At 39.2% G+C, this 144,179-nt stretch overlaps 2 protein-coding genes across 2 annotated transcripts; both read left to right on the top strand.

Annotated features, from left to right (window-relative positions):
- Positions 1 to 42,995: 42,995 nt before the first annotated feature.
- On the top strand, positions 42,996 to 106,138 carry oprl1 (opiate receptor-like 1; the record flags this gene model as incomplete). The annotated part of the gene is made up of 5 exons (XM_079172405.1): positions 42,996 to 43,189; positions 86,051 to 86,138; positions 88,143 to 88,325; positions 89,601 to 89,691; positions 105,594 to 106,138. 5 exons carry the CDS (start codon positions 42,996 to 42,998, stop codon positions 106,136 to 106,138), a joined length of 1,101 nt encoding a protein of 366 aa, XP_079028531.1.
- A 23,575-nt stretch (positions 106,139 to 129,713) lies between these two features.
- Positions 129,714 to 132,965, top strand: LOC306708220 (Ig-like V-type domain-containing protein FAM187A; the record flags this gene model as incomplete). The annotated part of the gene is made up of 5 exons (XM_079176001.1): positions 129,714 to 129,911; positions 130,783 to 131,060; positions 131,501 to 131,863; positions 132,074 to 132,300; positions 132,739 to 132,965. 5 exons carry the CDS (start codon positions 129,714 to 129,716, stop codon positions 132,963 to 132,965), a joined length of 1,293 nt encoding a protein of 430 aa, XP_079032127.1.
- Positions 132,966 to 144,179: the final 11,214 nt, after the last annotated feature.

The raw sequence follows: 144,179 nt of genomic DNA, 5'->3' as shown, positions 1-144,179 counted from the left end.
AGAGGATTTAGGGAACGAAGGAGTTGAAAGTGAAAGGGCAAGGAATTTGACATTATAATTCAAGTAAATGACAATATATTAAAACCCTTTTATCAAGAAGGAATGACAGCTCTACTCAGTAGAAAGGGGTAGGGAGAAAGACAGCAAATGTGTCAAAGAAGCACAGATGAAAGAGGAGGGAGGAGAGAGGTAAAGATGGGGAGGGAAAACAGCAATGTCCACAACAATGCTACCCTTCTGTATTATGTCCAATTAATCTGTCGAAATTCTGGTGAGGAAGAGCAGGAGGTACGGGGATGAGTGCAGGAGGAGGAAAGTCAGAGAAAGACAAATCATTATGAAACAGTAATTTATTCTGTTCCACAAATAGGTTCGACCTTGGCTGTACTTCACATTGGATTAATCGTCGCCTGTTGAAACAGTGGGTCTGTGTGTGTGCTTTCATGCATGTATAAGTCAGCAAATGTGTGTGTCCATGCATGACAGCTTGTCTTCAGGTCAAAATGTGTGACTCCAAGCATGTATGGACGCTGACAAACTGTCAGTTTGTGGGTGGAAATGTAAATGATGTGAATACAGTTGTGCCTTTGAGCAAACAGGGTGTGTGTGTGTGTGTGAATATGTGTGTGTCCCCATCCATTCACGCTGAGAGAGTGCCGTATTTTGGCAGGCGTAATCAGCCAGCGGATTGGTGTGAGCTGTCACTCTGTTTTGACCAATTTAAATGCCAATCACAAGCTCAGGAGCCTGAGAATAGATTCATCAGCTGCCCTCACTAACTTCAACTCTTTTCCTTCTGCTAAATCTATTGCTTCTCCTTTCAATCAATGTCTCTTTCCACTGTTTTCAATCTCTAGTATTGCTATTTATACTTCCTCAATGAGGTCCACCAACTTCCCGAGCACCACCCTCTGGAATTCTTAAAAAAAAACATTGCATGGTCATTGATATAGATATTATAGACAAATCCCTCAGTCTAAAAGCTATTACTTACTTGCTGTGGACATCGGAAAAACACTTGACCTTTGTTTCCTGGAAAAATTGATGGACAAATGGAAAAGGAATGTTATGATACTGTGGTCAGTCAAGTATTTTGAGTCATACGAAGTTGAAAGTCAAAGGAATTAGGAGATACTTTAAGGTCTTTATTACAGGGCAGGCTGTAGTACTTTGTTAGTGGTTAAGCCTCACCTCTTTGGGTTTGTGTCTGTGGACTTCTGTGCCCATGGTCTGACTGTTCTGGGGAGCTGATGGTGCTGGTCTCCAGGTGAGTGCGTACAGAACCTAACAAGAGTAAAATCATGACACATTAGCATTAACAGTGTGGAATGTCAACGAAAAAAAATGCATGCAATTAAATAACAGTTTCTTATCAAAATGTTGGTGATTACAAAGGGGTTACATCCAAATGTACTCTTTTGATAAAAGACTATTTAAGTTTACTTTTTATCGTCGGCCCGGGCTGGTGCTACAAGCTGGCATGCTAATGCTACAAGCTAGCATGCTAGAACGCGCAGCCTAACCCAGTATGTGTAGCGTGAAGCCTTGGGTTTAGTAGCCCGTTCCTGATGTTCTGGCTCCGCAATGTCTCGGCTGTATGTCTCTGGTGGTGCAGTCGAAGCTCCAGACTAGTGTTGTGACCTTTCGTGTCGAGGCTTCGAAGCTTGTGTTGAGCCATGGTGTCATTTTAATCACTGCCTGTTTTACATTTATTGTCCACTTTATGGCTTAGTAGAGCAAATGAAGCACCATGAAGCTTCAGCCCATGAGTGAACCAATTGGATGGAAAGCTTCAATGCTTCATGAAGATTCATCTCGCCATCACTACTCCAGACTGTAGCGTATAAGGACATGCACGTTACAGCTGTAAGCAAATTGTCTTATTTAACCTCTTAATCACTAACCCTATTTTTAAGCCTCTGCTAAAATATTGCACACCCATACAGAAAGGAGTGCATCTGTCTAACTACAACGTCTATTTGAATAATTTGAATGGCATAATAACACTAACACTTGTGAGATTTGTTAAGATGTGTACATATAAGTGTATATGTTACTGGTAAATTCTGAATGAAGATAACACACAGCTCAAATTTAAAATTGTCAGGTTCGCCTGAAAAAAAAGCACTTTTATTGATGCTATTGATTTGAAATGATGCATATGAACTCTCCCAAATCATAGCACAACATGTCAGCAGTCTTTTAAAAAAGAAATTGTTTCGATAAAGTGAAGCATGCCAAAGTTATAGAGGTTTCAGTACGTAGAATTCAGGCGGGGTCGAGCCAAATTCTCATTTTGGAACCAGCTGTTGCAGCCGTTCCATTCTAATTTTATATACTATATAACTATATATTTCACTTGTTTTATCACTAATAGTGTTCAATCTATCTAAAACAGCAGTTTGGCATCATTTTGAGAGCCTGGGCCCTATATAAACCTGTAAAACATGGCTCACCCTAGTCTGAATTCCAGTTTTACAGACTACAATTGAACCTCACATAGCCTATGATTGGCGGATTTTCGCCTATGACACCTCGTTGAATGCGGAAGTGTGTCAAGAAGGTAGTGGGTCGATCTTTGAGTTGATTGACAGAATTTTTAGCCACTTAAAATCCAAAACCATGGCGCGCGCGCCCCCAAGCGTAACCCAAGCGCAGATTGTACTCATGTTCATGAATGGTTGCGACCTGAAATTCAACGAGTTTAAAGAGTGAAAGTAACATGAGGTTGTTAAATAAGTATTGATATTTTAAGGTTTATATAAGTTGTGAAATTACAATATTGCAACTAGAAGAAACAATGCTTAACCTGGATAAGTCATGACTTCTGTTAAATAAATTCAGTGTCTGCTGATATCTGTCAGATCGATACATCACTGTCAGCCTGGTTATGTCTCACTCACTCTCTGTCCCGCTTGTCCTTTCTTCCATCATATATTCTCTTCCTTTATCTACTCTTTATCTCTCTTTCTCTTCCTCTCTCTTTCTCTCTTCCTCTCTCGCTCTTATCTTTAGCTGAATACTCATCCATCAACATAAATTACAGAACAGCAGAAGCCAAAGGATAAACATGCATTTGCTCCGCTCATCATTCAACCTGTGAGTGTGAGTGTGTGTGTGTGTGTGTGTGTGTGTGTGTGTGTGTGTGTGTGTGTGTGTGTGTGTGTGTGTGTGTGTGTGTGTGTGTGTGTGTGTGTGTGTGTGTTTCAGTTGTAATTCCCCTCATACAATATTGAGTTTGTTGACATCTCAAGGCTGGCAATAAAAAAAAAATACACATACAGACAAACACACACACGCTCACACAAATACGATTTACTACATGCTTCTTCGTGTGATGGATCACCTCTCACCTAAATTAGCAATAAAAGCCATGGCTGCCTAAACTAAGTCCACACACACACACACGAATACCTGTCTCTCTGCTGAGCTTGAAACGTGAGACAAGGAGAGCGAGAATCAAAGTCAAACAGTTTCAGGGGGGGTTAGAGATATAAAGTTAATTGGGGGATTAAATGGAGTGAGAGACAAACAGAAGTTTATGTTCTGCAAAATGACCCTTGGCTTCGTCAGACAGACTGGCCAATCATTGTGTAGCTTCGGCCAGCTCCGAACAGGGTCTGACAACTGACCAACTCTGCTCCATAGACTCTCATGCAATTGTTTTAACTTCAAGATTTTCTCCATTTTCAGGCTGGTTTTGTAAATGTCAAGCTGCCATGGTTTAAACTTTGTGTAATATTGATTCTCTTTACCTGGAAAGATTGGAAGGAGATTCGTTGGAGAATATTGCGTTGTTATGAAAAATTCTGTGGAGCTAACTTTAGCAGAGTGTGTTTGCGCATCATTAACTAGCATTGGCACTTTAATGCCACGCTAGCTACTAAAGGTTTACTGACTCTATACACATGCTAATTTTACTTTTTAATAATTGCAATGGTAAATAAAGACCGGACACGCTTTACAGGTACAGTTATGTTTCTTAATTTAATTCTGTCTCGATTGGTTAATTTACACTGTCATTTGTAGGCTTTAGCGCAGGGGTGTCAAACTCATTGTCTCTCGGGGGCCGCATCAGCTTCATGGTTGCCCCCAAAGGGCCGGTTGTCAGCGGGGGGGGGTGTTTTGACATTACAGAATGTGGTTAGTGTGGATTTATTAGATGTAAAGAAACGTTTCCGTCTAAAAAAGCACATGACGAGTCTCAGGAAGATAATGAAGAGGAATAAAGGGAAAGGTCCCAAAAGGTTAAAACTGTAAGTGAGTCTATGATGGAGGGGTTGCACTTAATCTTTCTGTTACCGTTTCCTCTAGCTGTCTACATCACCATTCTTTTTTTTAATGCACAAGGTGAGGGTTGGCCCTTTAAATATTAACGGTGGGAGTGACCGACAGAAGAGAGCGGTCATTGCAGAAATGATCGCACAGAAACAACTAGACATCGTTTTCCTGCAGGAAACGTACAGTGACCCACATAATGAGAGACTGGGGTTTGTGGTGGAAGGGCCAGTATGTCCTGTCTCATGGGACCAGCCTGTCTACAGGTGTAGCCGTTCTGTTCTCACCTGGGCTGGATGTTTACATCATCTCCTCCACAGAGATGGTGACAGGCAGGTCTTTAGTGGTCAGAACATCAATACAAAACATTCATTTGTTTTCTTAACATCTATGCTCTTCCACAAACTCAAAGATGTCCTGCAGCAGTGTGATCAGAACGAGTGTGTAGTGATAGGTGGGGACTGGAATTGCACCATCAATTTAAACAACAATAAAATAAAAAATGTTTAAACCAAATAGAGGCTTTATTATCTCAGGGGAAAATGTGTTTCCTTCATGTTACAAAAAGAAAATACAGAATGGGGTCGATCGATATCAAACACAAAATGAGATAAACTTGTGCTTTGCATTGCAGGCTTATTCATGCATTTCAATCATCCCAATGATGATTGTGATTCTGATGCCGTATATTAAGTCGAGCCGTGCCCTACCGTGCAGTGGAAATGAGGCATAAGTGGTCCCTAAATTGTCTTTAGTCTTCAAGTCTTGTTCACATTATGGATACATGGCTGTTAACAAATGTTTCCAGTCGATTACGTCAACATATTGGATTGTCCCCGGCGATGACAACACAATCAGGTCGAGTGGAATTTCGATTTCAGCAGTTTGGATCAGTTTTGTTTCAACAGAGCAGAACAGCACTGGATCAATAGTCTTCAATCTGCTTGACCATAAACATTCAAACACACATTCACTCCAACACACAAATACATGGTACAGAAAAAAATGTGTCTGCACTGTGCACACACACACACACACACACACAGGCATTTCCACAAACACACACAAACAGTGCTCTCATGAGAGGAGAGACTGCTTGACAGTATTGCTGTAAGATCTTGAGCTTCTTGTTCAGATGTGTACACACACACACACACACACACACACACACACACACACACACACACACACATACCTCCCCCAGTATTAGGGGCAAACAGCAGAGCAGCAGACAAGCTCAATTTTATCGGCTTCACTGGCGGAAATCCATTTTAAAAGTTAATCTTTTGTCATTTCTTCCAACGATTTGAGCAGAAAATTCCACCATCAGATATTCTTACTTTGTTAACTATCATCATTTTCATATCTGTAATCACTAATACCATCTAGAACCCAGGAATTATTTTGGTATTTACTGCTGTTATGGGTGTTTCTCTTTAGCAGTGCTTCCTCAGTTTCCCTTGCCTCTTGGGTTATTTCCAACAGTACATTTCCCAGAGTGCCTTTTTAACAAGCTGATGCCTGATGCACTATTCAGCTGCTGGGTGAACATGAAGGTAGACAGCGAAGTGTTACAGATAAAATAAAGTTAAGCAGAGACTTTCTCTTAAATTAGATGGCCTTTTTAAACTCAAAACGGCATCTTGTAACTGCAGTGACTGCTGGTCTACTAGGCTCCCATCAGAACAGAAACTGAGACCACTGCCACTTCCTCTGTGATTTTCATCAGTCACTGAAACTTCAACACTTTATAAGTTTATACATCTTTCAATTAAATTTACATAGAGATCTTCGTCTCATTAAAGTCTCCTGTCAAAATAAAAATGTAAAGTTTCAATTTGTATGACAGTTTGTCTCCTCAAAATGACTAAAAAGCATGAACTGAAACAGAAAACATGTATAAGAACTCATAAGGAAAACATTGATTGACTAACTATTGATTAATCCCGTTGAAATCTGGTCTAAACGTGAACGTTCAATTAACGTCTATAAATAGTTGGCGAAAAAACTTTCACTAGTCAGAAAGTAGTCAGTTGATATACGTCAGTCATGTCGGCCCAGAGAATTGTTGTTGCTGCTGTTTACATTCCATATGATGCAAATTAAAACTCCAGAAATTCACTATTTTTTGTTGTTTTTCATGTTTTTATTGTGTTGCAAATGGGCTACAGCTGCATTTTGTTGTGCATCCCCCTCGTTGCATAATGACAATAAATTATCCTTGGATCCTTGAATCCTTTTTGTGTGTGGTGTTGATGGGCAGTATTCTCCCACAATGCAATGCACAAAGAAAATGCGTCTCACAGCAGGGGAAAAAAATGAAATAAAATTGTGGGTGGTGAAAGATTTGGAAAACAAGCGGGCACTATTTTTCAGAAGTTTTACATCTTAAGTTAGATACATTGCTTTCTCTTTGGAAAGTTTAACTGGCTAAACTGCTCAAACAGTATACTGTTACAATACTAAAAGTTTTTTTATGTTTAACCAGGATACCCAATCAAATTTTAATTTGGAAAAGAGATTAGTGTTCTACGATTTGCACCTGGTATTGGAAACTGTACCAGGAAATAAAAACAGTACCTTCCTGACGAACCTTGGGCTTTAGTCATGTCTATACACAAAAAGAAACTTGATTCTGAATTTGACAGATGTTAGTCCCTCTGCCTACCTGTTGACCTGTTTGTTTGGATCTTAGCTGCTTCTTTGCATGTGTCTGTTTTGTCTTTGTCGACCTTCTGTGTCCTTCTCTCTTTCATACGTCATGGTCTATGCATCATATGAATGATGCATAGACCACCACTGGATAGACTAAGCACACATTGAAAATCAGTCGTGACCTTTGCTGATAAGCTAAAAGCCAAATCTTGCCGCTATGTCACTCTGCTGCAAGTCAGGGACTCAGAACCCCTTCTCCTTTACAATTATGGAAATTGCTGCTGCCAGGATGTGGAGCTGACCGTAAGAAAGGCAGAGCTGCTGGAAAGTAGCAGGTCCACTTGGATTAATTTGCAGCAAATGCTTTTGCATGATCAATTTGACCTGCTGCCAACAACACCAGGGCTTCTTGAACAAAGAAAAAGTTCTACCTGAGGCAAATGTGTACAAAGCATGGCTTTCCTCTCATTAATGGCCAAATGGAAAATAAATGCCCGCAGATTAAGCAAAGATATTAAAAAGTCCAATAAAATTTGCAAGCAATCACATCAATGCTAAGATGAGTGCAAATGTTTTCACTTTTCTTCCAAACACTGCCTATTAGTCATATCCTATGCATATTCATTTTATGTTCTCTGTAATATTGTCACATTAATATATTATTATATTTGGCAATATATTGGAAAGTATGATACAATATATGAAATACTACACTTCCACATGTGGCTATATATTGATCCATATAAAACATATATTGCAATGAAGTCTAAATTACATACAGTATATTTAGAGACTGGGAGAGAGAGAATTTTAAGCCTTTCACATGTCATTTTACACCACAGTCCCAGCTCGCAGTTTTAAACAAATGGTTAACCATGTGAATTCAAACTAGGTTAGGATGTTTTTTCCATAAATTAAGCTGCATATGCAAGTTAAGTAGTTGACATAAATGGGTCAACGGTTGACTTTTGGGTTGACACAGACACAAACAGCTGTCTCCTGGGTTATAGTGTTGTTGTCACAGTGCACATTTACAGTACGATTGCTGTCAGTCAGAGGTGTTACTCATTTTGTTTCACACAAACACACTCATACAAACAGACAAGCGATTACATGCCCATGAGTCAGTTCAACCTCCTTTCACGCCTCTTTGCGTTTGTCTAATGATGCTTTTATCCTGGGGGATGTGAGAGCAAAAACCTGTCTTGAAATTGCGAACGCTACAAGCAACCGCTCTTTAAAATGTCACGTGTCAGCGCTTTAGTGCTCTGATCATTTTCTCGTCACCACAGAAAATGGCCTGAGAAAGAGTGCTGAAAATACAAAGATAATGATCCTTGAGAAAAGGTTGAGATGCTTAAGTTAGATTTGTCACTGTTCTTGCTTGACTGCAACAAGCTCTTTTCTTTAGTCATGTTGTCGGTAAAGCGAGGATGCACTTAGGTTCCCCATGAGATCCAACATGTTACACATCCAACTATTTGACCCTGATATCTAGTTGGAAGGCGCTTAACTAGGGTCACTTAACCCTGTTTAATTTTTTTCTTAAGATCTTCCGTACTGATTTATATTGGAAATAGCTTACGTGAGCAACACTGGATGTATCGTGTCACTGGGTTGGTCAACAAACTCAACAACTTTTTTCAACTCTTGGATCTCGTTTCTTGTCTTTACCGTTTTCATTTCATTCTGGGCTTCGGCTCACTGTGACTGGACATACAAATCTTTGTCCTTGAATTCTTTGCTCTTACTTCAGTCCATTCTTCTTCCCATTCACTTGCCATATATTCACGGTTTCCAGAAAGACATATCTTTAGACCCCTAAGAAGATGTCCAATTGATGTCTAAAGTCGACGTACAGAAAACATCCCTATAAAATATAAAAACATACATTTTGTTCCGTTTGTTTCACTCAGAGAAAGAAGAACTGCAGCAGAGAAAATAAATCAGTGCACCCTAACAACACAGACATACAACCCCCCCTCTGTCCATCAGCCCATTTTGGAAGTGTTTAAATAAAGATGTGGTGCCAAAGTGTGTTTACGTTGTCTAATGGAAGAGAGAGACAGAGAAGGATGTATAAGACCTTGGGGTGACACATACTGTATGTCTGCAGTCTCTCACACACAGCCCACCCGGTCAGAAAGGTGTGACGGATGAAGCTTGCTGTTATCTTCACTTCTCTTCTCCTTTTCCCGACCTGCTACCCCCACCCCCCTCTCCACTGTCTCCCCAGTCTCTCCTTTTTTCCTTTCCTCCCTACCTCTTGTCTTCCATTCCTTTGAACCTCCTCACCTTGACTTGCCTCCATGTCTCCTCCACATGCTTGTCCCTTCACCCTCCTCTTCTTACCCTCTTTCCTTACCTCCCTCCCTACCTTTTAGTTGACATTCCAACTTTTTTCCCTTGATCCCTGTCTCTTTACTATGGAAGCCCATTTCCGCCAGCTAAAAAAAAGATAGAAAGTTGAAATTATGAGATACTTTAACACAACAGTCATAGAATCAGCTCTTTGGCATAAGTTACCCTACATTTGACATATAAATGCATTTTTAGTACATTGAAGACTACTTTAAACGTGACGTTAGAACAGATGAAATATTTAAATTTCTTGCTGTTTCACGTGGGATTGTACTGAGCAAACGCACCCTTGAGGATTTTATTTTTTAACTTTTTTCCGCCAGCAAAATTAAATGCTCAAATGCAAGGATTTTTCTTCCTTTCCCTGGTTAATATTAAAAATGTTTTCAGTTACAGTTTACTCACCATTCTGGGAAAGCATGTGATGAGCATGTTCACTCTCTGACATTTTATAGGCCATCATTTACAAAAATATTGACCGTATGAAAATCCTACAACTAAAGGCCACAATCTCGTTTTCACTGCAAAGAAGCTGGAAAAAGAAATAGATGGAGAGCCACCATGCAGCCTTAATCCTGGTACTCTCCTCTTCTCCGTCTTATCACTCCCACCCTGATCTTTGTCTCCAATTGTTGCCATAGTGACACACAAGTCCCACGAGACGGTGCCAGTTAGCAGCAAATTGACTCTCCACACACGCACACACACTATATCACACACAGACAGCTCTGAGCCTACACACAGCAAAGCACCAGCTTGCTCACATGACCAGAAAAAAAAAATCTGTTGCGTGTATAATGGCCTTAATCTTTAAAATGCTTTGATTTGTAAAATAAATCCTGCTCCGAACTGTTTTTCTCAATCTTTGATACAGTGCTTGCTTGTTGTTGCAATATTTTTTGCATTATGAGATCCAATGTCAGTCGATGGTAGGGGTCCTGTGATGTCCTGTCTGCTGGTGACTCTCTTGTCCGTGTTTCTTCATGCCTGTTAGACAGAGGAATATTCCCAGAGGAGCTACCAAAGTGTTTGAGTTGTTTTTCTGTTAACTGGTAACAGGCACAGTCACTACAGTCCCAATATATGCCTATGTAAAATACTGACTTTTTCTTAGATTGTTTTGGGATTTTAGAATGGGTAGACGGATTATAGAAAGGAAAAGTTGATATTTTGGGGAAAATGCTTTTTTATTTTCTTGCTCAGAGTTATGATAAATTGGGTTAAGAGGGTTGTCCGGCAACCGCAAGGTCGACGGATCGATCCTTGGCTGAGACGTGCCATGTGCCGAAGTGTCCCTGAGCAAGACACTGAACCCCTAACTGCTCCCCGGGCGCTTTCTCAGCAGCCCACTGCTCCCTAGGGATGGGTCAAATGCAGAGGTCAAATTTCGTGTATGTGTATATGTATATGACAATAAAAAGGCATTATTATTATTATTACTCTCAGCCTCCAGTGAGCTTAGCTTTGAGAAAAGACTGGATGCAGGGGAAACAGCTACATGTCATATCCAAAGGGAGTTATGTGCTGGAATAGAAAAGCAGTGTGGCACATAATGTCCATGCAACCATGTTTCATTTATTTTTGTATTCATTTGTTGTATTGTTTTCCTCCTTATGAACTGGCTAGTTGTACGACCCGTTTTCAGTCATTAAAGAGCAGCGGCCCCAGGACGGACCCTTGTGGAACTCCAGAGAAAAGGTTTGTCTCTTCCAAAACACAGTTAAATCATATGACATGCAGCAAAGGACCACAGGTTGGATACGAACCCGCAGCGGTACGGGTAACTAAACAAACACACCAACTTAACCCTATTATGCTTCAGTTGAAATATTAATGGAGTATTATAGTTCTACTATAGAAGATCCATTGCCCGAGTATAATAATATAACAATAAAATCACAACTGACAGTATACCATGCCGAAAGAAATAATAAATAGGAACAAGTAGCATCAGATTGCTGATACAAGCACATATTTCTTTCCACTTCAAACACTGGATCAAGTAATATTAGAACTGAAGTTTGCTGTGAAATCAATGTTGATCTTAAAGTCATTGATTGCTTTTATGAGAGCTGTTTCAGTGCTCTGATAGTTCTGAACCAAACTATGTACATACTATGTATGATTTGAACAGTTTGGTAGGGATCGAATCAAGCAAACATGCCAGACTTTAGGCGCTCTACAGCTGATACCGTTCTTCAAAGTTGCTTTTTGTCAAGTATGTCAGATCAAAGGAGGAGAAGAGGGTCTCTGGGCAGGCAGGTTGAATTGAACAGACAGTGAGCTTTAATCACAAAAGCTGCTACAAAAGGCAAAATCAACAAGTAACAAAAACTGAGTGAGCAGGCAGCAGCAAATAAAAGTACACACGAAAAAGAACCCAGCTCAAGGCAAATCAGTAAGACGGGCAGAAACTCCAACTAGGACCATAAAGGGACCAACATGGAAAATCAGCAAACAAAAGGCAGACAACAAAGACACGGGGAAACACACGCACTAAATAAACAAGACGCTAATCAAACAAGGACCCAATCAGGCAAACAAAAAAAAACACAGGACACAAAACAAAGGAGAAAATAAACTAAACTAAACCTAAGACAATGACACTTTTAGTGATCCACATATCTCAGCATGATCAATACATTGTTTACCATGGCATTACAAGATGGCAAGGCGGAAAAGGTATACTTTGAAAATGAATTAATACATTTAACAGCTGTATTGACATTAATTTAATGTTTGTTAATGATTCTATTAATATTCATATGTTCAAAGTAGCGTATTATATTAAAAAAACACTAATGGTTGGAAATTGCAACATCTAGAGCAGCTGTTATTGTGACATATAGTTAGAAATCAAATGATTCCAGGAAGCTAATTCATTATTTTTTATTTGATTGTTGAAATCAACAAAGGATACCAAGGAAAAAATCAATTATGATTTTGGATAAAAGCTCACAATATTCTTCCAGAAAACCCTCCATTAGTTTAGGAGCATGATGGACAGTATGGAGATCAACATAAATGCAGTGTTTCCCCTACCATGTTATTGGGGGGGCGGCCCCTGAAGGACGAGTTAATTTAGCTTAATTTATTTACACGCCGGCATGTCACGTCTGTCACTACATGGTCGCGCGTTTTACAATTCCCCTGCTCTCTGACTGCGAGTAGCCCCCCCCCCCCCCCCTCCCCAAGCTGTAAACCTAGGGGAAACACTGAAATGTATAACTATACCTAAGCATTCAAAACTTAAATAATTACCAAAAGACACAGATTTGAAGCTAATATTATAATTATACTAAACAGCAGCAGCCCGGTTTCTGTGAGTATGATACAGTCCAGTTCACGAGCAGTAATGATGTCCTTAACAATTTAACTTTAGCTAGAGACCCAACATTTAGCAGTGCAAGAGAAGTATTAGTTTGGACTTTGGTCGATTGTAAATTGCTACCTCAATAGTGGATGATGTCACTGGTTGAAGGTTTTGCAGGAAGTTGGATGCTCTTAGATAAAAGACATGGCCATGCATGATTTTCACCATTTGTGACATTTTATTGAGAAAAAACGGGAGTCAACACAACCATTGTTAATGAAAACACATAAAACAAATGTGTGTCTTTAAAAAGGCTGTTCAGGGAATCACCTCAGTTGTCTAATCTTAATCAATCTCTTGGTGTGACATGAGAGTGAATATGTAATATGTGTGTGTGTGTGTATATTGGTGTTTCTGCATGTGTGTGAAGCAGTGAATCTGTAGGTGTGAGCTGAGGCGGCAAGTGTGTGTGTGTGTGTGTGTGTGTGTGTGTGTGTGTATGGGGGGGGGGGGTTGTTTATGAGTGTGTCAGTGTGTGTACCTGTGGTGACTGGGAAATCAATGCAGCTTTATGTGATTTGTAAGGGGCAAATGAGCTAAGAGAGACAATTTAGTAGCCCACGGTTAATAATGCCTGTGTTAGCGCTCGTTTATGTTTGTTACTGCCTGGGTGTGTTTGTATGTTAACTTTTCATTTTAAATTATACGCTAAAATCTTTTCACCCCCTGGTCTTAAAAAGAGAACTTCAGACACCTAGCATCACCGTTTTGTTATTTATTTGAACATCAACCATGTTTCTGTGTCTATACGAGCCTTACGCCATTGTTCACTGCTGTCCTCTTCAATTAAGATCATTTCAATGGCCTGATTTCCTCAAATGTCCGAGCTATATTATGCAATACAAGAGCCAGTGCTATTCTGTGTGACTGACATTTAATTTTAAACTTGCTTTTTTGTAATGGCCAGCAGGGGGCGGCTCCTCAAATTGCAAAAATCCTTCTTCAATACAGCATGATGTTCATTTAGTAAATTATGGTACCATTTAGAATAAGATAGACGATAAAGCTGGGTACGATTTTAAGGCGTAGCTACCTTTTGATTGACACATCGCTACCATAGTGTTGTCTGGTCTGGGAGTTGTCCACGTTTTCGGATTTGCAATTTAACCCTTTCAAGGTGTGTTTTCTGTTAATGTAGTTCAGTTAATTGTAACATTTGTCACTTAAAATGGTCTAATTCAGGGTTCCATTGTATTTGCTCCACCCACCCTCGTCACCTCGGGTATCGATAAAACGATTGCTGAATACCAAGTTGGCTCCGGCCAAAATGCTGTTTAAAACAGTAGGTCACAAATCAATGGGTGACAGCATGGCGACTACTATAGTCAGGAGCCATGCTCTGTGGTGTGCTAGGATTTTGAGAACTGTACAATAATGCACACGTATATCCATAGGAACGACAAGCTCCATTCACACATTTATTTTGTAAAGAATGATTTTATTTTAATTAGGGTTTATTAAATTATAAATGGCAAATATATTACAGGGATCTCAGATGGTGGGAAGATGTGCTTCTAATTTCTGTAGACCTTAATGTGTTTTAATTCAGTCCAAGCCTGTGTTTAGAATCTTACCAGGTCTAACCTCTTCCGATTCCCTTTGCAACTTTAATGGTTAGTAACGATTGGTACTTAATCAAACATGAGACCAACGTGTTAAATTGCCCTCACATTGATGTAAGTGTGAGTCTGACAGGTCTTTATTTTCAACCCAACGTTCTCGCTCTTGGGCCTAAAAATGAAATATAGACGACTTCAAGCCTAAGTAGTTCATTATAGTGACACTGCGGTGTGTGTCGATGCAGGAATAATCTCAAGTGAGTTCAAGACTATGGGCTACGAATATACATGCAAACATTTTAATGCAGGGATAATGGAAATTTAATGTCGCTTGCCACATTGTGTGAAATAATTCAAGAGAGAGGTGGTGGAAGCTTAGTGTGCTCATTCACACAGAGAGAGAGGCTGATGGGAAGTTTTTATGGTGGAAGAAAAAATATAAAAATGTCCAAAGACATTTGCTGTCCATCCAAACCCAGTGTTCCACCAGAATATGGCTTATTACATCTTCCATGTCACACTATCAAACATCTAAAAGCTCAAAGTTCCACCATAACTTTGGCATTTAGCCAAATTTTGTGAAAGTAATTACACTGCAGGGCTGTTTCCATTTTATTTTTTTTAATCAAATAGAATAGTCAGATTGTCAAACTCAATAGGGTTGATGAAGCTTTGTTCCGTTATAGTGAGTTAGAGGGTGTGAAAATATTCCCACAGTAGATTTAGATAATATGCATAATTGCATGAAGAAGAGGTATAATTACCATCGTAAATGTGACCAGCAGGACATGTGACTGCAGCTTCCCAGCAAAGTAGTATAACATTTTACATGATTTACTTTATATATTTTTTGAACAGCTACTTCAACCAATATTACGGTCTACAAATGTGAATTAAATCAAAAAGGTCAGGCATCAGATTGCTGTGACCAAAGATGAGCCAATGAAATTATTAACCTCATAACCTTGATATTCCACTAAAATGTCCACTTCCCAGAATGGTATCATTGATTTCATGTCTGGAAAATGATCCTTTGATTAAGATGCAAAAAGGCATCAAAAGACTTGCCCAACATAAGTCAAAATCATTCGGTTCGTTAGACTGAGTAGCAGGCTTGTCACAGAGTTCAAATGATCACTTTCGTGTCTTTTTAGCTGGCTGGTAGTGGGTGCGGCATAAAAATGTACTCAGGGTACTTTCAAACTTAACCTGTTTGGTTCAGTTAAAACAAACTCAGGTTTGTTTGCTCGGTTAGTACGGTTTGTTTGGACTGGTGTGAAAGCCGTCAATCGAATCTTGGTGCGAATCCAACAACCGAACCGAGGCGAATCTCGGTCCACTTCCAAGTGGATGCGGTTTGTGTTGTGAATGCAAACTAACCAACCACAGGATTCTATGACAGCAGATATGTGATTTTCACATGATTCCAAGAGCTAAACTAGTAATAAATCCCATCTGCTAATTATAACATTTGTCCAATATAATAATGTATCTGTTTAAGTCCATGTATGTAACCCATTTATACGAATCAGAATTTTCACTGATTAATAGGTCAAAAGCTGTTAAAACTGCTGTGCTTTAAATCAGATTCTGTGTACTTCCTCAGTTCATTAAATCCATTTAAAAGTGTGTGACAGTAATCACACAGTAATAAGCCCCAAATCATTGTATAAGACGGCTCATGCCTGTCTACGGCTCCTATGTTTACACCAGTCATCTGGACGCTTTTGTGCAGTCCCGTCTCTACCACCGTCTACGGTCATTACTCATAACATGCAGTCGAGCCTAATTATACCAATAATGCTTCTAATCGGTTGTTCATAAATATACATTGAAGTGCTGCACAACCCTCTGTCAGTCACCAGAATTTGATTTCCCCACGTGGGTCCTGATGATGCAGGAGGACAGTCTCCAAAACTGTCCACTCAACAAGTAACATGTCATTCTGTTTACTTCATGTTTACTCCACTTGGTTCCTTTGTAAAAAGTGAGTGTAAACAGGAAACGGTGCAGATTTAAATTAACATACTGTTTATTTGTCCCTTAGTCAGGACCTGATTAACCAAACTAAAAGGTGTGAAAGCTAACTCAGAGATCCAGGTGTACCTAGTGCCAATGCAAGGCCCAAACTGGAGACTCAGAGTCAAACAATTCTGATTAAGCTACAGCCCTGCCCAAATCTTGTTCAAAAGTGAATCCGTATCAGTATTGAAATCCCATTCTAGTAACATTCTCAAGGATAGCTTGTGAAAATGTTTGATTTAGGAATAATGCATTTAATCTTTTATTAGGCTATGGAATTATACTGCTTGTTTACACTCCGACTGTGTCCAAACGTTGTACAAAATTATCTGAATAGATTTTCACCACATGCTGTCAGTAAAACTTCAAGCAGCTGGCATGTATGGCATGCATTACATAACATGGAACTTTCCTCAATCATTCCTCCATTGTCAGTATTTAATTATTGTTAATCTCTAACTTCTAGGTTATTGCCCCTCATCAGTATACATCACTAATTGTTGCCAGAAAATGCTCATCCAAAAACAGGGCGTATATTGAAATAACAGCAGATTAGATTGACTGGGCCCTTGATTGAATTTGACTGGGCTGCTATGGTGGACTGAATCTGATTAGGCTAATAGGTTCTGTTTTCTAAAAAAAAGGCCTCGGAACTAAACGAGACTTACTGCGGCTCAGTGTTCTCCAAAACAGTATTTCTTTAAAGCTATAATGTGTTTCTAGAACTCATGTATTAATCATAGTTTTGCAAAAAGTAGTAGGTTTGTATAGAAGTCAATAAGAACTTATTACTCGACTTCTCACTTGATTTATTACCTCACTAGGTATTGTGTTCATGAGTTTATTGTCTAAATTGCTAGTTTCAAGTGTTCTTCAAAACAGTATGATATTCATTTTGTAAATTATGGTCGATATAGACGATAAAGCAGGGAATGCTTCTAAAGAAATCAGGTAACGTAATGTAAAGAGAGACAAAGTCCACATAGGGAGGTCAGGGTGGACCACACAAACAGGCTGGTGTTTGTCAAAGTTGACCTGGTTTAACGTACTTATTACATAACTTACGTACTCAACCAAAGTCATGTACATAAGTTTGGTAAAAAATGTTACCTTTTTTTTTTATGTACTTATTTTAACCCAAACCACGTATTTTCCTGAACCTAACCAAGTAGGCTCTCAGTTTGAAATACTTTTGATCCTAACATTTAATTAAATTACTTCTTTTAATTCTAAAATAATTGGTCTTTTGGCCACTTGGTGGCAGTGGAAACAAGTTGTGAACACAACAATGACATATCACCTCCTTTTCAGTTGCTATGAGGATCTCTTTTGCAAAAGTTACTCATCGCATCCAGCAGTTACGGAACAGCATCATCATTCATTTGGAGTTGTGTTTCTGGACACCTGTCAACGTAAGTATTCTCTCTCTTTTTGCTCCGTTTTTGGTCTCTACCAACTCCAGAGAGAAATCTAACTCCTTGGCTGCTTAATGCTTCACTATGTTCACCAGCTTGCAAACTGTGTCTGTCTGCTGCTGAGCAGGTAGTATACCGTGTATTTTTAAGAACTTCAAAAAAGCTGAGTGCTGTGGCCATAAACAACACTACGACAGCAGTGAGAATTAACAGAACAGTGAAGTCGTGGGCCAGAAAGCTAAACAACGAGCTTAAAAACTCAATATAAAGCTCTGTAAAGATCAAGTGACAATTTACTGAAGGCTCATTACTATGAGTGACACCTTTTACATTGTCATTTGATACATAATCAACATATCTAATACAGCCACTATAAGTATGAAAGGGTAGTTGGTATATCTGACAACAGAGAGAGAGAGACAATATAAACCCACACACTAGTTAACAGTGAATAATGTGGATCATTTAGCTTAAGAGACATATTTCTCTTATTCGTTGGTGGAGATCAAACAACAACTTAAAGAGTGATTGTTGTAGTCCCATTTATCGGGCAGTGAAAAAGTTGCTATGTTGCTAAGTTGCTATGTTGTTGCCATAAGCAGTTATCCAACAAGGTTCTGTTGATGCAGTGAGTTTGTTTTGGAGCCTCTCTTTCCCCTTGTAGCCGAAAATCAATTAATGCTGCTTTAGGAATTAGGACCACTCTGTTGCTTTGGCTACGGCAGCAACGTTTCCACAATTGATCAAAACTTGGCTTGAAAAGGACATCCTGTTCCTGGAGTAAATATTAGCAGCCTCAACAGATGAAACTCTGGTAAAGGGTCCCTTGGTTTAATCAATCATTCAAAAGACGATCGCAAATTCTTTAGAATGTTCCGTCTGTTCAGCCAATCATAACCCAGGGATGCCAGCACATGCCTGTAATAGTCTGATTGCCAACATAAAATGTGTAATTGAGGAGGTCAATAAGTTCAACTTTATTTTTGTTATTGCAATCATTTAAGAGGTATAAATCCAAATAAAGACGAGGTGTTATTGTAGGGACCACAATGCGACCCTAAATATTGCCAGGCTCCTGCAGTAGATGGATTTGCTCTCATCAGTTTATACCTTACAACTTCAGCAGCCAACTTTGTGACCAAGTACTGTTTATGCTGTTAAACACCAGAACCACCTCCTTCCAGAAACATCCACAAGCTCTGTTAGGCTGCCAAAAGCTCATATACACTTACACATAGTGACTCACACAGTAAAACAATAACTCATCTGAGAAGTAAACATCTTACATAAAGCATAGTTGTATTATGAGTTTATTTTCCCTTTATAATTGAATATATTGTCATAAATGTAAACATTCTCTCAGTCTTTAGACACACACGCACAAATATACACAGGATACTTGCAGAGTTATTAAATGTGTGCGTCTTCCTAACATGCTGTTTAAATACCATGAGGTGTCAAAGCATTCAGCACACTTTGTACATATAGTACATTGTCAGTGTGAACATGCATTTTGTAAAAACATTCAACATTAGTATGTAGTGCACTGGGGTTTGCTTTCAATTATTCACTTGCCTGACCGCCACCACCACCATCATGAATGATTAATGTTCCATTCAAACTCATGACTCATGTGTGAATATTCATCAGGGTCAGCCTGGACTGTGTGTACAGCCCAAAATGAATGACTGTGCATACTGTATGTGTGGTTACTCATATCTGGCCCTTAACCTGTCTTTTGTTGGGCTCATCCCCATGTAGTGTTTATTCCTGGATATGTGAAAATGCATTACATGCATGCATTTATGGGAGGAGCCCATCGGAGAACAATTGCAGTATTTGCTCAAAGGACTGAAATATTGCAAGATAAAACAGAGGGCAGACTGTTTTATAAAAAGATATACTGACACACACTCATGTTCCTCCCTTGAGGGTTCTGCTTATTTCTTTGCACAAGTGTGGGTCCACCTATTCCAGTGCTTCTTCACGTCTGTAAAGGCACTCATCTTTCACTGTGTTGAGACTTTAACCTATAAACTATTTGACTATCAAGCTTCGACTATCAGCTGAGCTACATGGACATTTGGAGCTCACACAAAATACTTAGAGCAGGTGTAATTTCAGTGCAACTAAATGTTGCCAACATTGCATTTAAACCTAATTCATAGGAGATTAGTCAGTTCCTTTGTGTGTATGTGATTGTGTGGATAAAGGAACATATTTTGGTTCAGTCACTGCAATTTGCAATTCAGTTTCTTGTTTCTTTCCTTCTGATACAGGGACATACTAGTCAGATGGAGATAACAGCACTGAACTCTGCTTCAGTCGCTTCCCTTCTTATTGTTTCATGACTATTATACCTCAACACTCTGTATTATCATTTACTCATTCACATCTTTCTCTCCCCGTTTGTCTGCGTTTCTCTCCATCTTCCTCTTCAGTGGCATGAGGGTAAACACGGACCACACAATTCTGTTTCGTTATGGACTTGTCACGGTGTGGAGGGACTTGTTAGCCTGCCTTATTAACAAGGAGGAGCGGATTGTTTCTTTGTTTACAAAGCAGTGCTGGAGATCTCGCATTGCTTGTTTGCGAGACAGAGTATCCTGTTTTTTGCGGATTGGCCAGCAAAACGTAAGCAGTCAGCCTCTGACTCTTTAGCTAAAGGAAATAATGATCAATAACCGCACAATTCACACAAACAAAAGGCACATACATATGTCAATGGCTAATAACAAGTGACAACCACTTGAAAACTGCTATTTCATGAAAATACTGCGGACATTTATGGCCTACAGAAGATGAATATCAACATTTTTGGTGATCTCTAGTCGTTAAAACGTCCGCATGTGTACAATTGTAACAGATTGGGTAGACAGATTGGGTAGACCCAGAACTTCCTGGAGGGATTATATATCTCATCTGGTCTGGGAGCGCCTCGGGGTTACCCAGGAAGAGCTGTGAAACGTTAGTGACGAGAGGGATGCCTGCTTAGCCTGCTGCCCCCATGACCCGACACTGTATAAGTGGAAAGATAATGGATGGAACAGTGGAAAGTTCAATGTAAATGCAGGAACAGGGAAAGAGACAGTTTCTAAAGTTGATGTAAATCACCTTGAAGACCAAATATCATATTCGCACACAAAATATCTCATAAATAAATATGACGGAATAACAGTCAAGAGTTACATACATTGCAATAGAAAGGGAAAGCTTGGATTTAATTCACAATTATTATTATTGTTAAGTACCATATTCTTTGAAAACATAATGCAATAAATATTAATTTAAACACATTAGAGGAACAAACGACTTACCATGATCACCGCAACACGCTTCCAAAGTAGATTTTACTAAAGCAACTTCATTCCCCTCTGGGGGACGTAAAGTACATTTTACCTACATTTTTTTGCATGAACTAGGTCCTTCCAAATTCATCTTGCCTATTTTACCACCATTATTCTCTGTAATTGTCTATCTCGTTATCTCTTTCATTTTCACTCTCCTCCCCTCACAATCACGCTCACTTTGAAACCAGATCAACCTTTGAAGGCCCAGGAGAGCTCATTGACCTTATTTGTCTCATCCAGCCATTAGTCCTCATGGAAAATGACTCATGTCACTGTGAAGTGAGTTTAGCACAGTAGTGTGTCTCCTTTCACTGTGACGAGCAGCTTGGTCTCCTAAAAAGTATGTTTCCAAGCAACAAAACTGCATTCTCCATTATGTTTCGAGAAAACTGTATCCAGTATTCTGTTCGTTTTGGACGTATTACGATTATGTACGGGGTGCTACGTCCGTAACTTAAATGACACAGCAGGCATACTTATTTTAAGACAAACCATGATGTATATCTAATCCCTTACGTAACCAATTATTAATTAAAAAATTATATATAGCAAAGTCAAAGTCAGACCAGCATTTAGTTTCAGAACAAAATTCACCTCAATGGAATCGCCACAATAAGTGGATCTGTTCATGGAGGGGTGACGTAAATACACACATATTTACTGTCAAGTTGGTCTTTGGTGACCAATAGCAAACCATCTTAAGAGTTCTGAACTTTACTTTTTAAGTCTGTATGCCTCGACATTTTCAGCACACAATGGCCAGAGTAGATTGTCTGGGCTCCAGGTATTTAATAACAACTGTATTTATGTGTTATTTTGAGCCAGCTGAAGCATGAACAAGGAATTCACTGGGAGGTCTTGCTGTCTGCAAGTATATTCCCCTACTGTAAAGTCCACTTTCAAGGTTTTCTTTTATGATACCCCCAATAATCTTTGATAACTTAACAACATGATACATGTATGCGAATGGCATCAGTTTTAATAGTTACAACTTCATTTCTGGGACATCGTGTTTTTCTGTCAGTATTGTATCATGGAGGGTAAGGACCCAGGAGCAGTACGACAAACACCAGGGATAAAATGAATCTAAGCTTTATTTCCTTCGGCACACACAACCGGTAGAACATACACAGGAAGACAGCGTGCTTTAGCATTTTTTTCTTGAGTACAACCTCAGACTGTAAAAAGAGATGCATTGAAAACCGAAAGGATTTGATTGTTGTGGTCACAACTTGATCTCACAGAAATACCTGAAATGTATATCTGTTGAATCTAGGATATTCTGTCACCACCATGACGATCCTAATTCACTTTAAAAGGGCATTTTTCCCATGGTGTTGTCACGTAATTCTAACCCATTCTGTGCCACCACCAGGTAATAAGCCTCTAAGAGATTGTGTATTTGTTTATGCAATTATGTGAGATAAGTGGTCTTTTTGCTACAGGTGGAAATTAAGATTTATGACCCAGGAAGACCACATTGACTAATACATACATGGGTTGGAAGGCTTATCAGATGCCAAGACACTGCACATGAGAGCACACTCTCTGCAGAGTCTTTATCCTTAAAGCACCACTCTGTGGCTATGGCTCAGAGTAGAGTGGGTCATACTCCAATTTGAAGATCTGTGCTTTTATCCCCGGCTCCTCCAGTCCGCATTGCTCTATATAAATGCAAGGCCATTTAACATTTACACATTTTAAACGTTTCAGTTTAGAGATGAATCAAGCCAAGTAGGTTGGATTGGAACATGAACGTATTATATGTATGTTGGTAGGATAATGATAAAGGGGAGTGCTCTGCCCATAAATTACCATGAGATCAGGAATTATTCCTTTGAAGCTTGTGAAGCATGAATAAAAGTACATCGTGTATTATTGTAAAAATAAGAGCTAAACAAATTAATCAGACAAATGAAGAACACTCAAATCTAAAAGTAAAATTTAATTAATAACCTTGCTGTGTTAGAAATCGAAAGATGAGCGCTTTATGCAATCACCTACCGCTTCATCAAATGTTAATAAAAACATTTTTGTGAAGACTTAAAGCACATTTCAGAGAGCTTAAATGTTACAGTATAGTGTCAGTGACAAGTCTGGTTGTAATTTCCTAAATGATATGTACAGTACTAAAGCTAATTGCTTCTATTGTAAAAAGTCTTCCTTGACTTCAGTTACACCAAAAGTGAGTGACTTAATAATTTGTTTCAGTGCTGGTATTACACTTGCATCTGGGTGTATTGCCACTGGCCTCTGTAACACACTGAATTGCTGAATTGAACAATTGGCTCAAATACATTTTAAAACAGCATAGTTTTGAATGGAACATCCAGTTTCTTGCTCACACCGCCTCCAGCTCTTAACAGCTGGTAGTGTCTATTTTCAGGAGTATTATGGACATTTGGGGATACGTCGGTGTTGTGTTTTAATAACCCTGCTTGTCAGAATCAATCGAGATCTCATCAGACCGAATAAAAAGTGACAGGGAGACGTTTAGAACCAAGAACTTGTTTACACCTGTCTGGTAGCTGTCCAAAACAATCCTCTAAACTGTCCCGGGTCAGCATTCACCTCATTGCTTCGCCTTCTCTCTCAGATGTTTCTCCCTCTCTGTTACTCTGTATGAATGCTCATGTGGCTCATTGTCATTTTTGCTAAATTATTTCTGGCTTCCTTTCATCTTTCCATTCTTAGATGTGCTTGAGGCAACAGCTAATTGAGCGAATCTCAGGGTGTTTTGTTGTTTTGCTTGAAAGAAGGCAAAAAAAAACCATTCAACACTTCTAAATGGAACAAATAAATTGTATAATTTGATTTTATTTGGACTACTTTATAGCGGCACACTGAACTGCAGGCTGCAGCCCTCATTCCATGTCATGTTGCTTTTTCACATGTAGATGGACTATTTTGCTTAACCATTGCAGCTCTTTTGACCACTATGGAAATGCAGACAACAATGTGCTGAAGTAAGCTTGTAGTTCTATGGAAAGTAGTCCCGAGACTAAAATTACCACACATTTCTCGTTACAAATGCGGCTTAAGTTCAGGAGAGGGAACCTAGTTCACTTCACAACCTAATAAACCTGGCAGTTCTCAACTTCCCATGTGACTCATCCATTCCTAATGTTGAGATTGTTCTCACCAGAAAACAACTGCATTTATCAACTGCTGAAATGCTTCAAATGAAATGACGGTTAAGTAGTATGAGGTTGTATTTAGAGTCTCAACACATTATGGAGGTGGTAGGGGTGTCTGACATCACAAACCTCAGTATACACCTGTGTTTAGCGACAGTTAACATTAGGGTTTAGCTAGCCAAAATCTATCCATGAACACAAACTTAAAAGTTTTTTAATCTTGCTCAAGCTGCTCCCTCACCTTTACAGATCTATGCTCTCTTACCCACAGACATTATTCAGTGGTTGCACTGATCAGGGAGCAGATTAACCCTACAGCAGTTTGGTGAGTTTGCTGTATAAACCAGGCTGTAAGTCGTAATTCATAGCTATCCCATAAAATTATTTTGTTTGTTATCCTCGTAATCATGAATAAGGAAGTATAAAAACCACACAAGCACACACAGGCCGGGCAGGCGTGGAGGCTGATGGGTCCAACAGCCAGCAATGTTTCGGCCAAGAGACTGCAGTTTGTCCCCTATGTGAAACGAGAAGTCCATGCATTATTTGCCAAAAAACTATCTTTTCCTGAACCTAACCAAGTAGTTAAGTTGCCTAAACCTAACTAAGTTGTTTCTCGTGAGGACAGAGGTTTATTTTGAAAAGACTATATGCATGTAACACACGGAAATTGACACTTGTCGAATGAAAAATGAGGAGTAACTTTTTGTAAGATGAAGCATTTTTTTTCTTGTTATTGTGACAGTGAGGACAATGACTAATTTCAGAATAGCTTTATTGTAACTTTAGCTGCCATTGTCACCAGGGACAGACCCTGTAAGTAGTTATTACCAAATGACGTAGTCACATCTGGGAGGAGAATAGATTACGTATGCATTTACACCTCTTAAACATCTGGATAGAATGTGTCTCCCAGGATTCCAATCTGCCCAAGATGTGTTAAGTGATGCAGTGTAAAATGGGTCTTTTAGTTTTTATTGGGATAACAGCTGCCAGACAAGCATTTCTTTACTATTTTTCTCTCTGCAACAAAATCCCATCCGTGTTTTTCTTTTTTTTGTACCTTTTTATGCATTTCATTTCTTTAACGCTTTGATTATTGGGAGCAACAAAACACACAAGCCTCTCTCTCCTATCAAAAAAATCCATAATGCAATGAGTTGCAATAAAAGTAAAACACTCTCCGATTGTCCTCTCTTACGACCGTCCTCTTTCAGTAAAACACTCCCGCTCTCGGATTCCTTTTTCATTATCCACCCCACTTGAATTGCAGCAGCAATAAAATGGTCTGCTAGTTTACTCTCTCTTTCTGTCTTGGACAAATAGTCTCTTGACCCATCTTTCACTGCAGCATTATGTTTTCTTCCTAAACAGCAGAAGCAACAAAAACAGTTGTTTCCCGTGTCCTTAACTTCAGCTGTGGAAAGCTGAAGTTTTTTTTTTCTTATCTATTTTCTTGTCTTAGGAACTCTTTAAAGTTGAATCACTTCACCAAGGTATCCACACAGCCAACTGATACAATTTTGCTGTATGTGCGTGTGTGCCCTAATATGGTAATCAGTTTGAATGTTGAGGCATCCCAGACAAATTTAGCACCAACGCAGAAAACAACAAGCTACATCTCCAGGCTGCAGGCCTTCTGATAATCCCTCCACTCTGCTCTTCCTTCTTTCTCTCTGATCCTGTCTCCACCTCCCTCGTCTTCCGCTCTCATTTCATCTATTCAGTGCTTTTTCCTGGGGCATGTTTACAACCTGCAGACATTATAATATTTTGTTTCTTTCTCTATTTGTCAATCTTAATGCCTGATTTTATTACTGTCATCGTAAGCAAACAAGATCATACTTCTACTGCATTTCACACTATGAGCCACTGGGTGGTAAATATGCTGGACTGATTTATGGTACGTGAACCTGTATGTGTGAATGGAACCAACAGAGTCTCTTGCTCTGAAAGATGGTGGAAAGAGTGAAAGGCTGAGGGTGAAATTAAATCAAATACATATCTGTATGTGATGCGATAGGGTCTTCACATCATTTACTGCCAATCAAGTCCAAACCCTCTGGATACATAGGCTTCTTGTAATATGTCTATTATCCAGTGTATTAAGACCTGGTGTTTAAACATTACATAGATAAGTATTTATTGTATCTAAGAATCGGTCCACACGCAGCCCACTAATCCAGGATGATGCCACAGGCAACACTTCAGCTGCCGTCGAGCACATTTAACACTGAAAGAGTCTGAGAAGACTGATGTTTCATAATTAATAACCTGTTAAATACAGGTGTGTTCACTTCTTCACTTTGACATAAGGAAGACCAGCTGTGCCATTTTGCCTTCATCCATCTACCATCTAAACGGCTTTCCTAGACTACTGCGATTTCTGGCCATATTTTGATTGATTTTCTCCCCTGTGCTTCTAGGGTCCATTACCTTTACATTTACTATTTTGTAAAATAGTCTTCATCTTGAATTAACTCTATTTTATTCTTGCTTATGTCTGGGAAATGGGTTCCTGCAGGACTAATTTAAATTATAGGGACAGTGTGTAGTATTTTGGGTGCTATATTAAAGAAATGGAATATAATATTCAGAACTATTAGTGTATAATCACTTGAAACTAACATTGTGTTTTCATTAAACCCTTCATATAGGGAGTGAGTCCTCTTTCCGGGGTCCGCCATGTTGCTACAGTAGCCCAGAACAGACAAACCAAGCGCAAGCTCTTGCGAAAGCCTTTTTTAAGTTACCTGAAGGCCACCATAGTTATCCAACACACGAGTGCAGTGACGTGAGCCGCCTGGCAGTAACATGGTTTGCACTCTGCTGCTCAATTTACTGCAGTCTTGGAAAGGGAGCAGTGAGAGGAGAGGTAATCAGTTGTTGATAACCTGCAAACACACCGCTAGATTCCACCAAATCCTACACACTGTCCATTTAACCTAAAACACCAAGGAGGCAGGCTGATGTCTACCAGAGGGATTACCTATGTTGTAGATGTCAATGGTCATCAAACAGATTTTCAGTGAATGCAGAGCTCCCTTTCTGAGACCAGAACTGGATCTCACGTCTGCAATCTGCTGTAACACAAGAATATAAGTTAAGCATTAAAACCAATTCATAAAACGCTGCCGTTCTGGCTTCCCTGTCTGAATCGTGACAGGGAACACAAATAATAGTTAAGCTTCTTGTTTTCCTCTTACCACCATGCATTATCACTCCTTTCACTCCACTACCAGAATTATCAGATTTTAAAACAACACAATATTTATCTAATAACCAGTTATCAGACCATTCACCAGAGTATCTCTCTAGCAGTCTCTCCTTGTTAATGGATTTTTCCCATCTCTCTGTCATGAATAATTTACGCAGTTATGCAAATATAAGTCATAGCAATACATTAAAAAAGGAGTCGAGGCTACAGTTGGTTCTTAGCAGCAGGGTACTGGAAGCTGAGGGGGCTAATAAATTGTTATCCTGCTATTGAAGTCAATAAAATTCAAGCTGATGGGTAGAAACTCTACCGTGCTTCCTGCAGGTATCATTGCATATAGTGTACCTTCAGTTGTAATATTTACACTATATAAATTGACATATATGCTGCCAGTTTTAGCATTTACAATTTGCTACTAAAAAATACAACACGCTCATTGTGACGATTATGAAATGTGACATTTGTGAAGTGAATTCTCTTGACATTTTGCATCTTGTCAACCGGTGGCAAAAAACGAATTATCTCCTTCCTTCGTCCCCTTGGTCCAGTTCTCCTCCAAACACTTGTCACTCATGTTGATCAACTGTCAAGTTACCTCATACTGAGGCAATTTCTTGAAAATGTGAGTTTTAGACTGACAAAACATTATAAAAAAATCATACTAATTCTTCAATATTTGACCGTAAACAAATACAAATTGAAGTTATCTTTCATGAAAACCCATAGAGGAGGACCTCCTTGTGCTTGAGCTAGACACTGTATCTTTGTCTACTCCCCCTCTGCACTTTAACATGTCTCAAATGCATGTAAGAAATGCATATTTATAAATGACTTAACCCCTAAAGTGATGTGAAATGACTCATAAACAGCTTAATATCATATTAAATGGCCTTGAGGGGTTGCAGTGTTTATTACACATCACAGTATGATGTAAAACAGAATAAACAACATACATATGTTGGGGGAAATCTAAATGACTAATTATAAGGTGTGCTTAACACTATTGTTTACTTGGTATAAATATCCGAGGCTCAGTCAGACCTCTGTGCAGCCTTGATCCATGTATACTGTATGTGAATCAACTCTGTCTCCTTCTTGCAAGAATAAATGGCCTGTTGTTTGATGATTTTCCATCGGTCTCGGGTAAACAACATATTATTTCACTGTTTTTTCGAGCCTGCAAAGTGCAATGTTTGTCCTGAAGGGCTGGGGCTAAGGCACAGCATTGTTAAATCAGAGTAGAAATTAGTCTTCAGGAACATTTCTGTTGTGCAGATTTGACATTTTTAGTGTGGCTTAGAGGTTAGCTCTTTGCAGGGATTCAGACCAAAGAAATCCTGTGTTACAACAGCATGGGGGACTGCATTGTCGGGAGCATGTTAAGTTGGGAGATTCACCAAATTCGCTAAACAAACAGAAAGACGTGACAGAGCGGTTTCGGCTTGAACACAGCAGCCGGGTCACAAACGTTCTCACTTTCCAACAGTGCAATAAAATATGTTTCTGAAAACATTTGAGAATAGAAAGAGACGATAAAGTAACAGAATCTCGATTCATATTTGATCAACCTAGCTTTATAGCTTGATGAGAGTCATGTACGTGCTTCTTCCTGAGGTTGTGGAATGATCCACCAATATGCTCGCGACTTGGGTTGGAAAAGAAATGATGAGCAAAGTTTGTAGCTTGTTCATAGCTTGGACATTTGGAGGGAAATGCCCAAAAATAGATACACTTTCCCTTGAAAATTTGCCGTGGGAGTGCATATGAGAAGAAGAAATGCAAGCTGCATTTAATTCAAATGCATTTAGTCTTACAGTAGTTATTTAATACATTTGAGTGACTATAATTTGAGCTAAAGCTTAATTTGTTAATGTATATCTGCCACATATGTGAAAGTTGGTTAAAAAGTATAAGCCAGTATATTAAATGTTACATTTTTTTAAATGTTAAAGCAGAACATTTGTGTTGTGTAAGCGTTTTCTGGAGTTTTACTAATGTTACAACAAACCGCAACCGCATTTTTCATTGCCATGCATGTCTGGGCCTGTTTTAGTAGAGGTAACGTTAACGGTTTGCATAGAGGTTTCACATTAAATATGTGCAATAATGTTGCCACGTTGTGTGTGTAGCACTGTCCCATTATATGAAAAGTGGAAGATTCTTTTTATTTTCATATTGGAACGTTTGTGTTGCATACACGTTTTCCAGTAATTGAACCAAACTGACCACGGCATTTTTCATCGCCAAGCATGTCTGGCCCTGTATTAGGAGAGGTAACATGAACGGTTTGCATGGGTTTGAGGTTTATTTCATGCAATATAGTTATATGTTCTACATTTATGTAAGGCAAGTTAATTAACTATGAAATTCAGGCTTGTATTTATGGGCTATAACCAAGGAAATGACCCAATCACAGTCGGGGTCCAGTGTCTCTAGTATGTGCGCGAGAACCTGACTTCCAAACAGAGTTGAGGTTTTACTAACATTTGAAAATGATTTTTAATAAAAAAAAAAGATATACTACTTTTCGTACGTTATCTCCCTTCTCAATCTGAGTGTGTAGTATTAGCATTTGTTTATATCTTAGTTAAGTGATATAATATCATTGTTAATTAAACACATTTTAATTCATTATTTTATTGTTTGTATAGTTAAGTAAAGACTTCAATTCTGCCACTGAGTTGAATTGCATTAATTGGGCTTTTAAACCAGTTTAGAATTCAGCAAAGATTGTATTCTGCAGCTGAGGAATCAGCAAGACATGCTGTATCTGCCTGCTCACTGTCAAGTTCATACTATGCCTGTAATGAGTTGTGTTAAATGCTTGATGAAGATATTTTACATCGTGCTTTTATGTAAGTGTTGCAACCCAGTTAGCTTTCAATCTTATTTCTCTGAACGCTGGAGCTGATGCAACTGTCTGATATACGGAGTCTTTTATCTGGTGTTGATGATGCACAATAAGCTTTAGTACATATTTGTGTAAAATACATAGAACACTAGAAATGGTGTGCTAATGTACTTCGGTAATGTTAACTCCACTGTTTTTTACGTAGAAACATAAGTTTTAAAAATGTATAGCTCCTTTCAACCACTCCAAGTAACGACCAAGGTAATACCTTTTACTTATGTGCCAGGCACAACATTTAACTATAAATTCACAAAAGCTGCCTGAAATGTAAAAAAAAAGAAACTATTGCATTAGAATCTATGGAGCAGAACCGGATAGCTGTTGGACAGTGGCAGCCAGCCAAACGCTACACTATGATTGCGTTCAGCAGGAGGGAATTAGCGAAGGGGCAATTTTTCTCAGCCAGAACCTGCTTGTTTTTGTGAACTGAAGGACTCTAATGACTTAATCTGATGCCATAAAGCGAACCCAGCAGAACCCTGAGGAGTCCTGGGATTACTGCTTGACCAGGCATTAAACTGTCACAGTTAAAGCTAGGAAGTCATTCAAGTCTCTCACTCTCTCACTCACTCACTCACTCACTCACTCAGTCACACTTAGTTGTACCCACAATAATTAATTTTACCGGCAATTTGGCAGATTGCGTCATCTAGGGTCTTGAAAACAACATATGACTTACCACATTTAAATCACTGTGACAGTGATGACGTCATCCCAGATTCACTTTCTTTTTTGGTTATTTATCTTTGTCTTGTGAGTAAGTGGTGACAAGCAAAGAATGTAATGTGATGCCAACTTATTTTCAGGCAACTTCAGTGGAGTTTGTTTTAGTGTTCCTTTGGTACAATAAATGACAACTTTGTCCGTGTGTTTGTTTGGCTGACTTCCTTCTTATATAAAATCTTGTGTTTTGGTGTTAGGCCCCTTATTTCTTTGTTTTTCTGAACATAATACAACTAAAGAAAAGAGAAGATACATACAATAGCCAAAGAAAATGCACTGGTGAGTTAAAAAGGTTAGGTCCGAAGAACTGACTCTGTAGAAGATCAAAAGATCTGGTGAGATAACACTGGATCTGAGACCTGGTCACAAAGAGACTGTGAAAGGAAATGGGTCGTGATTTGCAAAGAAATTTAAATATAAAGTACCTATCTGAAGTTGATTTATGTCAAATATGTTTAAAAACTCCAGAATTTGAAATAATGGGGCAGTATGAGAATCCCAGCCAGTTAGTGACCATTCTAAAGATTGGTTTTATATTTGTTTGCCCATCTTATATTGCTGTAAGATATGAAATGATTAATCATATTTTTTTTTATTTACAAGATATGTCTTACACAGTATAAAATGATATGTATAATAATTATATATATAGATTTATTTATTTTTATTGGTGAAGCAATGTGACAAGAAAAATACATATAGTGACGTAAACATGGAAGACAGACGTAAAGACATACAGACACCATGCCTACTTTATGTTGAGTGAAAGCCCTTTTCTCCAAAATATTATCAAGAATTAGTATTTTGCGTTTTTCGGGATGAACCCCTTGAGATGTATCATCTCATTCATCAGAGGGTCATGAAGGTCAGGTTCAGCTTTTTGGTTTTGAATTCAACGGAATGCTACAAGTCAAGGCACATCCTCTTGAAGAGTAAGACTTAACTAACCGCAATATAAATAGCTGACGTTTTAGGGTATATCTGTGGATTATTCGCACTCATAATTTAAGATTTTGAGTTAAAAATGGACAAATCTAACTTTTAAGAGCATCTGAAAACAGACTTTAGGTGTTAGATTTAGCTGTTGTGTCTGTTCCAGTAATAAAGACCTGTCATTCAGTTTGGAGTGACAACAGGTTCCAATCATGTGTTGAGTTTTGGTAGTCGGCCAAACATCCTTCATGTATTTCAGTTTGGGGCGATAACTCAGAGAAGGTAACCATTGCTCTTTGTCATAAATATACTTGTTGTTGCAATGGGCTTCACTTGTTTCAAACATGACCTGATTTGTTTTGAGCAGTGAAACATGAATCCAAACCAGGGCGATTTATTCACGCTTTAACTTATTTTGTAAAAAAAAAAACACTCTGCCTTGAACTCGACGGATCGCCTTTCCTTTTCGTGAAAGGATGGTCCAGTGTATCCTATGTTAATGGAGATATCAAAGAAAGCACTAAAACTCCTTTTTTTTTTATTTGTTTTTTTTTAAGAATTTGTAGAATTAGACCTGCTCTTATCATGGCTGCCACTTAAACACTTCTGAGTCATTTCACTTCGTTAGGAACCTTCCTAAGCCAAAGCAACTATTCAACAGCAGCCTAAGTAACAAACAAGTAGCTCCTGCAAGCAGTTAATAACTTATTTATTGTTCCAGCAATAAGGACCTGATTTCTGCTTGTTTCCTTCAACTGTTTATGTGTAGCAGGTATGGAACAGTGACATCACACTTGTGTTACGGGAATATTCATTCTCTTTGACAAGTTCAAGCAAACAGTATGTTTTCTATTTCCTTCTCCAGCCAACACATTCTCACCCCAACTCAAAGTCAAATACCGCAGCTTGGTCAGTGGCACTAAGCTTTGAACCAAGATGCTCTACGTACCCCTCGAGCATCAGTTCTGGACGTGGCAGGGACGGCGTGTCAATATAAGCTTGTTCCATGCAAAGTGTCTTTTCCAAATATAACACACCGTACACAGTGTAGCCTACAACTTGCTCACTGTATTTATACATTACCTATTTTGGCCAAAAATGTTTCATTGGAGACAGAGAGCTAATGTGAAAGGTAATGTGATTACAGTAGGAAGTTGTAGGCCATTACTCTGATCATGTATGCATGTGTTCCTCTTTGGGTTCTGCTCTAAACACCAGGATCAAACAGTGTTAATACATACAAAGGACGGCACGTGCTGGATATATAAGAATGTCAGAATGCACTCACACACACACACACACATAAAGAGCAGTTTGCATTCCAGAACCAAATGCACATACAAGATGGGTTACTAGTGCAGAGATGGAGAAAAGAGAGGGGGGTGTTGAGAGACCCCTCATCGATCTGCCCGAGGGAGGGAGAGAGGGAGAGAGAGAGAGAGGGGGAGAGAAATCAGTCAAGAAAAGAAGAAAGCAAAGCGCAGTGCCTGGCTGCATCTTTATCGCAGCAGACCCCTCCTCTCTCTTCCCCCTCCCTCTCTTCCTCGATCCCTCTCTCCCCCTCTCGATCTCTGTCTGCCTGCCAGCTGATGCTGACTGGAGGTGAAGCTGTTCCTCTCTACCCTCGTCATCCCGGTGAAAACCTGGACGGACTGACGGAGATTTTGGATGTTGACACCGACCAGCCTACTACCTGATGACAGTGGGAGGGAACTGCGAATTTAAAGAAAACAAACCCAAACCTAGGAAGAGAGAGAGAGAGAGAGAGAGCGAGCGGTTTGAATAAGACAGTGCCCAGTAACGCAGGGGGGGGGGGGGGGGAAACAAACAACTTCCAAACCGTTGTGTCCTCTGGGCGGTCTGCGGGGAGCTCTGGAGCTGTTGCCACCAGAGAGGTAAGACCACGAACAGCCGGCCACAACGATGCAAGCACGTGCATGCAGCCTTTATGTGCATATATGTACATATATGCGTGTGTGCCCTGGATCACAACAGTGCGCACTGCGCTCTGTCCATCTGCACTCCGTCACTGTGTTTATGTTGAGCTGAGAGGCTGCCATAACACACTGTATAGACGGCGCTTCGCGCGGCGCGTGCGTGACGTACATGTATATTCGAAGTGTTGGATCTGCGCATTAAACGTGTACGTTTTAAACGTGTTTGTACTAAATGGCTTCATCTTGCGTTTTAGTAGCAGGTTGCATTGCGAAGAAATGGGAAGTTTGTTGCATTCAAGCGGTGTACAATTCGAACACCTGCTCCGATTGAGATTCATGATTGTGTATGAGTGTACCTGTGCGTGCGTTGCATTTGGGGGTCTTATGTGAAGTGGAGGCTTTGTTCTTGGGCTTTTTGGAAACACTTTCTCATTGTGATTGTACTATGTGTGTGCATATGAGTGGGTGTGCGAATCTTGTGTTACTACTGAGAGACGCTGCAGCAGATCTGTATGGAAGTGTGTTAATGCCAAAACTGCAGAAAACCAATCCAAGGCCAGGTCTATGAGCGCTCACACAGATCAGCGTTGGTTTTTTTAACAGATTTGGAGAACTTGAGTTGTATAGGTGCATTGTTTTTTGGTTAACCGGTTTCAATAAGAGGTGCCCTATCTTTAGTAATCAACAGGCTTGAATTTATTTCACAGTTAATGTATCCACTCAGAGCAAATGACCTGACGTGCCTTAGAAGGTGGAGTCTTAACAGAACAGTGATTGACGTCCAGGTCAAACCCAGTGGCGTTTTGCTGTCAGGTGAGCTTTGCATGTGAGGTACATAAATGATGAGCTAGCAGTTTGAATGTCACATAGGGAAGGATTTTCACGCATAATTAGTGAAACAATTCAATTCTGTCCTCAAACATTTGATATACTCATGACTTTTTTCCTCACATGTTCTCCAAATTAGAAATGCGACCCCTTAGTGCTTCATTTTGTTTTTGAGCTGTTTGCACAGCTTGTCCATCATTTGACTTCCATAGCTTTGTAGTAGTAACTTTATTAAAAGCAAGTCTTGGCCTAAAAGAAGAAATGTAGGAAACAAAACATAGGCAGCCAACTTGAAGTCACAGTTTTAGTCACTGAGTTTGTTTGACTAAAAGTAAATATGGATCGATATTTGACCAAACAATCCCAACACAACATCTACTTCGGCCTACCTGCTTGTTACGAAGCTACCAACTAGGGCTGGGTGATTTGACCTAAACGTAAAATCTCAGATTTCCTCTACAACACATCCGATTTATGATTTAATATTTGTTTTCCTCCTTTAAAACAAACTAGGCCTAGAAAAGACAAAGGAATTATGAACTTTCATTCAACTTTACTTAGATTAAATATGCCTTTTGAAAAATATTGTATCCCTGGAGAAAAATCAAGTTTGTAAACAAGATAAAACACATGTTTTTGTGCATGCCATAATACAATGTATTTATCGACCTGCTTAACTTTCTTCGGTACCACACTGTCTTTACTCATTGTCATGAATCTGTAGATAATCAACTTTCTACAATTCTGAGCTGCTTTTAGGTCCTTTTACACACCAGGGGCATGATGAATTATCAACACGGAAATACGAAATACTCACCAGCAAATATTTCGGACCAAAACTATTCATACCATGAATGATGCAAATTCACGACAGTCTCAACCCTTTATCAATAAAAGGTTTGAATACTTTAGTGCAGGAAGAGGGCTAACTACCAGGATCCTTAAATGACTCAGATCTGAATCTGCTTTTATTGTGAAAGGTAAAAACAGAAAGTTTGGATCTGGTATGAGCTGCCTTTGTCAGGATTGAAAGGAGTAATATAGTTTGCTCTCTTGGTTCGGAGCCTCCATGTTGGTGTACAATGAATTGTGCAATTTGAACACGTCTGTACAATGTGATTGTTGGATGCCTTTAATCAAGGTGCAAAAGCTCAGTGAAATGGACCTTTTCCCCCAAAAAGAAGTTACAACGGCGTAGTATTTGCATCCACATGAAAATGACTTAATGACCATGTTGGCTTGAATGTCAAGCTTTTAACAACACATATATGCCATTCGACACATGTTCAGGCAGCTCAGTTTGTTTGTTTGTGAGTGTTGTTCTGTTTTCATAGACTGGGGGTTGTGCTTTAGGGATGTGCAAAAATGTCTCATTTAATATAAGATCACAATCATTGACTTTTGTTGTTGTCTCTGTTCTTTGTTTTTAAGTCTGTATATATTATGTTTATTGTTTACTGTGCTGTACCACAAATTTCCTCTTTGGGGACATTCATGTTTTCTAAGTCTAAAGTCTCCAGTGTTGTTGTCTCTCTGCAGATAAATGAAGTCATGAAGCATGGCCTCTCGCTGCTTAATACAGATGAAAGTATATGTGTGAATAGTACTGGCAGAGATGTGACATTTTCCAGCCAATGACTCGCTTCTAATCCCATAAAAAAAGACTATAAACACAATAACTGGTCACGTACAAAGGGTATTTGTTGACAAAGATCATTACAACACAGCAGTCAACTCTTATCTGCTTCGAGAGAACAGCACAGTAAGTTATAAATCGTATGTGAACACTGATATGTTCAGCAGCTAGAAAACAGGATAAAAAGAATAACATTAAAGAAGCCTGTGAATAAAACCGGTATATCCATAAACTGTACTTGAACAACAATCCATAAAAAGCAAGGGGCACTGCTGTACATCTATCATCTAGGTGTAGGTGTGTCTTCAATAGAGATGTATGCCAGCCTCCGTCACAGACATTTACAGGGCAGTAACCTGCTGCCTAATGTAAGCGCAGAAAGATTGCTGATAAAGCCAGATAATTATCCTGGTGTCTTTCACTGCCAACTGTATGTGTCCGGTCTCAGCCAGGTATGCCCTACAACATATTGTTATTGTCAACACCGATGTGTCAGGGGTACTCAATAATACTTTTGTTTGCATCCAGAGGGTTGTATCACACACAGTATGACACCATGTTAATCTGTGCAACATGCAGAGTTAAAATCAGTGCAAAACAAGCTTCTTTTTGCCAGAGTACAAACAAAAGCAGTGTAGGACATTTGTTATCGGTGTAGTCCAACCATTTGCTGCTACATAGAAAAATTGGACCAGGACTGTGTCTTATTTATATAACTAGCCATTTAGACAACCATGAATAAGCTGGAAGGTTGAAAACGAGCAGAGACTACACCTTCCTCCACAGTTTACCTGAACTGTATGAGCTTATTAACAGCTGTTTATATTATAGGTTTCCTCTGAGGGGGTTGGGGAGCCTGCAGGTATCTACCACAAAGGATTGTGGACTCTTGCGTGTATGTTTGTCATATTTAATAATTGTAACAATTATTCAATTCTGACAGTCCCTCTCAGTAGACTTTCACAAGATTTGTAATGTTTTGTGTTCCTACAGAACTCATCCTGGGTATTCTTTCTCATCAAATCTCATTGAGGGTCTTTGGCTACATTCAGATCGCATTGGATGAAAAAATGCAGCCTCCTCAGTCATTTGAAGAGACCAGTATGGAACAAAAACATCAGTCGTCCTGCAAAAAAGTTGAACCCATGGCTCAATGTTTTGTGTTGTGGTGGGCAAGCTGACTGGATAATCAGGACACTGCAGGGCCGTGATTAGGGGTGTCACAGTACCAACAATGTGGTTTGTGATACCAATACCAGTGAAATTCCACAATCCTCAATAGCTAAGTCTAAACTATGACTAAAAACAAAACAGTAACTCCCATGTACTTCAACATACAGTCCTTTATTACCATTTGCATACAGTGTTTGCGAATTAATTATTAATAAGTGATGACAGACCTCAAGTTTCTTGCTTAAAACTCAATTTTACAAGAATGCATTTGAACAATGATGATAATGTAATAATTTATTCTACCCTGTACTCATTTTTTAGTGAATAGAGCTTGAAGGCAGCATAATGTAACTCAATGCAACCTCTGTTAGCTCCGTTAGTTCGCCAAGCAGGACTGTTAACGTTCGCCTCCTCCTATCAATTTTAAGATGCATTTGTTGTTCTGAATGCAGCATTATCAGGGGATTTTCTATTTTTCTTGGGACGATGGTTTTGTGGTGAGATTCAAGCCCTAATCCCCGGTACCTACGGGGTACCTGTGGTACTGGAGGAAAATGAGCATGATGACATTTGGTTCTTGTGACATCCCTAGTCTAGATGTATTCTAGGGCTCTACACCGTAGATTGCAAAGTTACCAACAAAAGTTAATACTGCTGTTTGACAACTTTACAAAAAGCAGCTCCCTTACTCGACAACAACAAAACATACCTGCTAGCTTACCGCCCAGCCAGTGGAGGCACCAGGAAAGAGTGGAATATTATAAACCTATGTGCATCTGATAAGCCTTAAAAACTATGGATCAGTTACTCAAACTGGATTTCTTGAACCATAGTCCATTGTCTCACTCAAAGAACTATGTTCAGGTGCCGCCTGAAATAACACAATCACCCCTTGTATTGTTTTAACCGTGGGCTGTTTTCAGTCTGAATGCCTGCTAAGTGTCTGTATAGTAAGGTATTACAGCAACTGGGCTGGGCTAAACTTGTTTTGTTGTAGTCCCAACATAGTTTTTTATGATGTTTCACAATGCTTTGCACTCATTTAATTGCTGCTAAAACAAAGGTTGTATGTAACTGACTATATCAATGTATCAAACCGTTCTTAATACAATACTGTCTGTCTTACTTATACTGTAGAGAAAGCTGTCCTGCTGTGATACATGACTCAGCATAAAGACTCCAAACAGACAGAGTATAATGAGCAGGGATGGTTTACCTGGATGTCCCCATTTTTTCAAATTCTCACCCCAACTTTCTACAACCATAGCAGTTGATAAAAACACCACACGACACGCATAAATCAGAGAAGACATATTCATTTATTGAAATAACACAATTGCCACCTGATGTTGAAAACAGTGATAAAATACAACAATCAATCAGAGTTCATGTTGCTCAATTAATTGTGTCATTTTGTTGTATCCTCTTGCATGTATTGACATTACCATCCGGATCCACATTATATTTTGCAGACATTTTGGCTTCCATAACAGTGTTTCTTTGACCAAAGTTTGTCCATTTGCGTTTTTAGATTTGTTCACCAAAAGTTAGCATAAGATAATGCCTCATTTGTATTACCATACATATCAATACAAGTCATCAACTAGGGAATTTCTCAACGTGATATCAATCAGTTAAATATTGTTTTACCCTATTCAGCTGTAGTCTTGCAAAATGTAGGGAATTCTACAACACAAATCTAATCTATATTTAAAGGGTTTTCTTAAAGAGTTTTTTTCCTCACACTCCAGCACTTACAATACACCAAACTTTCCAGTAACTAGATTTGGCTGTTGAGAGTATTTTCTGATTTATGGATTGATACAGAGATATATAAATTTCTCTTTGACGTAGTAAAATAATACAAGGATTTTGAAGCTGGCTTCATCCAATGTTCATATTTCTGTTCTACAATTTTGTGCAAATAAGCACATAAAATGATAGAATTCCAGAATTCATGATAATTGCCTTTAATGTAAGTGCAGTGAAGTTGATATCTATTTTTTTTTTTTTTTACCCTATTCACCTGTAGGGTCTCCCTTTATAACTCAATATTTGGATAGACAAATAATTACTCAAAGTACTTAATAACCTCTATACAGTCAGCAAACACAAAACAGTTGCTGTAGCTTTACTTTCCTACATGCACCTTGCGCAGTAATACGTCAGTCTCATTAGTGCTTCTTTGTCCTCTCACACATGAGATGCTACAGTGGCCCACCCAAATTGCAACTGCAGCCTTACATGGCCACACTTCAGGCTCAAGTTTAACTGCTTATTCATCAAAGCTTAGGCAGCTAAAACACACACAGACACACACGCACTGCACACACACACTGCTGCTGCAGCAGAGATGAAACCTGCAGAACAAAACACACCGTGTCTTAGATGTGGATGTGAGAAGGGAAGGAGGAAAGGAAAAAGAGGTGTCAACGGGAAGGGAGAGATGAGGAAGAGATAGAAGGATGAGAAAAGAATGAAAGAGAGATATTAGAGCATATATAACCCATGTCTATGGAGCCTGGCAGAAACCCCGGGGAAATTCAGCAGCACAGCAGAGTTACTTTGCTGTTTTGATTTGATGAATATTCATGATCATGCAGAGAGAGAGGGAGGCAGCCTGGTTCATGGCAGCATTTTGATGTGTTGCTAGCTAACAAACGGTTCGCAAAAACCTTTCGCAGGAATTGCCGCCCACATATTACATTTGTTCAGCAGTATGAATAGATTGGATGTTGTACCCATTGATGGATGTTTCCCAATTCACTCTGATTGGTCGAAACAGTGGACCATTTAGAGCTTATTAAGTGGGAATGTTATGTATTGTATCTCCTCACTTACCTTCTTACATCAAAGGCAGCAGATTAAACCAGCAGGGGCTAGTTGTCGTGAACAGCTAGATTGAAATGTTTGGCTCTCTGCAGTTGCTATCTGCGTTAAGCCAAAGGTTGTTTGTGAGGGATAAGACACATCACTTTGTAACAACAGTTGTGTGTCACTTCACAATCAGTAGACTGTGTGTTTTAGTTGAGCAGGGACCAACAGAGTGACGGCTCTAATGTCAATTGAAGAATCTACAGCACTTTGATTCATATCATATCAACATTTTGATCCAATCAGTTGAATATTTCTAAATCAGGACCCTCACTATTTGGATTGAGTATCTTGTGTGAGATGCATTTAATTCATTATTATGCTCATTTACTGTTTGTAGGTTCAGGTTGGGAACATTAATTGTTTTGCAAAAAAAGGTGCTGCTTCTGCTTTCCCAGCCAAAAAATGGTAATTAAACCTCTTTGGGTTGTTTGTTGTCCAACGTTGAACTACTTGCATACTTTGAAAGGTAAACATAATAACATTTGAGGAGCAATTCAAAAGGATTAGATTAAATTAGTGGATTTGGGAATGGATTTGAATTTGATGATTGGACATCAATTACCACAGCAAAGGTTAGAGCATTTGAGTCAGCCTTAGAGTAATGATTGCTAAAATATCCATTGTTTAGGAAGTCACTGAGTATTCTTTCCACAAAAGAACAGAAACTACATGTGTTTGTGACCCATTTTAGGAACCAATGCGCTTGAGAGCCTACGGCAGAGGTCAGAAATTAACAAAATGTGTTGTTGGAAAAAAAGGTACAACACAGACCTCACCTTTAAATGGAGGAAACAGTTTTTTGTTGATGGTAGACAATCTATTGTCCTGCTTTCGAATCTCTCTCTCTCTCTCTCTCTCTCCTGCATTAACACCCATCAATATTGATGTCATCCCCTGCCCTCTCTCCCCCATTCTTTCCATAAGTCTCTCTCTCTCACACATCTTGGCATTAACATATTCCTCAAGGGGCAGTGCATTAATAGCAAATTTGATGCTGCCAGCTCCTCTCCTTCTTTTTTTCGCTGTAGTACTCATTCTTTCAGTTTCCTAAATCCCTCGACTTCTTTTCTACCTTACCGTCTACCATCTAATCACTCTTTACCATCTCTTTTACTTTATTTCCATGCTCGTCAAGCATCTTCCTTCCTCCCTTACTGTCTTTTGGTCCTCTTCTTTTTGTGCTTTCCTACATCATCCATTTTCCTGTTCATATTTCATACCCTTTTTACCCTCTCTTCTTTACTTTATTCTCTCTAGCCCCTCTAGCTCTCCCTTTTGTCTGTCCTTTTCCTTTCATTCATCCACCCTACCACTGAATACAGCAACCTTTATTTACATTTAGCCAAGCAGGCAGCAGTGAAGTTAACGTTGATTTCTCGAAACCATGAAGATGATCTTTCTATGACCTTAACCACTGAACCACAATAATATCACAAACACATGGTAATATATTGGAGCTTTACCTTTATTAATAAATGTGTTGTATCATCAAAATAACACTTTGATTCATGGCATTGTGGCATGGCTCACTAGTTTCCTCCACTGTATGTTTTTAAAGAGAGCAGCACACCCAATAGTGATGTCCCGGGACCCAATAGTACACTGCGCATCACTGCAGCAAGGTGAGAAGTTCAAGCAACCATAACAATTGATCCTGTGCTAAGCCCCTCCCCCTTTGGTAACTGTTGCTAGCCCCATCAAGCTTTCGCACTTGGCATGTCAATATGGCGTGTTCAACAATATCAGTGAGGTATATTTCAAAGGAATAAAATATCAGTGAGAAGTAGACAGAAAGGACTATTTGATATAATTTGTTGGCGAGTATTGTGAATAAAGAGGCCATTAAAATGGAGGGGAAAGCTCAGCAGTCCCAATGAAAGCTTCAGACATCGGTATCTTCGGTATCTTTAGGATTTTATCGATACTGCTATTCTTATCGATACTCTTTAAAGGTTTGGTTCTTTATCAACACTCTTATTGGTTCTTTTTCATCAGTAAATAATTGCTTATTAATAAATTGAGAACATGATTTATATTTGAAATATAATGAATGTTTCTAGAGCAGCAACAATAATGTTTACAGCAGCAACGTCACCTTTAAAAGTCATTAATGTCTCACTGGAAACATATCTAAAATGTAAATGAGTGAATTCTGCAAAGAACTAAGAACACAGACATCAACCAGTATAACCAATGGAGGTGAGCAACAACTGGCGTGATGTGTTTCTTTCTTTGTTCCAGTTAAAATTCTAGCAGCTGCATTTGAACAGTGTTGGAAATTCCAAGACTGTTTCTAACCTCTGACCACACCCAGCATCACTTATGGGTGTGATCTCAATTGCATCTTCAACATCTGCCAGTAATGTCACAGGAGCTAAGAGTACACCGGTACATCACTGCAGCAATGTGAGAAGTTAAACCACTTGATATCATGGAGTGTTAAGTTACTCTTACTTAATTTGTACCCACAATTAAATGCTGGTTCAAATTTACAATAAAAAGTGAGTCATTGTGGCCTCATTGTTTATAGCTTTATTATGATACTACATGTGACACCATACTTCTTCCTTCCACCAGGTGGGTTTAAAACGTCCTCGTTCCCGGTCAGAGATGGAGTACCCCGACGACTTCCTCCTCGCTGAGCTGGGCCACATGCAGCTCTACAGCGACTTCAATGGTACCTACTACAATGACACCGAAGCCTTACTGCCAACAGGCGTGAAGGTCACCATTGTGGTCGTCTACATGATTGTCTGTGTCATCGGCCTGGTGGGAAACTTCCTGGTCATGTATGTCATCATAAGGTAAGGAGAATATGAATTTCTACAGGCACAAAAATGGAACCTGTTTAAACCTAACACTCGCGCCTACAAGTTGATTTGCATTGGAAACACTGAAATGATCCCACTGTGCTGGCACTTTTTCACTTGGTCTTTGAAAACTCCTAACTTACACAGAGGACTACAACATTTTTGCAGTAAGCTTCAATTTCACTTTTAGCCCACTCTTGTTGAAAATTCTTCATGTGAGATTTTATGGTCTTCAACACTTCAGTAGTTGAGAAACCCCGACAGTCCAGACTTCCAGTTTGGTGACAGCACATTTTTCTAAATCCAAAGCTTTAAAGTCGGGGGATGATAATATGATCACTGTTGTAGCAATCCATGCTAAAAGGATGAAATACTCTGAATATTACAGTCAAAAAATAAATGAATGCTATTCGATCTTTTCAGCTGTTTTGGATGTCATTTCACAGAGGTTCTGCTCCGTGTACACAAATGTGGTCCCGGCAGCAAGGGTTTTGTGACGAGCTTGGGTTCGACCCTCCCTACTCACTTTCGCCTGTTCAACAAGTTTACTTTTGAGACATTGGAGGTGGAAATGGAGCAGACAGTGGCTGTTGTCTCCACTGTGGCGGAGGCATCAATGATAAACATCATCATGCACTCATATGAATGCGAGCACATACAATTTTGACACGCACGCTCACAAAAAAGGATCGCATATGCAACCGTCTGAAGCCTTGCTTTGTTTTAAAGGGACAGTGTGTAGGACTTTATGGCATCTAGCGGTGTGGTTCCATAAAGCAACCAACTGAATCATCCCCCTTTTCTGTCTTTCTTCAATTATTCCAATAAAAGCAATTAAAGCCCAAGAATACCCCCAAAATCTTTAAAAAACGGTGGTGCAATATTGCGGACCCACTCTCTATGTTGATATGAACGGCTCATTTTAACTTAACTGAACACAACCATACTTAGTTCCTGGTTATTATACAATACTGAACACATATTCCGTTTTTTGCTTAGAGATCATCCTAAATCCTACACACTCGACCGTTAACGTTTCAAAAGCCAAAACTGTTGATTAAGAAAAAACATTAGTTCATTTTCAAGAGTTGCAGCATGAGAAGGTATCTGGCTCCTACAAAGTAAGTTTGTGACCACTCAAGGTGATCTTTTAAAACACACAAGCCACCCTCAGCATGTGTCTAGCTGTTTGTGTATACACATGCCCTGTTGAGTAGATATGTGTGTGTGTGTGTGTGTGTGTGTGTGTGTGTGTGTGTGTGTGTGTGTGTGTGTGTGTGTGTGTGTCTTTGTTGTTGTTGGAAAACTGTTGCTCTGTATTTAAGCTCAATATTTGTTTGTGTGAGACAGACAGCTGAAAGCTCTGTCCTTGCTTCTTGTTTTCAAACTGGAGACTAATGGCGGCGTTATTTCTCCCTAAAAATGGTTAGATGTCCATTTAATATCTATATGTGTTTTTGCTTGAGAAGCAGTAGCAAGCGCTTGGACCTGAAGTGGAGAGAAAATAATTATATGTTGGAAATGTGAGCTAGTGTGTGTGTGTGTGTGTGTGTGTGTGTTTTTGTGTTAGAATGCTGTCTCCATATTACCTCCATCGTTGTAGATAATTACTATCCTTGTTAGACCTGTTCTCACTCTAACATCTACATGGAGTTCTGTAGATAGACATATGAGTTACACACATACACACACACATAATGCGAATCATTCCATCGGTCTCCACCTCTTCAGCATTCCCACCCACGTATACTCACACACAACATTTCACTCACTGGGCCGACCTTAGCAGCGGGTTTAATTCCAACCCGCAGCCCTTTCCTGCTGCTTGCATTAAGGCAATAAAAGCCCTAAAAAAGAATCTTCAAACCAGAAACAACAAAAGCTAAATTGCATTAAAAAAAACTAAACATTGACACACTTCTGAAAACACACACACACTCACTCTCAGGTATTTAGTCAACTGGCCTTCCTGCTTAACAATGTCAGCTCTCAGCCATTGCCCACAGTGAAGATGGCTGCCCTCGACAACTTGCCCTTATCAAGGGTGTCAGGAGGAAGCAGCCTCCTCATGTAAAGCAGGTGGAGGCTAAATAACAACATATCACTCGGCTTTCTGTTCATATTTTGCAAATTTAAATCTCAAATATTCACAAATGCTAGCGACAAGATTTGAGCTGTGCAATCTGTGTCCACCCCTTTGGTCAGAAGTTTTCTATCCATATACAAAGAAGCGTTTTTATAAAAAATGTCTGTGTATTGGCTGCCCAACACTTGATCTTGAAGTTGATCATGTTTTTTTTTCCTTGTGTATTTTATTTCCTTATGCTGACATAAATGAATGTATTTAAGATAATTCAATACATATAACACAATATAAATCTGTAATTCAATGGGTAAAGCTGTGGATTGCTGACATCTGATTAGCACTGTATTAAACAATTAAATTGAATCACAAAATTTAAAGCAATTAAATCTGAAGATATGTATGTACAATATGTATCCATCACTCCCCAGGTAAGTTACACTGGTTTTTAGAGGCACCTTATTAAAGAGCTTGATACCCTTTAAGAATGATCTCAGACTCAGAGCAGGTCTGAGCATCAACAGAGAGCTCTGAATTTAAAGATATCCAATTATCACAAAGACTTAAAGAATGGGACTCAATGTGACTCTCGTAGATTCGGTATTAAAGTGATGGGTTGTAATTACCTTGGATGAACTTGCATCTTATCCAGGAGGTATGTATTCAGGAGCCCAAGGACCAAAACAGTAGGCTGCCCAACCAACTCTCTTATTCGTGTAGAGAGTCGGCAGAGAGAAAGAAAATGAGATTAAGTGTAAATAAAGTCTGCTTTCACTGTGCACCAGATGTGCCATTTGGATGCAGTTTTTAAGAAATAATCACAGCTAAGAAAAGTCTGAGTCATTCTTTTGAGGCAGATGGGAAGAGGTGACATTTAACCTACACAAACACAAGCCCACACACTCACAATCTACTACTGCTGTGTGCACATAACAATTCTTCTTTTTACATAAACAGGCAAAACTGCTCTCTACGAGTTACTCTGTCCTGCCAAGAGACCATTGAAAAATATTGCAAGATATCACTCAAAGACGTCCAAAGCGACGTTATGAATTTTGTAGTTTGGGTTGCATTCTGTTTACTGCCACCGTCTTTGTCAAATACTAAAGCTATACAATGTTACTTTGGCCAGCAGGGTGAACTTGAGCAGGGTCAAGCAAAGGGAAACTCACAAGCTTACTGGGATAGTCTGAGACAAATGTTATTCATGCAAATGTGCCACAAAGTATACCAATTATAACGCCTCATTTCTTTTCTTATTGAAGTAATAACCATTTAATCCATTTGAGGGTAGTCTACCAAAATAATATGTCCATTGCCCATTTTGTCATTGTGGGGAGTCTGACCTCAAGTGATGTAATTTGAGGCAAAAATTAAGTGGATTTAGAAAGAAGAGAGTTTGCCGGACTTCTGGTTTGAGGGTACATTAGCCGCTACTAGCATAACACCTCAGAATTACATTCTGAATAATGAGGCCCCAGGTTTTGACAAGGAACAGGAATGAGTGTAATAAAAAAAGGTGATAACTCTGCTGCAACGTTTTTTTGAACAGTTTTTTGTGATTTCTCTAGCTCAGAAAGTTGTTGAAATGAAGTGGCTTTGAAAATCCAGATGCTTTAATACTACATGCTTTCCTACACTTTTTGTGTTTGTATTGTAAAGATTAATTATATGTCAATACCTCCCAAACTTGTCTGTGTCCTTTAGAGTGTGCTGCCTCTGCAATTCTTCACAGTTACAGCTGAGACAACTTAGTCACTCTTTAAGCCAGATGGAATTATGTGACATTCAACCCACAAAACAAATTCACACCGTAATTACTAAGTTACTGTAAAATGTCTCCCTCTTGGTGGAGCTACATCAGATGGAGGAGAGAACAAAAGACAGGCACAGGCTTGTGCTGTTCACGTGTCAGGTGTGACAGAGCGAAGCAGGCACAGTGGGAGGCCGGTAATTTTAGACAGCAGAACAAAGAGAAGTTGGACAAAGACACAGAGGAACTCTGGGATTTGTCCAGTGGGTGGTTCACTTTGATATCTCGCCCCAAACAGAGATGGAGATGGATTGAAATGTGATTGAGACAGCTGAAGCCTAATGTTTAGCTTGTCTGAACTTTTTGAAATCATTCTGTGGATTTTGTCCCCAATCTTTTACACTGTACTAATGTGGAGAAGGGATGACTTCAGGGCCCGAATGAACTGGAGGAATAATAACAGCAGCCCGTAACTCTCGAGGTACATTTGTCTTGTGTGTGTTTTGACAGACTTGAAAATATCCAAACCATTAAACATTCATTGCTATTTCGTCAAGGGATTCTAGCTCATCCATACAGCATCGTCAGCAGCTATTTTGCATTTTCTCTCCATTCACTTTTTTATCAGTGGGAATAATCTGAGTTACATCAGAGGATCTTGTTTACTGTAAAATGACCTGAACGCCGTCCTCTGGCAGCAGCAACGTTTTGATGCTTGGTGATACAGTTTAAACCAGGTCACTCGTTTAAAAAAAGAATAATTAGCAAGGGGTTTTAGCAAAGAAACCCAGTAAAATAAACTAATTTGCAACCAATATATGCAAATGTGGACACAAACTGTGTGTGGCTCGAGTTTTTCTCCAGCAAAAAACTTGAAAATCAAAGTTAAGGTGTCTTTTGGAAGGGAAGGAGAAGAAAATATGCTATTCTTCATGGATAATCCATAAGTCTTTGTTTAAATAGCAGGGTTGGTGACAGATGGTAACCAATTGGGGCTGACAGCAGCTGTCCAATCCACCTCTTCCTTGTAAACAATAACAAGCGATAAAAGGCACGGAGGAAAAGCAATCGAGCAGCATTAATTGAGGTTGCATGTCTAGAGAAGCTCCTCTCTTAGCATCTTTTTGCTTTTTGTTTTCACACACATGCCCTATTGCTTTGACAGCGCTGCAAGCTTAGCGTGTTTCCCGCTTCGAGTGCTGTCAGAGGACAGTAGAGGAAGAAGAGCTTTAACTTCCAGCAGCAGAGCACCGCAGTGCAGCCGTGTTTTTTGGCTCGTAGCAACAACAAGAGCAGGGATTTCTACAAGCATCTGTTTAGTGCTACAGGCGCCAAAAAAAAAGAGCAGGTGGACCACAGGGAGAGATAAACATCATGCTGAATTGAGCAGAGAGCAGCCTTGAGACAGAGAGAAGAGACGATGGCGGGATGAAGCTGTGTCTACACGGAGCAGGGTTTTCTGTTTTTTTTTTGAGAGGGAAAAAGCTGCAGGGAAGGATTTTTGTAAGGGGCCTGTTTCCATAACAACAGATCCACGTCGTACGTCTCAGGACATCATCAGTTCTGAGTTGAGTTCTCAGAGCTGATACTAAGGCCTAATGATGTCGTCATTCCTTGGAGCAAAAAAACAAAAAAATCTAAATTGTGAAAATCTAAGGTGTCATCCAACTGAACCAACAGGCTTTGGAACAAACAGGCTCAGGGGAATCTGCTTCTGTAGACTATGTAAGGTGAATGATAGTTGGAGCACTTTCAAGGCTTGGATGATGAAACACTTCCTGTAGAATCAGCAGTACAAACGATGAGCAACTGCCTTAGCAAACATCTGGGTCCTTTGATAAAAAGCCAAACCTAACAGTCAAGTATAAACTAGTAAGTAAATAAGGCAACTGTAAATCCCAAGGAGCATTTTGGCACGAGACCGTCACCGAATTTAAAATGATATTGTTGGCCCTGCTGATGGCGTGCTTAATCTCAGTAGTGGAGCTGAAACCATTAGTCAATTAATCAAGTCGATCAACAGAGAAATAATCTTGGAGCAACTATTCTCATGATGTTGGGGATGTTAAGTTTGTCACGTTTCAACATGTTAAGGTTTTAGACTTTGAGTTGAACAGAACAAGAACATCTGAAGAAATTTGTGACGGGCATTTCTTCATTATAGACCAAAGCTGGGATGCACCAACAGATAAACAGATGAAATCATAGCTTAACTTTAAATCATTTTGCACCAAACTATTTTAGAATTAATAAAGATGATATTTAAGCCTCTTTTTACACACCGGTTTAGCTTTTACTAGACCTAGAAAGAGTTGAATTTACTTTAAATTCCAATTTAAAATCTGATCCAGTATTAACTAACACTTTAGCAGGTTTAACTTTTAAAATTGCTGCCTTTTTACGATGGCTTGAGCAAAGCAACTAGGTTCCTTGAAGAAATGGACAGACTCAACCCAATATAGTTTCATGACACTGCCGTTAAATGTCTATCACGATACCGGTTCAGCAAAAGAAAGTGTTATGATATATCTGGATTTACTCATTTTAAACCTAGTTTTGCTAAACTTTGATTATAACTCAGTTTAGTTTGAATGAATAATTGTTATTGCAACCCAGCCTAAACAAATAATCAAAAAAGTAACTAGCAACTTTATTTTTTACAGCTCTGATCTTCTGGCCTGCTTCTTCGCCATACAAATGGTTGCTGTTAGACATGCTTTCTTAGATAAAACACTGAAATAATTCAAACCTGGCCATAACATAAATCTTCTTTGTAGTATTGTTACATTGTCAAGGAGATTTATTTAAATATTGCCTCCAAATTACAGCTGTGGAGGAGTGTTTTGACAAGCATGTTGTGCTTTTACAATTACAAATGACATGACAAGTGTCCAACTATGACAGTGCTCTGAATGGCTGAGTTTTGTGTGCATTCTTTTTCTGAGAGCTTTAATTTAGTGGGTGTGAGGACAAAATACAAATCAGGGGGACACTGGATTCCAAAAAGGTCTGTCAAATCCATCATGTTTGATTCCTGCAAATTAATTAAAAAATGTATAGTGTGAATAAAAATACATTATTACAGAACACGTAACATCAATGCCATGTTGGTTCTTGACTGATCCGACTTTGGATTTTGAATGTGGTGAAGGGAGAACTAAGGATTGAAGAAAAGGGGAAGAATGAAGCAGGGGTTGGAAAGAATAAACAGAGAGGGAAGGGAAATAGGCACAGAGGAAGGATCTCAGGTAAATATGTATTGTCCCTGGAGAGCACTGTACAGCACACCGAAGCAATTTAGGGCTGTACACTGATTGGCTCAGTTGTCAAAACAAATCAGAATATTGCTGCTTTGTCCCATTCGAATCCCCAGATTATGAAAACATACAACTAAGTACAATTTGCTACAAAGGAAGTAAACATACTGTCAACTGTATTGAGGAAAATCTTTCATTTTCTTCCTGGTTTGCTCATTATCAGAACATATTCATTTATGTTAACACATTGTTTATAGTGTGTGTCTTGTATATATGTATTTGCTGTTCTATGGTGTAAAACAAATTGAAAAGTATTTCCAAACTCAGCTGGTGAACAAATGTTACAATATTAACTTTCATGAACTGAAAACACACTGTGAAAGGGTTGAAGATCTAAGACTCAAAAAATATACAACACCAAGACCAGACAACGCCGTGTTAGCAAACCTGTCAATCACAAGGTTGCCCGCCCTAATGTGTACCCTGCTTGATCAGCTATTATACTCAAAATTCAATTTACTAAATGAACATTCAGTATTGAAGAAGAGTGAGAAGTATTGTCATTTTTCTCATAAACTTCCATGCAATTTTGCTTTTTTGAATTTGCATCCTGCTGGAAGAATGCTGAAACAATAACTTGTTTAAACTGCTGCCTGGGAATGACACGCGTGTAGTCTAACTGGAGCTGCAATGTTGGAGGGTTGAAGCAGACGTTGTAGAAATAAAAGGGATTAAGTCCGCTCAGGTGCTCTTTGGGTACGCATGAGTATAAATGACACGGTCCGCGTTCCTCATATTTATTTTTCATATAAAATATATTTTCCGACCTGAGGCCAAGCGCAGAAGCCTTAGTGAAACTAATCAAGCCTCCCCAGTTTGGTTATCATGCACCAGCTGTTGAGCCTTTTGTCAAGTGCAGACCAGGTTTCACTGCACGTGTTTAACCTAAAAATGATTTGACGCGACGTGATGCAGTGAGCTCTCCTCTTACAGCCTCATTGATCACATGGTAACAGCTAGCAAGCAAAAACTAGCAGAAAGAGTTATAAATTGTCTACTTTCCTTCGGGCTGCTTTCTGCTGGTTAACTGAAATATAAAAACATATTCTCTCCAGTAATATGATCAAAAGTTACTTTAAAAAAATGTACAATTTGGCTCAGCCGCTGTAGTGTTAGCACTTGTGGGTTGCACATGTGATGGGAGAATGCACCGTGCACGCAGAGGGTTGTAATTTGACTGAATTCCTTTTTAATGGGATTACTGACAAATTATCTGTACATGTGATGGAAAAGTGCGCTGCTGAATGCTGTGCATGGTTGTAACTTACAACTCACTTAAATGGTCATGCTTTTTAATAAACAAGTCTTTTTGTGTGTGTGTATTATCCCCCAAAATAAGTTGACTGTTTAAAAAAAAGGTACAAATTCTATATCTACATTTCGCAAAATTCCTAGGCTCTCCTTCTGGAAATGTTGCGACCCTTTCCTACGTCAGCCACTAGTAGCGAGCCGAAAGTGTCTCTCTGAATAGAAAGAAACATTAAACATTCATTCTTTGACTCAGAGTGTGTGTGTGTGTGTGTGTGTGTGTGTGTGTAGTTCAGCATCGGTTCAACATTTTAAATTACCTTTTTTGTGTGTTTCCATTAACAACTGTATTCTCGGGAGAAATCCCATTCAGACCAAAACAAGGGGTGTGTGTATGTTTGTGTGTGGAGGTGAAGGTCGAGCTTGGGGGTTTTATTTTGAGTTTTCAATGTTCAAATATATTGATGCAGATGGGAACAGAGGCAAAAATAGAGAGGTCAATAAACAGAGAGAAGGAGAGACAAATAAAGGGCAAAGTGAAAAATAGATATGAAATGACAGAGATCGGGTGCATCCAGTGTCACAGTATCTGATATCCTCTCGTATTTTTATCTCTTCTATAGTTCCCTTTGCTAAACAGAATGTGTGTGTGTGTGTGTGTGTGTGTGTGTGTGTGTGTGTATCCTCTGCATTCACTGAGAGCCATTATGATCCTCCTGATGAAATCGGTTTATTCATTAGTTTGTTCCTTGATCCGTCGCACAGGTTTCTCTGCAACATCACTTCTTGATTCTTATCAAATTGGTAAATGCTGCTTCTGCACATGTACATGTCACTGATTGGTGATACAATTTCAGGTGTAGTTAAAGAAAATAATGAAGAAATAAATGAGGGTACATCGTTTATTATTTAACATTTTGTATTCTTAGAGGTGAAAGTAGATCAAAGTTCTTGCTGGTACTACCCCCCCCCCCCCCCCCCCCAACCCCAGCTTCACGCATCCCTAAACACATGAATTAAACATTTTTAGATTCTTGTATTGTGTAGAAAGAAATAAGAAACACTTGACATCATTATGTATTGAAATGGTTTTAAGTGCCACAGAATAATTCGTGAATATTGACAAAACGTTCCAAATAGTTTGTATTGTTTTAAATTAGAAGAAAATGTGTTAACATCAACAGTTTACAAGCATTTAGGAAGTAAACTCCATTCTGCCAGTAGAGTAAACAAAAGATACATAGCTTGTTTGACCTGCTGTCTCTGTTGTTGGAATGACACTGAATGTCATGAAACATCATGATCTAATTGTATCATTTATTTTTTTCCCCATCTTACTTGTGAGATTTTTGGAAGAAACGATTGCCAGGAACCTCCAGCATTCCAGTCAGCTGAAGCAGAAGTTGATGTTTTTCAGTAAGCCAACGAAACAATTTTGGAAAAGCAGCAGGCACATAAAACCCTGGTTGGTTTGTCCTACAGCCACAAACACACTGACACTGGAACAACAATAAAGCAATTTATACTAGGACAGTGCAGACAATGGTGCATTCATGTCCACCTTGGATGGTCTCATTTCCAAAGTCATTTGGTTCCATCTTTGGTGTGTTCATGAGCGTCATGTTCATGATGTTTTCTGGTTTGAAATGCGATCCTGACACGTTGGATGTGGGTTTTTGGCAAGCAGCTGCTGTCCCCTCTTCTCGGTACTGCACACCAACTCGTCTTCATAACAACTCTTAACATACCAACACTTGGTCAGGACCCTTGGAGTCACATTGACATTAGGTAGCCGGTCAAACTATGTTTGCTTGACTAGTAAACATGAGGTTAACTTTGTTAATCAATCGTTTATTCAACATGTCAGGTCACTGTGCACTTTACTCTCCCTGTGTATTTATGTGGTCACACTCTGCCGCTATTTTTAGTTTTTTTAAAGATGTTATTGCCAATGTTGTTCAACTTCTAGCCCATTTGTAATCAGGTCACCTATCCTTCCCCTTGCTGTACTGGATGTCTTTGTTCTCTCATTGTAGTATGCCTTACTGTCAAACCAATTGCTCTTCGGGAACAAAAAAAAAGAATCAAATGAAAGTTGCAAGATGGGTTAACGTGTAAAGCCAGAGGGGTTGGATGAGGACTGCTGGCGAGTGTATGTCTGTGTGGATTCAGCAACTATGCAGCATTCTGTACTTCTTGGAGCTCTGATCTTCTGGCCTGCCTCATTATATAAATAGTCATAGTATAAACCGTCTTTTTAGTATTGTTAAACTATTGTTAATCTAGGAGACTCCAGTTTTTGTATGTAATTATGTCCATATTTCAAAATTCCACACCAAACTATTTAAATCCTAGAGGTAGCGTGCCCTTTATGTAACAATGCACAAAGTAAGTGTGAGTTAAACAGACTGCTGGCTAGATTATATGTGTGTTTTCTGTGTGTTAGAAAGAAGAGATGTCATCTCATATATGGGAGTTTTTGACAAAGAGCAAACCAGCAGAGAGAGCGAGAGAGAGAGAGAGAGAGAGAGAGAGGTATGCCTATTATGTTGTATCTGCTAGTCCTTGACCCTGGGATTTGAAAACTCTGCAGCTGGATTGATGGTATGTGTGTGTCTGTGTACTTGAACATCGACCCCATCTTTGTGAGAACCAATTAGACCTCGAGAGTGAGAACATATTTTGAAAAGTGAGCCAATTCAGCCTGTCCTCGCCTTCGGACGTATCTTCAGAGGCCTGTTTGAGGGTTCAGACTTGCTTTTAAGGTTCAGGTTAGAGTTAGGTTTTGGTTGAGGCTGTTCTCACAAGTTTATAAGTACAGGGTTTTGTGTGTCTGTGTGTGTGTGTGTGTGTGTGCCACAGGCTAATGACTGTGCCTTCCTCCTTCATAATGACCACAGTGAATTATGAGGCCATTACTCTGCACTGCAAATTAATCTGTCGTACTGAGAACAGAGGGTGTGTGTGTGTGTAATAGACACCCCAATATAGCTGGTTGTCACATAACTTCTGTGTTTATGACACAGACACACTCTCATCTGCATATTTTCAGGTCATGCACACTCTTTAGCCCTCCCTGTAGCTCTTCCTTCTGTCTTTCTCCCATTTAGCCCTCTCTCTTTATTCATAATTTAATTTCAATCCACTTCATTGTAGTTAATGTTCAAATTAACAGCCTCATCAAAGTGCCTACATACATAATATGGCCATTATATGTATACATTAAATCTTTGAGACTTTGATGACATTGTGCAGGCTAAATTATTAAACACATGAAAAGAAATACGTTCTAATTGCATGCAAAACTACTTGGAAATTGTTGTGTGATTCATATGCCATTTCGTGAGAGCGGGCTGGACAAGTTCTTTACAAATTGTGGTGTCAACACTGACTTGGCAGTCAGAGCCAGGCTTACACCAGTCGATGCAACCCGCTCCTGAAACTCAAAAGAATGGCAACTCCTTCTAAAAACACTGGATATTCGGGACAGCTCGCACACCTTCAAGGTTGTGCCATCAGGGCGACTGTGACTCAGATGTAGAGCAGGGTTGTCCTTCAATCAGATGATCGGCAGTTCGACCCCCGGCTCCGCTAGTCCACTCAATGTGTGGCGAGATGTGGTATGAATGTTTAGTTAGAGTCCTGATGGCTCCTTGCATGGTAGCCCCTGCCATCGGTGTATGACTAGATGGGAATCGGTGAATAATGACATTTAGCGTTAAAGCGTTTTGAGTGATCGGAAGACTAGCAAAGCGTTCTACAAGTACAAGTCCATTTACCATTTACCTTGATAAACAGTGTCCTGCAGTCTGAAGTTATGTCTGAGGTGATTGGCAGGTACTTTAGATACTTGTGCAGCATGACTATGTACCCTGAAGAGTTGGTTCACTTTGTATTTAGGTGGATGTAATTGCATAAATTGACATCCTCTAGGTGGATTGGCTTCTACAGATATTTATTATGCCAAGACAATGGGCATTATACATATCATTTTCATAATCCTATCCTACATCTCTTTTACGGTTCTGTGATTGATTAAACTGTCTTAACTGCACAAACCTGTCCTAAATTGCTATGTTCAGCCTGATGAATGTCACCTCTTCATGAGGAGGTGTGCGTTTGAGAGATTTGATCATTAGCATCATCAACAACCTTAAAATTGCCTTATAAGGCTACCTTTGTAGTTTCTAAAAAGTCTCTGCAATGTCTGTTGATCCAACTATTGGAAAATATGAATACAACTGACAACGTTGTGTCATCAGAGCAGCGCCGTCCTGTGATCCAAATAAAGAGTGCATGTTCTGACACTGCTTTCTAAAGCAAAGCGACGGTTAAGGAGACGGATAAGACTATAGCCTACAGCAGGGGATGTTACACTGTCAGCAACAGAGTACGATACTAGACAGAGACCTGCATAGACACACAGCGGCAGCTGACAGACACAACTGAACCGAATTGTGTGCCAAAATATGCCAATAAAACTACTACTCTTACACATTATATTTGTTACTTTTGGTATCATATTTAAATCCTTCAGATTAAGGCTTTATGATTCATAGGTTGAACAAGTGGCAGACTATCTATGCTTGACTTGTAAGATAGGTCAGGACCCCCCATGAATTCTGTTGTACCAAAGAGAAACTCTTCCCACTAAGGGCTCAGAGAGAAAGGGCGCTAGTGTTTCCTTTTACCCCGCCTCACAGCCGCTCAGGCTCATTCACATAACACGCAGCACAAAAATAACTCTGGATTTGGCTATTATTGCATTTTAAAACTTTTAGGACTAATGATTTAAATAGGGGCTATTCAACCGTTTGTTCTGAGAAGTTGATCTACCTCAGAAAAATGATCCGTTGATTTACAGACTCCTCTTTCGGAAGTCTATGGAGAAAAATATAGTCTTTTTGGGGCCCAATGGCATCATGTAACGGACAAGGCAGCAGTAATTCCACGGTTTGGCAGCAACCAAACCTGGCTTGGCGCTCTTCCTGGGGGCTTGGGTGAACCTGGTTAATATCGCTAACGCTACCATTTAGCTTTAATTACATCCTCTCACTGAATGTGTTGTCTCTTCTTTTCCCAGCAAGGTATGGGTGTGTCTGTGAGTTCGGTTTTAAACGTCATCTTCCTGTATTGAAATGTCATAAAAGTCTCCCATTAAATAAGACATCTGCTCGTCCTCAGTGAGGGTGCAGTTAATGAGAATCAAACTATAACTGTGATACTAATGAGGAGCCAGCTGTGATGAGAAGTACAGTGCTTTATATTCATCTTAAATTGCCTTTTTTTTCCTCCTCTTGTGCATGATAGTTAAGTTTTATGATGATCATATGGTCTGAAATCAAGTCCTTTGATTAAATTCAAAGTGAAAACATTAGCTTAAATGGCTTACTATTCAACAATTATTCTGGAAATATATTTCATTAGTATCAGTCTTCTTGGTCTCTCCAGCATGGCTTTAGTGAAGGGAGGAGTAATTTGCCATATTTGCCGAAATCTTTTTAAATCTTTTCTTCTTCTCTTAATTCTTTAAACCCCTGACCCTCTCTCTGCCGCTCCTCTCTCACCATCTGTTTATCTCCGGCTGGTTTAGCAGTATAATATAATGAAATTGGGTCCATTACCTGAATCTGTGTTAAAGTGAATTTCGACTTTACATGGCAGTGTAAGATAACCAATTTGTGACCAGGATTTTCTTCAGCGCAGGTTTTTACCTTGTTCCAAAACAAATGACACACCTTTTTATTATTTAGTCAAAATGGTTGTTGTGATCAAGCTGTGTGCTGTTTTACCATAATCAAATTTAAAAAGAAATTTCTGAAAATATCAACAGTTTTGATGACAAAAGTGGCATAGACTATATGTACATCATGAAATTCCTCAGTTGTCTAGCCTTGAGGCACGGTCACTATAGTAACTAACATTTGCCAACTGCCTACACTTGCTTTCTATGCTAGCGAATGGGCGAAAAAAACACTTTCCTTAGGTGGCGAAGTAAATCTGCATCCTCACTTTTGGTGAACTTTCGGCGTGATTATCACCTCGGCAGACAAAGGTCACTCGCCTGCCTTCAGGTATACATCTAAAGATATATGTATAGCTTTTTAAAATTCACATTTCCGTGATTCCGCCTGTGATTCACAGAAACATGACACAGATCACAGAAACTATAGGGCCAACTATAGAATGAGTAAGTCCACCGCTAGGGCTAGAAGGGTTAGTTTGAAAGTGAAAAAAGAAAATACCAGTTTCACTAGTTGAATAATGCATAATTGTCCCATATAATCAGCTCTTTGAACAGTTAAATACATTATTAATAAAAGCATAACTCTACCACAAACCTTTTTGCAGTATTGAGATGAATGGATTTCATTTAGGTCTTTTATTCAGTCCTCATTTCTGTGGTTTAAAATAAACATAAATACAATATTTGAAGAGAAAAACTCAAATTAACACTTCTTTTTCAGGATGAGGTTAAGCTTATTCCAAAATATTACGAATTTACAGAAGCTATGCATACACTGTTGCTTTAAATCACACAAAACGTGTCTGGGACATGTGCTCTGCACCCGTCTGTATTACTATCTTGCCTATTCTCTCTCTTTCAAAGAAATGTGCAGCTGATTGCTTGTTAAGACCCGATCAGAGGAGCTGTGACATATTAGAGTGGAGAGAAGATGAAGAAAACAGGGAAAGAGAGATCAGATGGCAGATAGGAGAATGAGGAGAGGCTTCTTCAAACCCTCATTAGCCATTTTTATACTTTGATCTTTATTGTCATCTTCATTTTCCATCTCTGCAGTTCTCCGTCTCTTCTCTTTGTTTTCTGCCATTCTTTCTTTCACTGCATGTATTAATGCATTAATAACAACTATGGACTACGGACATAACAAGGGATTCTCCCAATGTTTTACATTTAGCCTTCATTACACAGTTAATTTATGTGTGTAATATGTATCAGCATAAATACCATCATTGACAAATGTTCTGAATGAGGAGATGAATTAGATTTCAGAACAGACTATGGGGCAAAAAAAGCAGATGTCTGCATTTGACCAGAAACAAGTGTTTCACCGGGTATATATATATGACAGCGACGTCACCCCGGCAATAGATTGGACTCGGCTGGGAGGTTGATTTCTCACAGACACACAGGACACGGTCGTGGTTACGTCTTGTGCAATCATCCCTGCTCTGGGCGACTGTGAGCCATTTCCCTTAATGAGGGCCTCACGTGGTGAAACCGAGCCAAACCATATAGAATCATCACGCCACCACTTCTCCCCTTGATCGCGCCTTTTACCAGCAAGCTTCTGAATACTCCTTGATTTTAAACAGTAGACAGGTTGATGTTGGACCAGGGATTGCTGCATTTGCCTTGTAGTGGGATTTGGTGAATGAATGGAATTAAAAAGAGAATGAAGAATTGGGCCGGAGTTTTAATATAATATGATGTTAATCATATTATCTTATTGCTTATTACAAGGGATGCAGTATCCCACTTTTTTTTCAGCCCCAATACCGATACCTGGGCTCCGATACCAAGTACCGATGCAATATCAGTGCTTAATTACCAAGCTATAGTGAGGCATAAAGCTTGGAATTCATTTACGTGTGGATTTATTGTATGTGTGATGGTGGAAAGACTGTGGAAAGGTTCTGGCTCGACTATTTTCAATATTCTGCAGCAAAAATGTTGAAGCAGTAAAGTATGAGTATGAGTCAAAGTCGTAGCCATAGGCTGATAGCCATAGATTGACACCATAAATGTTACACTTTTAAAACCTATACAACATCACTGAAACATATTAGAGTAAAGAAAATTAAAACCATACATCTTCTGAAGAACATCTACATTTCAACCTTTAAATTAACTGTATGTGACAAACTGTACAGAAGTAGATATATGCAGTAGAATGGCAAATTAATATTAATAATAATAATAATACAGAATGGAGAATAATGCTGTAGCACAGCTCTCACACCATGAAAAAAAGGTCTTGGAGTCCAGAGCTGAACTGAGAGGAGAGAGAAGAGAGAGACAGATGAGTGGATCACTGGTTTAATTGGGTACTTGTTGATGTAAACGGGCGAGCGAAAGACAGAGATGGGTCTGCGCAGTGGCCTGACATGCAACAGCACGTTATTTACTGTTAGAGCAAAAGGCTTCCAATAGAGGCAAGCGACAGAAGATAATTACAAACATAGATAGGGTGTGACCGAGAGAGAGTGTGAATGTAACAAGAAGGTTAATGAGACAGGATGCGTTTGAAAAAAGAGCAATGAAGGAAAAAGAAAAAAAGACAAATCAATGGGTAAAAAAAATATGGTGAAAGAGGATTTCCTCCATTTGAAAGAGCTATTACACACCTGTGGCCAGATTCACTTTACGTTTTTTTTTACCTTATTTTGATACAGCCAATTAAATCTTGCTTAAAGCAGTAATGTCTGCATTCTGTCCTAGGCAGAACAGACAGTAACATCGACAGTTAACTTATGAATGTCTTAATTCTAACAGTGAATGTGTTTACGATGATATCATAAACACGTACAAAGTCTTATCAACACAATAATGTTGTTAAGCATTTTAAAGACTTATAAGGGCCCCATTACCTATTAACAAATGCTTATTACCTGCTCCACTCAAGCTCCTCCACAGATTCTAAACTAATACAGATGCTGCCGTGTTATCTTAAATTAATATCGTCTGTCAGATTACAGGCAAAAAAAACAACACTTCCGCAGATTATCATTCTGGATCATCGCTGAAAACCTTTTAAAAAATGAATAAAACAAATCAGCAGATTTCATTTGGGTAAAGACCTTATTAGAAAGCGTTTCCAAAAAGCTAATTCAAAAGCTTGAACTAATTGAATGATCTTAGTGTTACCGACAAGAGTTGTACAAATTTTTTTTAGAGATTTCTGCAGAGAAAGTTTGGAAGTTTCCAAATTTTCCCTTTTCTCTAAACTTGAACTTCCTATTTTGTTCTGACTGACTCCGCATCGTTTTAATATCCTTCACCTAAATTTCTCTTTTTCAGTTAATGAGAAAAATACCAGGTGGCAAAGAGGGATCAAGAGATAAAGATGGAGGATAGAGGAAGAAATGAAGAAGGAAAACAAACCATTAAAAAGGAAAGAAATAACAGTAATAACCGAGGACAATTTTAAAGAGGGGAAGATAGCGAGCAGAGAGAGAGAGACTACATTTGAGGAGGGAGGAGGCAGAGGGGGAAACATCAAGGGAGCGAGGAAGGACAAAACAAGGAAGATAAAGACGTGAGAGGACCGGGTGGTGATGAACGAGTGGGGCTTCTCAACGTGTACACTGCTACAGGAAAGCTCTGCAACATGATTTTGTTGAAGTGGATGACAGATAAGGTAGTTGAGATGTTAAGAGGCAGACTTTCTTTGAGACTGATACAGCGAAGGCTGGGGCCATGGTTACACTTTTCAACGCGACTTTTGTGATCAGATATGTCAGATGGAACTCAGCTGTGTCCGCCTAAATACGACCTGCCTGATTGGATAGTAATCTGACATAAGAAACATCTATAAAACTGTGGATAAAACATATTTAATTTCCCTAAAATACTTCCCAATAAAATCACCCCACTCTTTTTGTGGCCAACTCTTCCTCCCTGCAGTAATAGTGGACTTGTTTGTGTGAAGATAAGCTGCTAACAAAGCCCTTCTATGAACACATTTTTCTGTAAATTCTTCGCAATAAATGTCTCCCCATTACTTTTTATTTAAAAGCTTTTATTTTGAAGCAGCAGAATCAGGTATATGTAACACCATTTAGACTGGCTGCTCTGAACTGGCTGGAACTGAACTGAAGTAATCAGTCTCCACCTGAGTAGACCCGAGCACACCTGCAGTCACTTACTCCAAGGAGGGTTACGTAAAAGGTAATTGGTCTCTAAGCCTTCAAGGGGCAGTGTTCCTCAACAGCAGAGGGAATTCAAAACGGTAACAGTAAAGTTAAGCTACGCTGCATCGTCTTTGTTTTGTTTTTTATCTTTGAAGATACGCAAGTAGGTGGGGAAAAACAAAATGCTGGGAGAATCGTATATCCTGCGTGTGATTTTGAAGGTTGAAATCAAAAGCTCATTTGATCGATTTTCAATTTAGAATCAAAAGACTGACACCCCTATTCCCATGTGAGTGGATTTATCCATTCAAAGTGGGTTGGTGGGAAAGGTATTTTAAATACCTGTTGCCAATCATCTTTGCTGTAGTGTCAGCAAAATTGTAGAAAGGTAGCTAGTTTAACTGCCCATCATGTTGTCTAAAATAGTACCTGCATTACCTTTTTTTTTCTAAAGCTTGAATTGTTATATAATTCACCACAAAAATGAAAGTATCACCTCTCAAATGATCCTCAGATTTTTGCCTCAGAATTTTGCAGGGCACATCTGCATACCTCGCAGAGATGTGAATGACTGTTTTTAGCATCTGGATAGCAGTGAAACTATTTGGGCAGAACCACCCTCACCAATTGGTTGGTTGGTAAATGTGTTGCTTTTAGTCACCCTGGGCCAATATAATACAGGCTTGGGTAACCCCTCCCTTTACTTACAATAATACTGCAAATAACAGTAATAATAAAAAAAAGTCTATAATTATTAAGCCTAGATATATATCAACCATACTTTATATATATATATATATTATACCGAAAAATTGACAATCAACTGTGTGAAAACACATTTACGTGTTTTATGAAATATAAAAAGTCTGTAAAATGAAAGTAGTGGAAAATGTCAATCACAACTGCACAGTTACACATTTAACAGTGGTATAAAGCAGCTAATTCATGCAGACAAATGTTCTGCATGTTTTGCTTACTTGTGGCTTCATCCCTTTCTGGACAGACATTTCTATATATGTCTGTATTTGGTGGCATGGATCGGGTGAAATATGAAGATGTCGTTGATCTGTGGCCATGTTCTTTGGGTCAGCATCTTACTTGAAGTTTGGGATTGTGAAAGATCGCAAAAGATAAAATTGCTGAAGATAAAATAATTGTTTATACCATAAATAAAACGGACATAAATAGGAACATAACTCATAAGGCAGTCTAGAATGACTGATTTCTACCTTTATCTACCCCCTTAGTCTGAGTTTATAATTATATAGAAACCTGATCAATTCATACCAGACATTTTCTTAAAATGTTTAGTTAGTGCAACAGCAATACAAGGTGTAACCTCTACAATCCTGATTTGCCTTTATGTAGCTCATAGCATTGTAATTGACATGTGATAGCCTCCCCTGGACCAGGAGCCAGGTTGATCAACTGCCAAGCTTCTCATGCTTGTAAAACTGCTGGAAATTGAAACTCAGCGTCAATTCCTGGCAGTTCCCGGGAGTTTTCTGTGCTGCTCATAAATTCCTGTGAACAGCCGTTTACCTGAACTTCTACGGCAATTTACAGTGCCACTCACTGACGAAAGTCCCACTTTTCTCGCATTGTTGGTCTCTCCCACTGCTGCTCCAGGATGTAATTAGATGGCCTTTGAATGTATCCATGGAGACACAGAGCACCATCAAAACCTATCCAGACTAATTTCGTACATGATTACACCTGTGCCCTCAGAACAATAGTGTGATGATGGGTATGATGATGGCTTAGAGGGAATGTAGACTCAGAGAGGAGATAACTGGGGATATTTCAGTTTGGACTGGCGTCTTTAAATATTTGCACAAAGACAGGTCAGCTTGGTGCACAAAAACAAAAATGATCCCAGTAGAATCAACTGCTTTTTGTATTATTTTGTACAGCCCACTGTAAATGTCCAGCCAATTCAAGCACATAGAGAATACAATAAATTAGCTGATGGATAAATGTTATTCCGACTTGAGAGGTTGTTCACGTTAATTTCCTCGGTTGGGAACTGATTTGTTTCGTTTATTTCGACACCACGTGAATGCAGCACAAAGCCAAGTAAAGATGTTTACACTGAGCTGAAATTAAACAAGTGCACATAAATTGGGTAAATTAAATATTCCGTTTCTTTCTTTGTCCCCCCAAGGCAATGTTAGGTGAAACACTGACACACATTTCAGATCTTAAATCACAAATTCTTCATTAACAAGTAAGTATAAATGGAAGAAAAGGCAGTTAAGGAATGCTGTGAGCTCTGCATCAAGTTCAGTGACCGAATATGAAAAAAGTGCTGTATTGCACAGATTAAAATCTTGCAGAATGACATTTTATTTCCCTCTCTTTTTTTGTCAAAAGCTATCTGCCACACAAACAACACCTCCTGCAATTAACAATTCAGCCACCATGCTGACAACGGTGCTGCAGATGTTTTCACCTGCATGTCCCAGATCATCAATCACTGATGCAACACCTTCTGCTGTGGTTCTCAGTCGGCGATGACAATTAGTTTTAGGTCTCATGTGTATAAATTTCCATTTCCTTCATCCACCTTTTGCAGTCTTGCATAATACCCTAAAATGCTATTACCCACATCTCGTGCGAGCCTAAAATGTCATTGAAGTCCCGTAGCAAATTATCATAAATACTTTCTGACTTGCTTGACTCGTCTGACTTTAAACCTCCCCAGTGTGAAATTGGTAGCATCTAGCCCAGCATGGCAGTTATCACATCCACTTAACTCAATCTTACCTTACCTGGCGCCATCATGAATAAACATATAAATAAATGAAATGGCTACCATCAAACTCTTGTGAAAGTTTCTGAGGCAAACTTTAAAACCATTGCTGGCTTTTCCCCAAAAAAACTTTTCAGAAAACCTCGAGAAACTGCAACAACCCTACGCACAAAAAAACCCCACACTTATACTGACAAACACATGAATTAAAGGTACTGTCTTTTAGGTTCAGCTCTTGCATGCGCTGCTCAACTGCAAAACCCCTTTCCAGATCTGTTAATGCATTTCACAGAGCCTGTATTGCGTTTCAAGAATGATGACGTTACTAGGAACTATGGGAAATTAACAGAATATAATTAAGTAGTAATCGCAACCTTTTGTTGTCCGATGCTAATTAACAATGTTTATATATTTCCTAATGTTCATTGATTTATTTCCTGCTGCTGCACGTCTCCCATCCAAGCGGACCGATATGCTTTCAAAAACAACTACACATAATTTGTAGCCTACTATTTAGCAGGCTTCAGGTTAATGTATTTTGTATATGGCCGTGTATCCGATGCAGTCGTATCCCTTTCAGAATTGTAATCCAGCCTTGAATTGCGATGTCTTTTGAGACAAGCAAAGGATTACATTCATAACTAACATACTATTCCCATAGATAACCTAATTACTTTTGAAAAATACTGAATTGTATATATTTTGAATTCGACACAAACACGACGGCTGTACGGTGCACTGCATGGAGGAGATGGTTCCGGTTGTTTTTAGCTTACCTTGTTCGAAGGTTTTTCTAGATGAGGGTTGCAAGATGAAAGATTACGAATAAAACAGAATACAACAGATGGTTAAGACAATTGGCTCACTTCCAATGGCACATTTTTAAAAGAAAACAAGCTTAGAAAATCATGTATTTAGCACTCAGCTAGAGCTGAGACAACACAGGTGAAGAAAAAAACGTGTGTTGTTGAAAGTGAAGGCGTGAGGTGAGAGGATGTTAATGGCTCCGTATTCTATCCTGAAACAAAAAGGTGATCAGGTCTCCATCAACAACTTTGATGAGGCCCTTTACCTGCTCTGGGGCTGACAAAAGCCTCTGCTGTAACGTGCACAGGAGTTAAAAGGTTTCATGATAATGCACAGTATTTGCCAGGAGACGGCAGTCAGCAATCATGAAGCCGGCATTCTAAATGCTTTTGGCAGAGCTGTGAGCAAAGCTGACCTGCTGGCAGCAGCAATGGAAGGCTGTCGAATGAGAAGATGCAGGCTGACCAAGCTTGCTCAGTGCTTCCACAACCCGCATCAGGATTTATAGAAAAGTCATTCATTATTTACCAGGTGCTGAGGGCTGCCGCTGTACGCATGCTGCACCGCTGTGTGGGAGGGTGGTGTTGCATGACGTTCGCACATATGCAGCTGCTGACAGTGGCAGAAAATGTGGCTCTAATGAACATCTCATCCCAGGGTACAGTCTCCTTCTGTCTTTAATGTCCTCAGATCTCAGTTCGTGACTCTCTTTTCAAGTTAATGAGGACAGTGTTGCTCCTTCTCTGTGCATGAATGTGTGTGTGTGTGTGTGTGTGTGTGTGTGTGTGAAGACATTCTTCATGTATCAGTGTAAAGGTCTTCACAGGCCCTCTCAGTTTAGGAGTAACTGAGGGTCTAAATTAAAATCAGGTCTTTGCGTTTCAATGTGTTTAATAGTTTAGTAAATCCAAGTGAACGAGCAGTCAGCTCTGAACACATGGTGAGTCTTAAACATCACAAGAGAAGAGGTTTTTCTTAAGCAAGATGGTGAGTGTGAACTTTCAAATGCAGAAGAATGACATACAGTATATTGGTGCTCTTCAAGACCACAACTGCTGTTTGCAATTTAGGATCTGTAAACTCAGTTTACAGATCTGTCGATTGAATTAACTAATCGATTAGTCGATACAATGTTATGAGTATTTATTGATTACAATTTACTTTGGTCGAAGACAGCTCTATAACACTTCCTCAAGGCTTCCTCAACACAGTCCTCAAGGTTCCTTAACATTGCGAAGGATTGGAGTTTAATTTACTTCGTAGCTCGGTGGAGACTAGCATTAAGGAGGCATGAACTGTAGATAAAAGCTGCAATGAAATTAAGTGCCGCCGCAAAAGGACATTTATAGGAGCCAGGGATGAATTTAAAGATCAAACAATGCCAAATTTCTTTTAGCAAACAATTGGAAAAGCTATGTGTCTAATGTACTGCTGAATTACTTGATGATTACTAAGGATTGGAGCTCAACAACCTTTTCAACATCATCCATTATAGCGGGTTTACATTTCCATACTGAGCAAGCACCTATTCTCCATCATTGGCTTTGAAATGTCATACTCTTGAGTAAGTGAGGTGATTCATTTAAGTTACTTACTTTTTTTTTTTCAAGTAATAATATCCATTTAGTAATATGAGCTGAACCAGGGATTAGCTCAAATATTTTGTGATTTAATTTGAAGGTTGAATATATCTGATTATTTTTCAACACAGTGTAGTGAAGCTGTTCATTGGAAGACTAATTAACATGTATTCCAAACCCCTCTATGGTGGGGGCTCCACTGAGAGAGTGGCCCCTCCAACAATGTGTTGAGCAGAGATTGGGCCCTTGCGGGTGATAAGATTGCCACCTCTGTAATACACCTGTGTTTAAAGAATCATTCAATGCATTCAATTCATTAAAATAACGTTGCCATTTGCTACATAATCCCTTGAGTCAGAAGCAATCTTTAACAAAATGATACGTTTAATCTATTGAATTAAATTAATAATGTCTTACTTTCTTTAGTATTTTTGTCATACAGATACCATGCATCTAATGTGTATGTACGACTAATGGCATGTGTGAATGTGTTTTTGTGCTTACTTTGGAGCACCAGGAACCATCAAAATAGCGTGCACTACTATATGCCACTGATTTAGCTCGATGTTGTATTCATATCAGAAGCTGCAGTGGCGTTTGTAAGCAGAAGTAACACTTTTTCACACTGTTCAAAGAGATGTTATTTTTGTATGTGGACATCTCATTCACACCTGAGGCTCTATCTGGCACTGTCTTTGCTTACCACACTCCACCATGAAGGTAATATAATAATCATATATACATTAGACTTGATGACTTGAAGTGGCAGCAAGTGTCCTCTAGTAATCCAGACACAATCACAGCGTATCCAAGTAACACACCTGATGCTCATGTTGCATCAACTTGGTCTCCTCGACACACAAGCAGCCAGTGGTTTTGTCACTCTGTCATGAAACTAACTTCAGCTCAGAGGTTGTTATTCTGTGAAAAAGACCTTCAAAGCAGCTGTTCACATTTGCAGAACGCCAACTTGACTGACGTCGCTGTAGAAGACTAATTTATTGATTGCCTTTTTCCTACTTCAGATTGTGGGTATTTAAATGTGCATCGTCTTGTTGTCATTACGCACAGTTATAAATTAGCAACAGGCCTCATTAGACAACAGTGATGTATGATCTGTGGTTAGAATAAATCAAGGCTGGTGGCATAATGCTGATATCATCACAATAAAATACGTTTCAAATTTTCCAATGTTCCAGATAGGTTTGTTTCTTTACACTTGAAAAAGATTTTTTCCTCACAAAGTGGACAGTTAACATTTTAAAGCAATGAAAACTTCATTATGCTGAAAGTGACTGACACTTGAGTTTCACTGCATTCTCTGCCTTTCATAGCGTCCTCCTCCTGTTCTACAGTTCAACAACATAGAAGAGGATTTCCTGGCAAACAAAGATAGGAATACACAAGAGAGAGTGTTTGTGTCATTGTTTTGAGACAGAAAGAGGACAGAAAAAGACAGGGTGTAGCAAAAGAGACAAATGTCTCAAACAAGACAGTGAGACTGAGCGGGAAAGACCACTGGCAAATTCACAGCTGTGACCATTCTGAAGGTTAACAAGTGTGAGACTGAATCTAATTGTTTGCAGTTTAAACAATCAGTTGATTTTATACTGGTGAATATATCTTCTTATTTGTACGTGTTATGGCCTAAACGTGGACATGGGTTGTGAGAGGTCAAACAAAGCTCAAGTAGAATGTTGGTTTTTTTCACATTACTTTTCATAGTCAGTAACATAACGAAAGGAAGGCAAAACATTTAGAAAAGTCTGAAAATAAGACCTGTTTTCTTCAGCTTGGTCATCAGAGGTGAAAGTTTAAACCTTTCCTATCTGGTGGAGACCAAACCAGAACTAAAGGGTGAGTAAATTGTAGGCTTGAATAAAAATCACTTCAAATTAATACAAATTGTACTTGTCTGCTATGTCTGCTGGATGTTTAAAATAAACAACTATTTGCTAACAAGTTCGCAAGGTGATGATACATCAATGTTGTGTTAACACCTGGTTATTGTTTGAGCCTCTGCAACCAGCAGTTTTACACGACACCCGTCTCTGGCATAATTCCAGCTTTAGTCTGCGAACATACATGTCGAGTATACCAGGTACGTAATATCTTACTAAATATGAATATAATAGGCATATTTTATTTTTTTGCTATATAAATAAACTATTTATTCATATAGATAACTAGCTGCTTATTACTTGACTTTCATGTAGTCTATTTTCAGACTTCTTAATTGTAGCCCATCTTTCTGATTTGCTTAGTGATTAAGCCCCACAACCCCAAACACGTCAACCCCACTTAAAACAGCACAAGGTCACTGTGATGATGCCAAATTGTAGAAGGGGAAACTCCATGAAAGGTCTTCAAAATCTAGGACAACTGTAAAGCGATGTCAGTGTGTTTTCAATCAGCCAGTCTGTGATCTTTTACATCAAAGAAGAGTGGGAAAAGATCTAACACTGGCAAGTCCAGTCCGGTTGTCCTTCGATTTTCACCTTCTGCTTGGAGGGAAAATGTCCCATCGGTGTCCTGAACTGACACCAAAGTAGTGTAGCCAGCAGGGCCAATCTTCCACATCTCAGTCTGTGACGATGAGAGCAAACTCCCATCCTCACAGCCGTCCTTGGTGATTTAAACAGATAAGATCAGAAATGTTGCTTTGTGCAGCTATGGCTTCCTCTCTAGAGATGTTCACTTTAGAACAAAAGGCTAAAAGTGATGTTCTCTAAATCAAAGGCACCACAAATCAAGGTTTTAAGCATCTTGAGTTTGTCTTTTAAGGACTCCAAATGTTGGTGGCAGGGAATTACTAGAGCTAAGACAGAAGTCGGAGGAAGAATCTGAGTGTAAACTGCATGTAATGACTGTCTGCTCAGCTCAGAGCCTCTGTGGAGCTGCAGCCAAATGGATCCGTTTGAGAATGTCATCAGAAATTTACAGTTTGTGTTGTTTTTCCAAGGCCGAAATCTAGGAAGAGTTCCAGTAAGACCAGCCCAAACAAACAAGACTTCTGACACATTTTGGTCAATTTCATTGAGAGCATCTTTTAGTGTAGTTGGCATATTCATTTTAGTTTGCTATATTTTTCTATGTGTATGTGCTATTTGTGAAAGTGCACGTGCACAGCAGTGAGTGTTCAATATCCTGTGAACCTGATTTGAATCATGAAGTGAGATTGTATCAAACCTCAGGAATGAAAAAGACATCTTTCAGTATTTTTAAAATGTCTTGCTTATTGTCCTGCAGTAGAGAAAATGAGGAGTCTTCTCTCTCCCTGTTCTCACATTTCATTTTCTCTCACAGCCTTGGCCAACAGCATCAGGGGAAATTACTTTCAGTAGCTTTTTATTGAATTTACTCCGGGAAAAATATGTGAGTTTATTATTAACAGTTACCAGTTGGCATGTTGGTATTTGATGTCTGTGTATTAAAGAAAGAAATACAGAGTCAGTACTGTCCAACCTGACATTATACCATGGACTATTGGCCAAAACAATGATTTTGGATTTGTTTGTACAGAAAAGGCTTTTTGGGGGGGATTTTTACAATCAAATGAGTTAATTGTCAGGCAGAAAAAGCACATACAAAGAACTAAAACAACCCAAAAAGCTATGTTTGAGGAGAAACTTTGGGGTAATGTTCTGCACCAGCACCAATCTATATACAAATACAAAAAGTGGAACATAAAGCTAAAGACATGTGTAACACTTTAAAATAACTACACGCTTTGAAGCATTAGTTAAGAAGTTATAAAGTATTGTTCCAACACTTTATGAATTATGTTATTAATCATCTACAACTCCTTTGTAATTGGTTTGCAATATATATAATACTTAATGTACAAATGGGGAATCCATCATTTATAAAGTATGAAAACATAATCACTAAACACATAGATAACCTTATTAATCAAGAATAAAACATTTATAACTGTTATAAATTGTGTACTAATGAGTGTTTAATGTAGGAACAATGCGTTTTAAATGATGAATTAAGTGTTTACTCATAAGAGGGAAAAAAACCCTCTTAAGCAGAGCATCTCTGGATAACTGATAGCATATGTGCCCTAAAGAGGGATTGTGGTATGGGAAGAGCAGAAGTAGAAAGCCTCCAAACCAACAGTGCACAAGACATACACAAACATTTGCACATCACTGTCGAATTTGCGTTTTAGGGACACTAATGTTTTGTTATTGAAGAAAAAATACACCACCATTGACATTAACAGGAATTTCAAGAGGGCAAACCTGTTAGTTGAGTTTCAGGATGAGCAATACATTGCTATGACATTTAAAACAATCAAACAAAGTGAACAAGGACGTATATAATCAGTACAGTAGACATCATTTTTGCTTCTTATATCTTTTGAGATATGTGTTATGTAGGACAGACGATTCCAGAGTGCAAGGGACCCTGCAGTGTTGTTCCTCTGCATGGTGCTGAGACACTCAATCTATGTGAAGAGAACATGGAACCTTGGTCACCTAGCAACATCCTTCTCTCAGGTTAAACAGTTCGAATGTGTTTGACCGTTTCTCACAAACACAACATCCATCCAAGTATTTCAAAGTAGCCGTGAAGTTTAGTCGGTGTAACAACAATCATGAGATAATTAATTGGTTTCGTCAAGATTATCATCAGAATTGCAGGAACTTTAAGGCCTTTGTACATGATTAATCTCCACGTCAATATATATTTTTCAAAACTATTGTTTGTGTCATGAATTCACACTGAACGAGAATATTACGCGTCGAAAGAGCAACAATCATTTCTTCGCACTGCAAATTAAGGAGCATTGTGCGGAAAGTTTTGAGCCGATATTTTTATCAAAAAACTCTAAATATTGCAAGAACTGTTTTCACGCTTACTTGAGGTGGAAAAACTTGTTATGATAAAAATGAAATGAACACAAATTGGTTGAAATTTGAATGGAAACCTAGCTAGTCCTTTAATAATTTGTCAGTTCGTTGAAAAAAAGAATATCAACCTTGTTATTTGTACAAGTATAGAGGTGTCAAAATAATAAATTCAATCTGTGATCATCTCTGAAGATGAATTCTCCTGGTGTCATGGTGTTTGTGTTAATACGTGTGTGCATCAGATGGGTTGTGTTAAAGCGTGTGTGTTTGTTGTGTCCACTCGTGTGCTCATCAGTGCTTCTCAAGTCTCCTTTTCTCCGGATTGAATTGTGATTGTCTTAATGAAGTGGACTTTTGATACTGCATCTGAATAAATAGCTTATGTGTGTTTTCAGTGTGACTGCAGTGAGTGGGAAGAATGAGAGAACTGTGGGAGTTGACCCTCACTGAACAGCTTCACCTTAATGGTCATTAAAAAGACATCTCAATGATTGTTAGACCATTCAGAAATCAGACTCATTGGGATTGAAAGTGAAAGTTAGATGGACCTTTGCAATTTCACAGGTAATTGAGAAAATGAAGCATGATTATGGGGTTTCATTACATTTTAATATCCTGATTGTTGTTGCTGGCATTTTATCCACAAATTTTCTTATGAAATTAAGAAAATACAGAAGAATTAAAGCATCCGTTCTGACTATAATTGGTAAAATAAATTGTAGAATAATGTAGTCTTTTTTGTAAATCTTTATTCAACATTTCAAATTTTAATAAACAAAAACTGCGTGTATATACCGGCTGCCACTGGTACCAGGTTAATATTATTATTGTCATTTTAGGTATTTATAGAAGGCGCGACTTGAATCAAATGTAAAGATTCACAAACACAACGTTAAAATCCTGAACTTTATGGATGCAACTTTAACATTTTAAATCAAAATGGAACTCACGTGAAGGTGGGTGGCAGGACATGATTGATATTCTGAAGGCTTTTCTTGACGTGATCTTGCATCAGTGTTCAGTGCGGATATGAAAGGACCTGTACTGTGTCAAGACATGCAGCACTGTAAATGAGAGGGTAACCGTTTTCAAGCTCTTTTGACACACCAGGTCTTCTGAGTCTTTGTTTGGATTTCCAAAGTGCTTTACAGGCACTACGTGACCCACCTGGGTCAGTACTTGTAAGCATTATTTCAGGAGTGGAAAGCTTGGAAAGCCTGTAGCCTTATCTCTCTGACATTCTCCTGTTCAATATCAACTCCCTCCACTTGCTCTCTTGTGCTCTTGTTTGAAGATGAAAAATAAATCTTTCTTTCCTCGCCTTAGAATTCAGCTCTTATTTAGAAACTGCAAAGTCTAAGGGATATTTGTTGGCATTTATGTATGGCTTTTGTCATTTATCAGCATCTTTACAATTATATACTTGTGATACTATGATTAAGACAAGATGCTCTTGTGCATCTGTTGATTGTTGCTCATGGTGATGACTGAATTACAGCCTGATTGGTAATTGGAAGGGTATTCTTTTGTTTATTGTGATGGATTTGGGCCAAAATCTCCACTTTCTTGACACGCATTAGAGTCAGAAAGGTTCAGGTTACCATAGGACTCCTCCGAACATAGCAGCCTCTGAGCAGGATATAGAATCTGTCTCAGCTTAAAAGTATCACCTTGAAAAAAACAAAGTGTGTTATATCACTTCCATGAGGCTGTTCTCAGCAGACAGATCATTGCAGCTATAGTGAAGGTCAAGCTCATGAAAACTTTGATATCGCTCAATCAATTTATTTTTTAATGAAACATTAGAGCTGCACGGATTCAGTTATGAGGCGGGTCAGGTCATAAAAATACATTTCGATTAATAGCGGATTGGTTGCAGGTGGATGAAATAATAAATTGTTAATGAGGAAAATATCAATTACAGGACAATCTCTAAAAATGTGAACAAAGCCGAGAGCAAGCTGCAGAACTGCAGCTGAGAGAAGCTGTATAACTTCATTGATTATTTTAAATGCTAAAAATGTTCTGTTTCCTCCGTAGAGTTTGTGCATCGTTCGTCAGCTCAGGCCACCTCCTTCCCTTCCACCAGAGTCTCTCACAGATAAAGGGTCACATGGTTGAACGCCTGGTCCACTGGCACTCCAGGATCCAGCCAAGTCTCTGCAAAACATAGCACACCACAGCTAATTCTAATGTCGACTAAATAAATGGTGTTCTTTTGCCTTAATAATTATTAATAGCACCAAATAATCCATTGTGGCATTTAGTGTTGCTTTACATATGCCTGATGCGTTTTGTTGTACTTTAGAAAGAAGTGCATTTCCCAGAGATTCCTAAGAAAGTGTGCTTCTTCTCTCTAGAAAAATATTTTTTAGGCAAAATATCCCTTATCTGAACCACCAGTAATTGTCCTCTTGGACTCTAACGTATCCAGACCAAATGTTATGGTAATCCTTCTACAAGCTGTTGAGATTTCTTGCTTTGGGCACACCGGAAAAAACTTAAACTTCCATCACCACAGTGTAGCGGCACTCCAGCAATGTAAAACACCAAGATCAAGTTACTCGTCATGATGAGTACTGTTCAACAGTTGCATAATGTCTACTGTGGCTTTGACAATGTTGTCAATCCTGAGAACCCCCTACTTTGTAAATTATGATATAACTTTGGTTATATACTGAATGAATGTCTCACATAAATATGCTATCAATTGTGTTGTTACATTTGCTGTGACCATTGTTTTTTACACAATTTTATGGATGTACAATACTAAATCCATGTACATTCATGGTGTCATCAGATTGAACATGATTCTCACCAGAAAGAACCAAGCTGAAGTAACTGCTTCTTCATGTGTGGTGACCATGCACGCCATCCATACCACACCGACCGTGCCACTCTGACTGCAAGAAGCATGAAACAGGTTTTCTGCACACAACTGTGTGAGTGGAGTGTTTCTATATGACAACGGGGGATGTACACGCCCAAATTAAATGTAATAATTTGCTATTTTTTATGCTTTTACATGCTTCTTTTGGCTGCCAAAAAGCAAAAGACAGCTCTGTAAGCATTCATGACTCAATTCCTAAAGTGTTTAAAACTGTAATCATTGTAATCCTCACAATACATGCCAACACCTGACTCTGCTGTTCAACATCAGCATACACGTTTCCATAATCCTCCTTGCTGCGCACTTGAATCCCCTTTTGGCAAGGCAGAGATAATCATACATTCGTTGAAATGCTTTTAGAGACTTTTTTATAGACCTTGAAGAATAGAGCTGATGATGTCACCAGAGGAGAGCTGTGATAATAACACGGTCCAAGCCCCTCTGCAGCAGCTGGCGGCCCGGGAATTTGATTGTGTGTCATCGAGAAAGGCTTTCCTCCAGGAGCTCTTCCCTCTGAAGACACACTTGGCTTATATACTGCAGAAGGATAAATATATAAAGGTCCTCAGGAATCTTCTTGAACTTCTCTTGGAGATGTTAAGATGTGGAGCATTTTGATTGCCTCTCAATGGCTCACAACATGGTGACGGCTGAGCCGGCGGCTCACAGGTAACTGTGCTAACAGCCCACACAGTGAAACCTACCAAGGTCTACTTACAGTCCTAATCTTTTATAAATCTGATACCTAAGTATGAATCATCCGCACAGACTTAACTTAACTAACTGCCCGAGAGTTCAAATACAATATTTCAAATAAAAGCTACTCCATATATGAAGCTGAAAGAGGAGTGTGGGCAAACTCTTCTTTCACTTTGATTACATTCAACTCCTCTTTGTATCCCTCTGTGTGTGTGTTTATGCTGTAAGTGTTATTCCTGCTGTGAAGAGGCATTCATATACAATGAAAAGCCGTAAAGACGCAGAATGAAGCTCTTAAGGGCATATTTGAGAAACACATTTTCATTTAGAGTGACTCATCGTGGTCTTAGATGGTTTTAGATCAATACACGTACTGGCAGCAAATGGTCACAGACTTGCAGACGTCTTGAGTGTAGAAAACATTTCTTTGACTTTGGAAACATTTGTTCAGTAAGTGAAGATGAAGAAACCTGAGGAAAAGATGTGGAAGAAGAAGTCAAAGAAACACAGCACAAAGGATGAAAAATATCCTTTTAGATGTCATGCATTGAGCAATTATTTAAGTTTCTGTCAGTGATAAGCGGTGAGTTTCTCTTTAGATTTTTTTCTTCTGCCCGATGAACCTTGATGGAAAACAAGAGGGCCACCTCCATTTTGAAGAAATTCCGAGGCAGCAAACTTCTCAAGCTTAGCTAGTTGTCCCTGGGAGGCCATTCAAGATAATCTCTGTGTCTGTGATGCAAATAGGGTCAAGCTCTTTTCCAACTGCTCTTGAATGTAGTAGAATTTGTTTGGAATATGTATGTGGCACATTGTGGTTAAATATGACCTGTCTGCTGCTCATGTGCACTTAATGTAAAATATATTTAGTTTGAAATATAGTTTCTCTCTCTAAAGCGAAATGTTGAATGATTAACGTGTTGTTTAATTCACACATAAGCAAATATAGACATGTTTTTGTAGTGAACAGTGATTGAAGTCATTGCCACCATCAGGTTGCCAAGAAATAGGAGTGTAACTCCCTTTTAAACTATATTTTCTTGTTTTTACATGTATGCCGGTGTAAAAAATGTATCGTTTGAGATGCAAGATTTGAATTAGTGGGGAAGGGGAACTACCCTCAATTTCAAAATCTATTCATCATTCCTATGGTTTAAAAGCCTTTGCACACCAAGTCCATATTTTTCGCCAGAGATTGTTGCATGTCTAAAAATCAATAGGACCTCACATTAATTTCATCACATTTACACAAGGACTCCGAAGCTTTCATCCTTCAATTTTCGGAACAGGCCAGAGTCCTTGCAAACGTCATTATCCTAAATGGCTTCTGATAAGCATACACTTAGTCTCCCAGCAAAAAGCACTTTACGCTAAAATAAGTAAAAATTACAAAGATGCGTGATTGTTATCTCCGCCAGGAGAATCATGTGGTACTTGCGTGTGTGTGTGTGTGTGTGCGTCCGTGAGTGACTGACTGCCTCAGCACCTCCGCGCATCGCCGACACCCAGTTGCTGCTCTGCGGACAGAGTCACAGTGGGGAAAAAACAGTGTGTTTGGCTAACAGCTAACAGAACGGCACACACAGCTGATTCCATAGCCTATTGTTGAACAACAGACTTGAAGCATGAATAAATGTTTAAGTTTTGTTTACGTCTGTCAGACGGAGCTGAGATACGGACCTGCAGCCACTACAGACATCTGCATAGATTCAAATAAAAAGTGTATCTGTTTTGTCAGGCGTGTGAGTGAAAAACACGTCTGATATACTTGAGGTCTTCACAAAAAGACCTTAAAATAGTCTACAAAACAATTCTCTACTAAATCCAAGTAGTCGTTTTTTTTTCAGAAATGAGAATACTACAATAGAGTAAAGCAAATTTGGGTATAAGAAAAAAAAAACGTGGATCCACAAAATCAGTCTCCCATTTATTGTCTGAGGAGCAGCTTCAGACTTTAAACCTGATGACATCACATGGTTGAGACTTCTTTTCTTACTGGATTTGAGAGAGAATAGAAAGAAAGATAAATAATTTATTGATTTGCAGCCTAACAGAGTAAAGACCTCCTTTGTGCTCTGCAGTAGTATCAATCGTTACACCTTAACCCCGACAAGACCAAAAATATCTATTATTATTATTATTCACTCCGACCATCAAGCGGAAGTAATAAGCAAAAGTCACTATTCCAACCCCAACTGAATCTTAAATAAGGAGGAAGAAGTGTTGCCCTCTGGGTATAAATCAAGTCAAGATATTTACCAAATGTATTGGAGTAAAACCTAAATGTAACATATGGCTCTGGACCACAAGTGTTTAGAACAGGAAATACAGAATAATTCATGAACAAAATGTTTGCCGTTGAGAAAGAAAAATCCATACGGCACTTATTTCCTTTCAAAAATGATGGATGATTACGTAATTGTGTACTTTGTACTGTAGTACATTGACACTGTAATCCACATTTTGTCCTATAAAGCGATCGATTAAGTAGAATAAGGGACACACAATACACACAGGCGCCTATTACATAGCAAGTCAAGAATAGGTGCACGCGCTGACGCACACGTTTCTACCAGTGTGTGACAGCTCATTGAAGTCGACACAGTGCAGACAGGCAGTGTGTGAATAATTCAAAGCGATTTAATATTTGAAACGGAACAGCATGGCAGATGAAAGTGTCATCCGATTCACTCATTCCATCCGCTACCTCCGTCTGTAATTGGAGAGCAGTAGAGGGAGAAATAAAAATCTGTGGGAGATACACATGGAAAGAGATGAAGAAAGCAAGGATGGGGATTGTGCTCAAGGTAAGTGAAGACAGGAAATGAGCCTCGCGTGGGACCCCATCTTTATAATCAAAAGGACAACATCATCTGCAAAGAATGATTCACACAAGTGCTATGAACCCTTTACACATTAGTTACCATGATTATCCATCCAAACCAAATTAGGTCAGTTGGTGGATAAAACACCTTGACGAAACAAGGTCTTCCAGTTACTTGGATCAAGAAGTCATTATGGTAACAATCCAACATCAGTGTAAGAACCTTGACTGAACCTTAAATACTCATTGTGAACCATTAGTCTAGAAATAGACAAGTGAAGATCTAACCTGAAGTACCATTATTTATCAAAAAAGGGGAATCTTTTTCACCATCATACACAGTTGTTTATTTCACCAACATCCATTTAAAAACCTCACTCTTCTTTGAGTAATTCATTTGCACATCAATATTATGTCACTGTTGCGCTGTGAACAACGCAACGTATTCTTAGCGAAAATAAAGGCATAAGCCAACCCCATTGTGCGGAAAGAAAGTATTGAAAATATACACTATAGTGTAACCAAGGATTAGGAGTAAAACAACACTGAGTCTGAATCAAGACGGCAAACTTCATTACTGCTTTCAACCGTGACAAAGGCAGCGCATATCAGATCCACTCCATCCATTCTTACCTTTCACAATAAACAAACTAGAAAATGTACTGTTCAGGCAGGCTGTATCAGACTGCAAGTGAGACAAGAATTACTACCACCACTGGGAGACTACTTTGCGAGGGGAGAGCGGGCGCCAGCTTCGGATACAGACCATACCGGCTGTAGCAAGTCAAATTCAAACCTTTAGTGCCTCTGCTTCGGAGCAGCCATCCTCTCTTCTGCCTGCTGTAGTCTCCCAGCAGTGGGGAGCAGGGACCCAGTGCGCAGTTGCTCTTTAAATCCAGTAGTGCTTTTGCTTTACAGATATTACCAAGTCAATGACTGATCTGGAATTCAAGTTGTGTACAACTAAAGTACCATGGGAATGAACAGCGATCACATTCCTTTCCGACTGTGCACTTTGACCAAAGTCCTCAGGGACTACTTCATTGGAGAAAAGTCCAGGACCTGCATGATTGCTGAACACACTACGTTATGCTGACAGTGTATACTATGCCATATCCCAAGTAGCAGAGCTGCAGAAGAAGGTCTATGCACAGTTCCAGAGAGCCAGTGAACTCTTCAATCCATGGGTCAAACCTCATACAACATTGAGGCCGAAAACAAACAAAGAGCACATGGCACACAATAACAAACAGGGGAATGACAGACACATGAGGAGAGGGGATCGGGGGGAAACAGAGGTTAACGCGCAACGGGTCAGACAGGGATCCTGACAGGTACGACGGGCTTTGCAGACTGCGGTGGACCAGAAGACAATGACCAGGGCGACTGTGGCTAAGTGGCGAGCAGGGCCATCCTTCAATCAGAGGGTTGGCGGTTCGATCCCCGGCTCCGGCTCTGCTAGTCACATGTCGACGTGTCCTTGAGCGAGACACTTAATGAGAGTGAATGAACTTGTATGAATGTGATAGAATCTGAATTGTTAGTCGCTTTGGTTAAAAGTGTCTGCTAAATGACTGTAATGTAATGTACCAGGCAAGGCTACTGAGAAGATCCACCGACACACTCACAGAGCAGCTTGATTGTAATGTGTTAATGTTTGTTCTAAAAGAAAATAGGATCGGCGGTTCAATGACAGTATTGTAACTGATTATTTTCAACCATAATTTGTTTTTTCACTCAGCTTCTCACAGATGTTCGGTGTTAATGTCCTTCCTGAGATCAAAAATGGAATCACTGTCAGATTAATTGCAATGTTGACCTTATAGCTCTCAATTATACATCATGCACCACGGAATTCAGCAAAACTCATTATTTGCTACAAATGTGTTTCCTGAAAGGCGTATATCCATTACATACATTGCATATATTAATTACAAAATCACAGTTGCATGCGAATAAAGTTGAATTTAATGGGATCAAAGGGGGACAGAAAAAAAGATAACCGAGACTGTCAGGCAACAGACAGGGAGGAATAAAATAATTTGGGGTTACTAATTTGATATGAAACAAAAATAATTAATATAGTGATCTGAGCAGAAAGCTATCTTTATTCATATATTTGTTGCTGTTTTCTAAGTAAAGAGGCATACGTGTGTTTTACTGTCCATGAGAGCAACATCATAATAAGATTACAATGTTGGAAACAGATGGTTCAGTTTGTTTGACTGAGTTATCTGTCTCAGATGGCTTCAGTGATAAACTCAATTTGCCTGGTAATGTGACTCTTTAGATCCTTTGTTACTGTGCGAACAAAGAAATGTCATTAAAATGCAGGAAACGAGCCAAAACAACAAGGATTTGAATGTGAAGAGTCACATGCAGCAGCATTTTTTTTTTTTAATTAAATAAAAATAAGAAACTAATCTCACTGGTATTTCCTTAAAATAGGTCATTCATTTTTATATTGCATGTGATGGCTTGTGTCTGTGTATTAGTAATATGTGATGCGCTGTTAGGTGTTAGGTCCAAATTATGCCCGTCAGTGAATATAAGTAAGTGAACTCATTCTGTATTAGAAAGACATCGCCTTCTAAGAGCTGTCGCTATTTGGTTTATCCCTGTGTGCACAGTTGTGAAGATTTTTTTGTGTGTCCTTGGACCTCCCTTGTGTCCGCATATATTACAGCCGTGCAACCATAGTTCTGCTCCCATTTTTTCTGCAGCGTCAAGGATTCAACAAGTAAAGAATTAAAGAAGATGAAAAGGTCTAGTGGTCTGTGTACAGACTCCTCCGGTCGGACCTTCAACTGGGAAAATTGCCCCGACGCTGTCAAAGCCATTTGCCCGGAGCGCCGGCACTTTTTTCATGACCTGCCGGGCATCAAATAAACTGCGGCAGATTTGAAAAGTATAGCGATGCCGGCAGAGCAACCTGACATCCGGCTCCACGTGTCGTAGATTCACCACAGATTCAAATCAGATAGGAGTTTCTAGTGGAAGTGATTTCCCACATCCCGCCAGGAAAAACAAACAGGACGAGGCCGATTTTGGACCTGTCTCTGTTCAACAGGTCCATTATGAAGAGGCCTTTCAACATGCCGACGATCAGACATATGTTGGAATGTGCGCCTCACGCCATAAACTGGCAGAAGAGCTCTCTGCTCCCCGCCCAGTTGTTGATTTACCCGGGTTAGGATATAAAGTCAGTCACCATCAGAGCCACCTTAAAAGAATAATCATGGCAAAGAGAAAAGTATAATTAAAGTCTTTCTTATTGCGAGTCAGTGTGTCTGTTCCAGGCAAAAGAGCCAATTTAAGAAGACAAACTTTTTCTGGTGTCATCTGTGGTACTTTTGCATTAATTTTTTGATGAATGTCGAGTCATATCTGATTGGTCAAGTCTTACCTGTTGTTTACTGATCGTCGAATCATGTTTCTTTTTTTGCTCATTGATCCCTCTCTGTTCAAAACAACTTAAAGATTGGCTGAGATACATATGACTATTGCTTAGCTGTTGTTTCAGAATAATGTACAGTGATGTTTGTTTGTGTGTGTGTGTGTGTGTGTGTGTGTGTGTGTGTGTATTTGTGGCACTATCCAGCACAAATGGAGCGTCAATAGATAGACAGAAGGAAAGACAGACAAGTTTTTGGCCTCCATACTTTTTGTGTTAGAACTTTCCATTTACCCCGATTAAAGCAATCCACAGACAGAAGGGAAAATACAAGGAAGTGAAGGGAGTCAACAACAGAGAGAGAGAGATAAGCGAACCACAAACAGCTGTTTCTAGCATCACGAACAGCTGTTTCGATGTGCATCCCTCTGCTGATTTTAAAGAAATTCAACATACATTTATCGCTCTGATAGTGCTGCATTTATGCATGTGCTTTGATTAATGTATTTAATTTAGAAACAGTAGACTTATGTTGTTGTTATTTAGCCTTTATGAGGCTATTACCAAGATACTGCTTCGATCGTCTTGCAAATTTGTTCTCTGCGTGTCACTCCTTGTACTATGTCTCTTGCATTGACCAAATGCAAAAACGTTGACGTTTCCTATGTTGTGACATTACAACACGACACATTGTCTCTCCCAACTCGTCAAATACAGAGGCTTGTTCAGTGACCCTGCGTTTCACACTTTGACGCTTTAGGTACCACTCTAGCATTAGTTGTGAACAGGTTTTTGAACCTCATCTCACGGTCTTCCTCGTACAATTGTGTTTGCTTAAGGACATGGTTATGAATATATATTTTGGGCCGTGACAGCTGATAGGACCAAGTTGGGCTGATTCTGTTCCAGTCGGGGTCAGTTGATGCTGATAGGCAGCAGATAAAATCATGGTGTAACATATGTCTCACCTCGACAGTAATTCCCTCTGTAGACTAAAGAGCCTGATACGCTCCTTCACACAGAATCTCACCAAAACAAGCTTGTTTCCCTTCATTTTTGGAACAAATTGCACTACATATAAACATTGCATCTGCTAAACACGCGTGAACGTGTCATTTTTGAGGGATTTTGTGTGGTCATCTACTGTCAGAACTCTCGTTGTTACTGAGTGGTTCAGTTTCTTGTCTTGTGTATTTACTGGTCAAGTTAATGCTTTTTAACAGTTAAAAGGCCAATAAGAGCCGCAACATCTGCAAATGTCATCATTGTACAATTATCCTGATGGCTAACATAAGTAATTGGTATACAATATGAACAGCAGACGTGAAAGGACACAACCTTGTGGTTTGATCATTTTGCTTTGGAAACGCATGATATTTGATCAAACCACAAACTCTTCTTTGTAAAGTGATTTATATTCAGAAAGATGTTTATTGTGCATGAATAAGTCATTTATTACCTTTATATTTGAACACTTATTTGTCATACTTCTTTTGTACACAAACAAAACATGACATTCCTGTCATCAAAAGAATATCAGTAAAGTAACTTCTCGCACGCTCTTTTGAGTGTGGAGCTACCCGAAAGCGCCATCTTTGCTACTAAATAAAAAAAGAGTTAATAATCTGTTAATCTACCCACGTATGTTGCAAACTGTAGCTTCTCTTTGCTCAAAGGCTCGCCTCTCTGACCTTTCTCCCCAAGTCTTGTCCTCTTTATTTAACTCTTTCTCTTCTCTGTTGCTGCCTCTGTTGCCAGGAGCTTTTTTAACTCATACCTGTAATGCAATTATACTTTAACTGAATCACAGAGAGAGAAAGAAAGGAAGGGAGAAAGAGAAAATGAGATAGTGTCTGGAACAGGGCTGAATATCAGGAGACCGCTAATGTTGAAATAAAAGAGAAGTAGTCCTTGACCCAGAGAGACAGAAGGCCAGAAGACAAGTGAAACCTAGAGAGACTTACTGAGAAAGAAGAAAGTATGTTCTGGAGAAGAAAAACAGACATATGGAGGGTTTGGCTGGATTGATTTGGTCCTTGATGTGAGGAGGGGAGGAAAGCTGAATAGCCATGAAATATTCTCTCTGAAGACTCGCCTGCCAGCAAGTATTCAGTACGCAGAGAGAAGTAGGGGAGGAATGTAAACAAGACAGAATGTAAAGGAGGAGGACAAAAAGGCAGAGAGAGAACATTAGGATTAGAGGCGATGAGGTGAGATACAGACGGGATAAAGGGGAGAATAAAGATGGTGATGTAGGAAGGAAAGGGGAAATGGGGGAAAGATGCTAAAGAAAAAGTGAGAACAGATGAGAGGACTGGAAGACAGGATGGTAGGATGCATAAAAAGGAGACAAAGGGAGAAATACAGAAGGGAGGAACCAAGCAGAAGAAGTGATGAAGACATGAAGAGACAGACTCAGTTTAGAGACTCAACACAATATTTTCTCTGCAAGTTGATTTCAGAGTGAACTGAAGCAATGATCATTTCGTGTATGGTCCATTGCATTACTTTTAGCTGATCACAGTAAGATTGACCCACAGGCATGTCTACTAACGAAAAAAATGATTTTAAGATTTATCTGGATTAATATTCTGAAAAATGTTTTTGATTCGACAGCATTCAGCAACTCATTTCCCTTTGTCCTTCCTTTTCTAACTTTGATTACTTGAGTTCATTTTGCAGCTGTTCTTGAGTATTCCTTGTCCCTTTGTTTTTTTCTTTAAGTCTTATATTATTGCTGTCGGGAGGAAACGTACGTTTTCAGGAAATGAAAAAGGCCGATGTTTTTTTTTAAATAATTTAACACTTATTTTTAATATGGGGACAGATACTTGCATGTGTCAATATATAAGTAATATATATTATTTTACAAAAAAAACAAGCTCAAATGGAGTTACATAGTTGTTGACCAGCAAATGTCAAGAAACGTGTTTTGTTTGTCACAAATCAAGCGGCTGCTTGTGGCGCAGTAAGTGCAATGCAATATGTTAGCTAGGTAGCTACACTAGTGTCCATAGAAAAGGGAACACAATGTCTGACAAAATCACATTGTCAATGTTTACTTTCAGCTCTACTCTAAGCGGCATTTTAGCCAAGAAGGAGGCGGGGTGGAGGTAGGAGGTTTTGCCAACTGTTTGAGGATCAGATGGAGTTTTGAGATTTAGTGACAAGCTCTTTTTAATACTTTTCATTGGTGAAATACTTGTAAAAACCCACAGACAGAGTTACAGGGTGAGCAAAAGCATTAATCTATTAAAATATGAAGATGCATCAGCGACGATATTTAATTTCAGGCTTCCAGTATCATACAAGTATTGAGGATATCCTGGAACATGCAGATGCAACACAGACAAATACCGGAAGGATGGAAGCAATCAGAAAGAGATGAGGACTTGGAGATGGATTACAAGTGAAGAGGAGGAAAGATGCAGAGAACTAAAAGTTAGAGGAAGGTAATGAGAAGGATCAAAGGATAAAAGACTGAAAGACACAGATGTTGAGATGCAAGGGAATAGATGAGTGAAAGACCTAAATAAAGAGTGGGGTGTTGTGTACGGTGAATGTTATCTAAAATTGGAAATGTTTGGGGGTGGGGGTTATGAGGAGGAAAATAAGAGGCAGAGGAGGTGGAGAGAAAGGATGAAAGAATGAAGGGGATGTTTTGAGGAGAAAAGGGAAAGTGCAAAAGAGCTTGAGGCCAAACTGAATGAAGGGGGGAGGGGAGGGGGAGAAAAACACATTGACTGCAATGCGTTTTTGTAAAGTTTTATCCAGGGCAGCAGAAGCAAAAATCTGCAGTTACAGTAACAGATGCACTCATAAAACGAGTATTTTTTCCAGTGGAATTAATTTTAATAGATACATTTCCATTTTTTTTACCATTATTTAAGATTCACGTACAATTTTACAAGGATATTAATTGGCTGCAGTGACTGAATTCTGATATTTTTCAATGATAATTTATCATTTATACCAGGATATTAGTTGTATAATTTTAACATTGTCTTAAGGCAGAAAGTAATTACTTGTATTTATCTGTGTTGTGTGTGTGTGTATTAAAAGAAAAAAAATCATGTTCAAAAAAGTTATGGAGCGAGACATGCCAGCAAGATAAAATAGGAGAGAACCCCTCAGGGCAAGACATACACTGGACCATCACACCTGGAGTACTCCCTACAATCCACCAACAGATAACTGAGAACTATCAGAAACAAGGCAGCGGAAACAAGAAGACCACAGAAAGTATAGCAACACAAACTTACAGTTTCACATCAGGCTGCTGCTGAGTCCACACCTTGAACGAGACCACCTCACCTCCGGGAGAAGACTGATACATACAAGCCACAACAGGCTCAAGAGAGGGCGACCATAACTTTCCAGCATTGTCAAAACAGTCCAATATGTCAAGCTAATACACTCATCGTCTCTTTAAAATGTGTTGACTACATCTATGTTCAGTGTTCAACACTTCACAAGAGCTAGGTCAAAGTTTATTTCACACAGATCTTTTTTTTTTTGTAGTCTGATGCTAGACCGTCTGTTTAGTCAAGTGGCAATTTTAGCAGCAGCACCCCACAAAGACACTGTGTAATCTAATGGTACTAAGCACCTGCCGCCCCACAGACTGTCTCTGTCTGTCAAGCAGGCTGGACTTGGCTGCAGACTCTTGGTGTTAAATGTGTGTGTGACCTATACAGTGAAATGAGCTGCCTGGCTCAAGCTTCCTCATTTGACTGAACTTCTGTGTTGCTGTGCTTTCTCTCTCCTCAGATACACAAAGATGAAAACGGCCACTAACATCTACATTTTTAACCTGGCTCTGGCTGACTCTTTGTTCCTGGCTACTTTACCTTTCCAGGTATGACTTACCGCTACACATATTACACAAGTATTTAAAAGTATCGCCCTTAACCTTTTACACTGTTTCCTGAACTATTCTTTTTGCCTAATCTTAAAATGACATTAAAAGGTAACATCTGTCATTTTCAACCTGGACCCATTTTTTACATTTTTATGTCTAAGTCGCTTGATCCTGTTTATTATTGTGTGTCTTGCTCAAAGAGAAGTCTCTTTCTGAAATCTCAAGAGGGGGTTAGCCCTCAGCTAGTGATACTAAGCTACGCTTTCTGTACTCCAAAACAACAAAGTCTTTCGTGCACATTCTCACTCTCTCTCATTCAAGATTTCCGAATGCGACTTTTCCTCCAGTGAGATTAGGTTAGCGTACTGTATTCCATAATTGTTACATAGTAACAAACACACAAATTGTTCTGTGATTTATATGAAAACATCATCATTTGAGGGATTCATTACTTTGTACCTTGTCAAGCAGTGTCACTGGTCAGTATATTGTCTGGTAAATTTGAAACCAAGCAGTCAATATGTGGTTGAAGTGTAGACTTTCAGCTTTAATTCAATGGATATAACAAAAAATAAATCACAATAACCGTTTAGGAATTACAGCCATTTTTACACAGCCCCCCACGTTTCCAGAGGCTTGAAAGTAATTACAGAATTGTCTGACAAACGGCTTCATGGACAGGTGTGGCCTGTTCTGTCACTATTTCATGACAAATGATGCAGATAATAGGTCTGGAGTTCATTCAAATAAGTCCTTGGAACTCTCAGCATGCGGACCAAAAAGGTGTCAATGCAAGTAAAGGAGGCCATTATTAGTCTGAAAAATCTTAACAAACCTATCAGCCAGATAGCAGAAACATTAGGATTGGCCAATTAAACAGTTTGGTACATTCTTAAAGAGAAGGAATGCACTGGCAAGCTCACCAACACCAAAAGGCCCAGAAGACCACGGAAGACATCTTCAGTGGATGGTTGCAGAATATATAACCTTCATAACTTCTTCCTAAGTCAAGAACACTCTGGAGGAGGTAGGCGCGCCATTGTCAAAGTCTACAATCAAGAGACGCCTTCATGAATCTAAATACAGAAGGTTTACAACAAGGTGAAAACCACTGGTAACGGTGGACGATCCGATTAGACTTCGCCAGAAAACATCTAAAAAAACCTGACCAGTTTTGGAAAAAGATTCCTTGGACAGATGAAACCAAGATTAACTTGTACCAGAAAGATGGGAAGAGAAAAGTGTGGAGAAGGAAAGGAACGGCTCATGATCCGAAGCAAACCACATCCTCTGTTTAACCTGGTGGAGGCAGTGCTACGGGATGGGCCTGTATGGCTGCCAATGGAACTGGGTCAGTGGTGTTCATTGTTGATGTCACAGCTGATAGAACTAGCAGGATTAGTGTGTAGGGCTGAACTATCTGCTCAGATTCAGCCTAATGCTGCAAAACTGATTGGACAGTGCTTCACAGTGCAGATGGATTATGACCCAAAACTTGATCTCAACCCAATTGAGCAAGCAGCAGCTGAAGGAGGCTGCAGTAAAAGGTCTGCCAACGCATCTCAAGGGAGGAAACTCGGCGTCTGGTGATGTCTATGGGTGCCAGACTTCAGGCAATCATTGACTGCAAAGGATTGTCCTCAAAGTATCAAAAATAATGATTATATTCACAATTATTTTAGTTTGCCTAATTACTTTTGAGCCTTTTGAGCCTCTGAAAATATGGGGGGCTGTGTAAAAATGGCTGTAATTCCTAAATGGTTATTGTGATATTTGTTTCTAATATCCATTGAATTAAAGCTGAAAGTCTACACTTCAACCACATATTGACTGCTTAATTTCAAATCCATTGGAGTTAGAATAATTGTGTCACAGACCAAATACTTATGGCCCTGACTGTATATCGAAAACTGTTAACTGTCCAAAGTCATATTACAGAGGAGGTGTTCTAGCTTCAAGCTGTATTCATATGTTCATTCTTTGATATCCGGATATTTCCAGGGAACCGATGTGTTCCTGGGCTTCTGGCCATTCGGGAACGCTCTGTGTAAGGCGGTGGTGTCTATCGACTACTACAACATGTTCACCAGCACCTTCACCCTGACAGTGATGAGTATGGATAGGTACGTGGCAGTCTGCCACCCTGTCAAAGCGCTGGACATGAGGACTCCTCACAAGGCCAAGGTAAAACCGTTTTCATTTCAAAGTGCGAGATCCACCCTTATTGTCCCTGAAATGACTGCTGCTGTCCGGTCAGAGTTCAGTCACATCATCTTACCAATCCTTTAACCTGACTCTGTGTGTGCTGTTGTCATGATGGGAAACAGATACAGGGCCCGTAAGTTTTTTTATATTGCATGTGTATTCGTCACCAGTAAGCAGATTTTCAATATAGCATTGTCTAGTGCAATTACTGCACATGAAACATTTCTTTTGCAGTAATTATGATAAATAACGACTAAATCTGGAGTTACATGACCCTTTGTGGTCTGTTTATACATCTATATATTGCCATGCACTGTATTCTGTGTGGATATCTCTGTATATGAGGATATGAAAAAAGAAAGTGTGTGCTATTTCAGCAGTTTCCATCCTAAGAATTGTGCCTTTTCAAGTGCTGATGAAGAGTTGAACACATTAAAACACAACAGCAGATGATTACCAGGGTTTTAACAGTTTTTTCCTGCCTCCCAGATGCTCGGCCTCAGCTCGCTCACATGAACGGAAATTTATATATGGAAATATATCTGTCTATCGGTGCATTTTACAACTCTTTGAATAAGGGATATTTAAGTGTTTCATATTGGAAAGCTGATGTAAGTCTATGGGGAAAAATATGTTTGGGTCCAATGGTATCACGTGGTGGACCCTGCCATTCTGATTCCACGGTTTGGCCACTACAACAATTGGTTTTAAAGCCTGGCCCTTTTTGGGGGGCTTTGTGCAGACCACAAGCTTGAAAATGAGGTGTTGAGTTAAACAGAAGTGAGCTTACCAGACCACTGTAGCCTGCTCCTCATCTCTACTCACTCTACATTATAGCTACAACAGTCAGAGGCCGGTGTGAATTGTGGAAAATGAAGGACAGGTTGTTCTTGTTCATCATGAGTCTGACAATGTAATAGGTGTACAATGCTAAATCGGTAAAGGGCTCCATCCTTACTCCTGGTGGAACATTTTGTGCAATCAAACTGAAAAATAGAAGCATTCCATTGAGGTTTACCAGTTAGAGGGTACTGGTATTGTGTATGCTGGCTAACTCTCCTGGCTTACTTGAATATCTGAGTGTAACGGAGAAATTGTTAGAACAATTAGTTATAACTGAGCTTTTCCTGCTATGATAGTGTTGTGATTGCTCACTGATGTGCATTTGAACAGTGTTTTTTTTACCTCTGAAATGTTTGAGCTCAAGTGAACAAAATGAGTTTTACCATCACCATCATGTTATCTTGTCCCAAGGTGGTGAATATCTGTGTGTGGGTGTTGGCTTCAGCCTTTGGCGTACCGGCCATGGTCCTGGGAAATGTCGAGGAGGAACAAGAGCATAACAGTAAGTAATTTACAGTTATAAACACAAATACACACACACACACACATACACATGCATCTTCACCACATGTGCATTTGAAACAAACAGCCATATATCACCATACAAACTGTACCTTACATGCATTTGTTCTGTGATTGTGTTAATTTTAGTGCAACACAGTTTCTGCATATATATCCAAGTTGTATTTCAAGAGATTGTTTCTGAAGGTGTGATGTTAGTGAACCCATTTACAAGTGTTGTCCCAGTTTTTATAGCTTTTATCGCACAGTATCTGGCTAATAGGCTCAACACACATTGTCGCGTGATGCCTCTTTCCTATCAAAAAAGTGCAGAGATTTCAAACCGTGTCCCTGCCATGTGACAAATTATACTCCACATGGTGCTTCCTGTTATGAACTTTCACACAGCAGGTGCACATTTATTTCTACCAAACTAAAAAGATTTTTCATTGAAACATTCAGCAGAGGTGATGTTGACGGGCCAATGAGATAACAGCATGAGCCATTAGCTGTTGTGTTTTGATTATTAAAAGCTTGACGACATTGAGTGGGTTGGATTGGAGATTAAATGTAGTGAAGGTAGAAAAACACACATGCAACTTCGTAACATCATCATTTACATCATGTACATATGCATGACTGAGATTAACTGAATGAGGCAAATACAACTCAGCAGTAAACCTATAATTATACTCAGTTCCACATGAATTATTATATAAATAAGAAGAACCATAATACATTAAAGTGGGGAATTTAGCTTGATGCAGAGCTACAGACGACAGTGGCTCTACGGAGACCATGATGTTTCTTTAACTAAACCTATAAGGGATTTTGTTGCACTTTTGTTTTGTTTCATTTTACATTAACCATGTGTTTAAAGTGGTTTAAATCTGCGACTAGAATCCTGGAGAAAATTGATTTCCCTTGAAGTTGTACGGGAGTATCATTTTGTCGGAGAAAGGTTTGGGAATTCAGACATGCATGCCTCTTCCAATATTATGCATGTGATGTGTAATTTTAACTCTTGTGCGCTGTAGAATTGTGGTTCTTTGCCACAATATCCCAGAGAGTATGCGATCTTATAAAACTTCCAAGAAGTAACATTATCTTGTTATTTACTTATCATATACATAATTTGCTCTAACCGGCATCTGGCTTTTAATGTTTACATTATGCTCTTTGTTTCCACCCTTTGTCAGTAGAAGGAAGGATGTGAGTAGAAGGAGGGATTTTGTGAACATGCAGCTCCCGCAGAATGCAAACTAACTTTTTTTCTGCTCTTGTCTAAATGTCCCATTGTATTGTGTATTTGTTAAGGCAAAGTTCATGTTGGTTTTATGTTACTGATGATTGAACAGATACATCTGCCACTCCCTTAACACCAAACCGTCATGGTGACGCTATATCTTTCCATGCTTGACAACTATATCTAGTTTCTCATTGCTGCTTTCGCTCTCATTGCCCTCTCCTCCTGGAGAGCTGGTACCTCTGTTTAGGGAAATCAACCGTATGCTCAATTTGAAAAGCCTGTATGAAGTCTGCCTTCTCATCGTTGGTTCATCTTTTTGATCGTTGGAGGGTGAAAAACACTGCCTCAAAGGTGGCTTAAGAGCATGGAAATGTGGAGAGTCTGACACAAATGAGATTTAAAATCTCTTTAACAAGGAGGTGCTGGCCAAGATGGCAGCGTAAACGTTTCACACCAGCAACACATAAAAACACAGACTTAAAACACAAAAGAGCAAAAGCACTCACAAAAATACTTTAAAAGAGATGACAAACCAACAAATAGCATTAATCAAATAACATGAATTAAGTGTTAGGACAGGTACATTCACTGCTCAGATTATCCTTAATTCTGTTTGTAAAATGTTGCATGCATATAAAATAATCTAGTTTAGTGTAGGTCACACAAAGATGAAGAACACTGATAAACTTAAAACCACAGAATTCAGATTTGATCAACATGAAGTTCATGTCTCATTTCACAGAGATTCCTCTGATCAATATTAAAAGCAGACTGCGGCTCCTTAATCACATTGGCTAAGGATGAGGCACAACTATACATAATGGTGTCATCCGCATAACATCGCAACACAAATGTTTGAGGTTATTATTAATGATTAGGTTGTAAGGGTCTAATATGGACCCTTATGGGACACCATTTTGTATATTGAAAAAGCTAGAAAATAAACCATCAACTTTGACAATTTGCGTTCTCCCACTGAATAGTTTTTCAAGACAGCCCTATGTTCACCAACCTCTGTAGTAAGACAGAGTGGTCAAAAGCCTTAGGTAGGTCTTGGAATAATGCAGCACAGTGTTCTTTAGTCAATTGCATTTGTCATTGAGAATGCTATGTCTTTATAGAAACTCCTTTAAATGGATCTAAAATATGATCTAAAACTTGCATTTTGGATATTGGCCTATAGTTGTCAGGGTGAGATAGATCTCTGCCCTTCAATAATGGAATAAAAAGTGCTGCCTTTCCAAAATGTACGAAACATGCAAAGTAAAGCTCTTTTATACATGCACCGTGTTACGAAAATACATAAAGATCCGATTGACGTAAAGGCTACAGCTGCACAAGATCAAACATGCAAAGAAAAGGATTAAATGCACATACTGCTTGCCTTCTAACACCACTGTAATGAATAAATCACAATTTATATTCTCCTAATGGCGTAGGGCATAAGAGGTAGTAGTAGTTTTGTACAATCACAATCATCAGAAAGCGCTCCTTCACCATGTTTAAAGCTCTCATTAATGATTATCGCACATCAGCTAAATTAATGTTATGTCCTTTTATCCTTATGCACTGACAGACATCATATAACAGCCAGCAGATAGTCTCTATCTAATGTTGAAGTTGATGAGAAAATTGATTCGTGGATTTACAACGAGGCCAAGTGTCCCTCGCAATTACGAGTTATTGCTTCCATGCTATTCAACTCACTGTCCTCCCCGTGTACCAGGCGCCAAATATTCCGCAAGCATTGAGGCTACTTCTATAAATGTCTTGCCATGTCTGAATAAAGACACAATGAACATTTGTATAATGGACACTGATACATGTTTCATACATTACAACTGCCTTTGAACTAACGAAAAGCTGCTGCAACTTTCTGCTGCATTCTCACCAAATACTTACGTTTATATAAGTTTGTAACTGCTGGAACGTTTGACTCTTAATCACCAGCCCAGTCACCAGAAAAGAATGTTGTTTTTGCATCTTTCTGCAAAATCATAAATTATGTTGAATGTGGAAGTTTTTGCATTCGGTCAGAGCCAGTTATGTAGTATTACGAGTGAAGTGCAGAACAAGTGACTATATTGAGCGAGCGTTATTGAAAGTTATGTGGTTTTCTAACGAGTGTACCACGCAATAAAGTCCACTAATGGTTGGTGGGAGGAGTCAAACAAACAGGACTTTCACAGGAGACTGCTGTCCCTGTAACGTAAGACGTAAACGTTTGGTAAGGGCGGTTGTTATTTTTTTACACTTGTTACATTGTTATGGTCGTTACTTATGGTTGATGCCTTATTATTTGAACACAAAACAAGTAGTTTTGTTGCCTTAATCGTTTCACAACCATGTGGCATTGTGTGTTTCTGCAAGCATGATAAGAGGCTCATGATATGAGACATAAATATGAAATGTATATTTATTGTTTGAACGTACAATGCCAAAAAAAACATGTTTTGGTTCAGTTGTGTATCTCAGTCTCTTTGATACCGGATAACACCTGATGGATAACTGTAGCTTCATTCTCAGTTTGAAATAGACTTATTTCATTTCTCCTCTTATAGCTGCTTATCAGTTTCTGCTGAGAGGATCCAGCTGGGTCCTTCTTCTATTCACATGATAAGCTCTCTGTGTGTGTGTGTGTGTGTGTGTGTGTGTGTGTGTGTGTGTGTGTGTGTGTGTGTGTGTGTGTGTGTGTGTGTGTGTGTGTGTGTGTGTGTGTGTGTGTGTGTGTGCGTGTGCTTCGTGCTTCAAAGCAGGGCACTTGCCTTATAGGGTTGTGTGAGAGTGATGATGAGCATTTGTGTGCGTGTGTGTGTGATCTGATCGTGCTGGCAGCCGGGGATGTCATGACACACTTGCTGTTGGAGTTTACAGCTCACAGATGGCAGCTCTTCTCCTAAAAAGGCCAACAAATTCAAATTATTCTGCTCAGTTTATATGGTAACAGGTGCACAAAAAAATTCATATGACCTTAAAGGGGCAATATGTAGGGTGTATAAAAAGCCAAAGTAGAAAGTGAACAAATATGTGGTCAGTTGTTAATTGTCAGGGCGGTTAATTGATAGGCCTGCTAGTAGCTCGACGTCTCTGCGGCAGCTGTTGAGATTTATGGCTTGTACATTTCTGGCATCTATTCTGTTTTGGAACAAAATAAATTCTGCCCACTGCAGTTTTAACACACTGCCTGTTTGTTTAGCTTAATCACTCATTTGTGTTATGACACAGGGCCCTAACTGTTTATAACATTTTAGTTAAAGTTAGAAAGGGGAGGATGAATGTAATCTTCTAATTTCTATTACAATTGTTGAAATTCTTAATAAATAATAAAGCAATATCTTTTATAAATACAAATGCATTTCATTTTTTGGTTTTATTGGCCAAAAGATGGCGTTTTACATCTGTCCAAAGCAAGGTCCCAATAAGTATGATTTTTTATTTGAAATACATCTAGATAGTCGAGTATAGTTTGAATTTATTTAGAAGCTGTCATTGGAAACTATTTTAAAAAGGGCAGAAGTTAAATAAAAATATGGGGCAGGTGATTCTATGAACCATCTGTCAATCAAACTACTGCCGAAGGGAATCTGAAGAAGATCAATAAAAAAGCCTTCAGTGCAGTTCTTTGCTCTTTTTTCAATAAAGAAATACTTTCCAGTTCTGATATAACTTGCAGCATCTACGCTAACCTCTTCAGTCAGTCGTCACCTGAAGCCTGACAAGAAAGATTTTTGTGTTGTCCCTTGATTTTATGTGATCTCCTGACATTGCCATAATCCCGCTGCAGTGCAGGGTAAACAAACCTATATTTCTCTTGCAATTCAATTTCATAAGTGGTCACCAATGCTTTTATTTCCACCAGGCTCAATTAAAGCAACTGAAAACACACTGAGAAAGGGTTAAAGTTCTTAGGCGAAAACACAGACAACTCCCAGACCAAACACTGCAGTGGTAGCCTCATGTTCACCAGGTAGCCACACCCTGAAGTGACTATTTTACTCTAAATGGGACCGTAATTTACTAAATAAACATCTTGCTGCATTGAAGAGGACTTGAAACGAACAATTGAGATCATATATAGATGAGATCATGTTTACAGTTTTAACTGAGGTAATCTATCAAGTGAGAAGTAGGGACATTCTCTCACAGACTTCTATACAGTCTGACTTCTTGCAAGCAGCCGTCTCCTGCTGGCCATTAGAAAGAATGCGAGTTGAAAGCACATCCACATTGGCTTCACTTTGCATAACAGGAGGTTTGCTGCCTGCTTCTAATTGCAGCTAGTCCAGAAACACGGATTTCTAACATGCTCCACGAGAGGTCATCTTGGTATTCCACACCGTTCGGCTCTTCACTGCCTGCCTGTCAATCTCAGAATTGATCATGCAGCTGGATTTTAAAGGTTTGCATGGACAGAGTCTCGCTTGTCCGTGAATAGATTTCCCTTTTGATCCTGATCCGGGCCTGAGAACCTCCAGCAGCAATTACTGTTCCCCAGTTAGTAAGCTCCCATTTTAGCATAAAGCTGTCTCCTAATACTGATTTATACTCTCTGTGTAATGTTAATCTGTTTTTTGAGAATTATTACACATAAAAAATAAATGCTGACTGATTAGAAGATGGAATGGTTTGGCACAAAGAGGGGAAACACAACAATAATGCTATTAATATTTATGTTATGCTATTCTGCAGTTAAACCGAGTAATATGCTGCAGCTAGCAGGGGAATAAGAGGCCTAGTGGTTGGATATTGATCCAGTCTCAGCCTGCAGCTACAGCCTAATCCTATAATCATTTTTATTAGTCTACTCGACAGCTGAGCTATTTCTCTGCTCTCCTGTTTACTTTATGCATCTCCTGTTTTATCTCATTCATCTCTCATTCGTTCTTTTTTATTTTATTCTCTTTACCTTATTTGAATTTACATCCTAATGTAGTCAAATTCATGTCGTTCTCATCTCATGCTGATCTCTGTGATCGTATGACTGCCGCTAGTATCTCAATTCCATTCTCATCGAAATAATTTCTCCCTCATTTAATTCTCACCTCATCCATTTCAGTTTTAACTGCTTTGTTCCAATCTCATCAAGTCAATTTCATTTTAATTGCATTCATCTTTGGCATTTCTTTCTCATTTCATCCTCATCTTATTCCATCCATGCAACAAATTTGGGGGAAACATTCAGGGGTTATTAATGTTCACCCTACTCCACTTCTATTCCTCTTTTCATCTCTTCCTGTCGCCATTAAACAAACAGCGCTGCTTCATAACCTGACAGCTGCAGGGAAAGTCGCGGCATGCCGCTCTCAGTAATTGGGGTCAAAAGCCTTGCCCAAGGACATGGTGGCAGGAAGGAGGCTATAATCAGCAGCCACCCTGGTGTCACTAATAGATGCTCTTACTAATCCATCCAAAAGACTTGTAGGGAATGTGTCAAAGTGTGTTTCCTGGCAGCACAGAAATGTCAGTCTGTGCTGCAGTTTTGTGGCACACATCATTTACACTGTTTGAGTAGCTACATAGCGCTTGGTTTGAAAAGTATTGGTTCTGCTTCAACACACAGTGGGTTTGGTTTGGTTAACATTTTGAAGTTGTAATGTCTTTTTTTCCAGCCCAGCAACCAGGAAAAAGATTGGCATTGTACGTTCCTGCAAACGACAGATAGGTTATATGTCGACGTGTTTGCATTCAGTCAGAGCTAGTACCGTAGTACAACTAGCGACGCACAGAGCGAGTGACGTTGCGACAGACCAAAACTTATAGCGCCACCATCTGGAAAGATTGCAGCCCTCCCTTGGGTCCTGAGCAACATACCTGCCAAGTGTGAAGTCGATCAGATAAATTGCTCTTGAGACATGAGAAGGCTATACAGATCGACAGATATTCCTGGCTTTGTATTAGATGTCACATGGCGCATAGCATGCAGCTTGTATTAGCTGATCGGCATCACCCGTTTCCTTCATAGGCACAATCACAGGTTCATTCATGAGCTGTTTAACTATCAGATATCCAGTAACATCCAGTCATATTCATAAAAGTGTGCACTGTGGTAATTTCCAACACTATTACTCTGCACCCTAAACTCCTGCTCAGTTCATTAAATGCATGCAGCTATCTGAAGGCAGCAAGACACGTGTGTTATTAAATCTGCCTTATCAACACCTTTGACTGGAGATAAGCCACACCAGAACGCAGTGTCATTACACACAGATGTCCACTGTGTTTACCTTGATTACATCACATGCGTGCCTCTGTTGCTGCTCGGATTATTCCAGAGCTCGCTCGAACATATAGCTTTAAATGGTCAATTGATAGATCCAAAGTCCCGCGCCCCGTACTGTTTTCAGGTCAGACAAGCTTGATAAAAAGAGGCATGGCAACGCCGGCTATATGGTTTCGTTAAGCCTGGTGCCGCAGTGTGTATTTGATTTTGGGCATCAGGCAATATACCTTCAAGAAGCCCACAGCATGGACGTGGACTTTTACCCATTGGGGTGTTTGACTTCCTGTATATCTAAAGAAATATTATCATGATCATCTTAGAAAGGAACTGAACCTTGCTGACGTTAGTGATCTGACATTAGGACATCTCTTCTTGATGTAGCATTAGCTATTCTTTAGTTAGCCAGCGTTTTGCTACCATAAGCTAACTTAAGATGTGACTATATGCAATGTAAAGATTGTGACACCAATGTAATGTGACTCTATTGGTAAAGTAAGCTTTGAACAGACGAGGTTAACCTTGGTGATGTTGTTTCTTTTCAGCTGATGGTGAGGTCTACCGCACCCAGCAAATTAACTCTTACCATCAGACAATTCGTTTTCAGTTTTGGGAATGGAATAAACACGTCCTCCACAGAGTCAGGGTATTGAGTGTCGCTTTGAAAGATCTCTCAGCCACACCTTTTAACCATCTTTAAAACGTTGTTTTCTTTTCAATAGAGACTAGCGAAGCACATAATGTATAATGTGCTGTTGGTACCAAGGTTGCTCAACAAAAAGAGGAATAATAATGGGCCCCTGTGGAACCCCACATATTAGTCTGGCTTTGTTGGAATAACAACCCTTAACCCAAACAAACTGTCTTCTTTTGGAGACATCATTTTTTAACCATTTGTATGTAATATTATTGAAACCACATTTATCAGAATCAGCTTTATTGGCCAGGTTTACAAGGAGTTTGACTCACGTTGGAGTCAAATTCCTTTTTCATTTATGCAACTTTTCCAATAAAATATCATGGTTTACTGCATCAAAGGCTTTTGAAAGGTCTATGAAAATACTACAAGTAAATTCATTATTATCAAGTGCAGAGATAACTTTATCAACAAGGTAAAGTGATGAAAGAGAACTGTAACTGAGAAATACCATTTGGAATGTGTGTGTGTGTGTGTGTGTGTATAATAGAGTTATGTGCCCCCTCCATTGCTGACACAACCTGATAAAACTTTTTATGACAAGTGCTGCATTGCCCAAGGACACACACACACACACACACACACACACACACACTAACTCAGAATAGACAAATTGAGAAGGCAGACTTGCCCATGGATACACACATGCATGGAAGTGTCTGAATCGCACTGACACGCACACACACACACACTAACAGCTTGCAGCTAACAGTCATGCAACATCTTTTTTAACCCCATATGTTTTGCCTGAAGCTACGGTGTGATGACCTGTAGACATGCAAATGTCATACACAGGACAAAACATGCTAATAGTTCCCACACACGCATTAACAGATTATGAAGGCTATCGACACAGCTTTTATTTTCAAATTGTCTCGTTAATTCTGGTTGCGGTTACCGTCTGGGCTCTGATTTTAGGAATTGTCAAACCGGATAGTGGACTAGAAATCGCACAAAATTCCATCAAGGCTGCATAAACCTCTACATGTTTAATCATAGAAAATTAAAGTTTTCATCTGGATCAGTGTCAAAGTACATGTAGTGAAAGACAATCAAAACTCTTCTTCCTCTCACAAACTGTGAAATGAACACAGAGCTAACAGTCATAGAGAGCTGGTGTGTTGTGGAGCAAATTCCAGTCCAGGTGACATGAACATGTCTTCAATGTATCTTTATGAAACCTGTGGTTAACTATAAAGAAGTGGTTGTACTAAACTTCCTTGAGTCGAGACAACAACCATCTAGAGCTGCAAGGTCTGCATGCAAGAGCAGGTCAACGAGAGCAAACATGGCTCATGTTGAAGCCCAGCTTAGCAACTGTCGGAGCCATTTGTCAACCAGGAGCTTAAGAAGCTGACACAGCTGGAAGCCACAGAGATACACTTTATATGTGATAGGTTCACATATAAACAACTGGCTTCAGGCTTATTTTGTACATGCCTGAGACTCATGAACACAGCCTATACAAATGCACTTTCTGTTTATGTCTGTCCTTGGCCTTTTTTTTTATTTGGCACTGGAAAAACCTATTTTATCTCTTGTCTGAAAAACAACTTCAGTTACCATTGCTCTAGGCCTAAATAATGGCAACATAGGATGTCCTTTTCTCTTAAAAGCAGGGGGAGGAGAGGGGCAAGAGGAGAAAATAAGAACAGTTCACTTCAAATACCCGTCTGAGAACAGAGCCACAGTGCTATGTAGCCCAGGAAATACTTATGAGCAATGGAAAACTGGTATCCCATCACAATTGCCCATCACATATTACCAGAGCTCAAATTGATGCCAGAAATACTTTATGGCAATACTTGTTAGAATCAGATGACATGACATTTTGTACAGACATTCATGGTCAAGAGGATGAATACTAATGACATATAGCCAATCCTTAAAGGAGGCGCTTTTGGAAGCATTTTAGACGTCTCCACATGTGCGTATCATGGAACAATTACGCACCTATTTTAATCAATTTGTCAATCCATACTAACCACTGTGTTTTAATGCTTCAAGTCTATTTTAATCGCGTTTAGCGAGGCATTATCTGCACAGATCTATTTGAATCACACAAATTTACGCGGTGCTTATGTCTCGATTACGTCATGCTTCCGACTACAAGTTATAATGATAATCCCCAGACTTTTAATAGAGCGCTACAGTGAAGTTGACATTTTTGTTTCATAGAGCAATATCTCAACAAGAAAGTAGAATTGAGAAGTTGTATGTGTTTGTCATTTGTGGTTTAACTTTTGTAAAGGGTTAGCTTGTAGTAGATTAGCAGTAGGATTGTATAATCATGACCATACTGTATTTTCTTTATCATTTCTCATAGTGACAGTTTGTTTCCTTGTGGAAAACAGACCATGAAGTCCATGAACTTCTCTTGTGGTAAAATATCAAAAATTGCATCGGAATGTTAGGACTCAGCAGTTACTGGGGCAGCTGCTTAACTGACGTAACAAGCTTCTGTGTTTTCAAGTGAGAGGGCGGCAGGATCCAATCAGAAGACCCCCACCAGACCACAGCTATTGTCCTCAGGTAGAAAAATGGAAGATAAAGGGGGAGGAGAGGAAAGAAAAGGAAGAAATGATGAGTGAGAAAAAAATTAAAGAAGGGAAAAAGATAGGAGACTGCTGTTAAACTCTGATTAAAAATGAAAGAGGGAAAGGGCACAGGAGATTAACAATAAGAGAGAGGGAGAATAAAAAAGCCAGAGAGCAGATAATTGGAGAAAGTTATGTTCTTCAGAGAATAAAAGGTAAGGGAAGGAAGAGAAATCCATAAAGAGGAGAAGAGAAAGCTAGAAAAGAGGTCCAAAAGATGAGAGAAAAAATATCAACAAGAGAATAAATGAAATAGATGAACAGAGATAGAACTAAACGAGAAATAAAACAGGAAGCGAGGAAAGTAAGACAGCCAAAAAGATGATCCAAGCTGGAGTAAAACAAAAAATAACGGTACGTTAAACGCAAAAGAGAGAAAAGAAGTGATAAATGAGAAAAATTATAGCAGAGGTGGAGAATCACCAACTGTGAAATGGAAACCAGGATGGGACACACATCCTTGGTTATATATGAAAAACGACAGGAATAAATAAAGTTATGGAGGGAACTGATGACAGAGATAATGTAGGCAGAAAAACAGTAGGCATGATGAAAAAGTTAGCAATTTTAATTGAAAGTTTAAAAAAAAAGACAAACAAACATCTCGCAGGGGACTACTGTCTTTATTGAAAGTTTGGGGTTTTGATTTAAATCTTGTTCTATAATCTTTCAATATGAATGTTATTCTCTGGAGATGGAGAAGGCCTACACGTATAGCTGTTAGTCATGTGGCCGGTTACAATATTCATGTATAGTATGTCCTTTGAGATCATTGTTTCATTATTGTTCTACAATTGGGATTTTTCAGTTTCATCCTAATGCATTGATTTCTTTAAAATAAATGATTTGGTGGAAACAACAACCAAAAAGTAGTTTGGGAGATGTTTCCTACAAACCAAATTCAATGCACTCTAAACATTCTTCTAGCACAGTCCAGTATCCTAGGAATTAATCTGGAACACATCATGTGTGTCCAGTGACAACATTGGGGACGGGTTGGGCCCTTGATATGGGTATGGAGGTATGGGTGGTGGATAAGAATGTAGAATGATTTCCAAGCTGGAGACCAAAGCTTTCCCCCTGCCACAGACCTGTTGGGTTTGCTTTCTGATAAACCAAAACCACGATCTTTCCCTAACCTTATGCCAAGTGTTTCAGTTGCGTACACTTATCCAGACCCTAACCATTCGTGCTCTTGATCACTTTACACAGTCTACAATTACTTTCAAGTTGTTTCTTTTCTTTTTGTCACTAAAATGTCTCCGTGAAACATTGAGTCACTTTGTAAATGCTTAGTAAATGGTAGCACCTTTTCAGAATTAAGTGTTTTACACACAGAGGTGATTGTTGATTGACACTGAATGTCAATCAAAAGAGTACCTACCAACCGCTCTAAAGACATGTTTGGTTGGTAAGCCAGTGAGGGATCATGTCCTTTTTGGCTGAATAACTTACTCCCACTGGTTGGCTGGGATTTCAAGTTTCATTGAGGTGGAAAATGTCTGTAAAATATTTTCTTTTGAGAGAAATGCTTCCTAGTTTTAGTCCAGTTTTAGTCAGCAAAACATTTTGGTCAACTTTTAGTCATTACTCTTAGTCAATATGGTTTATCTCTTAATTTGGTCATGTATTTCTTTAGTCCTGTCCCTGATTATATTGCATATATGTAGTCTTGCCAAAACAGTACTTATTTTATATAAGATTTTATCTTGTCATTATTTCATTAAAAACACAGGTTTTGTAAATCGAAGACAACGTATTGTGTCAAGTCAGTCACGTGACTCAATATGCACTTGCTAGTCACATGAGTTGTAAGTCACTCTTTAGTCACTTGAGTCTTTAGTCTGACTTTGCTGTCAGAAATGTCAGCAAAGTCTGAAGAATGGAGGGAAAGAGACAAAGAGGAAGCAGTTTCCTGAAGATCAAGACAGGTGAGAAGGGGAAGATGAAATGAAGGTAGAAATAAGAAGAGGATCTGGTCACGTTAGCATCCCCTTGTAGAAACAACACCAGAAAACAAAATTGTTGAATGGATTAAAAATGGAGCGGCAACTTTGCTTTTCTTATATTCTACTTATAACATGTCGGCATGCCCTCTGACCCACAGGGATGAATACCATTATTATATTTGTTGGTGCTGCTTTCCTTTAGGTTTAAGATCAGATAGACATTTACAGCCATTTTTATAAAACACATAAACTTCACTGCCTTGCAAGTTATTACTATTCCTGTCCTTTCACACAGCCTTTCACTGTGCTTTTGATCAATGGCTGGAACGTGGCAGTAATGGAGTGGAGGCTACGGCTTCCATTTTTACTGGGAACACCCACACACTATAAATCCTGCACACTCATGGCCCTGCGAGATGCAGCAGATAAAAGCATCCACCAATTGGAATAATAGATCAACTTTTTCTTTCAGCAGTTCCTATTCCTATTTGTTTGATCTATCTCTCTCGAGTATTTATGCAGTCTATTCTGCTGTGTGTGTAGGTACGTCCTGTTATCTTACCGGTGCAAACACAGTTCAAAGATTCAACTCAAAACACGATACTGCATTTATGTTTCTTTTATAGCCAGAAACACTACATCGTAAGTATGAGAAGTTACTTGTGTCTTTGGTGGGGGGAAAAACAAGACAAAAATACCATTTAATTTATTGATTAAAGGTGCTAAATTCAGAGCATTCCAAATTCAGAGCATTAATATCGCAGCAAACAAATATTTAAGATGTAGTAATGGCATCCTGAGTAGAGAACCACTTTCTGTCTGTGTGTGTTGTAATCCAAGTTTCTCTGTGCTTTGTTTACGTAGCTGGTCCAACAGTGTGTGCACACCCGCTGCTAACGCCGTCGCGACCAACAGCGTCCTAGCAGAAGCGTAACAGCCACCCTCTGGTTTCCCCTTATGAACACTGTTGGCTGTGTCAGCACTATTGCCATTGTTTACACATTTAGCGCTGCTAGCACGATCAACTGCTAGCACGATTAACTGCTAGCATCATTAATGGCTAGCTGCCGTCTCAGCTGTCGCCACGTTAAGTAAGAGCCTTGTGGAGGTAATCCCGCAATAATAGATATGCTCTGAATTTGGAGTTTAGCACCTTTAATACTTCAAAATATGGAAACCATCACAGCTAATTGTAGATATGGTAGCATTGCTTCAAGTGGTACAATGATTAATTGGAAGTTGTACTCATGAGGGATTGTAAAATTGATTTAAGACACACTTCTTAGAGCAGGATAATTATTATAATCACAGTAACTAGAAGACACACAGAGAGTGGTTGAAGAGCTCTCAACACCCTGCTATACTTATAAGCCTCATTGCTTAAATTGTTTTTGGTAATTGATTTCTTGGCCTTGCAAACAACCTCAGGAAAAAAATAAAACGTTTCTTTTACCTCTGCTCACTTCAGAGTTGTGGTTGAAACATAAAATGTGTCTAGTGGCGGATATCTCAGAACCAGAACATGTCTAAAGTGTAATAAATAGTTGTTTGGACCATTTTTTGTTTCTTTGACGAATGGATTGTCAAAAAATAAGAATGTACGTGAGATTTTCTTTTCTTTGTCTCATTACACGTGGCTCACTGAGGAAGACAGTATTAATTTGCTGCTGGAGGCAGTTCAATGCTTTAATGCTTATAAATTCCAAATGGAAGATTTTGAAGAAGTGCCAGAATATCCGTTTGTTTAATTTGTTTGTTTTAATTTTTGTCAAAACACAACTTTTACAAAATTGTATCCAGCCATGAAAGTCTAATACTTAAATTTGAACAATGTAAAATGTTACCAATGTGACACATTTTTACATGAAAAAATCAATGTAAGATTGTTAAAGTTATGAAATGATAACCCAAGATGACTAGTATTTCAAATCTGTAAATTTATCAAACTTCGTTGTATTGTAAGTGAGAATGAATTTAAAAAACAATTCTGTTTATAACCTTGCTATCAGCAAATTTGTTACATACATTCATGCCCTCCTTGGGATTAACTGTAATCACTTTGGTGAAACCTTAACTATTTATCTAGCACCATCATCTGGTCAAAATTTCAAATTGTCCAAAACTAGTTAGAGTGAGCATATGTATTTTTCAGGTTCATTGTATCCCAAAGAGCTAATCTAAGCTATTATCTGGAGGTGAAAAGGCTTACTGTTTATTTTGTAGCTTTCGCACACTGCTGTTCAAGAGCCAACTTTATATTTTCTCTTTAATTTGTGATCCTCTGCTTCCTGCATGATAAGAGGATTACCTTACAGTTTCCAAACCCAACAGCTGAGTTTAATTTGGGTAAACAAGGTGAATTTATTCAGTCTGATCAGGAGGACTGGGATGCTGTTCTCCGTTATGATTTAGGCTGAAAGCACAGATGTGTTTTTGTACACATGTTGTAAAATGTATTCTCCCATCATTAATTGAATTGATGATGATGATGATGAGTAAACCGATGTGAAAACTGACTCTCCTATCATAGTTAATTTATCCTACCACATACTGCTTCTATGTACCTATATAATCAGAGCCTACTATAGATGCAAATTAGTTTTTATTCTCTGTAATTATGCATGCCTGTCTTCTATTATTAGTATCACTGCCTAATCTACATTAGTAATTTGCATTTTTAATGAACAATTATTATTCAGACAACATCCACATTGTCCCCCTGTAATAAACAAAGTAGGCTTTATCCTGGTTTAAGTGTGTGGAAAAAGGTTTATTTGTCTAAATACTAATCAGTCACATTAGAAAACAGATATGAATTTCCTCTGCATCAATACTTTGTCTAGCTTATCACACAGACAAGAAGTATAGGGACCAGATTTGTTACAGCTGTTTTGATAACTAGCAAGACGATCCAGGAGTCACCACAGCTTTATTGGTCAGTGACTGCTCAATAATTAGCTCCAGTGGAACCGATTATATGATTGATAGTATTTGTTTCACTTTTAAGAGAGCAATACTAGCAGTTTCTCCCTTCTTTCAGTATTTATGCAAACTAAAGACATCCTGGACTTAGTCTGTTGCTACAAGGCTGTACCCTACATGTTCAGTCTGCAATTACACTTTCTTTTCTCACCACATATTTAACTTTTTTATTTCATCTCTTTTCTTCTCCTCCTCTTCTCCAATACATCTAGGCGTTGAGTGCATCATAGTTTTACCTGAACCAAGGACCCACTGGGATCCTGTCTTCGGTACCTGTATCTTCCTCTTCTCCTTCCTCATCCCCGTTGCTATCATCAGCATCTGCTACAGCCTGATGGTCAAGCGCCTGCGCAACGTTCGCATCTTGTCTGGCTCCAAGGAAAAAGACCGCAACCTGCGGCGCATCACCAGGATGGTCCTGGTGGTGGTGGCAGCATTTGTCGTCTGTTGGACACCTATCCAGATAATGGTCCTGGCTCAGTCCCTGGGCTTCAACCTGAGCAGCTTGTTCACACTGGTCCTGATGCACTTCTGCATCGCGCTGGGCTACGTCAACAGCAGTTTGAATCCTGTCCTCTATGCCTTCCTGGATGAGAACTTCAAGCGCTGCTTCCGGGAGTTCTGCAAACCCTCCCCATTCCGCCTCGACACCCAACAGTCGGGCAGGATGAGGAGCATTGCTAGGGAGGTGGCGGCTGCTTACAGCTGCAAGGCTGATGGCAGGGGGTCAGGAGGAGGGACGTCTAATCCAGCATGACTAGGCGTGGAGCTCCCCTTGGTTGGGGTAGACCACAAACAGAGGGAAGAGAACCAGGGGACAGGGAACTCCAACACAGAATTGACTCAGATTACAGCTCTCTAGCGGCACGAGCCCCCCCGCCCCCCAACTAGAAGACTGGCTTGGGGCGGGGGGGAGGGCGAAGAAGAGGATGGGGTTGAAAGGAAAAGAATTTAGGAACACAGATAAGGATGATAAACATATCGTGCTTATAGTATATGGGTGGAGGGAAATTGAATACGTTGAACGCTTTGGTGGGATGGGTGTGGACATCTAGGAAGGAGATAGTGCCAGATATGGGAGCAGTTCAGACCATTCTGGATCCTGGATCAAGGCATGACAATGGTCCTAACTCCACTGAGGCAGTCAGATATTTTGGAAAGTAAGACTTTCATCCAACTATCTTGGTGATTCAACTATCTTGGTGGACGTAAACACAAAAGAGGTAAAACCGTTATTTGACACTTCAGCTCCAAAAAAAAGCCTGAGTCTGGTGTCTGTTGCTGCATCTCTAGAACGATGCCTGACTCTGTACTTGGGTATGAGAAGACAGAGGTTGGGGAGAGACATTTGTAGAGACCATATTATAGATAAAATAGAGTGGGTGCATATACCAAAAAAACAAAAAAACACAATGCCCTACTTGGTGCTTACACACCATATATATATATATGGTATATATATAATATACACAACATTGGAAGCACAGATCTTGGCTATCTGGCGGCAAGGACCACATACTGAAGAAGCCAAGGAAGACTTAGGCTTTCTGGAACTGTGAAATAGAGAATAAACACTTTCATTAAAGTTAATTGTATCTTTATCCGTTGATGTTTCAGAATTACCAACGTCCTGTGTTCCACACTCATCCCAGTACGGGGTATATATTGGTTTCTCTAAAGATGGCTCTAGATAATGGTAATATGCTGCTGTAGGCCCTTATAAGGACTGGGCAATTAAAGTATGATGTTATATTTCAGCCTTTAGACATGAAGTTGGATGTAAAACAACAGCTGGCATAAGAAAAAGAACTATGTGCTGCAAGCTGCTCTTGAACAATATTTCTTAAACAGTGTCTATGGACCCTGAATGGGTCACATGAATGTTATTTCTCGTAGGGGCAACATTTCTCAATGTGTTCTGAAGCAAATCAAGCCCGAGAAACCCTGTCAAGCAAGTTTCTGAGAGTTTTTGTGGGTTTTTTTAAACTTACTATGATCACCTGTGGGGTGTGGGGAATTTAGGAGTTTGGGGCTGGGGAAAACTGGTGGTATTGTAATCTGAAAAAACAGCAAAAAGGGAACAACAAAATCAGTGTTTGGGACAAGCCCAGCCTGGGTATTAATCATTTTTCTTGTTCTTGCTACATAAGATAAATGACAGTGCCTCTCCGTGGTGTGTCCACAAATGAAATGTAAATTAGCTTGTCTAAGGGTAGGTACCCATATCAATTTTGCACATAGGACTTGCAAATTTTTGCCACAAACATAATCTTTCTTATTTTATATACATGACCTGGGGGAAAAAAAATTATTGATAAAAGCTGTTTCAAATATTTGTTTCAAGCAAATCTGAAATGCAGAAGTTGTCAAATAACAATTATGAGATTAGTTGTAATGAATTGGTTCTTAATTGTAATGAAAATTGAAAAACAATCCTAATTTTTTGAAACACACTTACAAGATATTTACAATTGAACCAAACATCTCTTGTGAAACTTTTCAAAACAATATGTTTAAAAATGAATACAAGGAAATAGACATTACTCTACACCTGATAGCTAACTACCCGAGTCATTCACCACACTGCAGTGGAGTTGAGCCAACATTTCCACAGTTAGTTGAAAAAAAACAAAAGAAACATGAACGTTTGCTAGTAATGATGATAAGTAGGGCTGCCTGTCATTTATACTTGATATGTTTGGATTCTGCTTACTAATTCTAGCTCTTATTGAATCCTAATTTTGAATCTTTGTATTTTGTTTGAGCACAAACAGAAACCAACGTAATGTTGCAATCCTTAATATTTCATTCCTTACAGCAAATGCTGATTAATACAACAATGCCAGAAGATTTGGGGCAGCAAAACAAACAATAACAAACTATATCCAGCCCTTATGATCTATTACGGGCTCAGTCGGTAACTAGCTAACACTGTTCACTGTTTATCTATTTGACAACAGCCATTTAATCTGACCCACTGTAGAAAGGAAATGTCTGATGTAATAATGAGAATATCAGATATTTCTCTAAAAACAGTTATGATACAATCTGAAATACCCTGTTGAAATACTATAAGCATGCTTGCAGCTTGCGTTTTAATTTCCCATGACCCCTACATACAGAGGGAATATAATCAGCTTTGAAAATCATACCCATGGGTGTGCGTTTTTTTTTCCCAGGTCTGTAGCTGCTGTCAGGTTTGGGAAATCAGAGGTGAAACTGATGGGGTTCCAAGACAAGGTTGGGAATGTTGGCGGTGAACTCTGGGTTTGAGATATTTTGAGGTGGGGACAATGACATTGGGTGTGGTTGGGAAAGAGTGCTATGAGATTTTCATTTTGACTCCCAGCACCACAGTGGCAAAGCAGAATATCGGGGTCACAGTGCTTTGACCCCACTTCAAGGGACAAAGGGGCTCTCTCTCTTCCTCGTGTCTTAAAGTGGAAATCAACTCCGAAACAGAAACCACATCAGGTATTCTTATTTTCCTGTACAGTTTGGGAAATAATACTGACAGCATTCGACTAGATGCAGTATTCTATCTGTTGGACATCTTCTGGGACACTTGATACTTGAACTGAAAGAAATAGACAGTTATGAAAAATATGAACCATTATGATGGAATGATGAATATATTATGATTTATGTCTGTTCTTAACTGGAAATGTGTCTCTCACATAAGTCTAACTGTGGCTTTTTCATAGTTCTATTTGTAGCAGTTTTTATATGAGCCCTATTGTGATGACCAAAAACCACCTACCTACCTTACATATTTTTACTAAATGTTTGCAAAATGTTAGGAAAAAGGCTTTACACATTTTCCTGTTAATGTTCATTACAAATATAAAATTATCTCACTGTTTGACTTTAACATAAAGATACAAAAAAAAAGTTGAAATGTTGGTTGCATTTTCTGATTCATAGCTTAATCCATAAATCAGTTTTGGTTATCGGTCCTTAAATAAAATCAGCTACTCATGAACAGTCAATAGTTTCACTCCAGAAACTGGTTCTATTTCAATGTCTGAGTCTACTGTATATTTAAGATTATGGCCAATTTTGGTATTCATTTGAATTCTTTGTTTGTTAAAATCATTGTTTGCTTTGAGGGATTAAACAAATTGAAATTAAATTTCCCTTTATTGCAGTTACACACTTTGGATAATAAAATGTTTGGCTGCAGCTCTAGTGAGCCAGATAGCGGTTAAACTGCTCAGGCCTTAAGGGTTAATTAACATGTGGATTCTGTTTTAGGGTTGGTGTCCCCTTTAATTTTTTCAATTTGTAACTCTTCATATCATTTGGTAATTTCTGATTGGTTCAGATGTCCTTACTTTTAATTTAAAATGTTTTTTTGTTCGTTTGTTTTTAAAAATGTTTATATTTTGATGAATTTCACGATAGAAAGATGACACCATTTCCTGTCACCAAGGTTTGTGGATTTGCTGTCGATTGTATTGTTTAAGTTATGTGCAAACCAATTTCTTTCCTGCAGTTACTCTTTGCAGCATATATAAATCCTAAATAATCTTCTTTTGTTTGAGAGGAACCATTCTATGAACTTACATTGCCTTAACTATCAAGTGAAGTCTGCTAACTGAAACTCGCTCTCTGGCTGGATAAAATGTGTTCTAGTTTTTACTGGTGCTTTGCTGTTAGTTTATACTTGTCCAGACCTGTATTCATAAAGCTTCTGAAGACAGAAGCCATCAAGCCAGAGAACAATTCAATTTTCAGTTTATATTTCTTAGAATAGCTGTCTTTAGCCATTGAGGGTGTAACTACTTTATTACTAATTGCTAAAAGATCAGTGTTAAATGTAGTGTCATTGACCCTTTTGGCATTTTAGGAAAGTGTGTTTTTTTTCTTCTTCCTGAAACTTTTTACAATAAAACCGCATGCTGTCACTTTGGTTCTTACCTTTGTGTGCGATGGTAAAGCACACCTACAAAAATGTAACAGATGTCGTTTGTGCTCAATGCGCCGCTCGTTGCAGTATTCTGTGAAACTCCAGAGGGCGTACGAACAAAAAAGTACTATGAAGAAGTAAGAAAACAACGAGTGTAACCGGCAAAACGCCATAGACCAACCTCCTCAATGACAAGAATAAAATTGTAACTAACTGTAAACTCGTATCTCATATTCATAGACTACTTTATATACTCAAATGAAGATTTTTTTAGACTTTGGTTTCTATTGTATTTAAAAACGGATTGACCGTTGTAATTGAATTAGTGCTTTTATGAGTAAATTGTTTGTGAGAGTCATGTCTGAGAAGCTTTGACTGCGCATGCAGGAAGCGCCTAGTTACAGAAATTCAAAGGTGCACGACGCAGAGACCACGATTACTACATTATGCTACAAATATTGCATTCTACCATTAATTACTTGCCAGTGAATGTCATAGTATTGATCTCACTTCATCATATAGAGGTCACATACAAATGAATCTCCACCATGACTGAAAATGCAAGCTTGTTCTTTTTCTAGTTACACAAAAGCAGTTAAATGATGACAGAAAATCTTAGCATTTACCTACACATCAATCTGACCTATTTGATAGATAGAGTAAACCTGATTTAATCAACAAACCACTCACTGTTGTTGGCTGTCAAATTTCCTAAAATATCCATCTAAATCAGTTTCTGAAAAATCTAAAACAGGCCATAGAAAAAGACAAAATTGCTTTTATTATATTACATATTTTCAGTAGTTTAAACATAATCTCCCTGATACATTGTTTTGTGTATGGCCACTAAGAAAACTTGTGACATTTGGTTCACGGGGAAAGCTAAAAAGAAGTTTGAGTGGTAATACACTCCGAGGTGTTCGGATATAAAAAATAATGGACCCGGCTTTGCTTCCACATTGTGCCATTTTCTGATATTCACCACACATTATCACATACTAAGTGTCTAATAGTGGCTGCAATTCCCTAACTTTTGAAACTCAAAAGTGAAGTGAAGTGGGCCATTGGGTATAAAAAAAAAATCAGGAGCTGAATCTTCGTTTAAAGAGATGTTATTTTCAAAATAGTCTGGCTTTGTGAGGCTCATCTTTGCCAAGTAAAGTTTCATAAATTCTCGAAACTCTACAGTTTTGCCATACCCCTGGTATCCTTGATGATCAAGTCTTTCTGTTTTGTTCTTAAGATAGTTTTATGAATACTGGTCGTCTTTTGTACAACCTAGCAGACTTTGTGTAGTAAAAATGTTCAGAGCATCGAGGACACTTGCTTCGAGATGATTCACCTTAATCAAGGTGAAGCTATAACGCAGCGGTTAGGCTCTTTGTGCTTAAATGTTTATGTTTAAACTGAAGGCGCTACAATATTTTGTATTACTGTTTGGTGTTTTTTTGTAGCACAAAACTACATAAAAAGGACTCAAAGAGGGCAAAATCCTTCTTTTTAACAACGCAGAGTGAGCATAGTTAAAACATTCTGTTTTAATATTACACTTATGTAAAAGTATGAAATTAGTTTTAACGTCTGACCTCTTTCACTTGTTATTCTTGGTGTATAAATACAAACTATTTCTTGCTAACCGTAATGGTACATATTGTTACCTCCGTGCATCTGAACGCAGGGAGATTCCTTTCATTTGTTTACATTTTACAGACCACATGAATGTCAAATGAAAAAACTGTTGAAAATCCAAATCGAGGAAAAAAAAAACATACAATGTTGATGTTGTTGTTATTACTATTATTGCTATCAAAAGAGAAAAACAGTGTCGCCTTGTGTTTTTTGCTGTGCGGGAAACTGTCCAGTATGTATCTATGTATTACTTGTGGACTGCATTTTGCTCACTGCCTGAGTTATGAAGTGAAACAGTTCTTAGGGCTCAAAAATGAGAGACATTTTTGCTGTTGTTGCTGTCAAGGCCCCACTCCTCACCTATTTTCAACCACAAATCCGCTTACACAATTTGGCTTTGATCACAAAAGTTCGAAGTCGTCTCTACGGTTCTTATCTCACGTTAGGGTCGGGACTACGTCAGAGCATCAGCTGAATGCTGAAATGTGATATCATTATATTGATTTAAATATTGGCTGATGCTATCCGGTCACAATTTGCTATCAGTGGGATTTGAGTATCGGTTGTAATCGGTTGGAGTCAGGTGACAGAGCTGTTTATATCACATCACTCTGGCTGTAGCTACATCAATGTAATGTTCCTGTTCTGCAGATGGCAGACTGAACTACCATGCTAGCTGGCTTGTCGTTAATGCATAGACTTTTTTGCTGAAGCTTGAATTTTAAATTGTATATTTTTCTCTGCATATGAAATTAATAAATAAATTATGGCCATGTATGACTCATTGTGTTATTCTTTTAACTGTGTGTCTGACTGACCTGGAGTCAGTCAGACAAACTGCTCCTTTGGTACAAATCACAATCAATGCATTCAATAATGACGTAGTTATAATTTGTATAGTTTTTGTCATAGATTTTCTTGTTAGAAACACTACGCTGATCATTTAAATCCTATATTTCTACAAGCTTTATTTACGTATATAAATGATGTTGAAGAAGAAAAAATCTTAATTAAGAATTAATAAGAGATCGTCTGTGTTAAGAGCTTGATTGAACAGATTTTGCCACAAACCCAAACTAAGCTAGTTTGCTTTCTCACTCTCTGAATAGTTAATCAGCTTCCTAATGTGCAGGTTCAGTGGAAGATGCTTGTATTAATCCACAGATTCACTAAATATTCACATTGCCTGACAATATACATTCTGGAGATAGAATGAAAAGAGATGATACATTCCTTATATTATCTAATATACATTTCTTTCTTTTATTTTCTGGAGGGCACCACCTGCGAATAAAGAATGTTCAGAAATAGTTTCCACTATTGGATGAAACAGTTTCTGTAACTCAGAAGGATGGTACCATTATGGCATTTAACCAACTCTGGACAGGGGGATGTGGCCGACCATATATCAAAATAAATGAAGCCAGCCCAGCTAACAGGCGTGTTGGTATTGTACATTTCTGCAAACCACGGATACGTTGAATTTAGAGGTTTCGTTATTCTTTTATGTCGTATTTTTTGCATTTGGGAAGAGCAGGTGACGTAATACAGTTTGCAACACGCAGAGAAAATTATGAAAAGTCCACTCAGGGAGGATAGAGGTGGTGGAGGATGGATGAAACAGATACAGGACTTTCACCCAGGAGACCACTGTGAAGAAAAAGTCAACGCTGACTTCACACTTGTTATGTAACGTTGTAAAGCTTGTTACGTAATGTTATGTAAGAAAGTCCTTTGTGAGCAGTTGTCTTTTATTTACGCTTGGTGTTCATTACATTCCGTGGTTTGAAGAAACATACAACGGCAACCTTTTTTTTATCACTGGGTTGATGAAGCCTACGATATGTATCAGTGCACATCTTACAGAGGAGCATAACTGGCAATCATGTTAGAATCTTTCATGTAATTTGTGGCATTGACTGCGTGAAAGAGACATTTGTTCCCTGCCTTTAGCCTTTAAGGTATTGCCGTCTCCCAGGCAATATAATTACCTCCATAAAATAGCACCAAGCCTCAGGACAAACTCAGGGATCCGTTCTCTTTTTGTCATTCCATGATCCAGGAGCTACATCGTGGATGTGAGTAAATTAATGAATATACATAATAGACTAGTACATGGCTAATTGACCATGCACACAAGATTACTAATATAAAATAAACAGACCAAGACACATTATTGCATTTTGTCAACAAAACTGTCTCACAACAATAACAGTGAGGACACTTAAGGGCAAGAGGGAGAAATATCTCCAGAAGAAGAATATGAAAAATAACCAACTGAGAGTGAACAACCAGTTGACCTTTTAAAATAGTTTTTCAGACCTGCTGATCACGGATTTCAAAGTAGTTCTGAGAGGAAAAGGTAAAAGCAATTTCCCAATGTCGCCCTTTCAGCACTGGGGGTCATCTGTTTTTTGGCCTTTAGATATTTCCTGTATTTGTGGCACAGTGGATACTATAGATGGCTGCTTCTTGTGTATTGAGTTTCTTATGTGGATTGTTTTTGACTAGCAAGGGCACTGTCAATTGGTTGCTTTGTCGATCTACCAGACACTGGTTAAACATTACAAGATCAACAAAAGATTTGTAAAAGATATTTATGGTTCCCAGAGGACAAATACTAATTGTAATTGTGATCCCTGTCCCATTACAGCACCATTTCAGGTAAAATCCTCATCTTCACAAACATGTTGGTCCTTTTACAATACCCTGACAAAATTGGTCAGATTTGCATTACATTTACTTTGGACCCTCATGCTCCCCACAGGGTGATAGTGAGGGGATCTTTCCTCTAACATCAGCATTAGGACAAATGTTCCATTAGTACTTGAGAAATATCAAACCCGAATTTGCTATGAAATTCATCGAGTTCTACCATGTTCCCCAAAGGATGAACCCGTTTGGTTTTAATATTTACTAAGCTTACCTCTAGCACCACCACACTACTTACTGCCACTTACTAATATACTGCCTTGAAATGTTATTAATGTATATATAGATATATGTGTGTGTGTGTGTGTGTGTGCAGTGACCTGTCAATCACAATGTAATGACTATATGATAGCGCACAATGGGTTAGGACCTAAAGCATACCCTGTAGTATTGTCTATTCTACACTAAATATGACCATAATTAAAAAATAAATAATAACATCATGTGGAATTGAAGAAGACTTGAAACTAGTGACTGGGACAATAAACACATGTTTACTGAGGTAATAAATCAAGTGAGAAGTAGGGTCATTTTTTTCATTGACTTCTATACAGTCAGACTTCTTCGCCCCTTCATGGACATTAGAATTAATGCATATTTAAGGCAATTCCTCATTGGCTTCACTTTTCTGCCTTTTTTTTTAACCCTAACGGGCATGTTGTGTCTTGTTGTAATAATTAACCAAAATAGTTAAGATTTAGTACACAATGAATCATTATTCAGAGAAATACAGCTCATTATGTTAATACTTGAAAGGATAAGGCTGGTGACATTTTACAGTATAAATCTGTCAACAAAGCTCATGAAAACCCTAAAAACTGTCTCTCAATGCTTTGTTTTCCCTAGCTGGTCTGTTTGATCAGTCAAAGGCATCATTTTTATTCAAAATGCTGCTAATCTGACATTGTTCATCATACAACGTGAGCAATGGAAAATTGTAATTGATTGATTATGTCCCTCTTCATTTCTCTTAAGTTGCATTAATTTAAATGAATTTGGACGACAAATAAGCACGAACTACCTCTCTGAAGTGTCCTGTGAGGACATTGGCTTCCTCACTTTACAAGGAAACGGCTTTGCATCTATTAATCTGCCTCCCCTTTCATCTTCCTCAGCATCTATCTCTTTTCTGTGTCCTCTCCTCCCCCTTGTCTTATATAATATCGCCGCTCTGTCCCTTTTAACCTCTCTCCACCCAGCACCACACACATGCAAATCTGCCCTCACAACTCCCATAAACTTCTTCTTCTTCCTTTTCTTTTCTTTTCTTTGATTATTTGTATCTGCTCCTTCTCCCACCTGGAAGAGCTTTTGTCTCCTCTTTACTCTTTCATTAAATGACAAAACATTTTTTTGTGCACTGTTGGCTCTCTCAAACCCTTTTTTAACGTTCCACTCTCCTTTTCATCTACCTGTACCTGTGCATTCAGCAGACGCTTTTATCCAAAGTGCCTATTTGGAGGTTATACCTTATGAATATTGTATACACAATACAAACACTTTCTTTGCTTGCCATTTTGCAGCAGCATTTCACCCAAACATCCTCAAACGCTGCTCAGTCATGTCAAGCACATTCAGGGAGAGGAGAGGAGAGTCTAGGCCGGTTTTATGAGTGCACTGCAGACAATTCCTGCTTTGCAGCCTGAGCGACATGTGTGACTTAATGCTCTCTAAATGAGTATTTTAATCACCAGCTTAAGACGGCCTAGTGAAGTGCTCTATGCTAAAGAGCAGCAGAAGCACCTTCAACAGCAAAGCAGAACAAATAAAAATGGCAGCAGGTTGAGTATATGTCACTTGCTCTGTTCTCACTTCTACAAAAGAGCTGCATATAATGCACATCTACTGAATAAGAGAAAACCCATGTTTTGCTGTTCTCTGCAGTCCATGTCTGTATAACCGCAGAATCATGCATAAATTAAGCACCAAATAAACTAAACCTGATGAGACAAATACTCTCCAACCTGTGTTAAACTCAGGTCAGGAGCTAGGTTACATGCCCTGTATTGCCTCCTCAGATCTACTGTAGAGTCAGTTCTAAAAGGGTTTTCATGCAAGACACTAATGCCAAATGAATTCAGATCATTATGTTAATACTTAGTTTAAAGCATAAGGCTGGTGACATTCTACAGTATATTTTGGTATCGTCAACAAAGCCCATACAAAAAACTAAAACCATCAATATTTAAGTCTGTCTCCCAATACTTTATGTTTTCGCAGCATGTCTGTTTGACCATTCGAATGCATCACTTTTATTCAAAATGTCATTGTTAGTAACAATTCCTTCAAACAGCAAAAAGAAGGAAGAAACCGTCAGGAGAGCAACAGAGGAGGGATCCCTCTCCCAGGATGGAAAGACGCGCAATAGAAGTAGGAATGACCACGGTCCAGATATAACCACAATTCATGGAAACCTGCGAGGCGAGAAAGCACAAAGACTCCGGGGAAGAAGCAAAGTCAATAATGTGTGTTAATGGGACATGAATTCATACAGAAGGAGATAGAGAAGAGGAGAGAGGAGCTCAGTGTATCCTCGAAAGCCCTCCGGCAGTCTAGGCCTATAGCAGCTTATCTAGGAACTGGACCAAGGAAAACCTTTTCTTAAAATCAGCAAAGATAACTTACAAATAATAAACAAACAAACAGGACAAACGAGACAATGCTAATTCAGTTACCTTTAAACTTAAGGGCAATGGGGAAATTCATGAACAAAATCTCACAATGTGACTATTGCTATGACTCACGTTAACAAACTAATTAATCAGAATACAACATGATTGTTGCAGAATTCACTGGTGAGCTAATCAAACCCAATGTTGGCCACGATCCACAACACATTCACCTCATTTTCTTTAAAGATTTTTCAATGCATAAAAGTATCAACATTGTGGCCAAAGCTTGGTAATGATGATGAAAAAAATCTTAGTTTGCAAGTTATTTTAATTTTTTTAATTCACGTCATTACACTGCAATTCTCCAGGAATTCTTCCCACCATCTGACATGCCCCAGAGCTCTTATCTTGCAGTCTTGGTTACAGATTGTAACCAAGACTTTATTAGACCTATTTTGCACATTGTGACATGCATTGCACTTGTTTGTATTGTGTGTTTCTGCAAACATGATTCAAAGCTGATATGAAACGTATTCATGAAATATATTTTAGTTCAGAAACATTAACATTCTTAAGGGAGTGTAGCCAAGTCAATTGTAAAGTCAAATCAGGTAAATTGCATTTACATAGGCCACAATTACAAAACCAGCGTGGGTTCAGCCCCACGGATAGCATCTGTGATACATGGGCTGGAAAGCAAGTTTCGAGGGGCGATTATAAACTTCAGGCCAATAACTGTCTCAACATTTGCTTTAACCTCGAAATATCTATTTCCACCTTTTGAAATATTGCAGATAATCTATTTGCGAGCAAAGTATTAACATCATATTTGGTCTACCTATGAATAACACAAGTGAACTACAGAGGGTGAAGCAACCGTATTAACAGACAGTGAGCAGGGCTGTTCACAGACAGCAAAAGCAACTCTCTGTTCTCCACATGTGATCTATGATACCGGGGTCCTCTTTATGATACAGTCATTCAGTCACCACAGGAGATCTTTTCACAGCCACAGTGTGACAGCAACATATAGCATCAAGGAACAGTTTGCCATTACGTCGTTATGACGGGACAGTGATAAGCCTTTATACCGACACGTTTGCACGACAGTAACCGTCGTTTTGCCTCAGCAGGGGTGGTGCTTTCACTGTCTTTGTGCATGTTGGCTTCCACAGAGCAAAGAAAAAAAGATTGTACACGTATCACTGCCTACGTCACATGATCTTGGCTCTGTTTGAGAACGGTAATGATAAAGCCAAGTTGACGCCATGACACAATTACAGCAATACAATTACACTGAAATGATTTCCAGGCAGCAGTGGGGGAGGGTCACTCATCCATCTATGCCTGCACAGGCATACACAAACATTATCATCGCCGTCATGGACACACACAAACCTTTACATTGAAACTGGAATCCCTAACAGAGTTTTGCATGGCTGCAACTAATGCAAACACTTAATTAATCGGACTCACATGCAGTCAAAAACAGCTGCATATGTATTTGTACCTAATTAGTAACCATGCAATTAGCTGATCTAGAAATAGAACCAGCTATGACTAATGAACAATGATTAGTGGCAGAAGGGAGAAGAGATAGAATTAATGATGGAAGACAAAATGGGAGGAGGCAGAGAGACAGACGCTGGGGACGACTGTGTTGTCTCAATGTAACTATTGTGTTATTAAAATAGCATTTGTCCAGGGAATTTATTTTTGCCATATTAACAGAGTAGCCTCGAGCAGAACAGCCATTAGCAAAAAAACTAAAACAAACACCTCTATTGTTTAACAGTAATTATAATTTATTGCGTCCAACGCAATGAGCTGCACCTGTGCTGGTGTGGCTCTCCCCTTAAAGGCCTTCTTCATTTGGCAGCCTGGCTCTCTGGGGGAGGAGATCCTGTCAGCCACCAGCATCACACTGTTCTTTTGGGTTTCTATTCTATTTATCGCTATACACTGCCACACACATCCATACATGCACTTCGGGACTGACAACTGATACCTACCTTTTGTATTGTTTCATTTGTTTGTGGAAAAATGCAATGCTTTTCTTAGCAGCCAGCTCGCTTGTCTGCCTGTTTTGTGGCAGTCTCTGAGCCGGGCTGTGACGTGAATAACCAGATGTCAAGCCTGTATTACGTTGCCTGCGGGCTCACATGAGTGCACAATACAAGCAAGATGGTGACTCATTTATAAAAAGGTTTCTTCATGGTCAGAAATTCCACTACCTTTAACACCAATAATAATTGATTTAACAATTTGATGATTTTTAGGCATGAGGATGATAATGGAGGACTGTCTGTTCAAATATTTGGTCCAAACGTGTCTCTTGTCATGAATTCAATCCTGAAGCATAGCATTCATATTTATTAGTTCTGGAGAGCACTGAAGTCATGTTTGCATAAGCTGATCGGTATCACTAGTCCAGTTATATTCATACAGGTGTACAGGGAGGGCTTTATACCCTGAGCCTTTTCCCTTCTGAGCTTTCGTGCTGCCAATAAAAGGCATCAACCAACCACCCTGAGTGCAACTGACCTATTCAAAATGTACACAGTAGTGTTCAACTACACGAAGGCTCCATAGTCCGAACGGTAAACGTTATTACTTCTTTCAACACTGAAGAAGGCAACGCGTAACAGAGCCACTCTTTCCATTCTAACCTTTCACAATAAGAGCCTGAGACGTACACTGCTTAACTGTTGACAAGGGGCAGTCCAATTCACATAGTTGCCATAATAAATAGTTTTGATGCTAAATATTCGCAGGCGATAATTTTGCATTCGTCACGACCACGGTGTGTACATCCTTTTTCTCTGCTGATACTCTCGGGCCAACTCTGTTTGCTGCCTCAGCTTAGCTTTTGCAATTTTTAGCACATGCTTTTATCAATTGTAAATATATCCCTGAATTCAATATAAAATACTCTTCATGTGTGTTGATATGATTAGATATGATATGATTTAATATGATGGGGCAAATCCTTGTTGCAGGCAGTTCAAATTCTTTGAGAGCTTCACCAAAGAGCAGAGCCTTTTCTGACAAATCTAATTGAAAATCCATTTCCTCTAAATGGATGAATTCCTTGATGTGTCTTTTTTGAATTCCTGTCGTACTCAGATTAATGCTGAGATTGTGTGTTAACTGTCCTTGCATGATGGTTTCTAGCAGAAAAACCTACACATGACTCCCAGTGTGTCATTCTAAAAAGGCTGTGCAGGACTTTATTCCCTTTGCATCCCCTTCCTACAAATAAAGACTTTCTTTGTCAAGCTTTACTCCACCACAGATGGAGAAAGAGAGTAAACGAAAGAGAGACAGTGAGTGGTAGATATGCCAGACAAACAGACAGACCTCTGCCACTGACATCCACCCCTCTCCCTCTGTGGAACAGCCTCAGAGACCTCAGTCTGCCCTGAAGCAGCAACACTGGTCCCACAATGACCTTGTAATTGTTCTCTCCTCAGAAAGAGCTGCAGAGGAATAATGCCTGCTATCATTTCTCAAAATTATATCCATGTTCCTTGGTGATTATATATTGTGTGTGTAGGAGGGAAAAGCAGGCAGGGTTTGACAAATGTGTCTGGCTACCTTGCAAAGCCTCCTACCACCACAAACCAGAATCAGATAAGCGGTGTAAACTGGATTGATGGATGGAACTCGTTTTCTCGGCACACCCCACATCCCACACCAATTTTCCTCCACACTACTCACACTCAGCATCCCTTTAGTCTACCTTTATAAAGCATTTGTCCATTTGGAGGGTATATATTTGTCCCCTTTTGCCAAACCACATGAGAGTCCTGATGTTATATTTCAGGACATCTTGTTGCTCTTTCTGTTGTTACATTGTGTCACTTTGTCCACTGACCTTTGCTGTAGTCTTATTTGTGAATGCTGATTTTTTTTTGTTGTTGGTGTGAGCAGCATGCAGTTGGACAAATTCACATGGATCAAGTGAGATGCAGGTTGAATTTCTTCTGCTCCACTGTTAAGAAGTCAAATAGGAGTCTCTGGAGCAAAATTTGGTGCATTTTAAACGCTAAATGTTGTTCCTCTTGCCTTGTTGGTTAACTGCATATAGATAATATCAATATTTATCATTTTATTTTATTCTTAATTAATTTGATTGTGCCTTTTAACTGTCATACTGTGCAATACACATAAGTCCATGGGCATTCTTTTATACTTTATCAAGTTTGTAAAAAAGCGTGATTGACCAAATCCACTGAAGAAGGAACAAAGCTTCCAATGAAAGAAAGTCTATTTGCATAGTTTTGCTAGCAGCCAATCACCGCAATCGATTTAATGTGATGTGTGATTGTCCCACTACCGCAGCAGCTACAACACATCCTGCGGTGCGGTGAAGTCGAGCATGGTGTACATGACGGAGCTGGCAGTTCAGCATCACCAAGCGTTGGTATTTGACAAGCTGGGAGCGAGATTGGGTTGGAACTACAAACCTCACTCTCCTGAGGCAGTTCCAGCCATGAAAATGAAATCCCCTGAGGAGCAGGCTTCACGGGACCAGCTGGGAAATGGTAAGTGTAGCGAAGTAATGAGTAACACCACCTCCTCCTCCTCTTTCAACAGAACCTGTTCGCCGGGCTTTGATCGAAGCACAAGCACAAGTGCCAACTGCTCAAGTGGAGCAGCTCAGTCGCCAACAGTGGAGGGCTGTGTTTGGACTTGGGCAGAGTGCACCAAGTCGAACAAGTGTGAACGTGAAGAAGGGCGTTGTTGAATAAAGTGTGTGTCTTCAGTTGGCGTTCTGTTCAATGAGGTGAGGTTGAAAACAAAATACAAAATGTTAACATGAGGCCACAAGGAAGAAGAATGTGTGAAATAATAAAGACGATTTATCTGGTTCTGCTACATTGATTCTGATGACTCAAGGCAAATTTGTGGATTACTATTTTAATGCTTTTTTTTTTAAGGACTTACTCCACACACGTTTTAAACTTTCAGAAATACTGACCAAACAAAGATACTGAGGCGAGGGGAGCAAGGACTAACTAGAGGAAGGGCAACGTTCAGCTCTTTATACCAAATGATACGGAGAAGGACTGTGGAAGAACTTATAATATTGATCAGACCGGTTTCTCTGGACACACCCTGCTAAAAGGACGGTCGTATTGATCTCTTAAATTCAAGTTCAAATTCAACCGTTTCTGCATGCAGATCAGATATCCTGCCCTTCCACCGGCACTATAATTTAAATTCAGGAAACAAAGTGAGGCTGAAAGTGGTACAGCTTTAAAGGTGACGCAGCATTGTCTGAGACTACCCGATTGCATCTATTGCTTACTGTTTGAGTTCACGAGTTTGTCCCCAGACTCCCTTCATTGAATCTTAAAGAACAGCTGGAGGTAATAAATAAAAGGCTGAGGGAGGACAGATCAATAAAGAGAGTCTGGCGGTCCAACCAAAAATCGTATTAGACCCTGCTCTAAATGCACACTCACAGGCAGGTGAGTGTTTGAGCAAATTCTCTCATGAATAAAATATGCAGACAGAAACAACTTTGATAGAAGGCAACTTTTAACAGTAAAAGGATAGTTTCTAGTATGCACTCCAGAAAGGCTTTGATTTCAATGAACAGGGACAGAAAATGACAGGTGGGTTAGATGTTTTATTATGAGTTTTAGAAAGAAGTTTTTCTTTTCCCTTCTAGATAACGCTGACCAAACCGGTGCTTCCTTACGTTCCAAAATGGATTTTCTGCCTTCAATAGAGCAGTTGTTTTGGGTTCATTTCAGAGAGCTGACAAAATCATTTTGCAGAGCTTTGAAAGTTGCTGGAGATGATGAAAGCTTTGTCATCCTTTTGACAAGAAACAGTCAAGGAGAGGATGAAGTAATGCAACTTTCTACAAAAAAGAGAAAACGATGAATTGAGCATGAAAATCAAATCTCAACCGTGGAAATACGAGGTTAACAAAAACTTTCCCAATACAAGGTCCATCTTACATTTTCTTGTGGCCTTTCTGTTGCTAAATTGTCATGGAGATGAATTGTTTGTGTTCATATGACTGTAAGCTGTAAACCATTCATCAACAAAAACAGCATCACTATACTAAATAGCCAGAGTAGCTTTATCGCTGTGGTCGTTCCCAAATCTTAACCAAGTGGTTATTGTTGTGACGACAAAGGTTCTCTGATCTTAATGAAAGTCATAATTTTAACCAAAAATGTTTCTGTCCTGAACCTTTTTGTACCTAAATCTAACCAAAACCTTAACCATTGTGTTGTTAAATCATACAATTGATATATTTTACAGTTCATTGTAATGGTTTTGGAACGCACACATAAATTACATCATCCAGCCAATAAGAGATCAGAAAATGCTGCTTTGGGTCGGATTTGTTGCCAACATCACCGACGGACACACTGGGGACAGTTGCGCCGGGAGCAGGAGGCTTGTCCAGAGCAAGTCTACGGCTTGGCAAGTGGTGCCGTAAAGCTCATGACTTGAGTTGCGAGCCACCCTGGGCCTTTCCAAGCCAACCTAGAGCCGGTCGCAGCGCACTGGCATGGTCCCGGAGAGAGGGCTCACGAGGGGATCCTCCCACGCCTGTAAGTGGCCGTCCCTCACTAGCTGAGTTGAAGAAGTGTAAAAATATATTTGGTCCATTATAAAACTGCGGCGGTCCTACCTAGAGTGTGACAGGCTGGATGTCAGATCACATTGATTTCATTTGAATTAGGCTACGCAATAGTTGTTATGATTGGATTAAGGTCCAATATTTGAGACGCCCCAGGCTTACACATTATTGTGAACATTCTATGACTTTAATACCTGGCTTAGACATTAGGAATTGTAAACAGCAGCAACAATAATTATCTGGGCCGACATCTTCAAATTTGAAATTCAACCTGAGGAAAGCATTGTCCACCCACCTCGACCGATGTTTGAGCACCAAGCACCATGATACAATCACAGAGTCCACCTCTCCTTGTCCCAATCTCCGGTTGAAGCTGCTGCAGCCCTTCAATTGCAGCCCAATCCAGGAGGAACGACGGAGCCAGGTCTCCGTGAAGATGTGGGCTCAACAGTCACCGACCTCCCGCTGCTTTCATCCATCTTAGTTTCACACGACAGCCAGCAGTAGGCTGGGTAGGGGAGTTGCCTTAGGTCCTAGCTGGATTAGCTTAGCACCCATCTCGACTCTCCTCCCTCTCCTCCTCTTGGGTAGTTTGGTGGCGTTTGGTCCGGCAGGTCTGGCTGATTAGTCGGCCATGGGCGGTGATCATCTCAAAGTCCCCTGCACCTAATCTACGCTTCCTTTTCTGATGTTGATGAATGTATTCTGTCATAGGCCATTAGTGATAAAAAAAATGAGAGCTACCAGTTGCAGCATGTACATGTGTCGCCGTTGCCACAGCAAGGCGGTGCATATCACTTTATTACCAGAACACCTGTGAATAGGGGGACAAAAAACCATGTTGTCCCTCCTATACCAGTGCTCTGGAGGGCATAGACATATGATTTGGAGAACTTGTTGATTTGACCACCTATTATTACATGTCTTGAATTCTAAAGTTAATTTGACCTTGTATTGAGCCAATTCATCTTCAGATTGATAAAACAATCTTCAACTTGCACGATAGCTTTTTCACACAGGTCAAGAATAAATGTAATGCTCAATTCATGATCATCCTCCCTCATGTGGGATTCAAGGACATCCTGGCATCTGAACTGAAAAACAACCGTTTCAACTAAATAAACAACCAAATTCCAAATACCCAGGTTTTATTATTTATTTAATAATCTTGTTCATGACATAGCTTGTCAATGTAATACTTTTTCACCTCTAATGGTCAATTGCGGTGCGTCTGCAGATACATGTTCCCGGAAATGAATGTTCCTAGAAAATGATTGAAGTCAGTGGTTGTCTGGAAGGAACAAAATCAATCTGAAAACTGATGGTATGATAGATTAAATAGCTCAAATTACAGAGAAGGTAGTAGGTACAAAATACATTTTACAAAAAAATCAGGACTTTCATTTTGGGTTGACATAACATTCAAGTTAATTGTTATTGTTATGTTCACTTGCGTCTTTATAGAGAACTTTAAATGCCTAGATCAAAAACTAATCAAACAATAAAAAAGCAAAAGATAAAACAGACTGTTATATTTATGTAACCCTTTATTATGTCATAATTCAATGAAAAATAAATGTTGAGGGAATTATTTCGCTTTTTGTGATGTGTTGCATTTCAGTGTTGTCTATCAGAGGAGCAGTTTAAACCTGCCAAAACTAATACGCATTTCGTATTATGTGTCTCCATAAGTGCATTTGGATTATCAAACAGATGAAGGCTTGTGTGAACAAACTGATGAATAAATGATATAGTTGATGTGTATACATAGTGGAACCATAGCCTATAATTCCAGGTTAACACTGCAAATGTTTTCAAAGGACCATTGCCGGTGGTGGTAGAGGAAAGGTTGGGAGATCACAAAAAACATTAAGATGCATCCTCTGAGCACCATGAATTTCCACTACACATTTAATGTAAATGCCGACATTGGTTGTTGAAAATGTCTCGCTCAGGACCAAAGTGTTGGACAGACAGATTAATAATTGGGAGACTATCCTTATATATTTATAAAGAATTGCACATTATAAATTGCTGGTTATTTTTTCCGAGGAGGGAAAAGTGCACTGAATGAGATGTTTTGGGTGATTTCAAGCATTTAATGGACCTTTTATGAAAGGGGGGGGATAACAACAGGGGGATAAATGTTAGAGGACTGGGTGGCATTCAACATCCAGCTTCAGAATGGATGCTATTAAATGGAGTCGATAAGTAGGAGGAGGCGGAGTAGAAGGGGAAGGAAGGACAGATGATGAAAACGATAAAGAAAAGGTTGTTTGGAAAAATACCTTGGTGCTGATTTGAGGGACTGAATGCACTGTTTAGAAAGAGCAGAGGATTTATTTAATGGATGGAAGAAATAGCAGGAGGGCTGGGTTGTGGGATCAGGGTTAGTAGCTGCTTAGATATAGTGAACGAGGGGAATAAAAGGTTGAGATGGAGTCTGATGAGACATAGATGGTGTTGTCGAGAGAATCAGTTATCAGTTTGTTTCCACCATAGTGGTGATAAAACTGATTTATTTTATAACAATGATTTGTAATGGATGGAAGGTGCAGACAAAAGATGTTATCCTGCAGAAAGGGAAGGGAGGGTTTCTATGAGTCGCTCTAAAATGTTGTTGAAAGCGAAATGTATGTTGTCATTTCCTTTGCAGGACTTACATAAGTAGAGACACACATGGACCCCTGTGTGCCTGTATTCTCGTTACATTGTGTAGAGACAGTGTGTTCACATTGCAGGGACTCGGCCTTCTGTAAACAGTCAATTATTTTTCTATGGTTAAAGTGGTTATGCAAGTGGTTAGTTTTCATGCCTCTGCGCCAGCGACAGCCATGGCTGGGTGGCGTTATGATTGTGGGTTGCCCCTCCGTACTTCCGTCCGTCTGTCTGTACGGATGTACCCTTCTTGTGAACACGACATCTCAGAAACGCCTGGAGGGGATTTCTTCAAATTTGGCACCAACGTCCACTTGGACTCAAGGATGGACTGATTAGATTTTGGAGGTCAAGTTCCCTGTCACCTCATATCCGTTCTCATTCTTGTGAATGCAAAATCTCAGGAATGCTTTGAGGGAATTCCTGCAAATTTGGCACCAATGTCCACTCACACTCAAGGATGGACTGAATAGAATGTGTTGGACAAAGGTTAAAGTCACTGTGACATCTCAAAATACATTTTTGTAACACAAGAAATAAAAATTATAAAGTGTTTTGAACAGTCATGGATATGAACTGCATCTTGATTGGTTGGCAGAGGCATACAACCAAGAGGACTGAATTCTAGTTTAATAATAAAATCTACATTTTATAATTGCCAACAAATTATGAATTGCCTGCTCTTTTCAATGGTGTGCTGGACACAATGTATCAGGAAGTTGTGTTTCCTTTTTTATTCTTTAGAAAAAACAGAAAGTTTAAAAACAGTTTTGGTGCCAGTATGCATGAGTTTTCGGTCTACACACTTCATGCAGCACCACTTCTGTTCAGGATATTGCTATTATGCAAAGTTGTTTTATAGAGATGTACTGTTAGGGTAAAGGTTATAGTTAATCATCCAGGGAAGTAATGCAAGTCAATACAATTTCCTCAGTGATGACAAAAAAAGTGTGTGTGTGTGTGTGTGTGTGTGTGTGAGAGAGTTTCTGTGTGTTTCAATAGCAGAAATGAGGTAAAAATAGTTGACAGAACTGTTTCCTTATTTCTTCCCAACAGGTAAATACACATATTCTCCACTCAAAAACATTTGTGTAATCACTCACAAAATGCAGCAAAAAGAAGGCGCTTTTTACATGCTTAAGTAAGCAGGGAATATACTGTATATAATGATCAAACTGTTTCAAAAGGGGGATAAAACAAAGTTCTGTTCTTCAGAAAAACAAATTACATAACATTTTGAATAAATGTGTTTACATTCTGACATTTAGAACATTTCAGAGACGTCTTTAAGGATAAAGCAGCTTTTGAAATATATATTTTTTTTATCTGTGTTAAATTTATTTATTCCCAGTTCTAAAAATGTTATGTGTTTTAATATTGTTGCACAAAGACACGTTTACTTGTTAACCACACTGTTAAATGCTTCTCCAACTTTTGTCAGCAAAGGTCCACTTTTAATTCTTGAAACATTTGCAAAGGACCACTGATCTAAAAGTCGGCCCGGTCCAGTGGTTCAGAATAGCTGATTTAACTTGTTGCATGTCAGCATCTTTTACTTAAATTTGTATATTTTTATATATTTGTGTGGAGTAGCTACAAAATGACCTGCCACGAATGATATGGTTTTGCCTCTCTCTTCACTGTTTCTATTTAATTGGAAACATCTACAGTAACAAGTCCCCTAAGAACCTCAAATTACAAGTGAATATCAGGTCTGCTGGTGTCATTGGGTCTCATTTTAGGACTATCAGTTTATTTGTGTTTGACTCTGACATGTTTTAAAATGAGGCATTTGTTAGCTAAAAAAAAAAAGAAAAAATAATAATAATAATGATGATTGTGATTACCGAATGAAGCATGTGCTTGTCAAAAATAGACTGGGTCCAACACCGTGTTCATAATGCCCATAGTAATGTCATTTTAGTTGAAATGAACTAAATTCCATTTGGTTAATGGAAAACAGGGAGGTGTAATCTGAAGTGTTTACCCCTCTGTACATACAGTTAGTCATCCTGCTGCCCTAACACATTCTGTATTACTCAGAAAACTCCACCCTACTGTACCTAATGGTTACACACAACCACAGTGATCATCATTGAGTGCATGCCTTCAGCCGAGGCTCCCAGCTTACATCATAGGAGTCTTGTTTTTGTCTCCAGGCAGTAAAGTTGATCAGAAGCGTGTTACGTTCGGTCATTGTGCCGGAGGCCTGATGATTCACAGAACTGCAGCTCAGCAACAGCTTCATTGCACTCATTTATTTCTACTTTGTAATATTACAGCAACAACCTCCTGCAGCCTAACTCCTGGCGCAGTGTTGTGAAGACATGCAGGATGAATGAAGTGTATGAAGCAAAGCTCACCTCACACGGACAGACTCTAAAGAGTGGCTTATGAGCTGTGTGTAGCTACGCACTGGTGCAATGGATTTCTCCTGAGGCAAAGTTTTTTTTTTTTTTTTTTTCCACGGTGATGCAGTAGACTGAAATATTGGTAAAGGTTGCTAAAGAGATATTTCAGTTTGGACCACACTGGTGCATTGACCAGCTGACGGACAGACCATCATTGCCATCCGTAGAGCCTAAAACCTAAACAGAATTAAAGCCATGTTGTTTATGTAGCCGCCTCCTTTCCCACGGGTCTGAAACATGTTGCACATTTTATAATAAAGGCTTTTTGGGCCAACAGAACTTTATATTTGAAGCAAGTTGCATGTCATAGCAACCAAAGGCCGAGCCTTGCTGAAGTTTGTCCCCATAACATGAAAGAAACAACAACACACTATGAAATGCTCAACACTTTTGCAGACTTTATTGAGAGGAACACTTTATAATTTAGTCAAAATGTCCTCAGAACAAAGTAGATACAAGAAAGATTGATTCTTTTAATGCAGCCAACAATAAAGGGAATATAAAACTTTGGGAACTTCTAGCACACAAGCAAAGTCTGGAGTTGTAGTGTGCCCGAGAGTGTCATGAGACTGGTCTAGGACTTCAAAATGTTGTCTTGACAACAGAGGACTGGTCCTTAGTGAGCTCATTAGATTCCATCAAAGCTGTTGTGTTTTAAAAAATAACTTTGTTCGAGTTTTATTTTTCAGATGTGAAATATGTCAGAACCGTCACACTGGAGGTTTCTCTGTGTTTTGTGCAGAAATATTTATCTGAAGTAGGAACTTTCTTCATCCTCGGTGAAGCCTATAATGCTTCCTCCATCCTCCTCTCCCATCCTCCTCCCCCTCTTCCTCCTTCTGAGTCCCGAGGTGTGGAGCTACGAGGCTCCTGAGGATAAGCAGGATGTGTTTGCTAGAAAAGCCTGTCCTGCTTTCCTGACCTTCACCAATGCTGCCTACCAGGCTGAAGTCACAGTGGAGTTGCCCTGCCACTGCAAACCACAACAGGTAACTGGACCAACCACAAAGTAAACGCATCTACTTAAACATGTTGATATGCTTTAATGTTCAAGGGTCCACATTAACTTTCTGTCAGTTGATGTCATTTACAGATACTGCAACCAAGGTGTATATACTGTATATATATATATATATATAAGAGAAAAATGGGTCATTGCATCCATAAAACATTCTGTGTTTCTCAGTCTGAGGACAATAGTCAGATATTGTTATATCTTATATATTATCTATGTAGAATCAGCATACAATTTTACTCAAGATTGCTACTGATTTACACACAAAAAAAAGAATACAATGATGGAGATAGATTGTTAAATCCAAATAAGAATCGGTTTGGTGAACTGCAGGTCTAAAGATGTGTCATACAATCCTCCTTTTTGCATAAATTTAGTCCAGCATTTCATGACAAAACTACATATTATGGCTCATTACAAAAGACATAAAAGGGAGGATGACATCCTCAGAAGATATGGCATGGTTAAGTGAGTAGTACCAATCAGAAATGTATGTAATAAGCATAACATAACAGTGCAGGAAAACACGTCCTATCCTCTTTTCTTTGTACAATGCAGGCTGTGTTAATCAAAGCTGCTCTGCTGCTGCAATTCACAGCCTCTCGTCAGCTTTATAGACAAGTAGGATATGTTTAAGACAGACAAATATGCAGAGGAAGATATCAAGCAGTCAAATGGAGCTGGGCAAAACAAGAGGAAAAAAAAAAAAAGAGGATGAGAGAATGTCTTGGACTTTATTCACAGCATCTGCTGAAGTCATTTGAGTTCCTGGTATTGATCAACTGACCAACATTATTGACCGTCAGAAGATATATTTTAGTTATGAATTTCTCTGTGTGTTTCAGATCAAATCCGTTGTGTGGTTCTTTAGGAAACATCAGGGCGGCTCCAAGGAGACTAGAGCCCTGACAGATCACCATGGCAACAGGCTGCTGAACCCTAACCTCGTCCCTCGCGGTGGCGAGCTGCAGAGTCGATTCTCCATCCGTCTCTTCAGCCTGCTGATCTTCGGAGCAGAGCCCGACGACTCCGGCATCTATATCTGCGGTTCCGCTCACAGAGACTTCTTCCACGGTTACGACCTGGACATCCAGGAGGCCCGAACGCTCAGCTTCCTCCCCAGGTGACAGTACAGACGCTCAGTCAATGACTGTGACTCTATTGGACATAGGATATCAAAGCTGTCACATTTTTGGCATTGATGATGATGAATGTGTTGATTTACTGAAAAGTACAATTGTCTCACTGCCGTCCAATGAACAAGAATCAACACCCAATGTCAATTCTGGTTGTACATCCCTAGCGTGTTTCTGCAAACCTTATGGATACATCCCATTAACACTGGAGACAATATTTTGATTCCGTTCACTGTTAACTGCTTCACATTTTTCCTCCCACATGATCACGCCGATGGGTGAAAGACAGAGAAAACAGAGGTTTATGAACAACCAATGATCACAAATTGGACAGTGTTATAGTGTGTCCTATTTTTATCTTGGTGAATAACAAACCCGTGATGAACCACTGATTCACGTGACTCTAATTCAAATTTGACGCTACTAGGACCGCTTCTGAAAGAGTGAGCAAGAGAAGGAAAGAAACAAAAGGACGCGGCTCTACTAAGCCGCTGTACCGAATCTTCACCAGCTTCAGGCCCTGGTCAGTCTGTGATCGCTGTGGAGTACCTGGAGAGCAGGTTCGTGCGGGACTCTGCTATGTCCACTCCCAGTACCTGCATTTACGCTACAGACGGGCCAATCAGACAGTCACTTCATGTGGCTCAGGAGCAGTGCCCAGGGCGTTTGGACAACTGAAGCAGAGGGGCGTCAGAGCCAAGCTGCAGGTCAAAAGCTGTCAAGTAACTTGTCAAGCTCAAGCTCCGCCATCCTCCAAAATCATTGCTCTGATGGCATTTCTTGGACACAAGTAAGCAAGTAGATAACTATATAGAGGTTCACATAAAAGACAGGATGTGGAGAGTTCACATGTCCGCATATTGAAGTGAACAAATGGTTCCCGAGGGTCACGCTAGCTGCCGTTGGTGTGAATGGGTGATTGAGCAGCTGATTGTAAAGTGCTTTACAGTAGCACCAAAACCTCTCTCTAATACAAATTGTCTCCGTTTCTGTGTTGGAGATCTGCGTCATTGCCAGTGTTCTACCTGAACCACGCTGCGGGCCATATCCTGACCCTGCGCTGTCCTGGGGCACGAGCTCACAAGGCCGTGGCCTGGGACAAAGGCGTTGAACCCATCTATCGATCTAAACGCTTGACAGGTCGTAACCTCAGCGCCACGTCCCCCAGGCTGCTGATAGACACCGGACACCACTTGGTGTTTCAACCTGCAAAAACTCAGGACTCTGGTATAAACTACTCATTAGTGTAATGAATTACACCTGTGTCACTCAGTCAGGACAAGTTTTGTGATAAACACACACGCTGTTACGCTTATATTCTATTATGCTGCTGTCCAAGTGGTGTTTTGTTTACTTTCCTCACAAGCTACTTTGCATGATACATTGATGCAGTCAAACTGTACCCCTTTGGCACAAAATGGCACCCTCTTCTCCCAGTGTTTGTTCTTGGTTTTAAAGTTGTATTCCTTACCTGCCCACAAGTAGTCACTGTTGAGTTTCCCTCCTCAGCTAGTCACTCTCTCGTGACCATGCTAGTTCCAGTGTATGTAAAGCAATCCCTTTGCACTCAAACTACGTCAATTTATCTCATTTCAAAATGATGTGACAAGTAAAAGGCAGTTTTTTTTGTTTAATTTAACTAAGATACCTATTTCTGTTAATTAGGTGTCTACTACTGCTGGCTGCAGGGTAAGAAGGCTGCTGAGATACGTCTGCTGGTCTACGCCCATTTGGGGCGGGGACAGTCAGTGACATCACATCCTGACTTCTGGGAAGCTCTCAAGACTGTGTTGAGATCATATCTTGTCATGACAGCTGTATTTTGCCTGCTGGTGTTCTGCAGAGATGGAGTCAGACACCTCCGAGACACCAGAGAAACACACGAGGATTAAACTCATTTCAATAGTATTACTTAAATAAATGCTTTAAACTCATTTTTATCAATTTCCTACTGTCATGTTAGAAACACGAAGTAGGCATTGAGAGTGCATTGAGTGGTAAAATAAATATATTTACTTCACAGAATGAGTCATCTTCTGCCTGCCTCTCTAACCGCATATGCAGCAACAGTGTTGCTTTTTACTGAAATGTTATATTCTTCATACAGAAGTAGGTAGCATGCGATCGGTCCATTTGATGGGACACAGAGCCTTTGGAAGAAAACCTGTGCTAACAGTTGATAAACAATGTCATGGTACCCGTTATCTCTGACTGAGGCTTTTGGCTTTGTCTAGCTCCTTAGTTTTCTTTCTACCTATATCATTATACAGGAGTTTTAACTTCATTATCTCATATATTTTACTTTCATATATACTTATTTTTGTAGTTGCAATTCTTGATTTACGGAAGAATAGAATAGATCAATGCAGCTCGACAAAAAGCAGACTCAACTTGTTTGTAATGACTGGTCTGGAGTTGTGTAGTACCTGCAGGTGTTGAAATCTCCCTTGAATAATTTGGCGCAGAAATGAAGGCGGAAGAGAGATGAACAGAATCAGAGACAAGATATCTGGGTTCTTGCTGTTAGACAGAGGGGCCATCGTATGTGTCCTCCTTAAGACTGCTCTCCACCCTGAGAGCCAGAGGGATGAATGCAGACACTTGTTCCTCCACTACACTCCCTCTCAGTCCACTTTCTTTCATCCCACCACCCCCTCTCTCTGAATCGAGTAACTAAATCCCCATACGATTTTTTTTTGCCTAAAACCAATGCATATGTGTCGTTAGTATTGCTGTTGATTGAGTCCAAATCTAAACATTTTAGTGCAAAGTATTTGAATAGATATGTGTTATGAATGTGCATAGCAACTGCCCTCTGCTGGGTGAAATCTGACTATTGTAATTTAACTTTGCCATTGGCTGATCTGGAGGCAGGTGAATTATATAAAGGAAGCTTTTGTCACCAATAAACGCCCCCTCCTATAAAACCAACGTCACCTGACATTACAGTCTGTGGAGAGAAGAGTAGTTGTTACCCTTTCAATTAGCCTGTGAATTGATTATACCAATGGCTAGCAACCATATAGCTTGCGTTAATGCTAATCGCAAGCTCACACATCCCAGCCTGGCACAAATTCACAAATGTTTATAAGATTTTACTGCCAGCTGTTAGCAATAAGCATTAGCGCAAACAAATGGGTAATTAAATGGGTAACGGCTATCATGTTATATGAAAACAGTAAAAGGCTGCTTTGATTCACAAGAAGAGCAAGTTCAGAGAGAGTTCAGAGCTGCTGGGTTGACACTGGGTTGGCATAGCTTCTTTTTCCGTGGCTTCTTTGTTGGCTTATCACGGCCCCTCTTCTCTTCCATTATTGAGCCTTCCTTGTCCGTAATTACAACATTAAGCTCCTACTGCCTCCTTTTTGTAATTCTTAAACATTTTTAAAAAATTTAAAAAATCCTCCAAGAATAAACGGCATTTCTATAGAAAAAAGACATCTCTGAATCGTTCACTCATTGGCCTCTCTTTCGTGTTTGCTGACCAATAGTTTGTCTTATCTTCATCCTTTATTGATTAACAAATTCATTTTCCATATCCTTGCTGTCGGGCGGAAACCCCATCAGCAACAATCTCCGTATATTTTTTTTTTCCATAAATCAAGGCTATTAGTCACCATCTGCATCCGTCAGTGGGTTGTACAAGTATTTAAAAAGTATTAAAAAGAGCTTTTGATTTATTCTTGTAACTTCATCGGACCCTCCAACTGCAGGTAAAATCCCATATATCCATCCTGCCTACTTGTTAAATAGAGTGTCGCTCACAGCAGAGCGGAAGGTAAACGGTGACGAGGCAAATTCGTCCGATTTCGTCTGACGCAGTGTTCCCCACAGTTTTAATGAAAAGCAGTCTACCCGGAGGATTTAACCCGGCAGGTCAGGGATTGCCGCTAGGTGTGGGATGATTCCCTCGAAACATGTATCTCCACATTTTTCTGGTCAAAAAACTCCAATTGAGCTTGATTTTGGTAAAATGTTAATATGACACATGCAATATATAAACACCCAACATTGAACAACCCAAAGTTCTGATATCAGACAGAATTAATGGTACTTTTTCTTTCTTTCTACCTGATCCTCTTTTATTATTTCTGTATGTATTTGACTTCTTTGTGCCTTTTATTTAACTGCTAAATACTGTTGAGCTGCGTTATGCGCAAGCTAACATCACACAAAGGACACAGCTACAAAGAAACCGCCTTCTTTCCTTCTCAATGTCTGGTTATATAACATGTTACATCTGTCCTTGACCTCATGCTTTAGTCCTACCGATTTGAGCATGAACCGGGAACGTTGTCAGAGGAGCCAGTTTGCAATTATAATGGAAACAGTAAAAGTATGGCATTCATGGCATTTGACAATACAATTCCAATTCAATCATATCCACTTATTTACTTTATTCAGAGCTGTCATATCACTTGGTAAACAATATTTTGTAATGTTTTTTTTCAGTTAACTTACTCGTATGAAAAAATACTTTGAGAGCGTAGTAGTAATTCAAACTACTTCAACTACTTCTATTGTCTTTGCATAAGTCAGTTTTGGGACTCCACCATGTGGGGGAAACAAAGAGCTAGGCCTAAATGTAAAAATACAAAAGTTGAAGTTAAACTGGTTTAAACCCCGGCAAGCCCCATCAGGGGTTATTATTGTATAATAAATGTTTGTTGATTTATTGATTTTTGATCAGTATTCTTAAGATATATAAACTCTGTTATAGTATTAAAGAGCAGTTTCTGTGATTATTTTGTGCATGTGTTGTGATAATAGCTGGTTGTTATAGTCAGTGCTCAGACTAAACCCTTCATTGTTTACTCTGAATGTGGAATAGTACCTTAACTATTGACATTTTGAGACTTTATCCATTGTTTGATTATTGGTCTGTCAGCAAAAAAAAAAAATATATATATATATATATATATAAATGCCTTGTATGGTTGTGTGGTTTTCAACTGTATAGGCCCATGTAGAAACTGATATAAACGAAAATTACTAAACACACGTCTAATCATTTTGTTAATGATTCTATTCATGAAATGACTGAGAGAATACAATTCAAGATGATTATTTTCCACTGTGACTGTTTGAGTGGAGATCCATCATCAGTTCTAATTATTACAATACATTTTCCACTGGGAAGCCAGACATTGAATTTACTGGGAAATACATAATTTAATTTGATTTGTATCCTGTTCGAGATCTGAATGGGCCTTTAGAAATGGTAAATTAATACCTTTGTCAGATGATAGTATTTGTATATCAAAAACTGGAGAATCCCTTTACTGTAGATGGAGAAACTGTCTCTTCCTCTGTTAGCTCACAGTTGTCCTCTTCCTATGTTTGATTCTATCCATACTCCAGATTCTTTCTTTTTATTAATCTTCCTCACTTTCTTCCTAACGTCTATGAATCCTTTTGGTTTCACAATCAGGGACTGATATACATCTGGGTTGAAAGGGAACACCAGTTGACAGGCTTTGAAGAGAGAAAGCCAACAGGAATCTCCTGGAATTTCCTTTACTTTAACACTGTTTCTTGAGAAACAGTGTTAAAGTAAAGGAAATTAGGATCACATTTTATTTATCCTCTGGGGAGCATGAATATGCTCAGATTCCATGGAAATTAGGTTATGAGATGTATCATAACTATGAGGAGTTATCAGCTGGCGATGATGAATATCCATACCAGATTACATGGCAATCTGGTTTGTAGATGTTGAGATATCTGGATCAACGTGATCACATGACCAACTTCTCAGACAGAGCAGTTTAATTGGCTCCAGAGGAAGATATTGCATCCCCTTGCCGGCCCTCTCAGGCCACAGCCTTCATCGTCCCTAAAGGCTCCTGAACTTTCTGAGGTGAAGGTGAATCACACAGAGGTCTTTATTTTGAATCGAATTCAGGAATGTTATGTGTCACAGAGGTTAGCATCAATTTATGTTATTCGCTACTTTCCTAATTAATTACAGTTTCTTTTTAATGCCTTTTCAATGTATCATTTTGAAATATCGCAGGTTGGAGTGTTACAAATAAAAAACGGCCACGGTGCGTTGATTAGAAGAACAGCTGCTATTCACAGGCTAGTATTGATGTTTGTGATCACCAGTATTCCTCTAACACTAATTTTTGACTATGGATTAAAAATCACTCATAACATGCTTTAAAAAAAAACGGATCGCTGCTGCTCATGGCAACCTACTTCACCTAGTCCCTGAGCTTTTTTCACATGTCCATCACATTTGGTCTCCAAACTACATAGTGCTACTGACGTGGCAGATATCTTTGCAGTTATTAGTCAGAAGGTGATCTTTACCGTCATTATTGACACGGCGGTGATGCTGTAAGGACCGAGGCACTTAAGCACAGCTCGCCCTCTGGAATATTATCGCTTGATCTGAGCTATAGGGATGCCTTGGTGTCTCTCAGAAGGAGCTGGAAGAAGCAGGGAGGGTGAAAGGTTTCTCCATGATACTTTGCTGAGCTTTCTGCCACCACAACCATGGAGTAGAATAAGAGGTAGAATGGAACCTGGACATTTAAATCATCTTAATGTTTTTCTAAACAGCCGTGCTGTCAAATAGCGACAGAACACTTACTATAAAATACTTTACTGAACTTCCAACATCATTTCAATCACCAACAATGTGACAAGAAAGCTAACATTAATTGCTTATGTGCAGAGATGGAAACAGAAAATGCTGTAAATGGGGGATGCTGCACTCTGGATGCAGAGACATTTAGCACGGAATAAGCTGTTCTACTGTATACAAGCACATTATTTATTGCTCACAATATTGCACATACAGTGTCTTTTCTCGTCACGTGTCCTCGAGCAAAAAGTAGAAAGCAACCAAACTCTAATCTAATCCTGCGCAAAGAAATATAACTGCTGATTTGTGTTGGAGGTGAATGAGACGCCGTCCTCTCCCTGAGCAGCACCACACTGCTTTATCTGCTCCTGTAAGGTAACTTTACTTTATCTTGAGCCGATTGTAGCTGGCAGACGGAGGATGGGGAAAAAAAGCGAAGGAGACAAATTTGGACCACACATCACAACCATTAATCAACTTGTTAGTGCATCCAGGCCAGCAATGTAGGATGCCGGATGTCTGCTGGATGATGAATGAACAGAGACAAGTGCCTTAACCTTGTTTTGCCTCAGGAATACAGACAGAATATTTAAAGCTTTCTGCAGCCACGGTGCCTTCCCGCTGCTTTGCTGCTCCACCAGATCAATGAGAAATAATTCCAGTTATTTCTCATTTGCTGCCACCTTGTTGATTGAAGTAATTGCCAAAAACGTGAACACACTCATTGCAGCACTCTGTGGTATCGCTCAGTTAGCAGGTAGAGCTTCCAATGTGTCCTCAGAAAATAATTACAGTACTGTGGAGGATTTTGGGTGAAATTTGGGAAGCTGTATATATATATATATATTTTACATTCAGCAATAAGCCAACAAAATAAGTCCTTTGCTCTTGTCATAATTACTACGACCTGCCTTACCAATAGATGATAATGCCCACCTGAGCCAATAAGGCGGTAGAATAGGGCCCTACCACCTCTAATCTATGCTCCCAATAACAACTGATAACTGCAACCCGCTGATGGGAATGATGGTGGTGATGAACATTTGAAGCAGGTGTTTTCAGTGCCTTCCAAAATGACCAATATGGCCCTTAAAACGTCTTGGGTAATGTAAAGGAAAGATTGTGGTAAAGTTTTAAAGAAGCTTTTGTTGATAGGGGACGGGATGTGAAAAGTGATCTCTCATGTTGTACATCCAATCGCTTACCCTGACCTCTTCCCGAGTATTGTAGCGTTGTAAATAGAAAAGAGTCGTATCAGATGCATCAGCATGGACCATTCAGCCCAGATCCCCATGAGGATGTTTTAGCCCAGGTTTATGGAGGTGCTTTATTGCTGTAGAACAATTTGCTGTAGAACAATTCTTTGCCACATCAATCTAATGCCTCTTGTTATTTGTTTTTTTAATGGAAGGCTGTACATCCTGCCAGCTGTTGAACATAAAGTACATAAAGACCCGGTTTCATTAGATGGGAGACATTGAGGAAAAAAGGAATGAAATAAATTGCTATAACTTTCTAAACTGAAACGACATGAAGAAGAATTCCAAATCGATATGCGGATCCTTCTTCAAGAGGATTTCCACAGCTTCTTAGTTGAAAACATGCTCCTAAACAGAGCAGAGCATTCTGTATCTTCACAGTCACACAGAGTGCGATGCTGATAGTTTTCCCTTGGTGCATTGTACACTATTTTCCACGTTTGCTGTTGTGACAGTATTACACATGCACCTGTCCTTTGAGGACTTGAGGCATTAGGTGATATATAATATTATGACAAATTATGCTGCAGTATTTTCTCTCATACCCCATACGTAGCCATTTAAGATGCTAAATTCAGAGCATTTCTCGTGCCTCCACATGGCTTTTAACATGGCGACGGATGAGCTGGCGGCTTACAGTTAACTGTGCTAAGAACAGCAGTGCTGACAGAGCTAAGAGTGTCACTGAGGGAGAAAGGAAGGGTAGGGGCTATGCGTGTGAAACGATGCCGTGGGATAAAGTTATCAACTGTAATCGCTGTATGAGCATAGAGCAGAGCCAGTAAGGCACACTCAAATGCACTAAAAAGGCACATGTAAACAAAGCACAGAGAACAACACGCCCAGAGGGAGAGTGACTTCATTGTCTGATCAGGTAGACATTATGCTGTAAATATCATACAGAGAACCTTCAAAGATTGTTTTGGTTTCCTTTGTCTTGCTTTTGAGACTTCTACTCCTTGGAGATAAATGCAATTTAGTTTTCTGTGGTGCTCACCACATTAAAAAAAAAGCTATTTAAAAAGCGCAGCATCATTGTGTCTTTCGAGATAAAGATTACTTCCATGGGGACTGCTGCAGTAGTGCCAATTTCAAACTGGTGACAGTCTGTGTACATTCAAAATAACTGGGATCTTGCCTCCAGTTGCAGGCACCAATGAATCAAATGTTTCAGACAATTCAAAACATGACCTACAGTACAAGTGTTTTTGTAAGAACAGAGAGTAGAAGTGGCTCATCGTACAGCTGCAGGGAACAGAAAACACAAACAGTCCCATAGTCCCATTTGTGATGATTGTTCATAATCTGCTCTGCATGAAATTTATTTTAATGTGACCCCAGCTCTTCATTTTGATCATCGGCCTCCAGTTTATCTCTGGCAAACACAGCAACATCATAACAGCATTGGAAGTGCTAGTTAACCTAATCTAAGATCATTAGATAGAATACATATTGCAAAATTATCCACTGTGTTGTGTCAATCACTAGCAGATACAAATATACAAACATAATCATATATTTTTTTATTTGTTTTCAACTTTATTTAACCTTCAATTTGGTTGAATACAATTCTCTCATTCATATTTGGAATCTCATGTACAAAAGGGGTCCTGGCCGCTATAGCAGTGTAAAAGATTTACACGAGCACATAAAAACACAAGTAACAGATTTAAAAAAGGAAAACGGTAAAGATTAAACCCAACCTGCATTCAGTGCATAAATGATCCTTAATGCTATGTTCAAACAACTTGTATGCTTATAAAATAATCTTTTTAGTACAAACAATGATCTGGGCGGAAACCTGAAGCAGAGACAAATCGCAGCAGAGCACAATATACTGAATCAAACATTTACAAAGAAGATGAACTTACATGCGTATATAAAATATCGCCCTAATCACTTGCTGATAGAAGTGTCGCTTAAATTATTTCTTGTCTTGCAGTAAAAGAAAAACAATAAATGTTTCTTTAATGGAAACCTAACTTCACTCTGAGTTGTTTGCAAGACACTCGATATAATGTTTAAAAGAAAAATTAGATTGTCTTCTAGAAAAAAACAGGTATTTTGCTTTTTGCAACTCATACAATTACCTTATGGTTTACAGAAACAATCCGATACACATCATCAGCTGTCTTCTTTGACCTTAAAAATCACATCGTTTGTTTTTTTTCCCAACATGTAGTACAAGTTTCAACTCACATAGATTAATTTGAACAAAACATTACTGCCCACTTTTAGGGGACAGCCGGTACAAAAGTAACAAAGAAACAAATTTCCATTGTGATCAACTGCTCACATGGGTTTCCTCTCAATATCAGGTGTCATTTTGTACAAAGGAAAACAACTTCAGTATAATTTGACTATGAACAGATGTCGCGCATAATTTCATTTGACTCCGTCAGTCGGGATGAAAGTAACACAACGGTATAAACTTCATTTGTTTAAAAAATGTCTGAGAGCGTCCTTGTTAATATGCCATTGAAAACATATTACGGCCTTAATCTTAATAACAAATATTAATATTCATTTTCAATTTCATCAAATGTTTTAAAACCACAACATGAACAGCATAACAGTGATCCAGATTCATACAACTGTATTGATAATAACACGTTTCATTACTAACATTAATTTATCTTTTTTCATTCACGGTCACAGTTGTGACGGCTGTAGAGCTGCTCAGCAGACACAGTGCAGACAGAGGAGACACAGCGTCTACGCTTCCCCAGGCATACTCTGCTGGTGAAATAATATAACAATCCCATTGTGATTAACTGTAACACACATTGTGACCGCATTAGCTTGTTATTACTGTAGAGGGACTAAAGACACATCTGTTACTTTTGTCCTGACAGTTAAACCTGACATATGGCAAACTTCATAGTTCTAAATACTGTCAAATGATTATAACTGTGAATCTGGGGGTTCAAGGACACAGTATTGTGTGCTGCAGGTGCTGACATAGTCAGACTCTTATTGGTTTGGAGAAAATAGCTGTCTGGCTTTTGCAACCACCGTCTCCTATGTTGCAATACAGAAAATAAAGCAAAAGTACAAACCGGTCTGAAGAGCAGAGTAAACATCAGATGGGAAGAATAGATGGAGAGGGGATGTTGAGGTTGGAAAGGAGGTGAAAGAGTGCAGCTGAAGCACATTGGAGAGGATTGCTCATATAGCTTCAAAAGGTGGTAGAGGCCATTAATGGTCTGTGGGAAATGTCAAAGATGAATGATGGGAGTCTCACAGCTAGTCAGTTGTCAGTGTCACGTGTGTTGCTGTCAACACAGGACACATAACGGCTCATGTTATATGCACATAGATGCGACGCCAAGTGTATTTTTACGCTCCAAGTATATTTTCTTCAATACAGTGCCTGTAAAGAAACAGATGAAGGACTGAAGTTACCGAAATAGCCTAGTATCAAGTAGCATCAGTCAAACAATACCTGCACCCTTTTTGTGCGACCATCATGGGTATCGAAGTCCTGTATTGGTATCTGTACTGGAATCATATTTTTTGTTTTTGTTTTCTAATTTATTTGGGAAGGTGGTCCTAAGAATTTCTTTTTAACTATCACAAGTAAATTTAGGAGTTTTGAATGATAACCAGCACTATTCATATCGAAGTGGACCAAAATGTATTAGAGAACAATATAAACTTAGATGTCTTGGCTGGTTTGGGTGTATGATTAAATCTGTGCTCCCGCTGAGTTGTCCTTTCAATTATTTTATTTTCACTTCATACAGGTTACACACTAGATGTTACACCTTAAAAAGAATAGCACATATCACTGCATTACAGCTAACAATACAAACAAGCAGACTCACAGGCCCCCCAAAAAAAAGGACCCTTCTGGCTGAATATTAGCAGCTTGACCTCAAAGTCACCCTTTCATTTTAAATCCTTTCTGCTGGACAAAAGGTGAGAGCTGTATCACCGTCAAAATACGTGTCGTTTGTACTGTATACCCAGCAGACTGGAACAGAAACTATGACTTAGTCAAACAGTAAATCTGTTATCCAGAAAACACGGCATTGTTGGAAAGCAGGAGCAACTTCACATGCAGTGTCGTCAAATTCCAAAGAAGTGTTGCAAAACAACGTAACAGATGTAATTGGCTGCAAATGAGACTCATGTGGCAAACAGCAGTGGTCAATTAGCACCAGTCACTTGGAGGTAAACATATGGTTAGTTCTTCTTCTCTTACCGAGGCCTTGGCAAGATAACAGTCTTCATCTTTCGGCCTGTTTCTCCTAATGAGGCGACGAGTAAGTGAGGCCAACAGCTACCCTCAGACCACACACACACACACACACACACGACAAATATCACATGCAAGTGATTTGCTGCATTCAAATGACAGTCTATCTGGTGTGTGTGTGTAGAATCTGGGGATATGATGCAATAGAGTCATGTTGCTTATGTAATCGTTACTGAAATGTTGTTTCCCATAATTAATATTTTAGTTATGTAACAGGTATGGTAAGGACCAAGAAGCAGTGCGACGGACACACGGAATAGTTGGAACAAAACTTAATTCCAGGCTGAACACACAACAGGCAAACAGTTATGGATCGGCACACGTGTAGAAATCCCCTCGGTGGAACGCCAAGCCATCAGGGGAGAAGGCCGACAGAAACCAGAGGAAGCAGAGACAGAATCTCGTTGTCGAGGACAGAAGGCTGAGTCGTGTACCGGGGCAGAGGCAAGGCAGAGAAGTCCAAACAGGCAGGGCCGGCAACGGGAAACCAGCCAGAGGGTAAATGCGGGGAAAGTCTAGGATAATGCGGATCAAGATCTGGCAGTGAGTGTGTGTGTGAGACTTGGGTCTAAATAGTAGGTGCCGCAGAGTGAGCAGGTGCGAGTGATTGAGCTGATGAGGTGGGTGTGACTAACAGGTGCACTGAATGAGCTGATTAGGTGAGTGAGCGATAGAGTGACATGGAAGGGCCAGAGCTGTGACAAGTTATGAAGATTATTTTGTATTATTTTGTACAAAAGCTTGAGGAGGCAACGTTCTTCAAAAACATTTTTTTTTTTTAACATTTGTTGAATTTCTCATTACATTGTGACAGCAATCAAGAAATCAAATGCTTCAACATGTACATTCATTGCGAGTCTTCCATAAGCTGTTTGATTGACAGATGTTAATGTTGTGAAAACCTTTGGAGATAGAGCTGCTAGCTAACGAGTTAGCAACGCTGGGATGGGTTTTTCATTTAGCTATTTTTTCTAGAACCTAGCGTACTCCTGCT

This window comes from Pholis gunnellus (assembly GCF_910591455.1).
Source record: "Pholis gunnellus genome assembly, chromosome: 2".
NCBI classification, from domain to species: Eukaryota; Metazoa; Chordata; class Actinopteri; order Perciformes; family Pholidae; genus Pholis; species Pholis gunnellus.
The sequence above is the reverse complement of the archived record's forward strand: the minus strand, read 5'-3'. Positions and strand labels throughout refer to the sequence as shown.